This window comes from Phasianus colchicus, chromosome 10 (genome assembly GCF_987193195.1).
Source record: "Phasianus colchicus chromosome 10, bPhaCol1.hap1.1, whole genome shotgun sequence".
In the NCBI taxonomy this organism is placed as follows: Eukaryota; Metazoa; Chordata; class Aves; order Galliformes; family Phasianidae; genus Phasianus; species Phasianus colchicus.
In genome coordinates, this window is record NC_143445.1 from 6268295 (window position 1) to 6391076 (window position 122782).

Below are 122782 nucleotides of genomic sequence, written 5' to 3' on the forward strand. Positions count from 1 at the left end.
GGGGAAAAAATAGCTTTAAGGGAATAGACTTCAGAACTGTTCTACATGAGGTCTGATCCCTTTTACGTCCCTGCTGGGAGATGCCAGGTTATTTGTCCTGCAATACCACCTTCCAGAGAGCTGGCACTCTAAGGCGAGAAACAAAAACAATTGTTAAGTTTCTTAATACATGGAAGTTCCCAAACATAGAACAACCAAGAAAGGAAGCAACCTAACCACCAGGGGATGAGACCTGTAACTTCCCTTTGTTAACAACCCTATGGAACAATGAAAATGGAAAACAAGTACCAGTAGACTGCTCCTTATTTAATGTTACCTGGGGGGGCAGGTTCTTATTCGAGATTACCATCAGATTCAGCACAAAAGCAGAACAACTCATTTCCCTTTGAACTGGGAGAGAAGGGCAAGAACCAGCTCCCCAGGAGGCAGTGAGAGCTGCTGTAATGACCTCTGCTTTAGGGAGGGAGGCCAGCATTTGAAGTGTAAATGAGGGGGGAACCTGGGACACTTGCACTAATAGTAACAGCCTATGCACAAAATGACCCCTTGGACTGAGCCTGCCCCACTCCAGACCCAGAGCAAGGTCACTTTTTCCAAACAGCATTACAGAGCCTGATGCCTTAGTTTTTGCTCACCTAGCCAAGATAACAACATCTCCTCAGAATGTGCTACGCATTGCCCTGCGTGATGCTGCTATGCTATGACAGAGCTTCACCTGCCACCCAGAAACTGCTTTTCTATTCAGTGCTCCAAAAAGGTGAGAGCTACAGCTCCCAAGGGCTGGCTAGGGCCAGGAGCCCTATGGAGCTGGGCAGCCTATGAAGGAGCATGGCACCACTCATAGCCCATCCTACAGCTGACGGCAGCAAGCCCAGCTGCACAGCAGAACTGTGCTGTAGCCCTGCCCTGGGCTCTCTGGGTTAAGGTTTGACATCCAAAGATGCTTCAGGGCCAGCTGCAGCTGTTGCAGGAATACCAGAGGCACTTAGCTCAGCTTCACTTCCATGAGATGAAAAGGGCTGGGTTAGGGCTCTTCTGTAACACTGCTGTGAGAGTAAGTGCAAATCCTGACACTTTGGTGACAGAAACACAGCAGAGAGTCAACATAAACTGCCAGCTTTGATTCAGCAGCAAATCAGCAGGGCAAGCAGCAGTCATCACTGCTAAGCAGTGCTGCAGCCACAAGAGAGAACTTTGCACTGGAGAAGTGGAGCTGAAGCTGGCCTTATCCCCTTACCTGCTCTCTTTCTGATTCTTCTGCAAACTGCTGCAAATGTGGTTGCCCTTCCCACATCTGGGGACAACGTGTGGAGTGGTGCACCCAATGCTTCCTGCATGTGAGCCATGGCAGAAGCAAAGGCTGCGCCCATCCTGCAAACCCCACTGCTGCAGAAGGAGCTCCACACGTGCTCCATGGCTTTCAGCCCAGGTACGGGGTCAGCTGCTTTCCAAAGGCCAGGAGGGGTAGGAAGGGCTGTGGCAGAAGGGCAGCACACCTTTCCCATGCACATTTCTCAGTCTGTCTTGGCTGAAAAGAAAGAGGCAGGTCAAAGTACTGCTCTTAGAGTTGTTTCATATTTTTTTTTTAACTGTCAAAAACATTTTAGAAATATGTTGGCAATAAAGCTTTTTTTTTATTATTTTTTTTTACATTCACAAATTAGATTGACAGAAAGTTTACACCTTCTGATGAGGTGTTGCTGGTTTTATCCATTTGCATGTCTGTACCTTACTGCAAAGGTGTCGAATCTGACACTTGCCTGACAAAGGCAGGAAGGGGTGAGGTTCTGGGGTGGGACTGGGGAAGGAGGAGGGGAAGGAAGGGCTCCAGCAGCTTGGATGAAAAACCAGAAGCCTTTTCAAATCCTCCTTTACAGAAAGGACTGTCTTTATTTTCCACTCCAACAGACTATTGAACAGCCTATCTGATCTGACAGTGCACTGCATTGTAAAGGGAGAAAGGAGCAGCACACAAACAGAGGGACTCTCGTTTGATATGTGGTTGCAGAATAATTGAAAGAAGGGCTCTTTGCATGTCAGTCACTCGCACCTGTCACAGGGGAAAAGCGCTCCTTGTTAGCCAGGTCAGCAGGCAGGGCTGTTCAAACCCTCCCCAAAGCTGCTGGCAACACACACTGGGTCTTTGTTGGAGCCCTCAGCCAGGGTGCAAGCTCCAGCTTTCAGACTCTCCAACTCTAGACATCTTCCTTCGTCACCCACCAGCAAATATCACGTAGCACACCACAAAGTTTTCACCTGCAAAATAAAGTCTTTCTGTTTCTATTCCACTTAAGAGTGAAAAGAAATAAGAGTGTAGCCCAGCACCCAGCAGCACAGCTAGCAAAAGAGGCCAACTTGCACACAGACATCATGAGAGGGAAATTTCTGCTAAGCAGGCAATTTATTCCTGTCCATTACACTGGCAGCTTATGGTTTTTACCATCCCAAGATGCTGTCCTTAGTAAAACGTTACCGAAATAAATGATGGAAAAGTGGGATGTATTTCTGAGATGTGTGCTGGGATGTCATTAGTTTACACGGGCACCCACAGCCTCACCATGGCATGGTGAGCTTCCCACAGATAACACACCCAGAAGGAGATCCAGTCCCAGCATCCCCAGCTGTCAGAGCTCAATTTTAGGACTCTCCCATTTACAGCCCCACCTCCAAGCATCAGCAGCAGGCACATGGGCACACACAAAGAGGTATCCAGCCCCAGCTGCTTTTCCTCCCCATGGGGGACATGGGAGCAGACACACAGGTTTTACAGATCTGGTGTTTAGCTTCTGGGACACGCAAAGACTTTTGCCCCAGCAGTTTTCCCTTCTCCCCACTGAGGAGAGCAGCTGGCTCACGCAGCACATCCCCTGCTGAGTTCTCCCCAGCAGCAACAGCTCAGGCTGTGCTCCCTCAGACCACCGAAACACAAACCAGTGCAGATGGGACCCAGGAGAACATCCTCCCGTCCCACAGATGGGCACAAAGTTTTGAAGAAGGTCATGCAGGAAGCACACAGAAAACTCAAGGAACAAAGCAATCTGCCAAAACAGCCAGCCTAGCCTTCAGACCGTATCCTTCCTCCACTTCTTAGGACGTATTTTCATTTTCTTGCATGAGACCCCTGGTTCACAGTTGTGTTTATGCATTCACATACAGATGTCTTGAACTAGTGGTTACCTAAATTGATAGCATCACTAAGTTGTGCAAATTGAGCAAATTGGGCTCCTATACGAGCTAAGAGAAGAGGGAAAAAAATGCTGTTCTGCTTCCTTCTATGGGATTTTTAGCTTCCTGTGGAAGTTTAGCATTCAATTACTGTTTTCAGCAACTGTTAACCTCATTTCTGCATTTTAGTAAAGTTTAAAAAATATATCAAAACTGATGCAAAAACATTCAAGCATGAAAATAAACCTTATAGCAGAACATTTTAAACTTAACCTAGCTAAACAAGATGATTGAAGGCAATTTGATTGGTCATACTGCATGCAGGATGGCATATTACACTCCTTCCAGCTGAGCTTCAAATGGCCTTTTAATCCAATAAAGCAGAGCCTTAAATGCTGAGAGCTAGGCAGTGAGTTCATATAGTCATTAAGGTTGGAAAAGACATCTAGCATCATCTGGTCCATCCATTCACACTCCACCAGTATTGCTCACTAAGCCACGTCCCTCAGTACCACACTTATTCCTTCCTTAGACACCTCCAGGGACGGTGACTCCACTGCCCTCCAGGACAGCCTGTGCCAGTGCCCCACTGCTCTTTCTCAGAATTCTTCCTAATATCCAACCTGAACCTCCCGTGGCACAACTTGAAGCTATTCCTCCTGTCCTTCCCAAAGTAAATGCAAATTGCTTTGTTGAGAACTGAAAATACCTTATGAAGTACAGCATACCAACAACTAGATTAGATGATCCTGTCTGCTCTTGCATTTCTTAAGTACAAAACTACTTCAGTTTGTAGTCTTTTAGTTTTTACACTGAACTCAGACTCAAATTATAGACTGAAAGCACAGCAAGTAGTTTTTCTCTGCAACTCAGAAAGCGCAGACCTGAGGCATCCTCCAGCATACTTCTGCAGGCAGCTCGGGAATCACCGAGTGAATTACCCTCAGCTGAACTCTGCAAAAGCTCAGACCATTTAGGCAAAAGGTAAAGCAGCCTAATTTAAAATCACCACCACAAAGGTACACTTCAGAGTATCCCTAAAGGACGTGCCATTGAGAGCAAGGGGAGATGACCAGGAGCCCGTGTGCCCTCTTTGTTGTGTGCTTCAGGAAGGATTTTGGGGCCTTCTAAGCAAGCTTCACTGTGTTTCTGCATTTGGACCATCCATGAATGAGGCACACTAACAGAACTTCAGTTTCATTCTCCTTAAAATGACTTTGCCAGAACCAATATGGGCTACACAGGGTCACTATAAAATACTTTCTGCTGTCACCATGCAAGTCTTTGCAGTCGACATCCCAGAGATAGAGAACGGGGAGGAAAATAACCACAAAAGACAGCATCCCCATTGTCAGCCCTGCCAAGCTTTTCCACCAGCTCAGAGAGGTGGTTTGCAGCACCTAGGGCCTGAAAAATCCCACAGATTTCCAAGAATTGGCCAAGATGCTTTTTTGGTACTTGTGAGCATCTTTTATAAAGCAAGTCTTCAATACACACAGCTGACCCCCAGTGGGGGTGGATTCAAACTATACATTGGCCCTTGAGCCATTCCAAAACAATGTACAAGAACCTCTTTCCCCCCAAAGACACTTGCTGAGTTGGAAGCTACATCTACATGCCTCTGGGCCTGGTCCAGATCTGTTCTGCCCTTCACAGAAGCCAATTAACTGGTCAGAAAACAGTGTAACTGAATCTCCCAGGCCGGGCAGAAGGTGCACATACCATCTTACAAAAATGCAGGTTCAGGAGCATATCTTCACTGAGAAGCTGCTACTCATAGCAGCTGCAAGTTTCCCCCTCATAAACCCTCCCATTGAATTAGGATTTTCTCAACACATGGACACACTTTCTCTGGGAAGTACACGATGGTGACCTAAGAGCAAACTTTGGGATGCCTGTACAGTGCACACAGGATGCTCTGTAGCTCCCAGAAAGTTTAATGTGAAGTGACATTACTTGAAAAACTCCTAAATGCACTTGTTTTCCAAGATAAGCTTATGAGGCCCAAAAGGCACAATCAATCACTCCATCATACCTGCCCTGCCCTGTGCAAATGCGCAGCAGCAGCTGCCCAGAGCAGCACAGTTACACGGATGCCAGGACAGCTGAGCCACCAGCAGGTCCCCACCACTGCTTTTCTGCTGCAGGAGGGCACTGGCAGCACTCGGCTGTTCAGCAGTGACCAATGCAGACTGCCACACAGCACAGCAGCCATGGTGACTCTGACAGCAGAACAGGCTTCACTTTCAGTTGCTGCAGGAGGCAGGAAAAATGATTTGCATCATCCCAGCCAACACAGAGTCAGAGCTCCATTCCAGGGCCAAAACAACTCCAGTGACATAGAGTCTCATAATTCAGTGCAAAACCACACCATCCTGAAGCTCTGTGCTCACTTAAGAGGACATTCCTCCCCCAAAACATCATTCCTTCATTTGTGAAATTATAATCTGTTCCTCTAACCATTTTATTTATTAAACAAACAGACATTCTTACCCCCCACCTTTTGCTAGAAGGTCCATCCAACAGCTACAAGGGAGGACAAGCAGTAATATCCTTTTACTTGCTTTAACATAGGGTTGTTTGTTTTTTTGTTTTTTTTTTATGTATTCATTTTTTACTTCAAAAGATGCAATGAAAACGTTACACTGATATGCCAGTTGTCATAACAACAATCAATAACATCTCACTTCAGTACAATTCTAACAAAGCTTCAAAGACAGAAAAATACCATCTCAGAGGTCATTATCCTGGGGAGTAAAGCAGAGATTAAACAGAAATGTGCCAACAAGACCCATGAACACACATCTCCAAGGCACAGCCTAGCTCGTCATTCAGATGCTGGCTAACACTACTGACAGTAGATTGTTTTCTAGAAAGGAAAAAAAGATTGCCTTGTCTTTTGGGGCTTTATACACCAATTTACAGCTGTTAGAATCAATCAATTTATAGCACAGATACAAGAGAATTGCTGCAAAGAAGCTGATGGAAAAGCTTTCTTATTTGCCAGAAGGAAAAAGTGAAGGGGACTCATTCAGACTGCCCATGGGTCTTGCTGCTGCTCGCAGGAGTGACTGCTGTTTCACATAGCAAATGCTGCACATGGCTTTTCATCAGACACAAGATTCAAATGAATACACTCAAAGCAAACAAAGGCTTCTACACTGCATAGGATGGATTCTGCCACCAGACACTCTTCCTTTCTTTCTCTGTTCGCACAGTTTGGACTTAACTTCAGAATTACATTAATGAAAAATTGGCCACGTGTCTTTCAAGGCAGGCTTTTTATTACTGAGTTGGCCAACGCAGCTAAAACAAACAAACACATCAAAATTTAGGCTCCAAAGTTTCATATGACTAAAATAAGAGACATAGATATTAGGTGAAGTACTAAGTATTTGCACGAATAGCAAGTATTAATATATCTGGAGCAAGTGTATCCGTTGCTTCCCCTATCTTCTTGGTTTATTTGCTCATCCAAGTAGTCTTAAGTCCTCTCCAGCCCCAAACTCTTCAGAATTCCTTGGCCAGCCTGGGAACGACAACTGACTGAGCAGCACACGTGGATATAGAATTAATAGGTGGATGTAAGTGACATAAACCATTTGGGAAATGAAATATGTACAAAGAATTGGCGTAGCATAAAATAAATAGATCAAGAAATAAAAACCAAAGCCACATGCATTCAAGCATGAAGGGGTTTGTTGGCTTGCTTTTGTTGTTTTCCTCTCCTTTGCTCCAAAACAGCAATGCTTCCAAGCAAGCTGTTTGCCTACATGGGGAAAAAAATAAGGTCCCCACAGTAATAGCAATACTAAGAGGATTCTCAAACATCACCTTTGCCCTTGAATAAATCAGATGCCACACCAAGAACTTTCTAAATTTTCTATACACAAACAGGTGGGCTCTTTGGCCTGACAACCCTCCTTCTAAGTTGCCTTCACAGTAAAGTATATACAGAGAGTCATCACATTGAATCATCAGCAAGGAATAGATCATTGCTGCAAGAGAACAGCAGTATTGGCCAAGCAAAAAAATGAAGGATCTCAGTTCATGTCACCATTTCTGGAAAAGCTTTAGTTCACAAGGAAACTGCCAGCTTCTTGTCTTCACTTTTCTTTCATTTCTTTTGTATGAAAAACAATAGAAATGTCACTCACAGTACATTTCCTCTGGAAACAGAGCAGAACCCTGTGAAATGTAAATGGGGAAGGCTGCTATCTGGCCCAAACCAGAAGATTTCACCATTCCTGCCACTGCTGAAACGCATCAAAGTTCAGCCTTCCTCAGATTCCCGCTGGCACTGCACAAATTGCAGAGGAATCAATACTGCTGGAGCACAGCAGGGGAGCCTACCTGGTACCACCGGTTTGATTTCTGTAGTTCTTGTAACCATGGCATCTGGGCAGCAAGAAATAAACACGCAAAGTCGGGAACGGAAGTGCTTCTATTTCCCGTCCCTCCCCTGAAACAAAAGAGTATCTTTTTTTTACATGCAATTCGTGCTTACTGTTCTTGTTTTTAAGAAACATTAGTATTAAGTAACTGTCTATCAAATGCCTTAGTTACTTATTTAGATTTGGCATTCAAAACCACCAAAATCTGAAGTGTCTGGCGGCACGACTTCGGTTGACTCAGTTTCTAAGCGTTACTTCTGTACTGCACTGTGGCACTTGGTAATTCAGTCTAGTAGAGAATCCAAGAGAACACAGCCCTTCATGGGGTTTGGTGCTTCTTTTGCCATGAGCTCCAAACCTCAACTTCTGTCTCCAGCCTTCTTTTTCCCACCCTCACAGCCCCTTTATGCCTAGATGGAGCAATTTCAACCTACCTTGCTTTAACAGTTTTCTTTTTTTCTTTTTTTTTTTTTTTATGGCCATAGCCCACGGAGACACAGATTTAACCCTATGCCTGCCTTTATTGTCTGAATTTCAGCACTCTGTCTCCAGTTGAGTTCTTTAAGATCCAAATATCCACATGACTTCATAGACATTCATCTTCACCTCTCTCAAATTCTCTCTGACAAGTGCTACATCTCTCCCAAAGGAAGATAAGCAGTGTTTAGCTGCTGATAAAACTATTTTTAAAAAGGTAGTGTGTAGTGATTTCAAAGAAGAGGCAGTGCCCTTTGGACCTCTGTCATTATCTTCTTCCTTCAATTCTTTCAAAAAAGTCACAAACCACAGTGCAACAACCCAAATGTTTCCAGAGCAACAAACTGTCAGCTTCTATATATAGCCCACAAGTCACAATTCAATCCTCATCTTATCTAGGAGTGTTAGAGGTATGGCAACACACAATGCTTGGAAAGTTCCAGATACATTTAATAAAGCAGTTTACTCATAGCAAGTCTTGGCAATCAGCTCCAGTTAAGTACTACTGTGCACTGATAAAGCCTATTAAGCTTGGAGAAGGGTGCTGGCATCCATCTCATGTAGAACAAATAATACATCTCTCTCCAACATGCTACTCTCAATCCAAAACCAAATTTTATATCTGAAAGCTGTAAGTTCTCTTTGGCAATGCTCGAATAAGCAAGTTAGGCTATGTAAGGCAGCTAGGTGATAAATTCCACCTCCATTTATAAGCATCTTAATCACACTAGGATGTAATGCTGTGCTTCTTGGACCTAACTTACTGCAGCCCACTCAGATACATTGATGATTTACATTATGCTGGCCAAGTTATCCTGACCTTTCCCTCTATTACTTTAATTTGTCCTCTTGAAAGGCACTATGGGTAGAGTTATTGTTCAATGACTTCCTGAGCGTTTGGACCGTCTGCCAAATATATTCAGAAAGACTCCACCTGTAAAGCCGCTGTTATCAGCCCAATGAGTAAAAGTTAACACCGTAAAATTCATAAGCCTATGGACACTAAATTAGGAGAGAGACAGTCCTGTATCACTTCAAACTAATTCTACCCATAAGCGAAGCCTGTAGAAATATTTACAGTTATGTAGTCTGGTTCAGTTGATATCATTCAGCTGTGAAATTGAAGACTGTAAACATTTTACACAGACTTGCATACAGACATCTTCATTTTGCTATTCTGTTGGCCAAGAAATCATCAAACAGCTTCCTTCACCACTCCAACAGATTTTCCCTGAAAACCTAAGCCACAAATTCCTGGAAATTCCATCCTTTAAATGTAAGATTTAGGCATCAGCTCCTAATAGCAAAGTACATACATCAGGGAAAAGATTCTAGGTGGAGCACTGGGACTCATACAGTTTTAATACGCGGCCTGTCTACACCCAAAGTTTTAAGAACTTCCATTCAAAGTAGTTTGGTAATCATCTTCTCATTTATGCACAACTAAAGACAAGGGAAGAAAAATTCCTCCATTCTTTATGTTATGAGGGAATCCTTCATTGCTGCCATGTGATTAGGGCATAAGCCTTTTTCTTAAGTCATACCAGCACAGCAAACTGACAAGGTTGTTATAAACCTTCCATACCACCCCTGAAAACACTGTCCTCTTTCATTACCACTAAGAAAAAGGAGCTGGTGAGCTGTTCACCATCTTGTTCACCAGATCAAACCATGTCAAGCTATTTGCTCATAAGGGGTTAGGAAACACTGGAATATCTGGAATCTACGCTTACAACAGTTACTTTCCTCCTTGTTCGCCAGTTTGTCACTGCCAGAAGCACCAAGTCCTTTGAGTCAGAGGCTTATCAATACACTAGTTTCTTTCCGTCTTCTCTAGGAAGAAAAGAAAACAATAATCAAGGATCTTGTTGCTCAACAAGGAGAACAAATGTTCTCCAAATTCATGACAGTGGACTACAATAGGATGCTTTTCAGTACCTTATTTCTCTTTCCTAAGATATTTTATATTCACGATCGCTATCATTGGGCCAACAGCACTTCATTAAGAATCTTCCCAGCATCTTATCTGAAATTAAAGTTACAAATCTTCCCTTTTACATCAAAGAATGTAATAAATTCACTAGCTCAGGACACAGGAAGCTGAACAGGGAAAGAACAGGGGCAGCAGCAGTGGCAGACTTAGTCACAGGACACCAGTGACGCCTAGGGGCTACAGAGGTGGGAGAAGCTGTCAGACAAAGCCTGCTCCCAGCAGCCCTGCAGTGCTAAGAGAGCAGTTATCTGAGTGCACATTGCCAAGGTGGCAAATGCCTGAAGTCACATTTGGCTTGTAATCTTCTTACATTCACAACTGTGAAAAAGAAAAAAAAAAAATCGCCAAAAGCAGAAAGACTTGAAACACACCTAGTGATTTATCAGCAGCACTTTGGTTCTCACGCTGTAATATATCAGTTATCAAAACTTACATCCAAACACTCACATAACACCTCCTCACCTGAGCTGCAGATACCCTGCATGAGGGCACAACTCAGACTTGATGTTCTGTGAACTGCTTTACCAATACACACGTTCTGTACGTTTTGTTAAGCAAGGATCCAAGGTGCTACCACAACAGAAGTGTTTTCAGACCTCACTATGTAGAGCTCCTTGTGTATTTAGGGTCAATTCAGAAGACTTCAGTGGAACTTGATGAACACATCATCCAAGTGTACCTTAAGATGCAGTAAATCCAGGTAACACTGTATACAACATGAGTTTTACCTTTGGACTGAAGGCAATTCACCTGCATGGTGCATTGTTTTTTTGTTTTGTTTTGTGCAGAAACACCACAATTTCACAGCTTGCACGTTCCTGGCTCCCTCATGATCACACTACGAATAGCACCAGCTTTTCTGTTAAAAAATAAAATATCCTAAAACAGAGTCAGGGAAAAAAAAAAAGTACACCTAATTCAGTTCTGAAAACCTGTGTATTTCCTAATCTAGAAGGGAGGAGTGAGGTGGGCTGAAGCAATATCTGACACCCACTTAGTTTCACAGCAACACTGAGAAAATAGAAATATTCGGACTCCCCACTTCCTTAAGCCATCAGAGTGCAGAACAAGAACTTCAGCATGAAAATTTCAGCAATGACTAATTCACATTCATGGGGTTTAACCAAAACTCTCTATCCATAAGCTACTGGTATAAAGCTACAGAGGACAATAGTATTTAAAGATGACATTAAACAAAGTAAAAAGGACAGCACATCTGCTGCTGCTTTCAAACACCACACAGAACTCAGCCACGTACCCTCTTCCAGGTGTAAGTCTGCACACATCTTCAGAACAGCTGGTCAGTCTAAAGATTCTGCCTTACATTTCATCACTAAGCTTTCAAGTCAAACAAACTGGCAGCAGTTCAGCACAGTAAGCCACAGCTAACTTGTGGCAACTAACACAGCTTGCAAGTTCTTGTTTGAGGTACCAGCTCAGAACCGAGCTGCAATATATGTATTTTTTACTTCTTACATGGAGCAGAAGGCTCAAGAAACAGAAAGACAACTAAAAATATATCTGTTTTATTTACCAGTTTTCTAAAAAGCAAAGTCATAAAAATTAGTCACAAGTGGCAAAACCAAAATATATTGCACAGTGTACAGAAAACATTGTTGACATGTTGACAAAGTGTCATCACAAATAAATCATCTTACAACAGCTTGGAAAAATTACAGCTTCAGAATCTTATCTATAAATGGAGGCATGTAGATTTAAAGTTACAGGAAAATATTTAATACCACCCTGTAAATGCAAACACTTTAAGGATGCAAGAATAAGACCGTAATTAAGCACATCCACAAAATGCTCTAAATATACTTTTCTCTTCCTTTCACTAAGTTATGCTTACAAGATGGTTGTTGGAAAAAAAAAAAAAAAAAAAGAAATGAGAACAAAAAGAAAAAGAAAAACACAACAGAAAAAAAGCATGCTAAAGCAAAGAAGTTCACAAAGTGGTTGAGAAGTCCCTGAAAATAATGTTTAATAATGATGCACTCCTTATATATAAAGCTTTTATTTTTTCCCAAACCCTGGTCCAATTAAAACTACTTGTGTAGTAATAAAACACAAAAAAGGAATATGTAAGATGCTGGTATAGCTGCACTGTTCCATTTATGATTGAAACATTTAATATATTGGACTCAAACACCAACATTTTAATGTTTCTCATTCAGTTTATATACATCTACTGAAGTTTGATCTTGCAGAACTTTTAAAGACAGGAATCAGATCATACTGATGAGTGTTTCATACTTTAAGATACTCACTTTTGAAGTAGTGATTCTATTGTTTTGTAACTTCACACATTCTAACTGAAGAACCTGTCTCCATTGCAAATTTCCTTTCGATACCGTCCAATTAATGATTAATTCACACATTTCTTCCACTAAGCAAATACCAGTCGCTTCAACATGTTTTTGGTGGTGCCAGATCTACCTTCACATCCTCTTTGTATGCAAAGAGAAACATTTCTACATAATGAAAATAACTTTAAATTTCAGTGAATAGAAATGTTATCTTAATATTAAAAAAAAACAACAACAAAAAAGATCTTTCATGAAAAATATTTTAAGACAAACATAGCAAAGTTAATTGAGTTTCTCCACGTTTTTGACCCCCAAGACCTACAAGCTGACATCTAGCAATGCTGCAACTAGATTTCTTCTAACTAATCAATACTGATTGTTACTCTCTTTTGTTCTCTTCCCACATCCAACACGTACAAACAACACAAGGACAAAGTACACATTATTCAAGTTGATACAATCGCTGAGGCATTAAAATTAAATCCTTGACAAGAAAGGACTGCAGCCACACCAAGTGTTAGATTACGTAATCTGTGAAAGTCAATGGTATTCTCAAAATCTCTTTTTATAAGAAATATCTTCCAATTATGAGAAATGTCTAATCTTCTCTTGCCACATGCAAGTTTGATGTTTGTTTGGCCAAACAGAAAATCGGATGGCCAACACCCTAACAGAACAGACCAAAAATAAAGGTTAAGGTTACACCACATTTTGTCTCAGTCTCTGGAGCATACACGGTCATTCTGTGTGTTTTTAAACTTTTTAGCAGAGATTTTCTGTGTATAAATTCTCAGAAATCATGCTTCAAGTTAACAAGCAGTTCATAGAATTGCAGTGTCCATTGAAACAAAAGGCTACAGAGTTGTCAGCACTCACCCACGCTTTCTTAAGTATCCATGTAATGATTTTAACCCAAGGTCATCTTACAAAATTAGTTTAACATTTCTCTTAGACAAAAAGTTCCTATAGTCAAAACTATAGGAAACAAAGAGGATGGGTCAACTGGTATGAAAAGGGCAAGTTTGAACTGATTTTCTTGAAGGTTATTTCTTCTACTATGCTGGACCACTTCAAACATTAAGAGCAATGCTAAAGAGCTTCTAAGCAAGATTCCTAGAACAATTTATAACGCTGAACCATTACTCAAAGATTTGAAGAACTATATGTTTACAAGGGGATTTTCAGTACTCACAGTACTCAGTGACCATTGACCCACTCAGTAGGCATCAATGAAAGCTTTTATAGTTTACAAAGAAAAACTTGAGGCATATAAGTGCAAAATATGAGTCTTTTTCATTAAATAAAAGCTATACCATCTTCAACAATGTCCTTACTGGGAAGAGATTGCCACCATTTAAAAAGAGATTCTTTCACAAATGACTCTTTTAGAGCAAGAAAAACATTTGTTTTATGAACCGGATTCATCTTGCTGGAAACAAGATTAAAACCTTAACGGATCATCACTGTAATTTTGAAGCAGCTTTAAAAGCAACAGGCTCAAAGGCTATGTTTGTTCTTCACTGACTTGACTCAGGGAAGCCAGATTGTTCTCTCCACTGTCTTCAATCATTTCATTAAGGTCCATTTCATGGATTTCTTCATCATACGATGTATAAAAATTGCTTTGTATATTGTCCTCACAAAAAATACATTCCTAAAACAAAACACAAACAACATTCAGTCAAAGAGAGCATTTTCTAAACATCAGTCCATTTGTATATTATCCCCAATTCCAAAGGAACCTGTAAATCTGTGCTACACTCAGGTATATTCCATTCCCCAGCTGCTCCCACACAATCAATTTATAACATGTAGTAAATCAACACAAGGTACTCAACAACTCTACTACAAACAGTTACATCACAGAACACTTACAATTCTGACATCTTATAAAATAAGCGCTATAAATTTTTTCCTACATTTGATTGCTAATACTGATATGTTAATATGCTCATGTCAGCTTAAGAGACTGAAGCAACTGTAGTTTCACACCTGTTGGATGCTCTCACATTAATACTGCTGTAACATTAATAAAAGGAGAAGGATCTATTTAAGTTCTATTGCATTCACTTTTGAAACATTCATGAATAAAGAGAGCCTCTGCATTTGATAACTTATCTGAAAAAGCCTACAAATGATGGAGAGCTTAGGGAAGTGGAATGCAATCAGTTATTTGTAAGTAAAATTCACATATAACCAATAAAACTGCAAGGATTCTTTTTTTTTCTTTCCCAACTTGTTTCCTGAGCTATTAATCTACTTATACAATCTAAACAAGAGATGATCCTGTAGGAAAAATTCAATACAGAGAAGGAAAGCTGTATTCACATTCATCGCTCACTTTCAAGGAAGAAATAGGTATAGGTTTCTATGAGCAAAACAAATGTGTTTTTCATGTCATACAAAATTTTTATGCAATGAAATTGCTGGCTGCATTGATACATAATTTCAAAGAGATGCAACAAAACTAGAAATAGCAAGGACATTTCTTATACCGAATTCACTACTACGCTGACTTTTCTACTGGAAAGATGTCTGGTAAGTTAAATCAAGCCAGAAGCCACTGCAAGCACTTCTTCTCAGTATAACTGACCAAGCTTTCCAAACAGGATTGGAAAACTAACACAGGCAGCTAATAACAAGCATTGTTATATGTGCAAAAACAACAAACTAATTTAAACTTACAGAATTAGCAACAGTCTTTGGCAGTCCACCTTGCTGGATCCATGGATGAACTTCAATAAGCTCTCTTTTTTGGTCTTCGGTAAATTTTGGTTGTAGTTTCTGCATTTGCTTTAATTTCAGCTTATCTTCTTTTAAAACTGTTTCCAAATCTCTAAAATGAAATGTATTCAGAAACTGAGCTTCAATTCTTTTGGGACTTTACACCTACATAAGGTTACACAATCAAATGTGAGCTTTTTTTTTTTTTTTATAAACTATTTTTGTTCTGGATTGTTAAGTTTACAAATCTGACCATGGAAAAAGTTAAGAGTGATTATTTCAGCAGCATTCTACATTTGCAGAAAACTTCAATGCATCTCTGCTGGCTCGTTGTTCTTCCAAATCCCACTGAGAATGGCTTGCTTAGAGCTATTAAGGTAGTACTACCAGTGAAACAAAAAAGTTCAGTACCCCTCTGCAGCTGCTGCAGTGAGTTTCGAGTTCTCCTTCCGCAGGACAACCCGAATCAGACACTAGATGTACATATGAGATATGCATCAGCTTCCAAAAAACACACACAGTTAACTTAAACTTAGGTAACAGACCTAAAAAAAACCAAGTCGTTCTTTTCCAAAACTTCTCAGGTAGTATGAAAAAGATAGAAAGGAAGCAGTGATTCTTGACACTGACCTAAACATTTAAACAAGTTGTCTTCTATTAAGACAGTGATTCAGTTCACCCCGCTCCCCCAGCGCACATGCAGCTTATGAAGGACTGAGGTACTGGAATTACCTAGAGGGTATCTGGTAAGTCATCATAACGGTGTCATCTGTGTTTGCCATCAAAAGCCATATAGGATCCTGAAGAACGTACTTAATGAAGTGCTCGCTTTCTTCTATTTCTGCCTTCATTTTTGTTTTATGATGGTTTTCTGAAGAATCGATACTCCCAAAGTATTTGCTGGTATGACTAGTTTCACTACTGCCTTTAAAAAAGAAATTAAAGATTCATTAGAAATTGTCAAATACATAGATCAGTTCAGTATTTTTGAAGCTAGAAATAGTTTAAAAGAACTGAAAGCATAAGACATCACCACCATTTCATTTTTAAACAAAAGGTACTCCTCTTCCCACTTGGGTAATATTTTAAACATTTTTAAAAACCCAATCATTAAAGCTAAACCTCTATTAAGTTGCAATAGAATAATCAACTACATGAAAATAAATTTGAAACACCAAGGATTGTGGTACTCCCTCTTCATTACTCCATCATGCCTATGAAATGTTTTATAGACTACGTACACACAAAGAAATCAGAAGTTCTATACTGTAAATCATAGTAGAAAGGACTGTCATGTGATGCAATGAAAAAAAGAAAAAGAATGAAGATTAAATACAGGAGTGATTTTTCCATGAAGCACTCAGCGTTCACCTGATGTCTGTAGTACATCATACTCCAATGCTCCTAAAATGCTAGGAGTATTCACTGTCTGTGTTACCTGTTCTGCTCCCTGACATGTCACAGCCGTTAGATCCAGACCCGAGAGACTCAGCAGCTGCAGATACACCACTCCCTGATGAAGCTGAGCCAGTGCCTGAGCATGCATCTTCTTGAAGTAAAATGTCAAGCAGGACACTGGACATGGAGAGCGCATCGCTATTTTGAGCATCCATTGGAGACTCAGCCTGGTGACAGGAAGAGGAGGGAAACAACAACAGAAAGTTACGGTCATCTCACTTCCAGTTCCTTACATTTAGTATTAATCCACTTCAGTTGGTATTCTGCTAAGCTTACGCTACTTTTTGTTTGTCAGTATAAACAGTTACAGCTAAACCTCATTAAAAGTTGGCTTGAAGAACTTCAGAAATTAACGTTGACAAAGAACTTAATAGACTACATTTTAATACATAAACTAGCTTCAGATATGTCCTCAGTGCTTTCCTGAACTAATGCCTGCTTTGCCTTCATGTTCAAATAAGTGATGATGAAATTACAGAAAGTAATGTTGTGCCGGTTTCTGAGGAATGGGAAATAGCCTTTGGAGGGGATTTAAAAGGATTTCCCATCCAAATTGTTAGTATTAATTTTTGACAACATTAATATATTAAGTATATATCATCATCACAGAAATCTTTACAGACACAGCACTTCATCTGAGGTTTGTTGGATTATTAATTTAATCAATCCATCAAATTTAAATGGGCCAGGAAAAGAAGCAGAAGTTATCTCACAGCTCTCTATAGCTTTAGGGGACAGTGCACTAAGAAAACAAAATAGTTAATGTCTGCAAGCACTCTCTCATAGTTTATTTTGACTACTTGTTTGTAAACAAAGATGATTTTCTTTTTATCAGCTTCTTTCAAGACCTCAGTTACAGACTGCTTTCCCCTCACTCTCTTCTCAGAAATGCACTACCCAAAAACTTTGTGCTAACCATTAAAAAAAGTGAACAAGTGATATGAAATCTATTTCAGTGCTTCTCAACGAATGCATTAGCACTCACATTAGAAGAAGCAGAGCAAAACTGATTTTGGATTCATTTTCAAGTTTCCTGGGGGTAACTTCAGGAGAACAAGACAACTTGTTCTTAAACTTTAAAAGTTAACATTATTCAAACAATTGGATTTCACATTCATTCAGTCTACCAAAATCTGAGTTTACTAACTGCAATAGTGCTCCATCTCTAGAGACTATAGAGCACTTGTTAAAATATAAGGTCCACAAGTGAATTTTAAAAATGATAAAGTAGAGGCAAGAAAACAAAAGAGGGAAGAAGATCCACTATGGGTATCTCTACATTTTAACAACCTTAAATATTTTTAGAGTGCCAAGATTTTAAAAGGAAAACACACACGCACAAAAAGAACATAACATACTTACTGGTAGAGATCCCTTTCCACTACCATCATCAGTTGTCATGATTTTGCCTATGGCTCCTTCCTCATTTAGAGCTCCATGCAAACCAGCAGGAGCTCCACTTTCTACAGTTTTTGTGTTTTCTTCTAACTGTAGAAGATTCAGAGGAGAACTACACCTTGATTGGAATAAAGGCGGGGAAGCCTGGTCTTGAGGACCCACTGACTGTGGAGTGCAGGAGCGGGATGGCTCGTTTCGTGTCTCTGTGACAGGAACCTTTTCGTTTTCTGCTGGTGGATTATAATGGAATGGTTGCGTTGGAAAAAACGCCTGTTGTGGGAAAGGGGTAGGGGTAGTGAATGGAGGCTGTGCTGGAAATACTGTCTGAGAAGAGAAAGCAGGATGGGTAGGAAAATTGGCTTGGCTGTGGTAAAGCGTTTGAGGTAAGCTATTGTTCATTTCTGGGTAGACATAGTTGGGGAGCACAAGAGCTACAACAGGTGTCATAAGGGGGGCAGAAAACTGGGACGGTTGCATAGGGCAAGTATTTCCCGAGTCTGGCAGCTGATTAAAACCAGAGACTGAAGTCTCAGGAGCTGGTGGCACAGTCCCTGCTGCTGCTGCTGGAAAAACAGGAAGTGGATATGCAGGCATAACAGTTGGAAAAGACATCGCTGAATAGCTTGCTTGTGAAGTGTCTGATGGCGACCAAGCGGTAGTATTTAAACCCTGAAGAGGAAAGCGATGGGGGAATTTAGTTCCAGAAGTTGTACTGTCTGAGGACTCCTGTGGTTTAATGCGTTTTGATTTCCTATTTTTCCCACTTTTCTTCCAAGGCTGATCCATTCCAGAAGTTCCATTTCGTTGTCCACGGCCACCTGCAAAAACAAAAACAATGACCAAAGGAACCAAAAAACCAAGAAAAAAGAAGAAAACATCAGGAATCAGGAAGAAGCCTACTGGCAATGTGATGGATCCCCTACACTGGCATTCCTAGAAATTGGTCAAAACTGTAGTTCTGGACTTTAGTTTGTCCACTCAAACGGAAGGATGGGGGAAGAAATCACTTTTACCTCTAGCAAAAGAGCTGAGCAGACTGGGCAAGGTAAACCATGATGACATGACTTAGGGAAACGAAAATAAACAATAAAGAATAGAAGTGGATCAGTTAAGGCTCAGATGTGTCATCCAATCAGTACAATGGTACAAAACAGTGGCTCTGAAAGGAGCTGCTCAAATCACTACAGCAATTACAATGAAAGCAGTAGAGGACAACTGAAAGCACTTCTGGAGAGTTAGGATTGCACAGGTCTGTAACTGAAAAGGTGAAGAAATAAAAGCAGCAAAGAAGAGAAAGTACACAAAAGAATTTTCTTTTGTGAGTGGAAAGAGCACTGAAACTTCATAAATTCTGCAAGAAAAGCACGGAACCTTATTCAGAAGTCAGCACCAACCAGCTCTTCCTTAGGTGAAAGCTATCAGTTCATCTCATTTACAGACAAGAATAAATACATCAATCATCTTTTATGGTTAAGTACTTAAATATTTAAAAGCTGTTCCAACTTTTAGTTTGCGTAAGGCTTATTTAGTCTGAAAGTTTATCAAGGATAGAGAATGCAGAGCATTTCAGTTCCAGAATATGTTTCCTAAATCAAGGACTTGCATATCTCTATGTATATCAAAAATGAAAGATACAAGAATTGGCAAGAAAATGCTTCTCAGTATCTGACATCTCTTCCAAACAGAACCGAAATGGAAACAAAGTCAGGTCAGTACCAAGCACTTCAGAAATGTCATCTTGAGTTCCTAGCCCTACCAAAACAAAACAAAAAACCTCACTGTTACAGATACCCTGTTCCACTTTTATCCCCCACTGACATAACTTAATGGCAACCATACAGTTAGACAGTGACACAATAGTGAAATGGGAGTAACTGGCTGTAAGCAAAAGAAGCTGGAAAAAAAGCACTGAAAGATGGAAAGGCAGAAGGAACAGAAAAGCAGGAGAATACAAGCACAGACAGGAGAAAACATTTTGAAATGTATTTGCCTCTTGAAAGTAGATGCATAACAATAATAATATTATGAACTGATAGCTAGAACATTAGTAGCTATTGAAACATTATATTTAAAGCTATATTCCACCCAATCTTCAAGGCAAGGCCATCACCAGAATTTTTCTATAGACTTAAACATAGCATGTGACTGCCACCGTTCACAGTGGCTCCCCAACACTGTTAAAAATGCAAGTGTCCTCTCAACAGGATTCACTTCATACACAAAGAAAAAAAAAAACTGTTGTCATACCACGTTCACCAGGCCTTCCTTTAGGTTTATCCTGTAAGTAGTAATTGCAGTGGGACTGGAAAATATTGAATCTCTTGATTTCTTTGAACTTATTCAAAAAGCTTTGCTCTTCTTTTTGTGTATGCACTGCAAGGACTTCCTTTGTAAGTCCCAGTTTTTTAAATGACTCCTTTTCCTGATTTACATGCGTAGAGCTGGATGGAGGGGCTGGAAGTTGGCTATCTAAGAGTTCTGCTCCACTTGGACCATCTTCTATCATTTCTACAAAAACAGAAGGAATAGAAATCACGATCAAGAGAAGTGCTGCATATGCAATATAAGCTACTACAAACTGTGGTAACTTCTCTTTGAAAGTTTAATATAATAAATTCTGTCTCTATTTATTCAATTTCCATGAGAACACCTTAGCTATAAATAATGCAAGTTAACAAATAGGTACCAGGTGTTCTCTTTTCTGAGGTTATACTTGCTGGAAATCAGACTGTTGGCAACGACATACTAGCAGAAATCATACCTAATTCAGGTTGTGTCTTTTTGTCTCCAACATGAACAATGGTGCTACTGTAGCTGCACTGACTTGTGAGCGATACAACACTTTCAGGTTTGCCAGGTAAGGCCAAAGAAGTTAAGTGAGCACCAACTACTGGGGGACCACTTGCTTTACCAGACGCCTTCAACACAGTAGAGTCTATTCAAAAAATAGGAAAAAAAGGAAATTACATATGTAAATAAGCAATACATTGCTAAGGTTGTAGAACAACAAAGGCTTACTTGTGCTTAGCAAGATAAAAAGTGAATATTTCAGTTGATCTCACACATTTAACAAGAATGTTTGAGGAATAGAATAACTTCTGGGCAAATAAATCCAATCCACTACTCGCAAATACAGTCAAGCCGAGTCTTTCCTGTGAAGTACTTCTTGATCTTTCCTAAGTATTACTCTTCTTTGATGGTTTGACTTCGGAAGCTTCTAGCCTTCGCCAGCCTAAGATGAAGTCCCTCCCAGTTCCCATCTTGCTTTATGTTAGTCTCTCACATAGCTGGTTATTAGCTGTCAGATGTTAAGTTTTGCTCTAAGCATCTCTCTAGTTCTTGCACTTGAAAGCTGTACACAGCACTCCAGCAGAAGTCACATCAATGCCTCGTGAAACATTCTCAAACCATTCTTTCTCCAGTACCAACACTCAGCAAAACTCTCAGTGTGAGACCTGAAGTTAGCCTTCTCCTGACAGCATATGCTGTTTACCTGGTCGTTCACAGTTATCTGTGCAACAAGAAGCTAGCAAATCCCCGTCCTTGCCTATCAACTAGAACTGCAGAGACTACAGATGACAGCAGAAGCTGTATGCCTAAGCTACACCAGTCGCTATTCTGACAAGAAGAAACAGCAAATACATAGAGAAACTAATGTAGAAATACCTCCTAAGGGTTGTATAGCATTAACAGATGCTTTTTGCTCATGAACACCAGAGTTCACACTTGATGAAGGTTCACATTTTCTTTTTGCTGTACCAGGCACGTTACAACTCTCCAAGTATCTAAAATAAAGCAATTTAACATTAGATATGTAAGCCTGAAGTCTAGAGCTCAATGGTAATTTACACTCTGGTTCCTTACCTGATGACACTATCCAAGCAGCTAATCTGTTGATAAGAATATACAGGTTGTTCTTTCCATGCCAACTCCTCAGTAGCCACATTTTTAGGAGTAGCTGTAGCTGTGGTATCCTTTCCTATCACTTCTTTCACCTGACCACCAGGACCGTTTTGTTTTTCTGTTAAGAGATCAACATTAATTCTTTGAATTTCCCCTCAAAGTTTCAGTAAAGCAGCAAAAGTTTTCTTCTATGCATATTTCTTAACAGAGCAGAAGTTTCTTAACAGCGTAGAGCAAGTAAGAAGTTTGTGTGCTAATATATGAATATTGTGTAAATAGCCCCCTGTTCTTAGGAATTCTTGAGGAATAAGGTTAATCAGTTAAGCTGATGGATCCAAAGGGGACAGACATAATGGATACAAAAGAAAAGATATCATTAGAGCTGAAACCCACTCAGAATGAGAACAAGTTTAGTGTACAAAAGTTATAAAATAAGCTGTTACTCGTGTCTACAAAATTTAAATTGCACTAGGAAGATTTTCATTTATTGTCTTAAAAATTTCTGAAGTTCTGTGAAAACGGGAATAACAGCATCCTCCATCTAATAGGAGAAAAAGGTATTTGACTTATGAGTTACAATTAAGGTACTTCAAAGCAACAGCTCTAGGACATCTTCACTGCATGTTCCATCATTACCAATACCTCAGTCACATGTTTTCCTGAACGTAAGGGAGAGATTAAGGACAATATAAAGAATAACAGCATTTATTCATTAAAATTGATTAGAATGAAACTGAAAAACTCTCTACTCATGTTACACCATGCACCACCGCAATAAACTAGCACTTAGTTAACTTACTAGTATACCTTACCTGCAGAAGGCTCTCTCTTATGTTCTAGTTTTCCTTTATTCTCAGTGAAAATACGCTGTCCTTTAGTTTTGACCTTACGGGCATCTTGACTTATCTGGAAGGAGGCCATTAAAAACACTCATTATGAAATTCTCACACAAGACATCGTGTATAGTGCTTCCTAATTTTCTACATAGCTCAAAAGTAATTTATCTGCAAAACAAAAGTTCCAGAAGCTTAATTTGCTTAAGATGCTAGTGTGTGAGGACTGAATGGCAGCCAGTGACCATGTTGGCAAGCAGAGCAGTCTGCAATGCCTGATCACAAAAGCATAAATCAAGTTCAGAAGGTTTAGCCTGAGTGATGTAACTAAGGAAAAATTGAGCTTTCAGAAATCTACTGCAATTCAGGAGGGGTTAACAGGAACGGCAAAAAGACTTCTTAGAAAATGGTACAGTTCCTTTGACTGCAACCACATTCAATACACTACTGCCCAATTCACATTGCCTCTGTGGCATAGCTCTGATAAGAAGAAGCACAAATTTAACTCTGCTGGTTTTGGTTTTTTTTTGGTTTTAATGTCATTAGTTTGAACAAAAATTCTCAGTATCAATTGGATACAACGATGCCCTGTAAAGTTAAGTTTTAAGCAAAAAAACTTTCACTCCATATTATACAGTGCATTTTCTGAAGCATAAAAAGGTCACAGGATATCATTTTTGTACACACTTATTGCTGCATTTTATCATTGAAAATAAGAGGTATAAACTTTCCCCTCAGAAGAAACTGCTTTCAAACATCCATCTTTTTTTTTTTTTGTCCAGAAGCAAGCATATAATGGGCACTACAATGTGCTAACTTTCAAACCTGTAATTGTGCTTCAGTACCCTGAGACTTCATCTGCAGTGCAAATATTTATTCCTCCTGACAGAAAGCTTTTTTCCATATTAAACAAAAGACAACACTTGCCTTATACTTCTTCCCATCCCGAATTAGAAAGAGTTATGCTAAAAGTTAAAAATCACTTTGTTTTGTATCTCATACTTGAATTTATGAAAATAGAAAACTTACTGTTTTATCTTTTTGTGTGTCATCATTATTATTTCCTGCGCTGTCACTGGAGGATGCCACACTCATTAAGTGTTCATGTGAGCCATTGCTACCTAGACTTCCATAGCCACTGGATCCACTGTTGTGTACAGGCTGTTAAAAACAACAGAACATACAGTCTCTGCACACCAGCTTTCAACAAAAATGAAATTGTTATTAATAGTTCCGTGTCAGGTGAAAGGGATTTATTTTAGGTTTTTCGTGCAGTTTTGTGTTTGTTTGTTTAGTTTTTTTTTAAATTGTTTGTATGAAGATGCCATAGCTGCACTAAATCCTTAAATACCAACTGGAGCTTTAACATGCTTAAGTGAGTCATGCTTGGCAGTCAAACACAAATAGTTTCCAGGACTGTGGCCAGAAATCCCAATGCAGTGGAACAGTGGAAGATAGTTAAACAAAACATCACATTAAGATAAACACCCTTTCTTCAGTGGGAATTTAAAATAGTGATACAAAAGCACATGCTGTACCTGTAGTAATAGCCGATATATTTGCTCTGTGATCTCCTGAACGCTGGGGTGAAGGATTCTGTCCTCTGTATAGTTGGGAGCAGCAAAAACATCTTCATTTAAGGGACCCCTACATAAACCAAACATAACCCATTCCATTACAAGTGCAAATACTTGAACTGCAGAGAGATTACATCCTCAATTTGCCATCTATATATAGCAGACAGGATCTGATCATTATTCTATTGCATCTAAGGCCATTGAATTTGACAAAACGTGCATCCATACTTGCTTTGAGCAGAGCTTTTCTCCTAAAGCAACTTTTGACAGTACTGATAAAATACAAAACAGTTCAAGTTTCCTTTATTTAAAGCAGCTACTACATCATTAACCCAAATATAAGAAGGAAACAATTTATGTTGAGGGGGAATTTTTACCCTCTCTAAAACCTTTAAGGCTTTTTTAAGAATCACTAAATAACCTGGACGGGGAAAAAAAAAAAATCATGACTATTGACTTACGTCCTAACTTTGTGTCTTCCAATGATAAATGAAACCTTTCGACTCCAAGGATTGATGAAACTGGACCAGCTAGTGTCCATGGTTATATAATCTCCATTTCTAGTGCAAAACCTGATTGGCGAATAGTCAAAAGGCTGCCCTCCATATTGAAGTACTGTTAAGAATGATTCAAAAAAAGTCAGTTTAATAATTGCAGTTCTAATTAATGATTCAGAGTTTAAGATGACTGAAGAGACAGCTTTATATTTTCATAGTTTAACAAATAAACATCGCAAGAATGGCTCACTTTCTTTTCATGGACTGCTTATGAAATGAGGAAAACTACACTTCAAGGTATGACAATTTCTATCATGGCACTCTCAGGACAATTTTCTTTATGTACAAAAGATATGTACAGCAGATATGCTTCACTTCAAAAATGAAAATGAGAAAATAATTTCGATTTCCATTAAGAATCAAGTTGTAGAGTAAAGAAATACTTCAACATCTAATTACTTGAAGGTAAAAATGTAGTCTCCTTTTTTTGCTTAGTCCTTTTCAGATGTCACTTCTAACTTTCAGGTGAAAAAAAAGAAAAAAGATATTTCTTCCTCAGCAAAGAGATTACATACTTTTTTTGTGAATTGCTAGCATTAAGGGTCTGTCATTTGGGTGAAGATGCACCAAAACTGGTGTTCCTATTAAGTCCTGAGGTAGGTATCCCAACAGAGGTACAGCTCTGGAGAAAGAAAAACAAAGAAAAAAAACTTATTTAAATAAATCGAGTGAAATAAATGTTTACTTAATCTTTAAAATGTTTCCATTTAAGTTTTATTTACTCTTTTTCCTCCAATTTTAAGTTTAAATTTTGTGAAATAGTAGTGCCAGCTTAGTAGTAACAGGACTGTTTGGGGGGTATTTGTTTGTTTGTTTTTATTTGTTTCTAACATTATGAAACAGTGCTCAGACCAAAGTCAAGGAGCCTCCTACAGCAGTTCTCCTGTCTTTTCTATGCTGCCTAGCTCTACAGGCTGAGTACTTACCCTAATTTTAAAAGAGCATTAATAACATTTAATCTTATAAAACTCTCGTGAAAGTAAATAGTACCCCCAATCTATGGGCTGCATGCCAAGGCTAAGGATCACACAGGATTACTGTATCTGAACCAAGCAGGGCAGTTGACTAGGGTACAAGAAAACTTCTTCACAGGCAGGTTATGAGTTTAACTCTGCAAGGAAACAAGCTTATTAATTAGAATAAATAACTAAAATTAATGTTCTTGAATTCCTGCACAGTAACTTCTTCTAATGATGAGATGAAATCACTTATTGAATTTATTGAGCTTTCAGGAATGAGAGATAAATCCCAGCATTGAGATGCTTTTATGGTAGCCAACTCAGTTTTCAGTAAGAAAATAAAATAGAATAAAATCCTACACTATCACAAAGAAAGTCCCCTATAAAACAAAGGAAAGAGAAAGCAAAAGGAAGGAAAAAGAAAGCCTGTGTTTTCAACTCAGAAACAAACAAACTTGCTCTCATGTTCTTATAAAATGTTATGATATTTCAAAGCACATCCCTTTCCTTAAAAGCTTTAGAATATTGCGACACCTCAGCCTCCTGTTTTTCAAAGTAGTATCCTCCATTCTTCACAGACTTCCAATTTCTGTCACCCACACCCTCCGACAGATACTAGACAAAAACAGTCCAGAGAACTAAAGGAAAGTTTGCTTTGCATCTTAGTTCCAGAAATTCTGTGAATAACTTAAATTCACATGTGCCATATCTGGCTATATTGATAGTTTCACATGAACTCTCAACTTCCACAACCATCAAAGCAACACAAAAGCTTCAGCCAGTAAAGCTTGAGTAGTTTAATCATGAACATAGAATACGATGTTTGATGATTTTCTTTGTTGTTTTTTTGTTTGTTTAAAATGATGTAATGTTACATTCTATAGACTTAAAAAAAAAAAAAAAAAAAAAAAGAAGCCTCATTCATATAGTGCTTGCTGACACAGGACATTTTCCTGTCTTTGGATTCCATTCTTTGAATTTATTTTCCAGCTTGCCCAAGATGGAAAGATAAAAGAACAAGTTGTTAGTAGGCAAACACAGTTTTCCACTTCAAGAGCACAGTGGAAGTGCTTTCATACTTTATTTATTTACTTAAGTAACTTACCTCTCATCTACATCCTGGAACAAACAGGTTGGTGTGTGTGTTGTTGTAAAAATTCTTTTGTCTGGAGGAATTCTGGGTGCTGAGAGAAAAATAAAAGCAGGTTAACAAGTTTATTGTGAGTACATATATTACCTAAAGTTTTAATTAAATGCTGAGTAAAATCTAGAAGTCTGCCTAAGAGCATATAGAAAAGCATGCTGTTATCTCACAGCCTCTCAGCAAGGGCAGAGAACAGAACCAATTATCATGTACTTCAATGAAATCACTGATGGTACTCAAATACACTAATTTTCTTAGGCTGCAATTCAGTTGTGCTAAACTGCACAGAAGTTCCTGTAGCAAAGTACTGAACAGTTCTAGATTTCATAGAACAGAACAACTATCTTGAAATTATTACCTTCATAACCAGAATGCACTTTTTCTGCAAGCAGCACACAGCAAAGTTGGTCCTCTGCTACTTCTGGATCTTGTACTTTGATAAGGTAAGGAGTCATCCGAAATGGGTGATAGCAAATCTCATTTTCACGCTCCTTTCCCGCACTAATAATTAAACAGAGATTATTATTTGCACAGATTCATCTCACACTGAACAAAATTTTATCTACTGTATTTTCCTTAGTTACAAAAGGACTATATAGTAGCTCCTAGAACAGCACCCAAGAATTTTGCTTCCTGAATCTTCAGTAGAACAGAACCTAATTCTTGCATCCTTTGCATATTGACTGCAATAATGCATTCATCATCATCTTTACTGCTTAAACTAAGACCCACAGGTGCTTTAAATGGAAATTGCATGGAAAAAGTCCACTTATGATAGATTATTTTATTGATCCAATAATCTTAATCTGATATTAACCATCACTTTAACCTTCACAGAGATTAATATAGTTTTATTTTATGAAGACTGTTATAACCCTTCAGTTAATAATTAAATACCATCTTTTCCTCAGTATTTATGCTTATTTAAAAAAGAACAAAGTCTCAGAAGTTTTACCTATAATAACAGTTTCTGACCAAAGAATAAGAACGAAAACAATACCCAGTGATTTATATATATATATATATATATATATATATATATATATATATATATATATATATATATATATATATATATATATATATATTAGCAATAGGTATTATTGCAGGATGGATTTATAAAGTAAAAATTTCTGGTATCAATGTTATTTAGAAGAAAAAACATCTACAAAAATATCAGCAGTACTTTTACTCGCAGTTTGTTTAAAATATATTAATACCTTAATTATCAGGTATTTACTTACTCCAGAAATAATTCAGTAATTGGTAGCATTTCTGGAAAGAAAAATTGGGACCTGAGAGGCAACAGATAGCAAAAAGAAAACTAAAAGAACTGTAGCATCTATTGACTACAAAAAAGTTACCCTCATCTATCTTCACTGGGCATTTGAGATAAATTTAATGCACCATTATTCTTACAGAATGAAAGAATCTGTAGCAGGTGCTGAGCACAACAGTTCAACTAACACCAAATGAAGGCTTTCTCCACAGCTGTGAAAGATACCATATCAGCTCTATTTAGGATGCAAAGGTCAATATTCAGACTGATTAACTTCTAAGGTGCAACTTCCTGCAACCACTCAGTAGTTCCCTGCAGAGCTTCTGGAACAGCGAGATGACAAGCATGTGCTTGGCCTTATGTTCACATTATGGGATAATAAGAAACTTGCACACTGTGATACTTATAAAGGTCACATAGTTTGCAATGCATAGTTTCATAACATCATATCTGTTATAACTGTCTTACCTGATGCGACAGAAAAAAGATTTCTCTTCCATGCAATCCTGGGTGGAAGACTCTAGAATTATTAAACATTTTATGAAAAGTTACAAATTACTATGATATTATGATGTTTAATACAGTAACTTTTCCCCAATAACAATAAAAGAGATGTAGCTTGTATCCCTCCAAAAGTTTCAGGTTCCTGTAAGCCTATGATTTTATGCTTTTCTGAGACTGGCATGTGAATCACAGCTGCTTGCTTAGTAAGTCTTTTGGCAAAAACATATCTAAACAGTTCTATGGTCTGAACTGTTTACACATCTGCTTTTTCACTAACTTACAGAATTGACCAAAAAAGTGAGTTTCCACAACTCCCCAGGCTGGATTTCTTTCCTAGAAAGGTCAGTCAGAGCATCAAATACATTTGCCAACCTCTACCAGTCCAGCAAAACCCAGGCAACTCTCACAGCTTTCCTCCCTTCTCCTTTTAAGTCTACTGAAATAGACTTTGAAAAAGTGGCCACAGACTGATTTGCAAGGCACACTCTGGTCTTTCAAAGACCTCACTGTGCAATACTTCTAGATATAAGATAGGATATGGATGTTGGTACATGAGATATGATACATACTTTTATTTAAACTGCATTTCTGATAAATGAGGCTATACACAAACTACAGAAAAAAAATCAGTAAGTTACATAGGTAACTTAAACAATCAGGATCAAATGGTCAAAACTGAACCTCTTCTGAGCCAGAAGTTGGACCAGAGACTTTAAAAGGTCCTTTCTGACCTAGTTAGTGTACTTTGTTGTTAATTGTTTCCTCAAATTTAATACGGTTCACATTCTGACTTAACTTCATAGACTTAATCTACAGGGATTGGAATTTCAAACATTTAGAACAGAACTTGAAATACAAGTGTTTGCTTAAAATAGTTGGCAGCTATCTTTCCGTTCCTAACAGCTGTCAGTGCACAAGTAAAACAACCCTCTCACAAACAAATACTAAGTGACTTAAGAGATATAACCTCCTTCAGCATTAACATGCCTAATATCCTTTTCCCAAGACTAAAAGAATAGATACACAAATTACATTTGATAAGTGCTCAATGATATTAGCTGTAGTATATCTTTCTATACAATAATCAAGATGCCCAGTATACAAATCATAACCATTACAGAAGTAAGAAGGCAGAATATTATCTTTCTTTTATCTACAGAAAGTTTTTTTTTTTAAATGCTGGTCATTTGCAAGAAAATCGTGGAAGACAAATCCACTTTCAGCATAAATGCTACTTCAATTTGAATCATCAGTTGGATGAGAGGAGCCCAGAACCAATGAATAATAGCAATCAGAAGACTTTTAGCCAATAGACAACCTCTTCTGATATATAAAAGGCATGTTATACATGCCATATGTTCAGAGCTGTTCTAGTAATGATATGTGCTATACCCTCATGAAATGATAGGAAAGGATGAAAGGATATTTTTAAAAAATTAGCATGACTGAGGAGTAGAGAAATGTCTGCTGTTGGACCACTCACCAGCTCTGCTGCAAATATTCCAAGATGGTAATCTGTATGGCGTAGTAGAAGTATAAAAAACACTGACATCCTGAGGTGCCAATAACTCCACAAATTTGGCATTTTTAAAATAACCCCTCTTACAGCGAAGAATCGAAGCAGCTTGATCAGAGATGTACACAATTTTCCCAGTAATCAAAGATACAGCTACAGCAAACATATCCTAAGAAGAAAAACCTCAAAATTAGACACTTTAAAAAACATTCTTCAATGTGTTTATTGTTTAAACAATACGATAAAAGCAAGACACCAAGATTAAAGTATGAAGTTCACAATAAAAAGGAAATAAAGACAATTAAACCACATCTATTTATGGAGCAAGAAAACACTTATCTTGTGAATTACATACATATTGTATATACTTTGAACTATGCAGTAATAATACACTCTGATTTTCCCACATTACATGCCTTAAACATCATACAAAGGTGTAAGGAGCCTCCAACTTAAACTGCATGAATTGCTTTCACAATAATACTTGTGTTACAGCCATATTTGACATTTATGAGATTCAGCTGCTTTGTGAAGAGTTGTTTATGTTAGTTTGTTCATCCACTATCCACTGCATAATAAAAAAAGTGCTCTAAACCATTTGGTAAAAATAATGAGTAGATAGGTGGGAAAAAAGCCCCAAACATATACAAACTCTACTTGTATTATTTCTTGTTGCTTTTCTGCTCAACAAGGAAGAGTTCCCTGCGTCACAGACTTTAGTGCCTATCCACTGTTACTGTACACAAGCCTAAGAACTGTCGTCAGAACACTGCATTTACAAACTCATGCTTTGGATCAATTGATGTTTTGTTCAAGTTACACTCTAGACTAGTCTATTTGTTTTACCTTCTGGGCTACTTTGTTATTCATAGGTTCAACAGAAAAATGACTTCAAACTAGGAAACGCCCTCCACCTACCTGCTACTTTATTAATTTTGGAACTACATAGATTCAGAAAGAGACTTCAGGGAAAAAATAGTGGAAGGCACTCTAAGTGTAGATGTAATTACTGTTGACTTCCATAATAATCCTAAAACACTGAAAATGGGGAAAATAAAATAATCATTCTGACTACTTCAAAAAACCTACATCGATTACCACAGCTGCTCTTATCTAAAAGAAGAGACAGCAGCACTGGTTCAGAGAGTAAGCTTGTGCTGGTTGCAAAGACCACAGATACCACAGAGGACTCAGTGACAAACAGATTCAAATACTTTGGTCACTTTCCAGTCACATAAGCACAAATAATAGATAAAGCATCACATCGGTCCTAAACAACTGACAGCTCAAATGATTCATTATGTCTCTATACTAAGCTTTGTAATGAGATATACTGTAAATGCATTTCCTAAGCATCCTAAGAAGAAAACTAATTATTTACACATTTTCACAGTGCATTACATCACATGGATATTCAGATATATCACACCATTGCCCCTAAACATGAGATACAATTCATAACCAAATGTTTAAGCTACTTATTTCCCATCCATCTAACTGACAGAAGAAAAAAAAAAGATTAAGTGCTCAAAATTTCTCCTTCACATTCACTGGTAGGCAACAGCCAGCTTCTTCAGATTATTGGTGTAGTCATCAACTTCTACCTTGTAAAAAGGAGGCACGCTTGAGAATTCTTATTCCAGAAAATATTTTACACACACGCTGTATAATTGTCAGCATACTCACTGCATTTTTCATGATGTATTCTGAGGTTATAGTCTCAACTTCTTCCACTGTATAAGATGACACATTGAGTCCAGAAGGCTGGGATTCATTAATCATCAGCAATTGGTAATATTCCTCATTGGCTACATCAAGAACATAAGAATATTAAACAATTTATATTCAGAAGTAAAAATCACATTAGTATGTAGACAGCCTGAAAAAATTTGACTTTTTCTGGCACAAGCACTGAATGGGCAATTGGAAAGTCTAGGGTACTATTCCAAATGAGTTCTTCCACAGTGAAATTTCCTCATAAGAATCAATGCACTTTTATCCATCTTAACATACTCATATACGCGTTGTATTACATTTCTGTCTGTTTGACAGTTTCAAAATTTGACGATAAACAACAACTTTGCAAACAAATTTACAACAAATACCAGTAAAATACCAAGCATCTGGCAAAACTGCTTTAACTCCCAAGTAAATATTTAATTTTACCCAGATCAGTTTTATTTAAGCAGTATCATATACTTGATTACCTTTAACTTGTTTAATGCTTTTAAGGGCATATTTCAATGTTGTTAGGACACTAGATTTGCCTTTAATTCTCTTTTCAGCAGGAAGGTGAGCTTTCAGCTCTTGTAATGTCTTCAACAATTCCTTTTGTGTTTTGGCTTTAGTAGACTGCTCACTGCTGTAAGATTAAAGACAAATAATAAAAAGTTACTTGGATGCTTGGAGTAATACATCATCCTCATAGAAACTCAAATACGCTGACAATCGTCACACACTTAAATATGTGCAGCTAACCACATTAAACTTTTCTATTAGTTAATATCAACATTCAAAACTTGTAGTAATTCTTAAATTAGCTATAATTGCTTCGAATAGAAGATTTACCACAACCAGAAATCTTATAAAATATATACTGCCTGTATGTGAAACAGTGTATCTATACACATATATACACCCAAGCACCAGTGAACTTTTTTTTTTTTTTTTTTGCACCAGTCTCCCTTCCCCTTTTTTTTTTTGTGGTATATCCCTTAGTTCCTTTAAAATTCAAACTCTCAGAAATGTTCATGGACTTCAAAGTAGAGAAGCAGGAGGTCCACTCAAGTCTTCACCTCCTGTTCGAGCAGGTTCTCATAGGAAAGGTCCCTGAAAAGGGAATGGCAGTGGGAGAGCATCAAGTTAACAAAACAAATGGAGAAATGCTTGGAACAATGTATTCCAGTTAAGCATGGCAATACATTAAGTAACATAAGGAAGGCTGAGTAAATATGAAGGGTGAAGAATCAGAGGAGGCAGCTGGAGACAGATATCTTATTAACATTTCTCAGGTGCATGCTCAAAAGTGTTGTCTCAATGCAGAAGGTCAAGCTACAGCAATAATCAGTGCTAACACTAGAAAATTGCCTTCCTTTGAAATCCTTGGTATCTCTTATCATTATTTAAAGAATGATGATAAAAATCAAAAAGGAAAAGGAGGGAAGAGAAGGGATGGAGAGGATGACAAAGATGGGTGACAAGTGGGCAGGAAGTGATTTTTTAAAAAATCACCTCATCTTTGTCATTGAAAGAAATTTTAAAAGTTAATCAGTCACAACAGTTTAGAGGATTCTAGACCTTTTCTTAACTCTCCCTAAAAATCAATTCATTCCCATGGAAAGGAAGGACTTCTATTACCACACAATTGCCATGGCTGGCACTGTCCATGGAGTTACCCCAAGGATCACTGTAGAAACAGTGTTCTTGGCAACTGTTCTACCCTTTCTGAAGCATTCCATAAGTGGCCTCAACTTCCAGTTAACTTTCAGGAGGATTTCAGATATTTTTTTATTTTTTTTTGAGTTCTTCAGGTAGATCAACTCATCTGACAGGTTTGGGGTATACTTCACACTAAATCCTTAGAAGGTGAAAAAGCAGCTTGTACTAGAATATACAGTCATAGTTCTTTTGTTTGCACCATAACACTATGATAAGCATATAATTCAGTTACTCACTGACTATTTTATACTGAGAAATAAAGGCAAGGGATAAGAGAATAATGTCATACTCCCTTGGGAAATAATATTTACCCATACACTAAAATCACACGTACAGTATGGCTTGATGGTATTAGATTTGATGCAATCTAACAAGGCCTTTTCAATAGAAGAACAATCTATGCTAACAGCAAGGAGGAAGAGAAAAGGAAAGACTGAAATAACAGAGCATACTGCTGTTTTTGTATCCTCTGGGCTTGCTTCTTAAGTGGACAAGAACACTTCTGCCAGAAAAGCTTTTCCAAATTAGCCTCTAGCATTAACAAATGCAGAAGGCTGCCTCCTTGGAAAATCAGTTATGAAATTCAAAAATATTTTTCTGAAGATCTGTAGCATCAGGCACAGTAGCCAGCCACAGAGGAGGTTTGACTTGTAGAATACAGAATCAGCAAATTCTACAAAAATAAGAGCTTTCCATTTTGCTTTATGTGCACAGTCCAAAAGGTAGTTACATGGTACAAACACTGAATCCAAAGCCCAGAAGTCTTTGACTCAAAAGCTAAACCTACAGTTTATCAGCCCATTGTAGACATCTCTTTCAAGACCATCTATAGGTATGCTCAGTCAATTGAGGTCATGCGTCTCCCATTCCAAAAAGACTGAAGATGATCAGATTGTGCTCTGAATTAACCGTGACTGGCAGTGGGGGAAATACTGTACCATCTGGATTTCTGAGCAAAGAGTTATTAATGAAGATTGCTGGTTTTGTTTAAAGAACAAGAAAATCGAGTCAACAGGAAATAAAGATTAAGAAATGTTTTTGGTTCACTCTGTTCTTGATAATGAGCAAAAAGTGAACTCCAGAACACAATTTCCACACAAAGATAAAGCATGGAAGATTTCCTTGTGTCCACAAGGCAGGCATTACGTTCAGCACACACCAAAGGGTGCAGAGGAGTATTTTTCATTTATCACATCTTCAGGATCTGTATCAGGCAGAAAACTTTCAGGTAGGTACATACGGATGGGGATCTCAACATCAGTATGCTAAAGCTGCCCAGCTTCGTCTGTCAAGGATCAGGTTTTGGTCTCCTGATCAGAGGCTGACTTAAACAAACAAACAAAAAAACCTCAAGAAGAGCAGGGCACTCTGAAGTGTCCAAATTAGAGCCTTCAATGACACCAGGTTTCTCAAGTCTATCAAGATCAGAAGCAAAGTTCATACTGCATTCCTGCAGCAGGTCTGCCCTTACAGACTAAAGGCTTGAATCCTGGTGAACGGAACACAGGAGAGGCAGATGATGTGGCTGCTGGACACCAAAACGTATCCGACTCAATGAGTGAATTCCAATTCTGAAATGCTACTAGGTTGTTTCCAGGCAAGGGCTTCAGACTAAAATCTGAAGAGCACAAAAATCCAAGAAGTCTCAAAAAAAAAAAAAAAAAAAAGAAGAAAAAGAAAAAAAAAAAAAGAAAAAAAATCCACACTTGAAGTGAACCACAAAAATAAAACTGAGGCTAAGCTAACAAGTCAAAAAAGGCTAAGAAACCTTACAAGTCATCACACAACTTGTGTAGAACAGTTACAAAAAGCTCTGATTTGATCAAGTGGTTAGGAGGACATGCTGCTGATTGAGGAAAGGAAGAGAATCAAAGACAGGACATCATCTCCTATGTGTACTCCAATTTTAGCAAAAGCAACATCAACACTTTAACTCACAAAACATCAACAACCACCCAACCTATTTAGTTTTCAGCATCTGTTATTACATACAAGCAAATTACTGAAAATATATGTTCATTTACCTGCATCCACTGCTAGACTGATTGTGTTCAGAGTTTGCAATCATCAGACTAAATGCATTTGAGCTTGAACTAAAACAAGGAAAGGCAAAAAGATTAAGATTAGTAAACTTAACATGAAAGTTACTTCATTTTAATTTTACAGTTGCTTAGTTATGACTGTCTAGAACAAAAGTCAAACTTTAAGAGTCTACTTAGTACAAGTATGGAAACTACACCTGCTACACATTTAAGAAGGTACCTCTTGCTCTGTATTTCCTCTATGCACTATGAGCTACTTCATGCACTGTGCTACTTCAAAGATGAAAATAGCACAGATCCATCCTGACTCTTAAGAACAGACTGACACTTTTTGCTATGTAATTACAGGAGTTGTTTTAACAAAAGAATGCATAAATGAAGCCAAAGCAATGATGAGGTAAAAAAAAAAAAAAAAACACACAGATTAAGTTGGCTCTGTGAAACACTGCACTCTATAAAGTATAACACATTACATAATCTGCATTATAAAAGATGACTGGTTAAGTAGTGGAAATCAACTTTAACTTTAATCTGGAGATACAGTTTATGCCACAGTTGTAACTCAAATTAGATTCAGATGGTAAAAGCCTTCAGTGAGAAAAACAAAAGTGAACTTTATTCGATACTAACTACTACCTTTTATGACAGTCTGAAGATTCCATGAGCATTGCTGAATCTTTGCCATTTTCATCAGATTCATGGCCATGAGAATCATGTCCACTGGAGTAGTTTTCATTCGTCTCATTTCCACTGAAGTCATTTCCACTGGATCCACTGCTCATCTCAATATCTTCCTGAAGAACTTCAGGAGAGTGTTCAGGTTTTGGCTGAATTTCAGAATCTTCAGCAATCATCTGGCTATGGTTACTTGCAAGTCCAGAATACTCACTCATTTTCTGTTGCTCTTTTAAAGAGAACAATGAAGAAATGTTTTCACTGATATCAGCTTGCTGCTCAGGGTTCTGCTCTTCAGTGCTAGAGTAGAAACCCCTGACCTCGATACAGTCCATGGGACACGCATTAGAAACACTGCCAAGATCAAGTCAAGCCATATTCAGAATTTTCTGTCTGTAAAGATTCTGTCTGGAAGTATAGACCCACAAATCTGAGGAAGAAGGGAAGGAAGAACAAAAGCAAAACTATTTTCTTGTCTACCTTTGCCGACAAACTGAAATTAAGTTATATTTATGGTTAATGTACTCAGCATTTCAATAGTGAAAGTTTAAGTTAAATATAATTACAATCGTAATGACATTTTTAATTAAAGTAGTATTTATCTTCTAGTGAAAACTTACAGAAAAAAAGGAAGTGGGATAAACACAAACTCCTCAGAAGTTTAAATATTCAGCTGTTTGTAGATGTCGCACTTAATTTTTGATAGATTTACTGCCTGGATTTGGACAACAGCTAGTAAAGAATATTTTATATTCAGTGAAACTATTTTGCTGGTTTTCAGTTCACCTTGGAAAACAAAAAGATTCCATTGATGCATCAGGTGATACCTAACTATGTATGGATTTTATTTATTTAATTAGTTTTAACTACGCAGTTTTGCTTTTAAGATCAGTTCTCTAACAGAACTCTCTCTCTGCTCGCTCTGTACAGAAGTCACATAGGTAAGCAGAATGAACATATAGCAGGAGGAGGGAAACAAAGTATAAAACAACTCCCATATCAACAAAAAAAATTACTATGATGCAAATATGCCTGAAGGTAGTTTTAGCCATAGACTATTACTAATTCAGTGAAAAAAGGGCCCAGCATTGTTTAGAAAGGTAAACTTAAAGCAAAACAAAAATCCTTTCTTTTAAAGCAAATTATAACAGAGCGTATAAGGAATTTAATGAATAACAGACTAACACTGAAGAGGCAAAGGAGAAATGCTATGTAGCAGTTCAACTTTTCATACAAGACAAAGATGCTTAATCTGAACCATCTCCCCATCTAGTTAACAACCTATAGATAACAATCCTGCAGACCAGAAGCTAAGATTCCCTGACCATGCAATGAAACATCAAGAAGACAAGTCGTTTTAAGAATCATGTTTGTTCTCTCCTCTTCTTCCTTTAGAATATTCAAAATAACAATCCTTGACTAATAAACCCCTCTGGAATAACAAAGGCAATACAAGAAGTCTGCAGGTAAGTTTTGCTAGTACTTTCTGCTAGTAATAACTGCAACAGTTGGCTTTTAAACATTTTTTTTTTTTTAATATTTGTGTAGCCTTTAACAGAAAGCTTTAACTTAATAAACATTTGAAACACACCATGATTCCACTCCCCCCCCCCCACGCAAAAAGCATTGAAACTATTTTCTTACCCTTTTAATTGCTGTTTTTCCAGACATTCTACATTTATTTCAAATTTTTCAGAAGAAAAAACTGCACTTCTCCTCCTTTGGCCAAAGAAATATGCAAGATATCTGTTTTCATTTGAAAGATGAAGTACAATTTAGGGACATATATTTAAGCTTTCAGCAATGGTGATATATTCTATCTTTCTATATGTTTCTATAGGAAGTGTGTAAAAAACATTTTTTCCTCAAGATTACTTAGCAGCTTTTTCACATCTAATTTCAGGTCTGCTAATTCAGACTGTGTAGACATCCTGTTACACTGCTGCATGAATAGTAGTATACAGGCAAGAAGTTAGACTTTAGCAGCTCTAAGAGTTATTTTCTGGACTAAGAAAACAACTTTTGCCTTATAAATATCAGAATTGAAACATGCAAGAAGAGAGTATTGACTGTTAGATGAATTGTTTCACAGTGGCCCATGGCCAATGATAAGCTAGAGCAGACATTTCATCTCTCATCTACTCCCTCCTGTAGATAAAGCTCACACTGTCCCTTGCCTTACCTAGCTTCACATTTTAGAGATGCTCTAACCCTGTATATAGTTCACTCTTAACCACACCTGCTCCTATTGAGCCTGAGTGGAGATGATGCTAAGCAGCTACCCATGATACTAACTGCAGTATCAGGAAGAACACCATGTTTTCACTGTTAGTGACTGAAAACATCAAGAGGCTGAGACTAGCAAATATAGAACGTGACATTGAGGAACACCTGTATGGATGGTATGTGAGGAAAAACCAAGTAAAAGTCATGTTATTGTACAGGAAAGAGAACACATGTAAAAGTGTTAATGCTCTTGCTACTACTTCATGAACTGCATAATTAAGAGCATCTACTGAGTTAAGAAAACTGAACTCACATTCAAGAAGCCAATTCTCATGCATCATCTATACTACTATTTCTCAAATAGCATGCATGTTGTCAAGCCCTATGGAGAATTCAGTGAGTCAAGGTACTCCAGCAAACTATCCAGCTAGCAATGGGATGCCCCTCAACTTTCCCCACAAGAATAAAGGTAGGTCTGGTGATCCAGTTGAGCCTATTTCAAGTAAATGCCTTATGCACAAAATTCTATGGATTAACTCCATTGTGATTACAACAAAACTTTTGAAAAAAGATAGCCAAAGCATCACCTGAAGAGATCCAACAATTACACAAATAAGTATTTTGTGTCTAATGCAGGATTTTGATCATATTTTTTCTGAGTACCATGAGGAAAAGAAACTTAAAAGAAGAGGAAAAGGATATTGTTGTTTCACAGTTACAGCTGTATCTGCTAGTAACCTGTGTCACATTATTTCTTCAGAGATAGAAAAAAGGCTCTCAAAAAACAGTGGCTTCTATACTAAAATCTCTTAAAGAAAGCTATTCACAGACTCATATTCATGAGCTGTCAAAAGACAGACTATGAGAGTAGCCCTCAATTTTCCATTGGTAAATATTCCAATATTACTGTAATGCATCTATCTGAAAAACTGTGTTATTTATGAGAAGGGCAATGATCATACCACAGACTTCCTACTTAAAATGCAAATATTTTAAGTGTGAGAAACCTCTCTGAAATTCTAACAGCACAGTGTGTTATAAATGATGCAGTACTCTCAGTCCCCATAGTTGCCTGCAAATTTTTATTTATTTTTTAAAACTTGCTTTGGAAAATTATTTCCCTGAAGTCTTTTCTATCATCTTTAGAAGCTTAAGGATCAATGAAATTGTGCCACAGTAGCATGAAGAGTTTTGTGGTTTGAAATTTTGAGTTGTTAAATTACTGATGAGCAATTTCTTCCACCTCTAAATATCCTCTATTTCTCTTCCTTCCCTGACATCTAGGCCAGCTTTGCCAGATATTTGTAGCAAATTTCAATAGTTTCTTTAGGTGCATGAGAACTGCTCTCAGAAACATAAACTTGCAGTAACTTTCACGGAATTTTCCATACCTCTTTAAATAAGTGCTGATTTATCCATTTATGTGGAGCAATGTGTTTAGATTAAGGAAGTCGTTAACAGAAAATAAATAGGTACTGGCCTACAGGAGATATATGAATTTTCTTCCTGTTGACACCTGGCAGAAGTTCGTGTTAGAAGTACTTCTGGTGTGCTACATCCATCTCTAGTTAGCTACCTGACAGGGCTTTTGCATGGTTTGCCCACAGCAAGTACCTGTGCAGTCCTTCCTAAGTGCAATACACAGACTATAATTTGGATCCTAAGGACAACGGGAACAGATAAAAATAAAGGTATCCCTTCTTGATAAAGAAAAGAAAGGCTTGAGTTTATTTTTATTGGCATATTTAAAGAAGCCCAGCACTGGAACACAATGTCACCGTAAACCAACCTTGCACAAAATCTGTTTCAAAAAATAAAATATCTTCATGTTAGATACACATAAGAGAATAAAGGACACATAAAAATTAAATAGGGAAGAACAATAAAAACATGACAGGCTTCCAAGAACTTAGGTGAAAAACTCTGATGCTTTCACTAGCAATGCTGAAGAGATTGAGACAGCCATTAATTACGTCTACAGATGGGAACAGAACTGTCTAAGAGAAGCAGTATTTAAACCTTGCTGGTTTTGCCTGCAGCATCATGAAGGATCCCTTAAGAAAATTCATAATGGCATAGAGAAAGGTGTGGAAGCTGGGGCATATGAAAGAAGAGAAACATTTCTAATAGAAGAGCTTGTATAACAAATAATGAAAAAAACCAAGAACCCAAGAAGCAGTAACAATAATATATACTATGAGTTTGGTAGGATTCTCTAAGAGATTGGAATTACTGGAAAAAAAAGGACAGACAAAGTGACCTAGAATGCCAAGCACAGAGCATGCAGTGCAATATGAACAGGTTGCTGCATCTAGCTAGACTTCACTCTCAGACAGTGGAAAATCTTAAGAGGAACATCTGCATGCACACACAAGCAGCAAGCAAACACTTCAGGAATACAGAAGGTCACCCAGCCCAGAGAGATTAATTAATATTGAAACTAATCTCAGTCCAAATGCCATAATAAATTGCATATATCCATTTCACTTAAAGGCTCGAATAAATATCCAGTAAATAACCAAACAAGAATGAAAAGGTAAGAGCAAGCATGCTTTCCTAGTCTGAGATCCTCTCCGGATAGGCCAGCTTGAGGGAGTTAACTGCATATCACATCCAGTACAGTAACCCTGTACAGAATGTCATTGGAAAATAAAGACAGACCTCTCCCAGGTTTGATCTTGAGATAAATTACCACTGTTCATTTTCTTAACTTTCTGCTACATCTCTCTAAATTTCTCAAGTGAGGTTACTTTTGGATTCTGAGAATAAAAACTCAGTCTTACATTGGAACCTACGGTCAATCTGTCAAAGAATAGAAATCTAAATGAAAAAGGCAACATATTTCCATTGAGCAGTAAGGTTAAACACAGCTCATGGTGGATGTGCAGAAGATGTCTTCTGGCTACTCATTAGCCAGAGAAGCTCTTATCACACAGTAACATAATGGAAAGAGTCTGAATTTCAGTGGTCCTGGAAGAACATGCAAAATACGTAGGGTAAAAGCTTGAAGAAGCAACAATTCATGCTTTTGAGAAACCCTCTTAAGAACTAGGATCAGGACCATAGAACAGAAAGAAAGTAAGCTTCTTTTGAAACCATGACACAAACTAAACAAATCTTATTTCAGCAAAGACCTGCTTACATTCAAAGAACGTTTTTTTCCAGATTGCTTTCCCAAAAAAAGCTAAGGCTTGTACAGACATTTAAAGATTGAAAATGTGAAAATCCAAGGGTAAGATGAACTAATTCAACTGAGTAAGAGGAGAGCATCCAAAGACTGACAGTTTGCTCGAGTCTAAATTTGTAATTAATATGAACTTATCAATATTAAAAAATGAAGCAAGAGGCACACCACAGTTTATGAATATATTTAGACATGTTAGTGCTCAGGGACTGTAACTGTATTAGCATCAACAGGCAGCATTCCTCACGGTGAGGAATTTTAGCTTTCTGGAGGTATAATCAATGTTTTCTGCATATCTTCTGTAGGATTACCTTACAAAATGATAATCTTTTCTCATCTGATGAGATGATAAATAACTATCAGAGATTTAATCCTATCACGCAATTTAAGGAAAAAAAAGAAAATTAATGCCTACAATGGATGCACGGTCCCTGTGCTATTACACCATAATTGAATGCTTAGTAGTAGCAAGGAGTCAGGGGAAAAAAAAAAAAAAGCTTGTATCTCAGTTTATTAATGTTTGTTTACATCTTGTCTAGCTGTAGAACTTCACCAGCAATAAAACCATGAACTTCTCATTTTGCAGCAAAACAACAATTGGGCACATTCTAGGAATGGGGAAAAAAATTCAGTATTCTAACTTCACTATGAGGAAAATAACAGAATAACCATTCCCTGCAAAACTGCTTGAAAATACAAATACTTGCATTTTGAAGATTCTTCATTTCAATGAAAACCAGCATTTAAAAAAATTGCTTTTTTTCATAGAAAGAAATGAGGTGTAAGCCAGAATTTTCTATTTAAATTAAAGTTACCATTAACATCTAAAACATCACAGGTAATTCATAGAACTGGATTTCATAGCATTCAGAGCATTTGGTTTACAATTTGTTGATAAAGATTCATCTTCAAGCTCAAGAATACCCTAAATAGAGAACTGTTTGTTAAACAACAATAATAAATAAATAAATATAATTATACGATCACCCTAACCAACTACTGCTTACAGCTGGCACTCACTGTACAACAGAGGAATCTGCCAATACATTATAGCCTTTATCCAGAGCCACCCAAGTGCCAGACATTTAAGTTACTGTAGCATCTATGCAGGAAGAAATCAACCTAAGTATCAGGCCAGGCCATTGCATCCAAAGCAAACATATTTGCGTTTGCATTGTTTCCTCAGTGAAAAAAATTCAAGCCTCAATTTAAGTATACTTCTAGGCTAAAAATCTCTTGCTTCCAAATAATGCAATTCCCAGTTCATATTGAAAACATAGTTATGAGTGAGCATGCATACGACCGAAACCAGTTTTAAGATAAAAGGGCTGTACTGAAAGTAATGCCTCCTATTTTATTATGTTGGTCCATGGCATCAGAGGCAGATGATGGTGGTATGGCAGTAGAGGCTGAGCCTTCCCACCCATACTCCATTACATTTGGTTGCCATGTGACAGATGGCAGCAGAGGGGCAGTCTGACATGGAAGTGCGTATGAAGCAAAGGGATGTCACTGAATTCTTTGATTCACAAAAGGTAACACCCACTGACATTCATCAACTTCTGCTGAACACTGCTAGAGATCAAACAGTGGATATGAGCACAGTGAGGTAGTGCTTGGGTGGTGCATTTCAGCAGTGGCGATAGCAACACTAGCTCACCTCCACTGGTACAAGTTGTTACAAGCATAGCATGCAGGCTTTTGTTTGCTGCTGGCAGAAACGCATAGCTAATGGTGATGACCATTAGCTGAAAGTGTTTTGTAGTGTTTATAGCGTTTTGTAGCTGAGAATTTGCTCTATCAAACAGCGTTATTGTGTTCTTCATATCTGTTGTACTCTCCATAAAAATAAATAGGAGGCATTACTTTTGAAGCAGCCAATGTAAAACAATCAGAACATGTTTTCTGCATAAGCCCTACATGAAAAAAAAAAATATCTATTAACAATAGCCGTAACAGTTATGTATGTTCCTTACCTGTGTTTTCCTATGAAAAGTTTGTGAAAATGTTTATCAAGTTCCCTCCCAGCTAGCATCAAAAGCATGAAGCGCCTAGGTCCAGAGTCTCCCACATGCATTCAGTTCTTGTCTCATCCTCTTCTACTGGAAATCTTTGACCATTACAGAGTCCGGACACCTCTACAACTATAAAATATAAAAGAAATACCTGGGCCCCCCAACAGTGTCCTCTTCAAACAGATAGTAGAGAGATGCTCACAGTTATGCCATTCCTACGCAGATAAATATTGGTTAAACATGAAACTGTCATCCAGCAGAGGAATTAAGATATAAATTTGCATTTATAACACTTTTATCCTGGTGTAAGGCCTCATAAAACTAGAAAATAACAGAACCTTCCACACTAAATAACCTCTCATCTCTGCATTGACTTCTGATTCACTACCAGTATGGTGTCATAGTATGTATGTTAAGGCCTACATAGGCTGGTGCACCACGAAGGACTAAATTCTCCTGTAGAAGACAGAGGAAAATGCCCAATGTTTTTTAACAGAGCCTCCATATGCTAAGAAGTTTATTTGGAATACCCAGTTTTAAGATCTAAACCAATAAATCTAATTTCATCTCACCCTCCGTAGGCTTGCTCTAAGCATTTGTTTTAGGCAGCATGCAAACTGCAAGTTACGGAATGGTTGAAGTTGGAATGGGCCCCTAATGGTAATCTGGTCCAATCCCCTGCTCAAGCAGGGTCACCTAAAGCCAGTCACACAGGACCATATCCAGATGGCTTTAGAGCATTTCCACGGGTGGACTTCACAACCACCCTGGGCAATCTGTTCCAGAGTTCAATGGCCCCCATAAGAGAAAAGTGTTTCCTTACATTCACAAAGAAGCCTGTACTAGCAAAGTTCATCAACACTATTATTCTTCCTAAGAAAATTACTTTCCTCAGAAAGATCGTAGGAATTTTGTCAGGAAGAAGAAAATCTGAAGGCTGTTCTATTAGACACAGTAAACTAAGTATGTTGATGCAGGCCACCACCACATAACACAAAGTAGAATAAAAATCAAAAGTTCCAAAAAGCAACATTTGTGCTTTAAACAATGACATCACCAAGTATTTCAATTGAATATGCAGAAGGAATGTTTGGAATGGTGTTCAAATCCCAAACTAACTGTTTTGGCATGCAGCCACATCAGTAATGCCTTAATTTAAAACATTACACATCTACCAACTGCTAGAAGTGCATTTGTGTTGGCCAGACTTAAGGAAGAATTTATTCACAATATTCCATTCTGCATAATGCCACAAAGCTGATAAGTGTTCTGCAAGTCTCAGACTACAGTAGACATCTGTGTATGTTAGTTCTTTAAGGGCTGCCCCTCTATAGTTATTATATATTGATAAAACAGGATTTAAACAGTATCTCGGTATCTCTGGAAAAGTGTGAGAAATAGCTTTAACTAGAGCTACTTTCAGATTTTGTCATTTTTAGCATCCATACTAAAAGCGTGGAATATCTTTCAACACTAGCTAAATCCTGGTTTAAAAGACAGCTCTTCCTGTTTCCTCACAACTAACTCGCCTCCCTGAAATGCATATTTCCTTGAAGTTTCTACCTTCACTTATCGAGATCTACAAGAAATTCACAAGGATTTGCCTATTTATGAAAGGACGTATCAATTATTTGACAAGCTTCATGATATTTTCAGAGGGGGAAAAAGCAGTTTAAAGTATAGGTTTGAAGGGGATATTCACAATAGGAACACAAACCATTTTGATTGTTTATGTCAGTTAAACCTACTTATGCACTTCCGAAGATACTAAGAAAAAAACCAGAAGAGTCTTGTAACTGCTTAATTCCCATCATGAACCTTTCTACAATTTAACTGAGAGCTAACACAGACCTCTATCAGGAGTTTCATGTGAAACTAAATAAAAATCACTCGGACTAAGATTTTCAGAGAGACAGTTAAATCTAACCTATGGTGTTCTATTATTAATCAGAGGAAACATGCAATTGACTGAGTAAGCCCAAATCCCAAAGAACTAAACTAGTTCATCTTCCTAAGGTCTTTTCCACAGAAAGTCTGAACTGACAGTATACAAATATAGAGCTTGTGGCAACATTTCCTTGGACGCTGAGATGTGACTATTGCAAGCACAGACAATTTCAGAATTAGAAAAAACCAAACCACCTGTTTTAGGGAACACACCTGTATTATATGATCCCAACCAAGCAGACTTTCTGATGAGAAATGAAGTCACACCTGCAGCAAGGAAAAGAGAACAAACATTATCAGCTTTAAGAACTTAGTTCATGTCAAGTTTTGCAACTGTTGTGGGGGTTTTGTTTTTAATTATTAGAAAAATCCAGCAGTGTAGTATTAACAGCAAAATACATGGTTTTATTTTCATCTCTTCTTGGAATATGACAGTATTATTCAGAATTGCTGTGCCCTCCCCTCTCTTTCCTTGGGCAGATACTATTCCATTACCAGACCACATATAATAGAATCACCGTTACATTTTCTTTGTAACGTAGATAACCTGCTTCCCTCATTCTCCTATGTACTCTCAGGTTTTTCCCCCCTCTTGTTCACTTGTTCAATTACTTGAATAGGAACTAGAATAGTATTAGTTTGTTACAAATTACAGCACAATTCATCAAAACTACTGCTGGAAGCTGTAACTTTCTAAATCAAATCTTAAAAGAATAATATTTTCCTTTTCTTCTCCTGAGCTATCATCCCAACTATTTGAGCAACATGAACAACTTTGTTTTATGGGTCCCAAAATTTTCATTATCATTTTATTTTCTTACAACATCTGCAAGAGACTGGAAGTTACTGACAGTTGCACAGCAAGCAATGCAGAAATAGCACTTAATACTGGATACTAGACTAAATTTCAGTTTCCTAACAATTCAGAGACGAGACATTTCTGTGCACTCAGTGATACCTTACAATCTTTGAAAATTTAATGCCCTGAGTAACTATAATTTTCAGCATTCTGACAGACTACAGCTCAAGGGAAGCATGCAAAACAGCAATAAAAAAAATCAATTTCTTAAGGAGACCATAAGGTACCTTAATGAACACGCTTAGTCTTTCCAAATATGAAAGGGTCATCAATATATTCCTAGAAAACAAACAAAACAAGCTTTATTTGCAAACTAAAAAATTACTTACAAAACATAACTCAAGTCCATTTAACAATGCAGTAGAAGCTCAATCACGAAGACACAAGCTCCACTGATGAGAGGTTATAAAGACTATAGAACTGCCCTCAACAAACAGATCTTAAATGGACCTAAACTCATATAAACAATCAACTCTATTGCTGCAGCATCCATACCAACTCTACTATTTCACTTCCTGTTTTAAGATCAGTTTTGCTATTTTTAGAGCTCCCTATTTTCTCCATGGAGTTGCTAATAACAAAGAGTTAGCCTCAGGTAACTGGACAAAGTCAACTCAGTCCTACTATGAATAGCCCAGTAATAGGGCATTGTTGACCTTAGCCACTTTACCTCATGGGAGGTCAAACAATCTCACCTGTGCTGTGATCACTGAACAGGGCCAGCTCCTGATTCATCATTTGCTTTCTTGTGACTATAAGCCAGTTAACAAACGTAACCCCCAAAAGCAGTCAGGGCAACTACACAGTTACCTGGCAGTTGTTCTTTTTTCTCACAGGTAAGCATTCCTTACTCTGTGAACACCATCAAACATCCACAGTGGATCTGGACTTATCACCCCCTCAGAGCAAACTGTCTTTCTCTACTTCTTAAAACCTGAATAACAAGCCAAGGCACAGAGCTAAGTTTAATTGCCAACAGGGTGGGAGCTTTCCATGAGGAGAAAAAAATGTATGAACATAAAAATGCATCCATGGTGGACAAGCTCGTTGCAGTCTGTTCCAAGACTTCTTGAGAAGAGGCTAAGTATGGTCAGCTGTACCTGATCCATTTCTAGACTTCCTTCCTTCCAGTGCTACAACAGGCTTCATCTACTCTTTAAAGGTGAACAAAGATGCTTTGCATTAAATATAAGTTTAAAGACATTCCATTTTCTAAATAGGAAGCCATTTCTTCAGAGGACTGGAGGACTTATTAAACCAGACAACAGTCAGAACTCCTCTAAGTTTGCACAGGTCAGCTCTTGACCTTTGGGGGCAACATATGGGATACAATACATTTAAGAAAGTACTGTCACAGAAAGGATGGAAAAATTATCATACTTCACCATGCAGGAATATATATTTTATCTTTGTTGTGCATGAAAGTAGATATAAAAGCATCTCCAACACTATATTTCAACTTTCATATCTGTTGAAATCTCTACTTCTCCCCTACTTTGAGGGAAGGGCTGAAGAAAGGTTTAATTTTACCACATTGTATTAAATTTACATACGTTTCAGATGAACGCTGCTTTTCATATATCATTACAATTCATGTCTAATTGCAGACTTCAATCAGAATGAAAGTCTCATTCTGGAAAACTGCAGCAAATCATTAATACACCCCACAAAGCATGGCCACCTAACAAACATTCTGTACTTGTCCTACAAGCTGAATGTGTTTGTACTGAGAAATAAGAGATCAAGTTGCCCAGGAACCCATAGCAGAGATGTAATAGAGAACAAAAAAGTGCTTTCTGTACCTAAGATCTGTGTGTAATTAAAGAAACAAAGTAGTAGAAATGTAAAAGTACATGAAATAAGGTCAAGCACAGAAATCATACCAAGATACAAAAGAGGGAAGGAATGAGGAGTATCAGAAGTGAGACTAACAGAAAACAGAAGTACTGGACATCCTGGACACTTCATCCCATCTCCCAGAACTTCATTTAGAGCAAACATGGATGTTATTCACACAATTTAAGGACAGTATCTTGGAAACACAGCATAGCACGTGTTCGACATTCTAAAAGACAGTTTGAAACACCTAAACAACAAAATCCACAGTGATTCTGCTACAAGAAAAGCATTAAAAATTACCACCTGGAAACAAAAAAATCAGTCCTGCCCATTAATCTCAGCATGTAAACATGCTTTTCCCCACTATTGTATCTTTTTAGGATGAGCATCAGTCCTGTCAGCTCATATAACCTGCAAAGCAACCTTGTGTTCCCACCAAATAACTGTGCTGCTCCCTGTTTCTCCATTTATTCACCTGCATACAACATGGTGAGCCTTTATCCCTTCAGCACTACAAGTAAAGCTTTGCTTTCTTTTGGAAGAAGGTGAAGGGAAAGGGAGACTGTGACTACATAACTCAAGGGAGGTAAATTGAGCCTTATTTCTTACTGTGTTCTAGAAGTGGATTGTTTAAATCAGACTTCCAAAGCAAGCCAAAGAAATCAGGACTCCTCTAAGACGTGTTCTATTTCAGCAGCAGCTGAAAACATCCACACTAAGCTTTTCTTCACCTCACAATAGCTCTCACACACACAAATTAGCCTCATAGCTTCACTTGTGTATGTGGATAAGCACGAAGAGCATGCACTTCAGAACTACTGCCTCTGCAGCTTACAAGAAACTTGATGCACTACTGCTGTCCCTCAGGAATGCATTAAGAGAGAGAGGACCAAGTGAGAGAACCTTGGACTGGATTGGTACAGCCTAACACAGGCAATTAGAGATCCTATCTACATTTGAAGGATAACCTTTGAAACACCAAACAGAGGCATAGATGCCTGCACTGCTGGCAGGTAGAGCACAAGCATGCCCGGTGATCTACTAAGCCACTTATTAGAGTAGCAGTCACTGTGCATATGCTCAGGCATGTGGACTCCCATGTGTTTGGGTGCTTCCCTACCACAGCAAGTTGTCAGTTCACAGCCAGCGTGAACAAAACTTGCTCCACAGCCTTTGCAGACATACACAAACCATCCGATACTCCTTTGGACTCCTGCCATTCTGTCTACTAACAAAAGTAGCCTCGGGTCACAAGAGCTCCCAGCAACAGACCCCAGAATCACTAGCCTATGAAGTGAGTTTCTGGCTGCCACCTTCCTTTCTCCCATGCCCTTTAAACAAGCTTTATATAAGGAAGTATTTCATCTGCAGCTAAAAGAATGATGTCTTCATGTCAGAAGGAAGAGTCATTCCTCAGTAGGCAACAAGTAGCAAATAGAAGGCTTGCCTCCCTTCCAACAGCACAGGTGGGAAGCAGCCTGGCCCCCATCACTGTTATGATGGGGGGGATCACACAACTGAGGCAACAGTTGTTAAGCAGGAGAGGAGTCAGGCACCTTAACACACTCCACAAACCACAGAATGGCCTGGGTTGAAAAGGACCATAATAATCATCTAGTTTCAATCCCCCTGCTGTGTGGAAGGTTGCCAACCACCAGACCAGGCTGCCCAGAGCCACATCCAGCCTGCCATCTGTGGCATTACTTTAAGATCTACTGTTTCTTGCAGCCAAACTTACCTGCGCCAAAAATACAAGTCAAAGCAGTTTAAAGTAATATAATTAATGTGACTTTTTTGTGTGTGTGATACAGTGCTTGACAAGATAGGTTAACATAATAAATATTTCAGCAGTTTAAAACTTGCACAAAAGGAATAGGCTATAACAACGTGGGCAGTATGAATGCAGCAAGATAACACAGCTAAAAATGTCTGCAATACACAGCCTCAGAGGAATTCTAGGCCATGCAACCAAAACTGGACGCAGAAATTCCTTTTCAGAAACACCGGATAACCCAGTAATTACGATGTGGTAACATCATGAATATAACACAGTGGCTACAGCACATCCACGCCAAGCATTACGCAATTCCTTGGTAAGAACATGACGTTCCCTTTTAACACAGGCCAATGATAGCAGCCCTATATAAAATACTGCAGCAGTCAATCTAAACTAGTCAGAATCTACTGTTCTTTTGATTAGTGATAATCTGCTCAGCTTTATACACCAAGTATACCTCATCCCACACTAACTTGCCCATGTGTTTGTACCTTAAGGTGTCAAACAAACCCAAACTTTTCTACAGTAAAGCACATTTTAATATTGTATAAGTGTTAGGGAAATGAGGGTGTGGCAAGAACCCAGGAAGAAAGAAGAAAATTGGTTTATCAGTCTGTATCTAAAGCAAACACTTCCCGGTCAGAATAAAGTCTGAGGTAGAAGAAAAGTCTAGAATCCACTTCAAAGCACTTTGCTTCCTTCTCATACTGCAGCTCAGCTCCACCAAAAATCTCAGTTTACCAAAACCAGTGATTTTTCACAAGGGAAATTTATCGGCATGAAACTATATTGTTCAGAGATAAGCTCAAATAAGTCTATTTGAAAAGCTGAGGCTGTTATGAGCTTCAATCTTTGTGATTGAAGATGGGTGGAAAAGGTATTAGACTGAGAGCTACCACAGTATGCTGACTCTTTATGATTCTCTGTGGAGGCATAAAAGGAATATGAGTAAGCTGTAAGAATGAAGATTACTGAGATTTTCAGATTGCATTAGTGTGTTAAAATAAATATGGGAAGCCTACAACAAACCTCAGCAACTGACAAATAAAGATGTTGGCAAAACCACACAGTCTTTGGATCACAAACGGATCTAGAAAACTTGCTGAATTTGAAGAAAGTGTACAAAAGGCAAAATCCTACTGTTTGAACCTTCACATTCCACATTAGATCAAGGCCAACTACAGGACAGACTGCGTTCTCTCACTGCATGAGGTTGGACACTCTGCCCAAACTACCAACTACTCTAACAAACCATTCTCCCTTCTACTTTAATCACCTGAAACAGCCAAAACTACACCAGAACTGAAGGATATGACTTCTTTCTTCCACTCCAGGCCAAAGGCCCTCTCTGAGAGCACCCCCTCAGACTAGAGACAAGGCCTCTACACCTCAGGACCATGTCCAACTCACAACACTGATGGCAAGGCTTGGATCAAGAGAAGACACTGTCCCATTCTCCAGTGAAACTTCATCACTTTACAGAAACAGAGTAAAAAGTTAAGATAAGAAATCACGAGAGCATGCCAACACACACAAGTGTGAGAAGGGGCCTGGTATTATAGCACAGTGACAGGGGCTCTCTCATTGACATGAACGAAGTTATAGGCCCCGCTCTTGAGTTTTGTATTTGAGATCCTCTGCATGGTGTGCATGAGCAGCACTGTGCTCCAGGCTAAGGTCAAGGGCTAACAGACACCTGGACACCCAGAAGGCAGGAAAAGTTTGAGTTTCACCAAGTTCAATGGCCCCAGACAGTCCAAAGAACACTGAGACATCTAAAAAATAAGCCCACACGTTTAACTGACAGCTGGACGTATTTTGGTTTTATCAAATATACATTATCAAAACTAACCATTCACAAACAAGTAGTTATTACTTGCTGCCATCACAGGGAGGCACGTGGATTTAACCTTGACAACAAGCAATAGCCAGCTCCAGAAGTTCGCTGCAGTTCTGAGAAGTGACAGCTTGCGTTAGCTGCCACCTGTAAGCACTCTGTGGTTACGGCAATGCTGGCAACTTGAAGCAGTTCTTCATTGCACTAACAGACTTGGCCACAACCCTCTGGCTGGAACAGTTACATAATTTCCACCTTTCCACCTTGATTTGTACAGATGTAAGGGGCGGCCACTCAATATCAGAAGTACAAGCACACCACAGTCTTACGTGCGGAGAACAAGTTGAAAGAAACTTCATGGCTGAAAGCCAAGAGACAACTTATCGCAGCACCCTCCCAGGTTACTCCGGAGCCACGTTGCCGTGTCTGCCCAGAACACGATGTCAGCAGTTCACTTTGCTAGAACAACAGAACTGCTACGGACACCCCGCGGGGTTCCATTAGCTCTCACAGCGCACACAGCAGGCTGCATCCTACCCAACCCACCGGGAGACGTGAACCGTCAGCCCGGCTGTTACCGTGCGGCTCGCTATTTGCGTGAAACTCTACTTACATAAACGGTTTTGTAATCACACATGTAATAGCGTGCACCCCATGTCAACAGGCGTTCCGCCGCGGTCTCGGGGCACAGCACGTCCCCGCTCCCGGACCTGTTGCCCGCCCCACCTGTGGCTCCGCGCAGCACCCGGGAGCGCCGGGAGCGCTGCGGGGGGGGGCGCCGAGCCCCGCTCCCGTGCCCGCCCACCCGGCGCCCGCGGCACCGACCTCTCACCGCGGCGTCGCGCCACGCGGCCACCGGAGCGGAGCCCGGGATAACGCGGAGGGACCGGCCACATCGAGCGGGCCGTCGCCCCCCTCGGCTGCCGTGCCGGGAGCCGCCCCCCCGCGCCAGCTCCGCGCGCCGGGCCGCCGCCCCCTCCCTCGCTCCCTCCCTCCAGATCTAAGGATCGGGGGCAGAGCCGCCGCCCAGCGCCGGCTGCGGTGCAGCGCCCGCCCGGCCCCCTCCCGCTGCCCTACGGATGGCTCCGTCCCGTCCCGCGGCGGCGGGAGAGCCTCGGCCGGGGGTTACGTAACCTCGGCCCGGCGAACTGGGGGGGGAGCGGGGCAGCCCGCCGGGCCCCGCGCGGCCACCGATCGCCCCCCACCAGCCTCCCGACCCCGCTCGGGCGCGGGGAAAGTGCCGCGGGCCCCCAACTCACCGTACGCCTCACGTCCGCCCAGCGCGGCGCAGCCCGGCACCGACTTCATACAGGCAGAAACGTGACCGGGCGTCCGGAGCCCGCCCCTCCCGCGCTGCCATTGGCCGCGGCTACGTGACGCAGCCGAAGGAGCGGGGCGGGGGCGGGGCGCGCAGCTCTCCCATTGGCTGCGCCGCACGCCGCTCACTTTACATAAGCCTCACGTGTGACACCATGTTTCCACCGCCGGCCGCCACCGCCGCCGAGCCTGCCCCGACGGCCTCCCCTCCCCCTTCCCATCGCCACCACCCCTTTCCTACCGCCGCCACCCCCCTACCTCCTTCTCCCCCTCCTCGCACGGCCCGCGGAGCGCTCACCGCCGCTAGGCAACCCCCCGCCGCGCCGCTCCGCGCCTCCTTCGGACCGCGGCCGCCGAGGAGGGCAGAGGTTACATCACGCCTCGGGGGAGGGGGGGAGCGGCTCCGCCCCGCCCCTCAGAGCCGAGCGTGACGTCAGCGCACGTCCTCTGGGTTAGCGCGCAGGGGAACGTTGGCGGTCGCGGCGCGCGCTCGCGGGCTCAGGAGGGGCGCGCGACGAGCCTGCCAGCAGCCGTTAACGGTCGCGGCGCGCGCTCGGCCCCGCTGAGGAGAGAAGCGCGGGGCGGCGAGAGGCGGCGCGAAGGGGCGGGGCGGGGCGCGTTGCCTGGGAGCGCCGTACACAGACCCCAAACAGCGCCCGGCAGCGGGGTGCGGGGCTCCGTCACGAGGCGTTCCGCCCCGCCCCGGGCCTCGAGGAGCTCCGCGCCTCAGAGGGAGCGGGCTGCGGTGCGGAGGAAGCGGCGGGAGGCGCCGGGACGGAGCTCCTTACATAAGCGAGCAGTGCCCCTGTCCCGCTCCCCGATTTTGTACACGCCCCGGGCTTTCGAAACGTGCCGGCTGACAGCGCGGAGCTGCCTTCCTCCTGCTCTTAGCGAGCCTGGAATCACCACAGAAAGCTTTAACGCTAAGAGTCTCTGAGGCGTTCAAGGTACGTCCTGTTCTCGTGGAAAACCAGTTCCCGATACGCCAATTGCAGTGCAATTATTTCCATTCCGAGTGTAAGAATGAACTTTTCGTGTTTATTCTCCGACGCTCAGTATTGACATCGCCCATCTCACAGTGAAAAATTCACATATTCCTCCAGCTGGTGACGCTGAGTTGTGCCCAGGCCTCGCACTGTGGTGCAGGAGGACCTGAGATGTACCTGGTGCAGCAATGTTGCCCGCTGCTGGCTGCCCTGCACTTCTGCTCGTTAACATTAACGAGTTTATTCACATTCCGAGCCTTCTTTCTCTTCGTCGTCACACGTGGTGATGAAAAGAGGGCACAGAGGAGATGCCAAAGCTCTGCCAGCTTTGGTGTGAATACAGCAATCGGGTGTAACTGCATGCGTGAGGCTGCTCCATGGGAAGTAAGGCAGCAGAGAGCCATCAGGGCTTCCACTGTTTATCTACAAAATGAGGTTAATGCCGCTTCCCTCCTTCACTGTGGTTGGTGTTAAGGATAAGTCCATTAGGTCCATAGATATTTAAGCAACAGCTATTGCAGAAACAGCTTGTGAGTAAAGTACCCAGCAGTATTTAACTCCTGGAGGGGAGAGGGGGCAGGGAGCGGAAGCATTAGGACCGGATTCCACAACTGGATTTGTTGCAAAGCACAAGTCAGCTTATCAGGATCCCTATTTTAGTTTGCACTCCCCTGAAGTTTCTAATTTAAAGACTAATCCTAATTAGATACACTGTATAGTTTGGTCAACTTAATGGTGTTAGTGCTTCACATCCAGAACTTCATCATTCTGTTTAAATTATCTTTGTTAGGGATGGATGGATGGATGGATGGAAGTACAATGACATTCTTGGGTTCCATGGGATGCTGGGTTTTTTTTATGTCATATGCCCAAACTACCCATCTTGTCTGTGTGCTGAGGGCTGCACTTCTAACCATGTGTTCTAAGTCAGGCCAAGCAAAAACACTGAGGGCCCTGCCTGTCCCAGCTGTGTCAGAGTGCACACACAAGGAGCTGGAGGCAAACAGTAGCACTGTGCTACAGCTGAATGAGTTCCAGAACAAACAGAACAGAGACACATCCATCACTGTAGTGCAACACACCAGTTCTAGCAGGAGAACGTTGATTACCATCACCAGAAAAAGCCAGTACCTTTTCTGCCCTAGTATCGACCAGATGCATTATTTGAGTTCTGCTTATTTTAAAAGGATACAAAACAATTGTTTTGGTCAAGGTATACGCTCACAGAGAATCAATTTAAAGTTCTATTCTAGCCACTTTTTGGTATTAGTACAATAAAACATATTAAAAAAAAGAAAAAATGCCACACAAAAATGGGAAAGCAGTTATTCAAAGAATGACTGTGCAATTGGAACAAACTCAGTCCAAAGTTTTCTACTGTACCTATTTTCTGAAAGTTGGCATCATGTATAAAAATTCAAGTTATTCCAGGCACCACCAGTATAAAATAAGTCAGACACATGTCTTCTGGAGCAATGAATATTACTAGTGATACAATGGCTCATCTGTTAAGAAGACAAAAGAAGGTGGTTATAAGTGGCAACAGGATAAAACTCAAAGCGAAATAGTTTGTTGTAATTTTAAGCTTCCTCTGCTTACTAAGTAGCTGTAGCACAAGGGCTTTAGTAGCAGAATAAGTAAAGTACATTTCCTTGTGTGTACACATAAAAAAAATTAGGATTTATCCATATAGAAGTCAAATCCATTATGTAAGTCCATTTCACTGTACAACAGCACATCTCTCACTAGTATTGCATGGGGCACTGTGCTGCTTTAATTTCTACCTGGCTCCTCCATCTAGTTTTGCAAGGCAATCACCTACCTGTGTGAAATGGGAGGGAGGGTAGCAGGCCTTCCTAGTAGGGTCCAGCCATAAGCAGCCAGGTTCGGGCTCTGCAGTTTTCTTTCAGTTGCAGAACTATCATGATTCAAACTGCACTATCGATACATAGTTTGCTACTGACTCTCTTCCTTGATTAGCATTTTTTTGTCGTTGTTGTTTCAGCATAGTGTCTTTCTGAATTACCAAAAGATGAATTGCTAGAGCTCAACTTTTTTTCTTCTTTTCTTAAATGTTTTACATTAATAAAATGTAATTTAGGAAAACTTTTGTATGTGAAACTGCATCCTACCTCCAACATTGCTTAATATTATCAGTACTCCACCCCCCACACACCCCCACCCCCAAATACTGGACCTTTTCCCAGCATATTTACAAAATAAAAGTTAGAATTTGCTTAGCAATAGTATTTCAATCAGTTCTGGTGAACAGCAACATATTGACACTATCAACTTTTCTGGGGGGAAAAAAAAAACATTTTGGAAAAAAAGGAAAACAACCAAATCCTTCAACGAGGAGAAAAAAATGCTACCTGTTTGAGGTTACAGCACAGCACTGATAGAACTGTGTATTGTTGAGGGAGAAAAAATCACTGTTTTGCAGCTGGAGCCCACAACTAATTCTTCATTCCTAAGTCTAATTACTCATCATTTACAGTGGCACTCAGTTTCATTGATTCTTGCAGAGATCTGGAAAGGCATTTTGCTAATGAGCAAGAAGTGTCACTGTTACTGTCTGTGCAGATGAAAGATGAGGGAAGAAATAAAACCACTTACCTCATTACTGGTGACTACATAGGTAAGCTTTTCTTGAAGCATTCTCAAGTGTAGGAACAAAGTACAACAAACAGAAAGCTAGCAATATCTATACAATCTTGGAAACTGATTAAAAGTCCTTTGCAAAGATGAATGGCTGTCCCTGGCCAGAAAACCTGAAGAATTCTGGGGAATACTTTTTTTCATTCTGCCCACATTCTGAATGTTTTCTTGTTATTTTTATTCAGTTTCTGTTGACAACCGCAGTATAATTTTAAGGTTCAACTATCTTGAAAAGTGACATGTAAAGGAACATTGCATTGTTTTGATTTAGAAGGACTGAAAGAATACAAATGGAAGGGGTGTGTCTCATCACCATAACTCTGTGTGCTGATCTTAAGTCTGTTACACAAATTCAGAAGCAAATACAGCTTTGAGAACTCCCAGGTCTAGGGTCAAGCTGTAGTGTCTATCAGCAACTCATTTTCAGCAGTCATTCTCACAGGAGTCTGAAGAAAGCCTGAACTTCAATCCATAGGGCCAAAAAAGTTTTCAAGCTTCCTGTGTAATTCGGAGCTTTAGTGTATGGCTTCACAATCTACCTAAGGTGATCTAAGGCCTTACAGAAGCACCAAAAGGAATGGTAACACCACCTCTACTAAGTTAAAAAGTAGAGATTAAGCAACTGTGCTTTCAACTGGATTAGGAAATTGATTTGACTGAAAAATTCTAGGACAGCAGTTTTTGGTTGGGCCATATCACAACTGCAGGACCACTAAAGCCAAAAGAAAATAGGATGGAAGACCAGATTCTGGGTCAGAGCAGAGATTCCAAAACCTATTGATATTAGCCAACAGTATGTGGAATTATGGAGTCAGGCATTTAAAATGAAATTTGTATGTCATTAAACTAACATAACTAACACTAGTAAGGGATGATGAACAGAAAACCAATCTTCATTATGTTGGATTTTTGTGCCCTCTTCTGCACTGAAAAGAAGCTCCTTCATCAGGCTGGTGTTCACCATTCAGAACCATCCATTTAGATGCTAAAGACAGCTTTCACACGGTCTCTGAGCTGGTGTAACACTGGGCTTTCATCAAGGGGGGCAGCGCTTCTCTTCATGCCATCCCTGCTAGTACCATGCTACCATATTTATGGTTACATGGTCTTCACCCTCTCTTTTGCCTACAGTACTACTCACTTGACCTCTCAGTGAGACAGAAAACTTTCTTAGTTTCCATGCATCAAGCAACTGAATCTGGTTTCTTGGTGAGTAAACCCAATTCAGAGTCAGTTCATGGCATGGACAGGGCAAACATGAAACAAATGGGAAAGATCTTTTTAAAGGCAATGAGACAGTAGAATAGCATTTCCAGAGTTTTTGCTACCTGAAGCATGCAAATTTCTGGATTAAACACAGGCCAATGTAGCACATCTCCTTGAGATACCTGGATTGCTTCACAAACACCTGAACAGCAGGCCTGTGACCTGGTGCTGTGCCTGCAGAACAGTGTGTAACCCAATCCTGGGCTCCTCACAATGTCTGATTCCTCAAAGTGCTCCTATTGATTTAAAAGTACACAGAGTTACTGACTTCCATCACACTTATCATCTCTTTTTGAACTCCAGTAGAGTGAGATGTTATCATTCTTAGCAAAATGGAGCAAGAGATACACCTTCTTTTAATAATAGAATAAGGCTAAAGAGACAAGATCTAGGTACTGGCTTCCCCTCTGGTGAGCATTTATGCAATTTTTTATTAAATAGTCATTACGTAAAACATTGGATTATGACTTGGCACAGGATTGGAACTGGGCTCTTTCTTGTTCCCAGATAAGCTTTCAATAGTTGTGCCATGGGGTCATTCTGCTGCCCTTAGCTGCCAGGAACCTGTGGGTACAATGCTTCTGTAATTTGTTCCCAGTTTTAAGAAACAGATTATAACATTAACTGATTATAACAGAAACCTTCGTAAGAGAATGGATGCTAAATAGCAGACTGTTAGAATTTCTTCCAACACATATACAGCTCTCCTCATCACAGTCATAACTCAACCCAGACTATCAGGTATTCATTCATCCTAACATGGCTACTAATCACAGCTTGGTGATTTATAGTTGGTGAGGAAGGAAAAGGCAGATTTTAAATTATAAGGAGCCTATTTCCTCATATCTCCTCATATTTCTGAAGTGTCTCTTAATTAAAAACACTTCATTTTTAGATTGAGTTTCTCATTACCATTCAACCTCAATTAGTTTTATGGTGTTAGTTCACACGAGACACTTTGAACACAATGCTGCTGCTACTGAAGTCAATGGAAGCTTGGTTTTGTTTTCAAGAGAGCGTGCATACTAACTGGCTGTGTTTGCTTCAGAAAGAGAACCTAAATTAGAAACTCTGATAAGCCACAAATTAAAAAAGAGAAATGAGAACTCACTTTGCACTCTTTCACTGATCCATACCACTATGGACTGAGGGATTGTCACAAATTCTATTATTTTATTAATTTCTTTTGATTTAAATAGTTTTGAGAATGTACTCAAAAGAAGACAGTAACTGAAACATAAAAAGTGCAGAATTTTCCCCATCATTGTGGATCATTTGATGCTTAACTGGAATGAGCTTTACCACTAGCCTTTCTTCAGTGCAGCTCTAGGGAGTTTTTTCCCCATCTACCTGATTTCCCAGCTACATATTTTCTCAGAAAATTATACAGTTGTAATATCTTTGTCACATTTGTAGACAGTGGCCAATGTAGACAATGCACTCAAAATTATCAGGTTAATTGGGAGAGGCAACCAAGCAAGGAGAAGCAAAGAAAGTAATTGTGTGTATATATTAAAAAAAAACTCAACAACCTAGAATATAAAATGTATTGCCATAATGAAACATTTAATCTGTTTCTAACATGTGATGCTCTGTTAGCTGTAGCAAAACTTTGGAATTCAATGCTTCTGTTGTGTAACCACACATTAAAAGAAATTAAAGAAGCAGTCTAATTCAATCAAAAGGAAAAAGAAAAAAAGACAAACCACCAAACCCAAATTCTTTCATTCCTTAAAGGAGAAAGGTCAAAGGGTATAAAAGGAAAGCAGGAATTAGTAAGCCAAGTAATATTAGCTAATGTTGCTCAGTAGAGGAAAACCTGTTTTCATGTTAAAACACTGCGCTGCAGGAAAAGTGAGGAAATGTATCTGAGAAAAAGGAGGTAGGTAGAACAACAACAACAACAATAGAGTGAACATAATTCTACCTTTCTACAAAAGCAGAGCGATGACACATTCCTCCTGTAGGCAATTATAAAAATGGTGTAGGACTCGTCATTTCTTTGGTGTCTGGGCAGAAAACTGGGTAAGCTTTGGGATTTTTTTTTCTAGCAGGTCTGAAAATATATATCCAATTGCCTTGCTGCCTTTTTATCCACCTGGGTAATTTACAATGATTATTTTGTGTCCCCAGTTGTGCTCTCTCATGGTGCATTACTGGCTGGCTACTGTTGCTAATAACATTGGTAGCATTTGTTGGCTTCATTAGACACTGCAGAAAGCAGTGCTAGTTAGGGAGGCTGATGCCACTTGTGTAGAAATAGCATTCTTGGTGTTTTTTTAAATGAATAGCACGCAATGAAAACTGACTTGGGCAGACTTACTCAGAGTAAGTCTGCATTATAGTGTCAATTTATGAAGGCATATTCAATCCAAATAGTGGAAACTACCTGGGTTGCTACAAAGCTCAGCATGCATACAAAGCCCACCCAAGAAGCACAGTCAGTGCTCAGACATTTAGCCTACTGTGCTACAGCTGCTGTGAGAGCATTCCTTCAGCTGGTTAGCTCAAAGCAGGTGTGGGAAGGCCAGCCTATACTGCAGTCCTTGCAGGTGGTGTTGTCCAGAGTGGTGGTGCCTAGTGAGCTGGCTGAAGTGTCTTCTTCCATGTTCCCATATGTCTAGTTGAAAAATGGTAATTTCCCTCTGCAGAATTTTTTTTAATCTTCACTTATTTCACATGTTTGATTCACTAACATGAGTTACCTAGATGAGGGAAAGAAGAGCAATAAAAGCAACATGTTTAAACTGAATTAAAGAGCTTGTATTTAAACACTAGGCTAACATCTACTTGAGCTGTTAATCAAATTTAGTTGCTAAATGTTGTCATTACTGCTCATCCAACCTGAAGTATTTCAAGGCACGTGCACCCTTCTTCTTGTAGTATGGATAGCAAATTTTAATTTTGTCAGATCTTTTTTTTCCTTTCCCTGTGAATCATGTCTAGCAAGTTAGTTTTTAAATTAATTCAATAATAGCTAAGTCATCAGTTCCTTCTTACCTGCAAGTCAAAATTTACAAATAGCCAGGCCAATTTAAGCCTCCTAACAGTGGAATTAAGATGGGTCTCAGTATCACAGAATCACAGAATCATAGAATCGTAGGGGTTGGAAGGGATCTCCAGAGATCATCGAGTCCAACCCCCCTGCCAAAGCAGGATCCCTACACCAGGTCGCACAAGTAGGCATCCAGGTGGGTCTTGAATGTCTCCAGAGAAGGAGACTCCACAACCTCCCTGGGCAGCCTGTTCCAGTGCTCCGTCACCCTCACCTAAAGAAGTTCTTGCACACATTTGTGCGGAACTTCCTATGCTGCAGTTTCTGGCCGTTTCCCCTTGTCCTGTCTCCGCACACCGCTGAAAACAGTCTGGCCTCACCACTCTGCCCCCCACACCTTAGATATTTATAGTCCTGGATCAGGTCTCCTCTCAGTCTTCTCTTCTCAAGGCTAAACAGACCCAGTTCACTCAGCCTTTCCTCATAGGAGAGATGCTCCAGGCCCTTCACCATCTTTGTGGCTCTCTGCTGGACTCTTTCCAAGAGATCCCTGTCTTTTTTGTACTGAGGAGCCCAGAACTGGACACAGTACTCCAGATGAGGCCTTACCAGGGCAGAGTAGAGGGGGAGGATCACCTCCCTCAACCTGTTGGCCACACTTCTTTTTAATGCACCCCAGAATGCCATTGGCCTTTTTGGCCACAAGGGCACACTGCTGGCTCATGGCCAACCTGTCGTCCACCAGGACACCCAGGTCCCTCTCCGCAGAGCTCCTCTCCAGCAGGTCATCCCCCAACCTGTACCGGTGCATGCGATTATTCTTCCCCAGATGCAAGACTCTACACTTGCTTTTGCTAAACCTCATCTGGTTTCTTACTGCCCAGCTCTCCAGCCTGTCCAGGTCTCGCTGAATGGCAGCACAGCCTTCAGGCGTTTCAGCCAATTCTCCCAACTTTGTATCATCAGCAAACTTGCTGAGGGTGGCCACTATCCCCTCATCAAGGTCATTGATGAAGATGTTGAACAAGACCAGACCCAGCACCAATCCCTGGGGAACACTGCTAGTTACAGGCCTCCAACCAGACTCTGCACCGCCAACAACCCTCTAACCAGCAGAACTTGAGGTGTTCTGGTTAGACATGCATTCTACTCTTCAAGGCACTCAGAAAGCAAACCAAAAAATGGTAAGGCTTTGAAATGGCAGATTTGCTACTACTTCACTGTAGCCTAACAGCCAATAAATCACCTTCTTTTTTCTTCATACACTGACTCCATCCATTGGCACAATATCTCTTTTCAAGTTCTAAAATGCAATTAAAGCACACTGTGCCACCATCTAAAAGACTTTTCCTCTCTTCAAAATTGATCATTAGAGCACAGATCAGTGCTCAAGGCCAGAGATACGGCACTCCACAGAGCGTCACGAGGTTGTTACAAGTAACTGTGACTCAAACCTTGAGATTCACATTGAGTTAAAGTGAATGTCAATTACAGAATGCAAATGTATATATACAATGTTTTGGTGGATTACAGTAAAATAAATTGTATAGGGAGACCAGTAATGCAATATATTTGAAAACTGCACTACACCCATCTAGTTACAATCCTGTTTCCACTGCAAGTAATTATGTAAAATCAGTTCACTACAATAAAATTGAAACAACAGCAGGAGACTTTGTAGGAAAACTGCCATATAGCACATTGAGAAAATTTTCCTGCTGTTTACATGCTGTAGTGGCTAAATCTGAAACAAAACCTCAGTTACATATATATATATAACCAAGATTTGTTGTTTTTATTGGCATTGGTGAAGTTTTTATAACACCAAAAATATGTCACAAATAATATTCAAATTTTCAAAGTTTACTCAGACATGTTCTACTTCCTATTATCTACTTTCTCTAAAAGAGCTTAGTAAAGCAATTGTTGATCTATCACAAGGTGGGAAAGCAAAGATGTAGCATGGGTTCATTTCTTACTCCCTCAATAAGAAAACTCAGTTTGGAAGTTGATCACTCTTTGGTGTGAAGACACAGCCAAGCCTTGATGCCTTGGTCAAGCTAGACCACAGTTCCCTTATTTGCAGAACTCTGTTCTCTTCTTAACACCATTATTATCCCACAACAAAAAATGAAGATCTCAACACACCAGTATTCTGTAGTTTAAAAGCTTTTGTGTTATAAAACCACGCTGTAGATCTGTTCATTTGTTAGCATTGCTATTAGTATTGTTAGCATGAACACGTTAGTATCTGCTGCCAGAGGTGTTGTGGGGGCTGGGATGCTGGAGGGGAGGTAATTACAGAAGGGTAGTTGGCTCTATTAATATGTCAGACATACTCCTGCAGCAGGGCAGGTGGCGTGCGAGAACACTGGGAGCTGCCTGAAGAACTCTTTGTTCTCCCTTCAGTTCTAGTTTACTGACTGTGGTAAAACTACTCATTAGAAGGGAAGGTAGGGAACGTTCTTAAATGAGTCATGTTTGTTCTGTGATTGTCAGACTACATCCGTAACTGGTTCAGTAGCTCTATTCAACTGGTGAGCCCGTTCCCATTACGGCACACGACACAGGGAGCCTTTATATAGACAGCTGTGGGCAACATGCTTCACATTGACTCTACGTGGGATTAACAGGTACTTCTCCATACTGATGTGTTTGCAAGAGAGTACAGGAAAGACCTCATATACATGAGAAATTCAGAGCCTTCCCTTCTAAGGTGCATTTAAATTATATACTTTAAATTAAAAAATAAAAATAAAAACAAGAATTGAGAGTTCACTGAGGACAAATGAGGCAACATAATCAGAGTCACCCTGTGCAATGCAGAACTTGAAAATGCTGGAGGCAAACCTGGAAGTAACAAGAGAATACAAAGACTTTGATGGTTAACATGTGCCAGCTTTATGGCCAGACCTCAGTCTTCTCAATGAATTTTTTTAAATAGAGAAAGTGGAGAACTTAAGTGAAATTACTTGTGGCATAATAGCCCAGGCAAGAGGGGGAGCAGCATTTCACACAGCATCACAAAACAGAGAACAGGACACCGTGGGGTGGTGCACAGCAAATGAGACAATGCCAAAAGTCATACTCCCAGAAACGCTGTAAGTTTGAGAGCACCTGAGAAATGTGGAGGCTGTCTGAATTAACTGATGTGCAGGAGAGCAATCTGAAAAGTGTTACAATCAATACCAATTACAGCACTATGGTTAACCTGAGGGGCAGACAACGCAGATTAATTCCGTGCAGACCAACTGCGACTGAATCTGTTTTGAATGTGCAATTAAGTCTGACACTGCTAGTCTATTCGGCATAAGGTGGGACAAATTCCCTAGAACAACAAGCGGTGGGCGGCAGTGCCCGCAGCACAGCAACACCGCTCTGCAGAGCTGCTCCCGCCGCCGGGAATCCCCCGAGGCTCGCAGCAGGGGGAGCCCCGCGCAGGCTCACTGCGGGCCGCTGGCCGGCTGCGGCGTGGAAAGGGCTGATTGGTGGTGGGGTTTTCCTTCATTGCGGGAATTTAAAAGCATGATTTAATTTGATTTAAAAAAATAAAATAAAATAAAGAGAATCTTCTTTCTGACACTGCATTGCGATGTGCCTGATCGTGCCAGCACATTAAGAAAAGGGAGAGTTCTGAAAGCTCTCACAGATTCTCTAAGGTCTCATAAAGAAAACAACCAGGAACAGAAACAGCCAATTAAAGATATTCTGAGGCTCGACTTCTCCCTGTTACCTGGGTCAAACGAGAGCAGGAGGGTTTTGTTTTTGAAAAGCTCACTTTTTGATAATGTACCTTTCTGCTCTCCTAGTTAAAACTGTTTGTAGGTGTAAGAGCTTCTCATAATAGCTGCCCAAATCACAGGTGCCATTACGAGATTACATTCTTCTAGATTTGAAAGACCTCAGAAAGCAAAAAAAAAATATTTTTTTTACCACAGCCATCATCACCAGCTAGCTTATGTTTCATATAGACTCTATTAGTCTCAAGATTAGAGGTTTTTTTTTTTTTTTTTTTTTTTTTTATTATTATTATCATCAGCTTGCACGTTTTTATATTTTCCCTAAATGGTGAGTTTTTTTTTGAAATTTTAAATATGTCAGGAGCACTTAAAAGCATTGCGTTCATTCACTTACCTCCATGTAGTTCAGGTCAGAAAGCAAAGTATATATGGTCACTTCAAGGTCTGCTTTGTCTTCAAACTATATTCCAAAGCATAAGTATGTCCCAGAGCTGTTCGTCCTGTTAACTTAATAAATCCTAAAAAGCAGCCCTTTTTTCTTCCTGAACTTCCATAAATTATGCAAAACTGCTATCCATACAGCATGCAAAAATACATTTGATTTTTCATATAAACTTACTAGTCCTGCTATCTTCCCCATAATCACTACATATAATTTCATTTTTACTTGATTTCATCACTTACTAGAATTCCATATAAGCTGGAACACTGGAAATTGAACTATTATCTTTCAACAAAACTGAGCTAACTAGCTAACCTGTCTGTAAGGGAGCTAGCAGAGGATTTCTTCATACCAGCATAAGCATTATTTTGGCTTTGATCAGTTTCCTGTGTTCTTCATATCAATTTCACATTTACATGCACCACGCAGCCTAATTCACTCTCAGTCCTTATATGCTACTTCATGTAGATGAGAATATCCATTGTATGAAAAAAAATCAATGATTACTTTGTCCTAGCTTCTTATAGATTCATAGTGCACCCAATTTACTGCCAGGCATACTAAGAGTTACCAAGGAAAAGGCTGTTGTTTTACTAAAAGAGCACTATCCATTTTGGTATTACCTGTTCTGGTGTCAGGTGGGGAGGTGATACCATGCCTTCATATGCACTGAGATGATTTGCAGGCAGTTTAAAATTACTGAATGATATCCCATATGCATGAAGGCATAGAGCCATCTAGAATTAGCTAGCTGTCTGTGATGCTTATATATTTAAAAATGTAGGTGTAGTCACTAGGAGGGGACAAAAGCAGCTTCCAACTCTTGTCCCTTCAAGGAGCTTAATTACTCATTAGTGATAAGGATGGTAAGCCATCACACTAGCTGTAAGCATCAGCAGCTGTTTCAAGCTAAAGCTTGAATCATGATCCTGAAAGTCTGTATTCCTCTCACAAAAAAATCCTTCTTTCTCCATTTAAAAATGCATCTGAAGTACACAAAATTCCTGAACTAGCAAAACTCTGTTGCAGTGAGTACCCTTAGTTAACTGTGCTTTATTAACAGGAAAATATATTTCTCCTTAGGGAAAAGTAAGAAGGTCAAATGTAATAAATACATTTTCTCACGTTTTTCTCTTTAATGACAATTCTTTAATGATTATACTAGTTTCCACTGCTTCCCTTCTCCTTTTTTGTATATGGATTTCAGTGTTGTCTTACAACAGAAGTGTTTTACTTTTCTGTTAGACCAAGTATATAAAAATTCAAGGTGACTTAGAAAATATGAGTTTCCAGAAGTGCACATAACACAGAGAGGGAATGAAAGCTGAAACTGCTTAACTCTGCTTAACTGCGTGCATTCAGAATAGAAACAAAACAAAAAGTATCTACTTAAAACAAGATTTATTGGCACAAACCTACATGTTACAAATGTGTACAGTATTCTTGGAAAATATGTTCACCACTTCAAGAAAAAAAAAATCACCGCCCACAGGAAAATACAGTAATATCAAATATCTTAAGTTGTCACAATTTTAGCATCAAAATGTATGTAGAATTTCATCATTTATAAACTAACATCCACTGACCTCCAAGTAGAGCACTTTTCAGAAATTTCCTGGTCTCCACAACATTTCTTCCTTCTCAGGTAGCTCTAATAAGACACAGATGGAATGTTTTCTATAGAGGCACAAATCCCAATTTCTTGCCCAGTACAGTTGAGTCCACGAGGTCAGAGATGCTGTTCTCAGCAAAGGCTTTCAGAGCCTTTTTGAACTCATTACTACATAGCTTAACACTACTGTGCGGCATTTAAAAGGATGCAATTAATGGTTTGGTCTGGAGTTTAGTTTTTAAAATGGCAACTGAAAATAAATCACTGGTTACTCCTACTAGTGGAAAGAAAGCTTGAAGAATTAAAAGAAAGGAGATAGAGGAAAAGGTTTTGTTTTGCATTGCCATTCCAGTGGCATTGAACAGGGACTGGCATTGTTAAAGTGACTTGTGAGGAAAATTAGGATGTCAGTAAATTCCCTTCTTTCTCTTGTGCCACTGTAGTAACTTAGTAACTAGTCAGTGTTTTGTCACTGACCTCAAACAGTGCAGAATCAGACTACCAAATGCCTTGAATCTGACTGAGTGCTACCGATAGCCTCAGCTTCAGCCTCAGAGGTGTGGGCTTCATATATGCAGGAGGGAAAGAATACACTGATATCCTCAGCTTCATCGGACCTGGCATAATTCAGTTTAAAAGAGGAAGAAAGAACCATTGTGGTAGCGAAAACTCTGAAAAATGGAAGTTGTGCTTATTCCCATAGGATCTGAGTTTGACTCCTGCCAGAAGGGTGCATTAAAAAAAGCAGAAACATAGAATCACAGAATCATTAGAGTTGGAAAAGACTTCTGAAGGCCACCTAGTCCAACTCCCCTGCAGTGAACAGGGACACCACAGATAGATCAGGTTTCCCAGGGCCTGATCCAGCCTCGCCTTGAAAGTCTCCAAGGACAGGGAATCAGCCACATCACTATGCAACCTGTTCCAGTGTCATAAATCACAAAGAATCATAAAATCTCCTGAGTAGAAAGAGGACCCACAAGGATCATCGAGTCCAAGTCCTGCTTCTACACAGGACCACCTAAACCCTATGTCTGAGAGCACTGTTCAAATACTCCTTGAGCTCTGGCAGCTCAGGCCACGCCCTGGCAGCCTGTTCTACACCCACCGCCCTGTGCTGCAGAACCTCTCCCTGCCCCCAGCTGCTCCTCCCCAACACAGCTTCATGCCGTTCCCTCAGCACACAGCTCAGCGCTGCCCATCTGCTCCCACTGATGAGCTGCAGCTGCCACGAGGGCTCCGCTCAGCTCCTGTGCTCAGGGCCAAACAAACCAAGGGATCTCAACCACTTCTCACAGATCTTGCACTCCAGATCCTTCAGCATCTTTGTAGTCCTTCTTTGGATGCTCTCTAATAGCTTCTTGTCCTGCTTGTATCACGGTGCCCATTGGCAGAGTTGACTCTTGAATCACCCACCATCCTTGGAAACTTTCAAAACTTAGCATGACAAACCCTGAGCAATTTGATCCAACCACACAGTTGGCCGTACTTTGATTGGAATAAATAAACCCCAGAAAACCATTCCAACCTAATTTTTTATCATTCAGAGGAAAGGCTTTTCCTCTCCTGAATTAGAACATAGCATGGATTCTTCATAAGGCCTGGATTTAGTAAGGATAAATGAGACTTTAAATTGTCTCTCCCCATTAGCATTGTGTGATGCAGTATGCCCTCGATCTCAGATGGTGGTAAAAGACACATAGCTACGTTCTTCTTCCCTTTCCTTCGCTTCTATGTCAAAGCCCCCAGAGAGTAGAAATTCTCTATGTGCTTAAGCATGTGCTGAAGTAGCTTCCAAAACAGGGCATGCTTTGTTCTTTGCTCAATGTGAAATACTCAACCATCTGTTCAAGTCTACATTGCTGAATTGCATGCATAGCACCTTCAGAGGCTGCTTTTCAGCATTAAAACTCAAACATAAGTGATTAAGAAAAATAATAATTAGCTGGCTACAAACTCTTATTTCCTGCATTGGCTAAAATAAATTTATAAGAGTTAATCTTTGGACACTATGAGAACTTTTTATAATGTAAAACTAAGTAAAGATTGCCCATGGTAAATATTGGTTGTACTTTACCTCTTTCATACTTGGGAAAAGAACATATCACCCAAATGGCAAATGTTTGTCTACATATATGTATGCTTTTGGAGCAGGGGTGGAAAAAATAGTTGTGAAATAAAAATTTAACCTCTACAACAGTTGATGTTTCTCCCTCAAAATGTATTTTTGCAATAGACAAAGGAAGCTTCTGGGCCCCACTCTTGAGTAGGAGGTACTAATCTTTCTAATATCTAATCTTTCAGTGGTGCTGATAAACACAATATGACTAATATTTTACCATGTGGTTGAGGAGGGAGGACCTTTCATTTACAAGACAAAGTAATAATGTATTTCATTACAAATAGTTGACTACCAGTAACATTTCATTGTGCAGACCTGTGCATGTGTCTTAGTTACATTAGCATTTAATCTTATATCCAAGTTGGGAAAAAAACAAATGGAAAATATATTGAACTTCGCATTTCTAATGAAAAAAATATTCTGTCATTAATAACTGGGCTTTGGAAGCTTACTATTTGTCTAATTTGTATAGCTGCTAATAACTTAAATACAAAGAATATTTAGAGATAAACTGTATACCCATAGCCTTTATGATGCAGTTCTACTTTTATTCTGAGTCAGTTTTCCTTTTAAGTTTCATGAAAGGCTGAACTTGCAGTATTTAGCACGCTGTAGATTGCTAGTGGCACGGGGGCCACACTGACCACATTTTCAGGTCTAACCAACACGAGCCTGACTAATGGAGAAACTGTTGCAGCCTTTCAGGTAAATTCTATAAATATTAATAGTTGAACTTCCAAAAACAATTGTGTGTTGTACTTCTGTGAATTCACAACTCTATCGTATTTATCATCTCACATCTTACAAAGAAAACAATGGCAGCTACAGCTGATGGTTACACTTGATGATCTTTTCAAGTCTTTTCCAACCTTAACAATTCTATGATTCCACATTATTTGGTCTTACTTTCAGTAAATCTGCAGCTTATCAGAGGGAGAAACTAATTTCTAAGGATACATTAACATAATGAAGACTTTTAGCTCTTTTAAACTCTTCTCTTTCCAAAAGCTCAAACCACCACCACATGTCCAGAATGTCAAAAATATATTGGATTCAGCACAGAGTTTTTCCATCCTTTCCATGGACCATTTAATAGTGGAAAAGAATAGATATTAGCGTGGAATGAGGGTAAACAAAATGATTATGCTGTGTTAAAAAGATGTTATTACTGGCAGACTGAAGTTGTGTACAGCAGAAGGTGTATATATCTAATGCACCAATCACTCTGGAGCCCTTATTTGACTCAAGTCTTTCAGCATTTTTGCAGCACATGGGCAGCATGCCTTGGGGTGGTACATCCCAAATTGCTCTCCTTGCAAAAAACCCTAAATCATTACTGTGTATGTCTCCTGTATTTTCAAGAAAGAAGGTGAAAGGTAGTACATTCAGCTACCTCATTTGAAGTACTAGTGTATATACATTTCGACAGACTAGCACAACTTAGTTTTAGCATATGAATGGCACTCTTAAGAACAGGCTCTCCAAGGAGGCTACAGAATGTTGGCTACATTTCACTTAAACCATTTCCCAATTTACTACTTTGCCATTTCCTCTGTCTTCCAACAAAAGTGATAGAATTACTGTTACAAGAAATACTAAAAAATTAATTACAACTGCAGTGTTACAATCAAAGTAGTTTATCAGACATGCTGTTGTCTAGCAGTCAGGAGCACTGTGCGCTATCACATCATTTCAAACTGAATTAAGAACCAAGAGCCATACCCTGCCTTCAGTGTTCTCATCCCATCAGTAGCGGCTAGTTTGAGGACAACGGGGCATTATGGGAAGGAGGCTGTGCTCCACTCAGGCCTAACTCAGCTATGATTGAGGTCAACAATAACAACAGGACAGAAGGCAGGGAGTCAATTCATAGGGCAACAGAACAACCCCAGCCCCAATATGCTACGCTCCAAATACATTATGCTCCAAAAACACAAAGGCTTTAAAAGAGAACAAAGATTTGAAGAATAATGGTGAAGCCAGCTACTGTGAGAATAGCTAAAGAATGGACAGCCTTTCATAATTATCTTTGTTGTTCTCTACGGTATTCTCTCTTTGAAAACAAATAATTTGCCCTTTTAAACTTACAGCACATGGCTTCTTTGCTTGAATAGAGTGTTACATATGAACCATGAGGCTGTATTCAAGTTTTTAACCAGTACAGGTTATGATTTTTGCTTTGGAGAGTTAGCAGATGTGATACAGTCATGACAGAATGAGGTTACTGCAGAAATGACTCATTGTTAAATAATCAAGTGTTTACCAAAACTGCTTGTAATCAGACTGCCACAGTTTTGCTTTATTGTAAGATGTAGCTTTTAAATGTCAGTGCATTGGGAAAAAAGGTAAACTTCTTGGGTGGCTCAGATCTCTTTTTATGCATGTGACAGTCTTCTGGTTCTCAATGGAGAAAAAAAACAACTGAGAACGTCAATGGAAACATAAATTAATGAAATAAAGTAAGGGAAGTTAATTGAAGAAGAAAAAAAATCATTTCTTGAAGTGGAACAATTTCTGAAGGAGAAAAGAAGGAAAAAGAAATGCGAGGTTCTGGTTGGACTGTTTTATACATCTCGATCTACTGTTCCTACTGAAAGTAACAGCAACCATCTAAGACATTTTCAGCCAATTATTTCTCTTGATACAACCACTTTTTTCAAACAATGTTATTCAGCCTTTTTGGTTTTAGCTTTTAAAGAAAGGTGCTTGTACTTTATCTAGCATAGAGAAACACAAACTCAAATAAATTCCATCTAACAAAAGGGCCCTAGATCAGCAGGGGAGAATAACTGCCAAGAAGAGCATCTCAACTCCTCTGACTACACAGGGAACCCAGAGGTTAAGTCTGTTACTGTCCTAAGGTTCAGGTCAGGTCAGATTCAGGTCTGAATCCAGACCAAAGAGACTTTGGCCTCTTTGAGACCTTTCTCCAATACTCACTGTGTACATTGGGAGTGAGCCCATTGCCTTATATGGCTACTGCTTAAAAGGCAGGAGAGGTGGGGTCAAGATGTAAGCCCTTGGTCACACTCAAGTGCCCTCTGATCTGTTTTGTGAAAATCTAGCAGATCTAGCACCAACATGAGCAACAGAAGCACTGCCATGAAAAAATAATATAGATTATACATACGCCCACTGGGTCTATAACCTCGCATAAGACAGAGAAAAGAAACTCCATAAAAGTACAAAGATTTCAGTAATACCTGAGCTTCCAGAAGTTCCTGAAATTTCAGTCTGCCATGACAGATGCACTTCGGAGAAACAGACATCACTGTTTTACATGCATGCTCTTAAAAGACATGTCAGAGTCATGAACTTGCTAATAAGAGCTAAAACCCATTTAGACAAGAAGTAGTTTGACTGTTCAGAAAGTTACAGGAAGGCCTGTTGGAGAATCAGGGACAGGAATGAGACACAGCAAATGAAGAATTTCAAAAGGTCTTGCTAACCAAGAAAAAAAGCCAGGCCTTACTTGCAGGTTCCAATGGAACTGAAGTACCAGCTTTAAAAGTCAAATTGACTAAACTCTGAAATCACTTCTTGTCCTACAGACCCTAGAGTTACATTCAGAATCTTCATCAGATTCTCCCTTCTCCATTTAATAATACTGGATTATGTTGAACTATGTTGAACTGACTGTGCTGTTACATAATGTGGTCAGGTGAAAAGCAGGTCAGGTGTCTCTGTTTGGACTTCCACACTACTTGCTCCTGCAAGTTCTGCATTTCAGATATTTAAGTTTAGAGCCATATTTATGTTATTTCAAGGTGAGCTGAATTAGAAGGAAGAAGGTATAATGACCAGGCAAGACTTTACTACTCTGTGAAGAGTGGCTGCAAATAACACTACTTAAACGTAACATATTGATGTGTAGTCAAGCTAAAAAGCAGCTATGACACAAACACAGACTAGCTCCTAACCACCCAATTTCAGCAATGATGTTTCTGAACGTCATTATCATGCCAGAAGTGCAGCTGTAGCCCAGAAATCAGGGGAAGAGTAAGTGCTTCTTATAAGTACTGAGTATGCAAGTCTCTTATGTTATTAGTGTAAGTAGTCTAACTCTAGTTAAAGCTACCAAAATATAAACTAAAGCTATGAAAACTCTAGCGAAAGCTTCCAGCCAGAGAAGTCTTCAATTTGGTCCCCAGGATGGCAATCATAAGTTAATCAGCCTTGCAGTCTCCTGAGGGTTTGCCATGAAGTAGATAAAAGGGAGCTGCTTTGTGCCTTTTTACCAGCATGAGCCTGGGCAGTAATTAGTGATGAAGAGTCATAGTTTAAATTCTACTCAGTAACTGAAATTCTAGCCAGTACTGACTAAAGAAGAATGAGTTAACCTTTATATGGGAAATTTGCTATTATATATAGGGAGCTGTAATTATGAATGGACATTTTAAATGTAAATGCAGTGATTGAAAAACAAATCAATCCTGGCTAAAACACAAATAAGATCTCCAACTGTGTTTATATAGATTGTCCTCTGTATCACTCTATGTGTATGTGATGGTATTTCACAATCCATGACCTTAAATTGTTCTCTATTACTGTATTCTCACTGCGAGATAATTAACCATCTGCAGGAGCAGTAAGACTCCAGGTCTCTACAGTGCAGGAGGACATAACTGTTCATGTTTCTTGGGCTGAATTAGAAATGTTACATGGTCTACCAGCTGCAAACAAACAGCACAGCTAGCAAACATTGGGCATGCACAAGCACACCATAGTGCAACCAATTTAAAAACATTAACTTAGCAAATTTATTAGAACACAGGAGGAAATTGCCTCTTCACGAACATTTTACAGCCCACTAGAGGCTAGGTTTCATGACTAAACTTGCAAATCCTTACCAACATCTAGTAGTCAACCCTGTCAGTTGCTATTTTGAGGGAGAATGAATACACATTCAGCAGTTTACGTTCTCCAGTGCCCCCTAAAGCTCCCATTTTGATTACTAACTTGAGATTAACTAGCTCAGAGGACTGAGCCCTTCCTCTTTACAGATTCATTATAGCTCCATTTGTAAACTTTGCATCTTCATAGCTTCTTCATGTGTATCTCTTGCTTACAGCAGATAGTCACTTTAGACTTATGGGTATGATGGTATCATATAACCTTACTGACTGTATTATCTCCAGTGAAAGCTATTTGTATCTCATGAGATGTTTCAGCATTCCTCTAGAGAAGCCCTATGAGGATCAAGTCACGCTCAACATGAGTATGGGCGGCAGGGTTTCACCATCATGAGGTAGTTCTTTCTAGCTGTTATCCAAATATCTTAATAGTCTAAAAAGGGTCCTGAAGTTGGATAGCTTATTCTTGTTCCAGAAAAGTTTCAGTTACACACAATAATAGCATTTCACAAAGTCAGACCCTTTAATTTGACAGCATAATTTTCTGTCCAATCCATGAGGATGTTAGAATAGTTCATGCACTTAGCTGATGAACTGAAGCAAGCAGGGCATACCAGTAGCACATCAGAAACTTTGAAAGTTACTAATGTTTGAAGATTACTTTTATTACGACCATGGCCACCTGCTAGTTAACAATATGAAACAATACACGTGAAAATGAAGTAATAAATATATAGAAAAGCAATGCAGCTGGAACCATTCAACTAATTGCTTTTTCCCTCCACAAAATTCTACTTAAGATCTACTGCAATGAACTTGTCTGGTTCTCTCTTCTTTTAAGTCTAAGATCATGTCAAGGGAGATGCTCTTCAATGAGCATATCTGCTAATATAGCTATTTATGTGCCTTAACAGAGTTGCAGGCAAAAAACAAACAAACAAACAAAAAAAACCTAGAATTCTTAGAAATTCTGAAGATCTCATCTTAAAAAGGCGCTGTCAGAATTGCCTGGCTTAAAATCTGAAAATTCGTTTCTAGTTTAAATAGGTAAGTTTAAAATTGGTATAATTGGTATTGGTAACTGCAGTATTTTAAAATGAAGAAGTAGAAATCAAACACTTGGGTTTAACCTTACAACAATAGCATACAACTTTCCCCCCAAATGCAATATATCTTTTCCTTTAATTGTATCAAATGTTGGTTTAAGTACGAAAAATATCTGAACTGAGTACTTTATTAAGATGATAGCTTATAAGATAGCTTATAAACTATACAAACACAAATTAAATTGTAAGTAAGCCTACTAACACCTCCAGTTTATAACAGTGTTTCTCTGCCTTCCTCTTCTCAAAGAAGGCTTTGTTAGGCACCCTCCAATTTCCATTCCCTGGCCTCTGTCCCCACAGTTCCTTCTGTTTACTGCATCCTCCTCTTCCCGATTTTTAACTGATCCTCACAAAGGGAACCATTTCTGCAAAATGGTGTAGAAGCAGCTTCTTACAGTTGTAATGGGAAGCCACAGATTTCACCAAAGTCATTCATATACTCAAGTTAGAGCTGTAAGTATTGGAGTTTGTCATTCAAGAGAGTTCAATGAATTGTGACAAACACTACCTTCAGTTCTTAGCAAGAATCTGCATCTTGGTTATTTATGGTGCTTGTATTACCAATTTTGCATTTCACTTTTCAAGATCATGCTAGCTAACATTTTTTGGTTGTCGTACGGTCTTCTTTCTGTCTTTCACACTGAGGCTATCTTAGTTGCTCAGAACATACTGCAAGGGAAAATTTAAATCCATAAAATGCAGTCGTATTTATTTTCTGCAGGTAATGTTTTTAGATGGATATCACAATTTCAAAAACATATGTGATTAGTTGGCTAAGTAGAGATGTTTTATACATTCTATGAATACTTGCAAGTACCATTCTCCAGTGTAGCAGACACTTGCTACCTCAAAAAGCTGCATCTGATAGTGGATTTTGCCACACAACTTTAGGTACTCAGACTAAGAATTTTGGCCCTCATGTTTGCTGAAACCTTAATTTTGGATCCAGTTCACCTGACAGAGTCCCTTTATGTAGGAACTCTCCCACAGCTGCATTCTGCATTTCTGAGATATTTAGGATGCTTTCATATACTACAGTTTCTGAAGGTCAGTGTGTGCACATTTTAAGACACAGTGATAAGACAGTGTATGGAACTACTTGGCAGTATTTAGCTGGTACAGTTTCTTGTGGAAACAACAGAATTCCAAAACACACCACACTGAATGCTTATACGTTATTAGAAGCAAAAATCCCAAGACACCAGGAATTAAAAAGCGGAGTTCAACAAAGGAACACTGATATTGTTGGTTGATACGAACAAAGTTGTGCCAAGTCTTCCTTCTTCATTTTTTCAAGTGGAGAAATAAACTGAGAAAGGAAGCAGAAGGGGAAAAATAAGACATACAACATCGGTTAGTACAGAGTTACCATTGTGCTTCATCTCACAGAAGCTTGTTCTATCTGAGGATGGCAAATACCTGTAGCACATCTTTTGCTGAAAGAGCACAGGCTTTAACAGTGTGCCTTCCTGCTTGGAACAGAGCTGAGACTCCCCTCCCAAAATGCATTTAAAGGGAGAACTGGAGTGGAAAGCAGGGAAACTGTGGCTCCAGAAATAGAAAAGACAAGAACTGATGTTGATGTGAGCAACCCCCCCCAGCAATACCTGCAGTCTCACATGGAGTAAATGTTCCTTGGGCAGCCAGCCTACTTTTCCAGGGCCTCAGTACCAAGATGAAAGGTAGCTCAGCTTGGATCACATTACCAATTGTAGTTTGTTGCTTTGTCACTGTGAGGAACTACCCAATTTATCTGTGTCTATAACCAGCCCGGCACTGCAGATATCTTGTTCACTTCACACTGATTACATGCCTTGTCTCTGGCAGCCACTTGGACACTTTATGATAACTGAATTTACATATATACTTGAGAACTGCTGTAAATGAAGACACCATTGAGTTCAATATACAGAGTCATGACCCCGGTTTGATGATGTAACACTCACATTTGTGATTAAATACCCTGAACCCAACCTAAGCATGTCAAACTTGCTACTTCTGTTTTCAGACTTATTAAGGCAGGCATTCAGCATTTAAAACCAGGAGAAAAACAATGTTATTACTTATATATAATTTCAGATGTAACTTTTAAGGAGAAATCATTAGCTATCTTGTCTGTTTTTTACTTTCTTGTTAAGATATAGAGTGCTCAATGATACATACATGTATACACAGCAAGCAATTCAGTGGCTGCACATCTGTCTTCTCAGGTTGCTCACTAAATTTCAGAACAAAGGCCTATCTTTCTCTCGAAGCCACTCACCTCGAGTACCTGGTTAATATAGTTAATTAATATCTAGCCAGTTCTCATTCTTGCTGCATTAGTGTTACGAAACCCTACAATCATTCTGGGTCACTCTGGTACCAGCATTCATAAGACTAATAAACTTCCACGTGTATCTCAATCCATTTAGTTATGTTTACAGGTGATTCTGTAAGCCTCCTTTACAGAAGTAACGGGAAAATGGAAACATGTCAAAGGTGAAGCATGTAATTTGAGAGCTGAGAATTAATTCCCATCCACAGTGTAGCCTCCTGGTGAATCACTTCTGAATTCACCAGCTGCATCATCTAACTCAAGAAATCTCCCTCTTTGGAGTTAATGCCATGTTACTGTTATGTCATGTAACGGCTGTTGCTAACCCAGAGGTTACATAAATAAAATGTTTAATTCCTGTCATTACGAGATCCCTGGCTCCCAACCAGCATGACTGCCATTATTCATTTATATGCTATCTTTCCTACAATAAATATGTAAAATGAGATGATCTTTAAAGACATTAAAGCAACATGTCTTTGCACCATCTTTTACCAATATTTAAGTATTTATGATGTAAAGAGATTTTCAGAAGCAGCAACATCTCAAATTCCAACTGATTTGGTGGGAACTAGGAAATTCTTTAGATGCCCATTTGCCACGTGGGCCTTCACTCTCCTAGTGATAGGTATGAGCTAATTCAACAATTACTGTTCTCACTAGAAACAACTATGTCTGTAGCCCTGATTCTAATTAAGATATCTGAGACTGCATAAAAAAGGTATATAAACATGAATAGGGTGAGCCTTTAATCCTGGGGAAAGTTACATAATAAGCTAATGTAAAATACATTAAACATCAACAAATTCTACCTATATGTGTCTAATGAGCTTGCAGTAATTCTCACTGTAACAGCATGACACTTGAAGGGGAATTTCACAAATTAATCTATTTAAATATTTTATATCCTTTTAAATTTTGTTTTGTTTTCTAATACATCAGCACTTCACAAGTGACAGAGCTATTCAGATCATAAATGAAAGAGAAAATGAATTACTCACTTATAATTATAATGAGAATGGCTGTGCATACTACGCCAAGGATGATCATCATCTATAAAAAGAAAGTTACAAGAAAAAAAAAAAGTCAGGTTTTCGGAGGAAATACAGTGGTAGAGTTTTTTGCTTTTATTTAGCAGCCCTTTCTGTGTGCCCTTTCTTCTTGCAAAAACTCAGTGTAGAAGACTTGTTAAGGCCCCAGACTTGGTATCAATTCTAGGAAGAGCTGACCTCCAGCAATGGACTTATCCTCTTGTCAAAGCTATCAAATTCTTGCTCATCAGCTAAGATGCAATGACCAAACTTGTCCATTTCCAGCAGTAAAAATAGACTTCTAAAGTAATACAACTCCAGATATGACTTAAGCAAATGTATTCCCTCTGGCTGGATTCACACATGGTTAAGAGTGGCAGTTAGGAGAAGGTTCTTCGAAACTAAGGAGATGGTTGGGCTCCCAGGGATGGGAACAGGCTCCCAGGGCGGTAGACAAAGCCCCATGCTGAAGATGTTCAAGAAGTGTTTAGACAACGCTCTCAGACATATAGTTGGAATTTTGGGAGGTCATGTGTGGAGCTAGGAAGTGAAGTCAATGATTCTTGTGGATCCCTTCTAACTTGGGAGATTCTTTGATCTAGGTACCACTTTATACCAGAGTATCTTGACCACTTTTCACCATGTTTCCCTAGTCAGGAAAGAGGTGGCTGGAGATGTCTGATTTCTAGCAGTTATTTTTGCTGGTTTTGTGTACTTGTGCTGTTGAGAGGTAGCCCACGCTAGCCAGTACAGTTTCCAGCACACTAGCCTAGAAATGTCTTACTCGATAGGAAGGAGCAGATTCATCAGGGGCCAGCTGTGCACAGACATGTACCAGCACTGAGTTAGAGGCCCTATATTAGATTTGCTGGATGCTAGTGAGGGCACCAGAAATGCTGCAGTCCAATTCACATCATTAGCCCAGTGAGAATGAGAAGAATAATATCAACTTAAAAAACATGGACATTTCGAATCAAGATCTTCATTCCTCCCAACACAAGTCTAGAGGACAGAAAAATTGCTGATTTGCAGGAAATCTATTTATTACTCTCCCTACTTAATGGAGACTGGAAGTCATAGAAAAGAAAGAAGGGTTCTGCTTGTCAGCATATAGAGAAAAGGAGAATGAAAGGAGAATGAGAGCTGGTTTGAAGGTCTAGTGTGGTATAGATCACTATAGTGACTGCATTCAGTGTGGGTGAACCTAGTTAAAAATCTGGGTCTGTAGGTCCAGAATGCTCTGCTTCCTGCATACCTGGGCAAAACAACTGGGTAACAGTTTAGAATAGGCCCAGAGAAACTGCTTAGCTGAGTTTCTAACCTAGATCTACTTCATTCTGGAGTGCTTGTGTATGTAGTTTAAACAGAATATTCTGCCTTGCTTTACACATCATAGCACTGCGGACTGAAGAGATAAAGCAAGCAACAACAGATTAATAAAAATGCATTTTGGATTCTCCTTTGGGAACAGGTTATATTATTTGAGTGGCCATCAGTAGTCAGCAGCAAAGATATTGTTGAAGAAAAATGGGAAATAAGGTGAACTTTTACCACAATATTCATATCCTGCTGGTGGAAGTGGTCTGAAATGGCAGAGGAGAGAGTGGTTCCCTCAGCTTAAGGGAAAGAATGAGACTTTGAGGACAGTAGGGAAGACAGATGGTTGATTCAAGATCTGCTCTGTCCTAATCTAACCCACTTTAAAAGACACTATCATTTCCTCACTTCTCACAGTGGTTTGTGGTCATGCAACATAGAGGGCAAGGCACTTACTTCTCCCCTTGATAAAAGACCATTTAAAGATCCCATCTTACAAACAAAGTCCCAATACATGCAAGAGAAGGTAATGTCTTAACAAGAGATCCTTATACTCCTTACCTTGCAATTTTTCCACCAATATTTTCTCTTCAGTTTGGCTGCGCTGGTTTCAAACTGTGAGGCACCTGCTTGCAATGCATCTGCCCGGTTGTCAAGCTCTGACAGCTTCTGGTCTCTTTCTAGCACCTTGTCCACGTTCATTCTCATGATGTCTACCACCTGCAAAGGCACACTCCCACTTTAGATTCAACACACAGTAAAGCCAAAGGTCACCCATATGTTCACACTCTAACACATCATACTGTGATGAAACCAGGTTTTTGCCATTACAATATGTGATGGCAAATACTTGGACAGAGCCTCAAAAAACATGTCTATGAAAACAGACACAGTGAAAACAGAATGAACAGAGCTATTCCATACTCAAATGCCCTTAAAAGTAAAGGGACATTATGAAATACAGTAATTAAATTCATTAAAGCTTTTGGTTCCCTTTAGCCTACTAGGTGCTTCACTACAGATGCAAAAAAACTGACAGAGATCTGTACCTCTACTACAGTTTGGTTGGCAATTGTCCAGTTATCAATAAACCCATTTTCGTTATACATTTAATATAATTAATTCAGTTAATATAATTTCCTTATTTCAATTAGAGAAATCGACTAGATAAAGCCATTGTAAGAGGAAAGGTATGCATTTTCTGACCAAGGACTTTGTTTATTCTACAGGTTTTTCCAAGACAAGATGCCTTCTCAGCCAAAATTTGAAGTCCTGCTGGAAAGCAGAGGAGGATTAAATACCTTACCTGCCAAAATTCTTTCAGAAGGGTAGCAGGAAGCTCACATGCTCTCAGTGCACATCTTCAGCAAAAAATGTGCACAGCCAGTACATAATAGGTAAGGCCTATTCATGCATACATTTTATAATTTGAGTTAGAGGAAAACCCTCTCCAGAAAGCCTATAATCCTAAATAGAAATTCTGGATAAATTCATCACTAGTATAAAAGTTAGACAGCACACAAATCTCAGTAAAGTTGTGTCTACTTATTCTAGCAGTGAAAATGGTTGCTGGTATGCTGACTTCTCCTAGTCTGTAATAAGGAAATCCATGTTATTTATATATAATGCAATTTAACTATCATATAATGCAATTTCACCTGAAAACCAAACCAAACCAAAACCAAACCAGAATCATAAATATACTTGATTTAAATACTTTGAGTAGACACCAATTGTGAAAGAATATTTAAAAGGATTGACACTGGTCTAAGTGCTACTCAACTCAAGAGACTTGTTTCATTTGTCCAAATTTAGAACAAAATTTCTTACTTGTTTTTCCAAATCAAAACTTTCCAATCATTTGATTCCATATCAAACTTAATAAAAAATAAAAATAAAATCATTTATCAGCTGGTGTTTCATTAAAATTTGTCTTGGTACACTGTTTCATAGTTAAAATTTTAAAATCTCTTGGAAATGCTGAAACACAATACTCTAAAATTTCTATTTCTTCTCTACTTTTTTTTTTTTTTTTTTTGCCAGAACTATTTATTGAATTTAACCTGAGTGTCCAGCCAAGACAGTACTTTTATCAAATAAATGTTTGTCTAGCCTAAAAGCAAGATCTAAGCCTTAAAAAATAAGATCTGGGATGCCTAGAGAAATCACAGAAGAAAATCCAACAGGATATAGCTGAAATGCTGATTTCAGAGGACTGCCAATCATTTTAATAATGTCAAAAATGTGCTCTCAATCAAAGCTGTGACCACTGAGTTTAGGGTTCGCATCTGGAGTGCAGTGCACAGCACTCCAGTGCTTGGAGCAGAAAAATAGCCAGTGCGCTCTGCCGTGGTGTTTGCTGCCACCTACAGATTACTTTCCCACAAGACATAAAAAGAAAATGGCCAAGATAGATCTAGCAAGGAAGATCATCAAATGAACACTTCACAGATCAGAACCTTAGGTGCTATAATACCCAGTGACTTCATAGGACAGAAAGTCTAGCAGTGTTTTTGTCCCTTGGCTATTCCTACAATTACATTCAAAATGATGAACAGTATCTGCTCACCACATGCTAGCCACTCAAAACTAGCTCATACCAATCTCTGCCTTCTTCTCCAACTGGAGTTGAAAAAAATTCAGGCCCTCACTGTTATCTGTATAATTCTCCAATCCAAGAGCTACACACTCCATGCTCTCCTACTGGATAAGAGTTTCTGTCAAAATAAATTTTTAGTTAGCACAAGAAGACAAACTTGCATTGGCTTGAGTGAAAAGTATCAGAATACAAATTATCTCAAACACAGAGTGGGTTTTCACTAGCCTCACTGGAGCCTTATCCATTGATTTGTTTGAAGAGCCCAATGTGTCTGACCTGCATCATGCTTTTTAAATAATAACTAGCAATTATTTGTCATCTTCCAGGGACAGTTACTTTGGTTGTCACTCACATAAACATTTACAGCACCATCATGATGTAGTATGTTCAGGACAAGAAGTTTATTTCAATTATTCTGACCTTCGACTGATGCTGAAATGTAATACTCTTTTCCCTACTTCAAGAGGCACTCAATTAACATCAGTGAAGTTACACTGAAGTGAAAATTGGTAATAATGAGAGAACTGAGCTTAGGCATTTCTGTATACAGAGGATGTTCTTGTGATCAACTCCAAGCATCAGCAAAAGGGAGGAGAAAGAGTCTGGTTCAGACCTTCAGCAAAAAAACTTCTCAGAGACAAAGCTCAATTTGACAGGTGTATTTAATTCATCTTCAGAAAGGCATTTGAGTTCAGGTTATGAGGTCTTTTTTAGTTTATCCTGAGCTTTTGAAAATAGAAGCCTTTATGCATTTTCTAGCTTGTATTTTATTGACTTGGCATAAGAGAGTCATACAGGCCCTGGTAATTTGCTTATGGGCAGTCAGCAATTAGTTACTTAAGTGCCTGCAGGGGTTCAGCAAAACTCTACGCTAAATATCCAGCACAGCAAATGTGCACAGCAAGTGTGCAGGGATGCTACAGCTGGCGCTGGATGGCTGGTACACTCAGGGATGATACTCACAAGCAGTGGTATCCTCACTTATTCCTATTTCCACAGCGATTAGTTGGACACAGACTTTATAGGTTAGGGAACAGGAATTTTCTGCATATTATATTAAATAACTTAAGAAGCCATGCCAAAATAGGCACATATCCCTCTAAGGTCAGCCAGAAGGAGTAAGGACTTGTTGAAGATGTTGTGATGTCATGTGTGGGTGCCCTTCTGCGGGGGTGAATTGTAATGATTAATCATTACAGCTCTGACTAATGAACACAGCCCTCACCAGCACAATTTTCAAAGCCTGTATGAACAAGAGGCCAATGGTTTGTTTGTATGAAACAGCCTGTGAGATTAGCATTCAAACTTTAGGAATACAGGAATACATTAAAGAAGCTGATTCACTATGACATCTCCTCCTAACATGACCATCTGGAACAAATTCCTGAAACAGTACTGATGTCCATATCCATTCTGCAGAAGTGTGACTGGTACGTTAGTACAACAGATGTTCTGAGCACAGTCTGCCTCCTCATAAATGCTATTCTTTGGTAAGTATCATTTCCTAGACCCAGTGTCTTCAGACAAGGAGTTGCTGGATCACTAGTGAGGCAAGCATCTTAAAGGAAGAAAAAAAAACAACAAAACAATCACATGAGCAGCCCTGGGGTGAGCAACTTATCATGTGAAGCCACTTACTTCATCCACTTGGGCTTGCGTCTGCTGCAGCCGTTTGTTACTTGACACATTGGTAGCAGGAGGTGGTCCTGCAGCTCCAGCACCGGTGGGTCCTTGGGTAGGAGCTGGAGCAGACCTAGATTAAAACCAGAGAACATAAAAAGTGTCTGAAACTATTTTCATTTATTCACTACTCCTTTTTTAGGATAAGTTGAAAGGAGGTGCCCATTGTGTGACAACACCCCTTCTGCATTCCTGAATCACAACGCTGATGTCCCATGTTCCCATGTTCTGCAATTCATTTTCATACATTTTGTTAGAACCATATCAAACTGTTTGCCTCTCTTGCTGGTATAGGAGCCAGGACTGCAACCCCATCTTCTTCCTCAGCACACCGAATGATGCATTCCCTTGATCCTCAGTGTCAGGCCGGAGGATAACCAAGTAAAGAAAAACAAAAGGAAAGGAGAAAAAAATGGAGGAGGAAGTGGGTCAAAATTGCACACAGTGTGACATTAGTCATCTAAAGCACTTAGCAATGCTTAACCAACACACTGGTGGTCACCAAATGCCCCAGCAGAACACCTAGCCAGGCTTGAATGCTAGCCTTGAACACTAGATTAATATTTGCAGCAATGCTGTTAAAAGAGCCTTGATCTTATAAGCATCATCCCCTTTTTAAGTATCAATGTTTTTCCCCAAGGTTGCTTTAAAACAACTTCAGACAGAACAAAAGTCCTTTAGAATGCAAAAGATCAGGTCTGTCTCCGTACATGAGCTTATGAAGCCATGACACCCTGCCAGCCTGAGCAGGGTCTGTCAGCCTTAGCCAGTTGTTATTCACACCCACACTTCTATGTGTGAAACCTCACCTTTCCTTTCAAGGGACTCTGCCACTGCTTCCTGCAGGGAAATAAAACCTTTCCTGAAGCTGCAGAGGAAATCCCTAAGCATGTGAACTGAAAAATATCACAAATCCCACTCATGCATTATCAATGCCTTCCCACAGTGATGGACTGAGAGAACACAGTGTTTCTCTATGAATCATTCCCTATTACATCTTAGGGTCTGATTAATGCTGCTAGAATTATGGTCCCATTAAGACACTGTCAAAGTGCCTAGAGGCACCTAAAGTCAGTTCTCTAAAAGTACCTTGAGCTGCAAAATTCAGTTTGACAGCAATGCCTCTGGGCTGAGATCCCTACAGATAATTCTGACCCTCACACAGACTCCCAGTGATGGAGCTGCTATTTGCAGCAGACCTGGAGCACTGCTGCATTTTACACTTTCTTTTTCTTACTGCATGTGAGAATGTCATCATCGAGCTCCAGTTGAAAGAAAATAATTTGAACTGTACACAAATTGCTCATGCTTTGAGGATCTCACAGTCACTATTAAAAACAGAAAAGACCGGATGCTGCTGCCACCTGTAATGGGATTTATTCCAAGTTTACACTGTTGTCACAAAGGATCAAAATCTGACCATAACATATACAAGACCAAATAATGCAAAGCATGATCACGTTGGAGCATTATGGACTTCAAAAGGAGTTCTTAGTACAACAACTGAATAAAAATTTAAATTGTTAATATTTTTTTCAGCAAGGAAGTAGATTGGCTTTTTCTCAGTCAACACAAACAGGTATTTTTTTCTAGGGAAATGTGTCATGATATTCACTACTAATAATGCTAACAAAGATCTCCTCTTGTGCTACAGACTGCTAGCGTTCTGTACACTACAGAAGTGAAATAGATAAGAAGAAGTGTTATTAACCACATGTTTCCACGAATAAGCAGAGATTATAAATGCAACAGTGTTCTTGGTCATATCTGTATGCTGCCGTATACCTTTTCTGCCAAGTAATTTTCACCTTTTTTTTTTTTTTTAAATATACTTCCCAGGCTGGCCTTAAAATGATATAGCATAAAGTAGATACTTCCCAGTTTGTTCACTTCCAGCTCCTTGCTATCATCTAATTTTGTTTCAGTTGTATTTCTTGGAGTTTCTCTGCTTTCTGAATAACAAAAATGTGTATTTTTACATCTGCCTTTATTATCCAGCAGGAGCTAAGCTAACTACCAAAGAGAATCTTTCTGCTAAGGTACAGCAAGCTTGTAATTAACAGCCACATCTTAATTCATTATGTAAAATCTAATACAACCAGATCTGGGTGCTGCCTTCAGTGCAAATCTACTCTTACCAAACCTTTTACTCAGAGGCTCTGCAGGTAGGTCATTCTTTTATGTAACATCAGTTATGTCCTTGCTTCCCAGCATGCCAGTTAGCACATGAGCAATCTCACCAATTGAAAGCAGGTGCTGGATCTGTGTATGTACACAGACATCTATGAAGAAATGTTTGGCACTGTCCTAGTGATTCAGTAAAATGATCTCAGCTGACTCAGACTTCCTCAGTTCTTCTGGTTACTTTCAGGGCCTGAAGCTGGTAGGTAAAATTCCTGACTGACAAATTTCTCATCTCACCTGCATGTTTTGGAAGCAATTTACTACTTAGCTCTAACAGTAAAAGGGAGCTGCAGCTCTAATGAAGAGAAAATTTGAAGTATCTAGCATTATTTTCTCCATTCCAGCACCAGTTGAGAGAATATTAAGGATGACCATGTATCTAACGTTTGGGAACATTTGACGGACATACACTTTTATTTTTCTTCATCTGTATGAACTATATAGGAGAAATTTTTGTGTTAGTCAGATTAGGGAAGGAAGACGCATGATGCAGAGCCATCACCACACATGAGAGAAGCTTTGGTATGGTTTACATCAGAACTTCAAGAGCTGTTTTCAGCAACGTTTCACACACCCAAAACACTTACGGAGTATCAACTGTGGGGCCTTCAAAGTCATTATCTAAAATCACTGCAAGAAGCAAAGGAAAAGCTATTATCCCTGCATACGCCTGGGAAATTGAGATACAAGGAGATTAGACGACTTGCTCAGTGGTACAGGAAGGCAGAGCAAAGCAGACTAGGCCCCTTCCTTACCATCCCCCTGCTCCCCTCTTTTTCAGTTACTGAACACAAACCAAAGTTCACAAACTACTTCTAAAAGCAGGAATCATTTCTGACCATAAAGAGTGACAAACACACATCGTTAAGGGTTACAGCAAGAAGAAAGTGTGAATTATATCAGACACCTTAAGCTGGTATCAGCTGGCAAAGCTCAGCAGAGGGGGCAATGAAAGTGAATCAGTGCAGCAGCAGATTTGACTAATGATTGCTATAACAAGTCAAACGAAGGAAGCAATTTTCTGTAAATCGCAGTCTGATTCCTCTTTCCTCAAGCCCTTCTCCCTGTCATTCTAATAAGATAGGAAATTGCACTGCTTTTCTTCCCCTTTATTTTTTTTTTTTTCCAACTGTCCAGGTACTATATTTTTGTAGTACATATTTGCTGTTGTAGCCAAACTTAGGTATATTTAAGATGGTGTTCTTGCATTTTTATTCCTCCAAAAGGCATTTATCCATTTGGGCAAGTCTGCGTAAGTGGGGTTTGTCAAAAGGCATTAAAACAAAACAAACTGTACCTAATAATAATAATCAGACCACTTCCATAGCAATGTACTGTTGTGACTTAATTCTAAAACAGTGATGCCACATGTGCAAATTCATACATTATTTTAGTGACATACACTATTTTAGTGACTACTACTTCAGTGAAGTAACTGTAGAAACAAATGGCTCACCATTGTCCCTGGTGCAGTGTTTATTTGTGAATTCAGATGCATCTGAAAGCTGTAAGACAGGGATGATCTCTAAGGAAATAATAGAACTCTACAGCACTGGGAGTTTGCTGTTAGTTTTGAATTTGCTTTATTTATTCTCGTGCAGCAATAGGTAAAATAATTTTTCTACTGATAATTTGCAAAGGAGAATTTCTACTGAACACATTGACAGTCTTCTGCTTCATAGAGTCATTGAGGTTGAAAAAGACCTCTTGAAAAAGATCATCAGTTCTAACCAACAACCAATCTCCACTATGTCCCTCAGTGCCTCATCTCCATGGTTCTTGAACACCTCCAGGGAAGGTGCATCTACCACCTCCCTGGGCAACCTATTCCAGTGCATTTCCACTCCTTCTGAGAATAACTTTTTCCTAATATCCAACCAAAACCTCCCCTGACGCAACTTAAGGTCATTACCTCATGTTCCTTCCTGGAAGGATTTGCGAGTTCCATGTTTTCTGACAATTAGATTCTTTCAAATGGGATCTTATTTCCACAGTAGGTCAGTTTAGCCGACACCAGAGCAAGTTTTTCAATCAGTTTAACTATGTGCAGTTTGACACAGTCCCAACAAAACCCAACCTAACCAAACTAAAATTCTGTGCTAACCTATTTACATGCCATCTTCAGCTCCTCAGGCCATTCACAGCTTACGTTTACCTGTACAAACTTAACAATAATAGTGGCTGGTGCAGTGGGTGGGCTGCTATGATTCTGTCTGGGAAAGTACGTGTTCTTGTGTGTATCTAGAAATCTGGATACATTAGCTATCCACCAAAGCACCTCCTGCCAAAATTTTTACTTTTCCTTTAACAAAGTAAGAGCGTCAGATTCTGTAACTCTTTCAGAATCATGCACTAATTATGCCTGGAGAGGTTCAGAAAAAAAAAGGCCAGTTTACTTCCAACAATAACAAAAATATCAAATAAGTGTCCTGCAGAATTAGGTTCTCAGCCTCTTACAAGTAAATTGTCATGCTCTCTGCCTGTGAGGTGACAGGCCTCTTCAAAAGAAAACCCTGGTTAGATAACACTGATTAGAAACCTACTGAGTTCAGAGATGCATGCACTTGATAAGGAACTTCAGTTTCAGACCTGTTGCCCAATAACTGTATTTCCTTCAGATTTCTAGCTGATCTTCTCTCCTCCAGTCACTATTCCCCAGCTCCAGGTTAATTTTATCCTTGCTCTCATTCTGCTAATCTCACTTTCTCAGGGAAACAGAGCTGCTCTATGGAAGTAAAGAAGGTAATGATACTATAGAATGGACAAAGTGAAAAGCTAATTAGGCTGTTGACAGAGAGGTGTCTCTACTGAATTAACGGACATTTGCATACCTGGGGATGGAAATGTTATAGAAGGGTGTTTCCAGTTCTCTGAAATTTCAGGGGGAATAGAATCAACTCCTAACAAGACCAAATAGGCTTCCCTAACTGCCAGGGAACAGTCACTGTTTTAATGAAGATGCTGCTCTTAATTCTGCTTCGCAGTGTTCCACCTGAGACCTTCCTTATTCAGTAAAAACATGATCATTGCCAATTAAATGGCTATAGGCTAACTTAGGCTCACTGCATTCTAGGACTGTCAATTTTAAAATGATTTCTCATGCTATTTGTAATAATTGCATAGTAATGAATAATAGTGGTGGTAAGAAAAATAATCACATATAAAAGAAATTAGCATTTTGAGATGCGTTAATTTGGTGAAGAAAGTTCTGCTTTGAACACATTTCTGTTCCCAAATGTGATTTTTATGTATTACTGGCAATATCCTACAAGGGCTCTCCCTTGTTACTAAATATTTATGCTGCTCATCAGCCGAAGATAATACCCTACATTTAAAGTCCTGGGAACACATTTAATTAAATATTCCCATCAGTTTATTATGACTGTGTTGACCATATGGTGTGCAAAATACACACATGGAGGAAAAACAGAGGAACCTTAAGACATCATCTTTAATTTGATCATCACTTGTTACGCTAGTAATAACTGATTTATTTTCTCAGGCCCAAAGCACCTGAATTCTTAAGCCAATTAGTACAGGCAAATGGTTTCTGTGACAAAAAATGTGCCAGAAAGAGATGCATTATTTCCATAATTTTCATAAATTGCAGTCTTCACAACAACCAGTTGTGGTGACTCAGGTGAGGACTCTATTAGTCAAAAAAGTAACACAAAGCAGATTCCTTTTCTGAGATATTGACACTCCAGATTTTTTAGATCCTCTCCCCTTGCTGTCATCTTTTGCAAAGGCTGAGGCTTAAGATGAGGTCAACACAATGCAGGGATATTAATTCATGTGTTAATCACTGACCAAGCAGAGTAGTCAGACAGATTTGCCTGAAGGATGAAGCAGGGTGTTGGCATACACATTTTAGGTTCACAAATTAAAATTGAGGATAACACCCCAAAGCCAACTGTCTAATATATGCTAGTGTCAAGTGATGAGTTATTCCAAAATTTCACAGCTACAAGGACTACAAATATATATACTTAAATACAGAGCACTGAAGTAATTAAAGAAAACAATCTTCTTTTGAGGTAACTTTCCTGTATTGAAGAAAATGTTACCACCAACTGTAGTTCCATACTGTTCAGGTGTTTTTTTTTTTTTCTCAGAAAAGGATTAATTCTCATAATTTGATTATTTGAAACTACCTACAATCTTTATCCTAAAAAAAGATTTATTTTAATTATGGAATTAAAGCAAATACAGGTATAAAAATTATCCTACCTATTTTTTAACATGATGTTTAGACTGACATTAACACTATTATGTAAAAATACATTGATCATTTATTGCCTCCTAAATTTTGTTTAATGTCTTAATTTGCATCAAACTACTTCTAGATTGGAATTAAAAGATGAGTAAAAAAACCAGAAAACTCATAATATGAAATACTAATTATAGTTAATAACTAAAAACACATTCAGTACAATGTATCAAAAGACTGCATTGCACTAAAAGACAAGTTTTCAAAGGAAGTATTCTCTTCATTTTTTAGATAGGACTGACCATACCATTATTTACAAGATTTCAGAATTACCAGGTCTCAGGTGCTTACAAAAATTTCTCTTCATCTGCTGAAAAACTTTCTTTTTTCCCAAATAAAACTGGTGCAAAAATCAGCTCTTCAATCTGCTTTTGTAACAAAATGGTTACTACTCCAAATTGGTAGAAGAAAAATACTTCAACAACTCAGCACTCAGCTGAATCTCAAATAAATTTAAAGGTGTACATAAACAAACTGCTCTTATAAGAAGTACCAGATTCTAGTTAAAGATCCTTATCTTCCATCAGCCCTTTCCTTGAGTTTGCTTCTTAATCCATTCCCTTTGTGAGCCTTCAGCTTTGCCCCTGGGTATTAAAAAACAAACAACAACAACAAACAAAATCCAAAAACAAAGAAAAGTTTCAACAGAGAAATCAAATCCTGGATAACTGAAACAACGTTGGATTCTAGGCTATGGGAAGAAGAAACATAACAAAACAAAGCTTTGCTCAGTGCCTGGGTGACTGAAACAACTCAAGAATGAAGTGATAAATACACTGAAAATGCAGTCAGGATCATTACTGTTGTTTTACCCTCCATATTAGATGGAAACACAGTTTGCCTTGGAAGCTATAGAGGCAACACGTAAATATCTAACAAATGTTTCAGAAATACAGGAGTCTATAGCCAGTGTACATTTGAACAAGACAATAACACTAAACATCTTGATCTGCCAGATAATCCAGATTCAAAAAACTATATTTTCAGCCTCTAGATCCTTAAGCAAATATCCAAGTCCCATCTCTGAACAGTACTGATGAACTTGAAGTTCACGCTGACATGGTGCACTACATTTAGACTAAACCTCTGTTCTCAGGCAGAGGAGTAAGAGCATCCACTATTTCTAACTTTCTGTGTAGGCTGCCAGGATCATGGGCTAAACCCAAAGGAGTAAACAGGCAGCAGCTGGGTAGGGAGTGGGAGGAGAGGATCTAGGCTGAGTTTGACTCAGTCACCCCCCCTACTCACTGACTCACGTACCAGCACAGTAGAAACTGCTGTAATTTGTGCTGGCTGCAGTCAGGTATAAATTAGCTCTGATACAGAAGAGCAAGGAGTAGTAAGACTGACGTGCTTTCCCTGCTTTTAAGGAATAATTTTTTGGGAGGGAGAATGCTTCCTATGCCTGTCTTTTGAAATGTCCACGCTAAAGCCTAGGATTCTTTAGGACTTTCTAGTGACCTGTAAATTACTGCATAGCATTCTCACTGGGCTTTAGAAAAAAAATAACTATTATCATTTCCTACTCACAAAGCCAATCTTTAAGCTCTCTCCGTCTTTCCATTCGTTGGAAGGCAAGGTATTACCCCTCTACAATTCTGAGTGGGATACAGATACAAAAGTTTGGCAAGTATTATTTCTGGAGTTCCTTTTTGTTGAAAAAGCTATACAACAACTATCCCAACTAAATACTGGGAATTAAATCCACCTGGCTACCTCAAATTCAGCCTATCCACAACAAGATTAAATGCACTGGTAGAGCTATTATTATTATTTCATTATTCTTTGGCTCCTGCATGTTTTCTGCATGAGTCATTGTGCTGGTGCCAGTACTGCAATGTAGGCCTGGCACAACAGGTTTCAGATGTACAGTACTTTAGGCACTGTAGTACCTGGAACCTTGAGCATGGCATCATGGAGTTCCAAAGAGGAAAAAAAGTACATGGCAGTAACCGTTCCCTAGGTAACAAAGAGATACTATTAAAAGAGAAAGAGGGATACAGAAGTAAATAAATAAATGCTTGACAGTAAATGGCTGCAAGCATAACTAACACTACTGGATACTGCAGAGAACAGAGTGGAGCAGAGCATGTAAATTCATGTACCAGGGAGAAAACAGGGAAAATTCTTCCCCTAATTAGATGAAATGATGTGCTTTTAAGCAGCCAGGATCACCCTGCCTCCCAGCCCTCTTCCTCTTTTACCTCCTAACTACTTTTGCAGCATTTTCACATTACAGCTACTAAGCAACAGGAGGTTCGCAGAAAGTGAGTCACTCTCATGAGGCTGATGGGCTGGAGTGCAAGAGGGAGATTAGTGACCTGACAATGCACAGCCCCAGAAACGTTGTACTGCCAGATAACCAACATGGCCACTGAATGTAGCAAAACTTAATAAATTGTAAGTGCTTTAAAAGGATGTAATTATAGTCACGGTTTATAATTATCACAGATAGAAGAGGTAGGCTAAAAAGAGTGGCATGTGTTAGATGCACAACAGACATGTGGCATTAGCCATTCCATATAAATAAGGTATTCCCTTAGTTAACTAGCCAATAGTTAAATTAGATTTTATGTCACAGTATGAACGTGTTGGGCTTTGGACTGATAGCTAAAATTTTTCTACTAAGAAAAAGGGAAGTGGGGCAAAGCCACACAAGGTTAATTACCATTGTGAGCAACAGATTTTGACAGAATTGGGAATATGTGTGGCAAGAGACGTCCTTTTGACTGATGTTTTACTATCTTTTTTATTTTAACAGAATAATGGAAGATAGATCTACCTGAAAAAGGCCTCAGGAGGTCATCTTTGCCATTACCTTATCTCCAGGCGGGACTGACCTCTACTTCAGATTTGAAACAGGTTTGTCTGTCTCAATCTTGTCTGTTGTTTTTGTTGTTGTTTATTTGTTTGCTTTTCCTGAAAGAGATCTGCATCAGATGTTTTGGTGGTTTGTTTTTTCTAATTCAAACAAAGCTTATAGCAACAGACATTACCATCAATCTTTGCAAGTACGTTTTGTAATACTTAGATTTCGGGCCCATAAGTGAGGGCCAAACAAAGCACATCTGTAGAATAGACTGAATCAACTGTAGAATAAACGTAGACTATATAGAATAAAAACACTTGTGAGTATGAAAAATTTTAGTGCCTGCACATATTAGACAACTGCAAATCAGAGCTGTTCTCTCCATTTTTAAATTGTTACACTCTGGGATGCTTGGTTATTGGTAGATATTCTGAGAATGCCTTCATGTCAGAAGTTTGTTGTATCATTTTGTACTTTCATTTTGGTTTTTTGTTTGTTTTTAAGAACTTCAGCTCAGCCTTCAATCTTCCAACATGCCATTTTATGTCTGGAATTAACTAGAAATATTATTTACCTACCCACCTGAATGTATGTGCAGACAGTTCAGAGACTTTTCTTGAACACAGTAAGATTATTCTCCCCCTACCTTTGAAAATAAAAAGTGGCTAATTTGGCACAGGCATTTTACTTGGGAAAAATGCCTTGATGAACTGCATAATATGAAGAGCTGTCTAATCATGCAAATTCAGAGCATTCTGTCAAATGAATATGCCTGAATTGCACACACTGAGTTTAACTCACACTGAAAAAATGATAGCAATTGCAGTGATCTGTCATTTTAAGAAAGTAATTATAGTAAAATATTACTGTCACAACTCCACGTTGTATCAGGCCATGTCCAAAGGCTTCTCATAGTAGGGTATAACTCCTCCTTACCGTTTTAGATGTCTTCTGGTGCAATTGTCGATATTCAAGTATAAAGAATGCGTTTGCTTAATTCATTAAGGGAAAAAAAGGGAACAAATAAAGAAGACATTCAACTATTCTGACTGCCTTGTATGAACAAATGCACTGAGTTGAACAAAAGAAAGCAGATGCAGACCTGCGTCTTCTAATTGTTATTTTTATTAACTTGGGAGTTATTACCTTGAAGATATGAATTGGATTCATTTAGACATTTTTGTTTTACACATCACAGAATGAAGCACAAGATTCAGTAACAGGTGCCAGTAAAAAAAAAAAAAAAAAAAAAAAAAGTCCATTAGTAATGGCTTGCTTTATTTTTATCCTTTCTAGATTAACTTGCTTGGAAAAAAAATAGCATCAAAGCAGCACAAATACTCAATCCATTGGCTTATTTGTAGAGCAAATTTTCATGATATATTGTCATAATTCTCAATTTTGTGTTTTCCTGCCATTTCTGTGGTGAGTGTCCCCAAGGAGGTTTTTTTTATTGGTACCAAGACTGAATCTTATCCCTTCCACTTGTCTAAAACATCAGCAATATTCAGAATTATTTCATTTCTTTCCTAGCTTACAATTTCATTAATTAAAAAAAAAAAAATCCTTTGCAGACTATATTATTAACTGTTCCATGAGGACTCAAACCAATAAAGCTTGGATTCACGCCCAAAATTGCTACATTACTCCCCAGTCAAACAAATACCACCAGCTTACCTCCCTTACCATCTTGCAAGACCAGTAGTGTTCCCAGTTCCAGCCACATCCACTGCCCTTCCCCACCCTTCCACATCTAGTAAACATCAGACAGCATAGAGAACATTTGCTAGTGTGGTAAAACCTGGACCATCCCTGTATATAGCTGGAGACAGTAAGCAAGATCTCCTGAGCTTCCCTTAGAGACCTTCCCTCAGCTGGAAACTGTAATTTGGGTCTCATATCTACCTAGCTAATGATATTGCAGCAACATTTAGGAATTCGTATCTATGAGGTCTTCAACACTCCTCCACGTTTAGCAGAATAGTGAAGATGCAGTCACATAAGTTGAACTTCCTTGAGAGCACAGGCTCCATTTAAAAGACTTGCATCCAGACACTTTTTTTTCAGCCTCTAGTTTTGCTCTTGTTATTCTAACACATCATAGTTCTCTGGTAGAGGAAGAGGCTTCATTTTCAGTAAAAGTGATACAACAAAGGAGCAGCTAATAATTCAGCTCTCAAAGGACATAGCTGCTTCTGTTCTTTTCTTCTGCATTGTGTCTCAACTGCCTTGAATGAAATAAGAACATGAAAAACATGGAGCATTTTGAAAATACAACTAAAAGCATCCAACTCAAATGTTCGTGTTGATTTAACTTTAGAACAAAATTCCAAATATTTTTGCCTGAAAATCTATCCGTACGTCCAGTGAATAACAATAATTAGACCTAACACATTGAGAAAACCCTCCTGGAGGATTGTGGTGAAACTGTTCAATGCTCAATAATCAGAGTACTTTGAATTTTCCTACAAACAGCAGTTCCAATGAGCTTCTATCTGCAGAACAAACTCTTACTGTAAAATAGCAGTTGAAGAACATTTAACTTCAAGCTGAAATAAAGTGGATGATTGAATATGAATGAACTTTCTATATGCCTACACTACTGACTAACCATTCTCATATGATCAATTAGATGATACATTTTAAGGGGCATTCGGGATTTATTTTATAACATCCCTTTCAGAAGAGAATGGCAGCACACACAGACTTACATGTACAGCAGTTAACATGATCTCCAACTTAACAAACACCAGTAATTTACCATTTGCCCACTTTATGCATACTATTTTATATTCCACTTATGGTCTTAATTTTTTCCAAGTATTTTAATAACCCTAGGGGAAAAAAAAAATGATACTTTATATATAAAATTACGATCTTCAGTTGAAAAAAATGCTTGTGGCTTCACAGTTCTTTCAGTTTAGAGCAACTCAATATCTGCTTAAGAATTTATACAGCAAACATACCAATCCTCAAGCACCATTACGAATTTGTTTTTAATTAGGTCAGGACAATTGATGTGAGAAAAAAAGATGAATATAAAACTGTGGAGAGAAAAAGAATTCTAAACAAAGAATTGCTTGTAACATCATTTCCCCAATTTCACTCCCCACAAACTCTCCAGTGCAAAATAAAGAGGGAGAGCTAGTGATACTTCACTTAATTATTGTTTACAGATAACACCTCAAAATAAAAAATTCATTTCTTTAGGACAGTAGTTTTAAGTTAATCCAGCAGGAGGTCCACACTGACCAACTGCACAACAGACTTCCCAGCAAGGACAACTCTGAAGCTATATATGGATAGTCTGTCTACCTGGTATGTGCTATGCAGTGAGATACGGGCTTCTAATCTGCATGCAACTAAAACAACCTCCAAAGATAGATTTGTACTAAAAAAAAAGAAGAAAAAAAAGAAAATCTGTAGCAGAAAAAACGACACGGATGTTTAAGAGTTTTTAATTGGGTGAATGAATCCTCATAGGTAACACATGCCTTTTGCAATAAGTTAAGAGGTTTATAGGACAGCAGTTTAAGAAGAGATTCATTTCCAGGTTTTCTTTAAAATTAATCTGTTACTACCTCTTGGAGACTGCTTTCTAAACTGAACAGACCTTACAAAGAGCACTGGCTATGAGAGTTACAACTTATTCAGTGCCTGAGTATTCTACACGCTGAATTGGTCTTGTTACATTGACAGTACAGACAACCCAAATGTATTTCAGCCTATGGAAAACTTACTCTTCCTATTCACTATCAGGGCAAGCTGATACTTATGCTTGATTTTTTTTTTTTTTTTTTTTTTTTGTAACTTGTGAACATCTAACCAAATCTCTTGAGATCAAGAAGAGAGTAAATGCACTTCTGCAACAGCTATTGCAGGAGAAGAGTTGTTTATAGTGGGATTCCCATTATTGCTTCTATTTGTAATTATCTTTGCAACTATTTAACTCCCATCCAATTAAGCACAAATTCTGAATAATGAGACACCTCAACTTACAGTGTCTGTAATGCAGATGAATCTCTATCACTGTTTTTTTTTTTTTCAGCTGTTAGCTTACAGGGACAAGGAGCATCTCTTGCAATATTTGTATATGATCAAGAAGAGCAGTGCCTCTGAACTCTGTTTCACTGTGGATCTGTTGTTCCTTTCAAGCAAATATAAAAAATGAAGGAACGCCTAAAACTCTGTCTCAGCCACACTAATCCTGTGAAAGCAATGACTCACCTTGTAATGGCTTTCCATAAATTAGACAGCTAAAAATGGGTAGAAAGCGTGAAACCATTAACACTTCCTGTAGTGTAAATTCTCTCACCCCTTGTGAAGAAATGCATAGCAGTAAAAATAAGAGATAAAGGTGTCAGCACCCATCACGTTTAGATATGTTGTTAATAATTCAAATCTTCTCCTTTGGAGCATACAGCTTTAGAATGAATCATTCTTTATTTCATTTTTCAAATGAAAATTGAAGTTGTTTTGTTCAGAGTTTCTATGTGTTTTCTCCCCAGCTATTAAAAGAAGAGATTAAAATGGCTAATTACATGTGATGCCAGCATCATCCCATAGTAGCACCATGCCGTAGCAGTGTTTGGTATGTTATCATGTTCCATGCATCAGCACAGAAATGAAAATGATTGGTGGTAAAACTGTCAACATTGGAAATAAAAGCACTACAAACTTTGTGAGCCAGAAGGATGTGGAAGAAAGGGGGACAGTGCACTTTGTACCTGTGAATAGTCTTTGGGAGTATCACTCCCTCTCACTCACAGAGCAGGTCAGTTACCTGGGCCTGGCAAGAATAGCATGTGCTGGCAGGGCTCCACTGTGGTTACTACTTTGTAGAAGTAAATGATAAAATACAATCTGAAAACTGTTGTTTCAGATGCTCAGAAGTTTAGATACTTGGCTGCTATACCAAGATTGGTGGTTAAATAAATAAATGAAGCCTTTATTCCACATCCTATTTTATTACTTTTGAAGGAATTAAGGAAATCTGCTAACTACAAGGTGCCAGTCTTCTAGCCTTTATAGACACAAATCTCTGTAAGGTCCAGAATCTAACTGACAGTCATCAATTGCTGAAGAGCATGGTTATGCTCCACAACCCTAAATATCTATTTCAGATTCTAAAAGCAAAAGATACAACCAGATGCCAGGCATAAAGCGCATAATCTCATGAATCTCATGATACAAAAAGACTATGGCACTGACATTCTTCTTGAAAAGGTGAAAGAAGCATGGGCCTCATACCCAGAGTTGGCAAAAGCCTCAATACCCTGACAGTTCTTTACATACTGCTTAAATTAGCTATTTTCAATTACTGCTTCTATATTTCTTTGTATCTTGTTATCAAGAACTCTGAATATCAATCAGGTCAAGGTCTCTTGCCTGCTCATTACATCACAAGAAGTTTTTCCAGTGCTCATCACACGTGAACATTCCCTAATTCATGAGGAGGGTTTCTCTCTTTTTTCTCCTTTCATAAACTCCAGGTATTTTGTACTCTAGCAGGACCTTATCAGGCTGTTGAAGTGACTTTAAGAGTTACTACACACAGTCATCCTAAGAGGGTCTGCTTGCATTACAGGATGCATTAGTCTGTAGTTCAGCAGCACAGAAAGCTGCTGCAGAAGAGGATTACAACCCACAGGCTACATTGACACCACAGAAGTGGAGTCTGGAGGCACGAGGAAAGAAATCACTACTCCCACTCAGAGAGCTTTAGCTACAAAAAGCTACAACATATAATCTCAGGTATTTAGCTAGCCATCTAACTGTATCTCCAGCAAAAAACACTGGTCTATTTTCCCCTTTTATGTTGAAACCTATTATTTTCTTCAGGTTTTTTTTTTGTTTTTTTTTTTTTTTTTTTTTTAACGTTAATCCATTAACTTTATGTGCTTTGATCTTTCCATAGGGAATGTATTTTCTCTCTTCAAAGACAGAAAGAGAAGATATTCTCCCCAGCCCATAGCTTATATTCTCTTCACATGTCACAGCATGACTGCTTTTTTTCTTCTTCTCTTCTTCTTCTTCCCTTTTTTTCTTTTTAATTTATTAACATTTCTTTAAGAAATCAAATTTCAATTTAGAAGTGAGCCTGACAGGTTTATTCCCGATTACAAAAGGTGAATGTGGTCTCTGATGAAAAATCTGAAAGACATTATGCACACACTGCTAGAGCAAACACTCAACAAAAGGTTCGTTGAGGCAGAGCAGCTGAGAGCAAAGATAGTCAAAGGTAGTCACAGACCAACGGTGAGGAAAGAGGCAAAAAAGAGCAAGGCAAAGATGATTATGTTTTACCCCAGTAACCCACTTTCCCCATATACAAGTCTTACTGGATGAGAATATCTCCTCCTACCAGCACCATGCTATTACAACCTACTGCTCCTCTATTATTAACTGGTGTTTATTAACAGATGCATCACCAAGCACCAGGCATGCTTGTAGGAGTTAAGAAAATTGTGAGTAACAGAAGCCATCACCCTGAAGCCATCTTCCTAGACAGTGAGCAAAAGTAGCTGCAGACTGCTTTATTTCCTGGTACCTTGTGAGGAAAAAAAAAACTCAGAAAAAAGGTACAAGTTTCAACTTCTTCATTCTTAGAACTTCAACAATGTTAGAAAATGTGTCAATTTCTGGAACGTTGTGACAGAGACACAGTCCCACACCAACTCAGTTCTGTGAGACAAATTTGGAAGACATCATCAGCAAAGGAAAGATACTCATTTAAGCTCTGGGACAAATATAAATTCTACTCTCTATTTCTCTGATGCTATAGACAAATAACAAAATATTTGTTAGTGTTTTCTTATCAACAAGCAAAAAGGATGCTTACAGGCTTGCCATAAAGGATACCTATAAACTTGCAATAAAGAGCAGATAAAAAGATAAGCACCAATAACACATCCAACGTAGAAAAAAGCACTACTGGGAAGAAACCTAGATTGCCTGAACTGGGACAAACACCACCTCAGTGAACTGGAGATGAGGCTCCCAAAAGGGGAAGCTCAATTCCAGTACCATCCAACAGCCAACTTCTCAGTTTTAGATAGTCTGAAAAACAAACAATTAAAACAAATTGCCTATCACAAAACAACCCATTAATTCACATACATGCAAAAACACCAGCCTCTCAGGATTTTATTTCCAAACAGAACAAAACACTGAGATGTTAAGAAAAGTATGCTTTGCATCATAACATCCATATGCAGAGGATAGCCCTTGCATAGCATCATGGAAACATCTAAATTGGGTGTCCACCACACTTGTGCACAAAACAGCTGCCACTAAAAAACATGAGCAATTTGAAAAAAAAACTTCATGCTCCTAGGCAAAAATGTTTGTTCCAGTTCTGAATATCTTCTCACCTAGAAATCTCACACTTCTCTCAGAGCATTAAGATCTTCACTCCTAATTCTTGCAAGGCCAATTTATTTGTTTCTAATCTCTGTTTCTAATCTCATTGTGTGTGTTCATCTGAAGAGCAGTTCTATATAAAATCTGTGGGTACATGGAAATACAAAGCATGTTATTTTCTCTGGAAGGCTTTACTTTTCCAGAAGAACCTGATTTTAGCAATAACCATAAGGAATTGTCAGTTCTAAGTGCCCCCAAATTACTGTGTTAACTAAATATAATCCTTGAGTCTTTTTCTTAAGGGAATGAAGAACCAACCACAGTATGTTCCTTTTTTTTTTCTTTTTCTTCTTCATTTTGAAGACAGAAGGACTGAGACAGCACTGATTTCCTTCTGTGTGTAATACAGTGAGACAGTGTGATGCCTCATGTAGCAATGAGTTGTGCTTGTTCACATTCTACATTCCAGTCTATCCTTAGATTTTCTTCACTCAGTCTATCTGTATTAATAGTAAAAATAAAGCAGAAGCAATCTACTCCATCTCAAAGGCACAGGACCTCAGTTCAGCCCTGCTCATTGACAGACATGGGTTAGCAACAGAAATGATGGTATTGCCTCAGTAATTATTCCTGCCTGAATATAACATAGAGAAACGTATCACGTTCCTTCATTTTCAGCAGGACAAAGATCCTATTTCTCTTCACTATACTCTCAGTGTACACATATAGTACAAACAAAGCTTGTCAACTTTTGTCCAAAAAGCCCTTTAACTAGGAACTGGGAAAGAATGGCTTAGCATGACCATCTCTACTTGAGATGAAAAATTACTACTTGATGAAAAAAGTTTGGGAAAGAGAAAACCTGAAATTTCAGTCTTCCTTAAGTGACAGTACTGGGCTGTTAATCTTTTCAGCGATCACATGCCTTGCATTTCTGCAAATGCTGAGGCATCTACAATGCTGCTGTCTGATGTAGGAAATTAAAGTAAAAGAAGTAGCCTCCACTTTAATGAAAAGGTCTTTCTGGAATTCAGAAGTTCTGCTTGGCTTAAAAAAAAAGAGTCAAGGCCCTCATCTTAATTCTTCAAATACTCTAAGTGAATTTTCTTCTGACCTCAGTTTGCAATCAGTCTTGTCCCACATGAAAGAAAGAAGCCAACTTTGCCTAGTTTATTCTCTCAATAAGAAAGTCCAGATCAATAAATGCAGACTACTCTACTTGGACCAAATTAGAGGAAATTGTAGTTCAGAGCAGAGGGATTCCCTTTGTTTATTTGACGGCACCAAGGAATTACAGCAGTCCTGTTTCCTACCACCACTGGCTGCCTGTTAGATATATTTCTGCTGTTAGAGCCCAGAAACACACTACTGCTATGACAGCACAGACTCAGAGGAAGGCCATATCCAGGGGAATTTAGGCTAGGAGCCCTGCATCCCTTGGAGGTGTAGCGATGCTCGGAGGTTGATAAATCTAAATGAAGCAGCCTCAGGAAGGGAGAAGTCTCAAACATGGACAGACAAGTCGCATTCACCACGGAGAAGATTCAAGATTTCAAGTTAGACCATCTGCAGTGAAACAACAGAGAACTGTATTCAGTGTATGAGTCACTGCCTAAGACACCTGGCTGCCAGGGACTTATGTGACTGGTGCTGTCAAGAGATGGAATGTTTGTTTGGCATAGCAATCTGCAAGTGTAAACACCTATATTAATCTTCTCTTCCCCATACACTTACTGAGTTGCTATCCTTGCCTAGTACTCACAATACTTTTCTACTACCCTTCAAATGAGAGACATTCCTCATTTATTGCAACTTTTTTCACGGTAGGTCCCAAATGTCAATTTTTTAAAGATATGAAGAAATATTTATTAAACATTCTCCTTTGTTATCTACAGCAATGACCATCAGTTTCAAGTAGAAGTTACAGAAATAAACATAAAGCTTTCAGAAAATCTTTTCAACTCAATAGTTTGAAAATGGTCACCACTTTGGTATATCCAGACACCAAAGCACAACTACTCCAATCAGGCTGGATGGGGAACAGCTTCCTTTACTGTCAACCAGATTCACTCCTTTTTTTAAGCCAAATAAGCAATGATAGAACAAAATCAGACACAAGCAGTATGACCACACTTAATATAACAAATAAAATGCAGTTTTAAATTAACACTTGGCTAGTCACTAGTTAACTTGTTAAATGTTTTTACAATATTTGGAGATTTTTCAGGTTCGCTCAGCAGAATATATAATGCTTAATTCATAGGGAACAACTTCCCATTTTTTCTACATTTTTAATGCTTTCCATCAAGTTATGCTGTGCTGCTGCAGCATCTCAGAGTGAAGCTAATTTGTACAGAACTGTTTAGCTACATGACCTAGAGCCAGTGAGAATCCTCCACGGATTTCAGATTTAACTTCCTATGTAGATCTGATCTCTGGGACTGCTTTTTCCTCTGCTGGTTAGCACTTCATCTTCTAAAGGGCTTTAGTATTAGCAACCATTCAGTGCCTTATGGTGTCTGGAGTACTTGTTACAAGAACTACCATTTTCTCCAAGACTACTGCAAGTCACTCCAGAATCTTGATACCTCTTGTACACTCACAGTACTAATGGGTGTGAAGCTCTGCTCTTCTCCCTAGGAACAGTATTTCCTTTCCCAAGGTGCAGACCACCTCTTGATTCATCCACACTCCTTATTTGACAAATTAAACTAATGCATTTCCTTCCCTTAATGTCCGATTCTGGAATTGTTTTATTCTAAGTCAAAGTCCCTTCGTTCTTCATGGTATATGTCACTACCCTGACTCCTCATGAGATAAGAACAGTGGGGAGAATGGGCTCAGGACTGAGAAGAGGCTTTACTTCTAAAACTATATTGAAGAAGGTCCTCAGCAACCAGCTTTCTGGGAGTCAGCAGTGAAAACAGTATCAGCTTGTATAGTTCATAACTGGCTTTGCCAGATGGGAGTTGAACAAGAAAGCACCTGTCAGTTATGGTTACAGTTAGGAGCTCATTCTACTGCTAAAACATTTCAGTCTCTGCACAGAACTTAAAATCAAATCCACTTACCCTCCTTAGAGTTAACTGGATAAAACTGATTGTCAGAACAAGGTCAGAACAAGGGCAATGAATCGGTACTGCAGGGGTCTCAGCTGTAGCTTTGCTGCTCTAGACACATAGACATTATTTAAAGATAAAATAAAATAGATCATATTGCTTAATGCACACTAAGCAATTGGGAAATGACATGCAAAATGTGTGGCTTAGTGTCAAGATGCCATGACGTGATATATTCTGCCTTTTCCTTCCCTTCTCCTAGTCTTAGTAGAATTTGTTCACTGCAAAGAAAACATTAAGAGACTTGAAATATTTCTGTATGTATATCATCTAGTAAACAAAACTGCTGAAAAAACATCACCGTGTGATCTTCATGGATGTGTGGGAGAAGGTATTGCAGCTGTCAGGGAATGACTGTACCACTCCTTGCTGGAAAGAAGTCAAACGTTTCAGAAGCAGACAATTATAGCCTGGTGGGATTTCTGCTAAACACATGGGATGTACAGACTGCCGATAACTTCCAGGAAGATAACTGCTGATTCATCCTGGCAGTACCCGCTCTCAGGCTGAGATCTCCCTAGATCCCAATCAACAGAAAGGCTCCCAGCTACAACACTGACACCAGCTCAGAGAATTCTACCTTGAAATTCTCACATAAGCTGATGGTCTACAAGCAATCACTGAATCTCAGGCTGCTTTAGAAGTGTGGGAAACAACTAGAAAGCCAAAGTCTTCCGGAAAGATTCTTCTGCCATTTGGCGCATCTGTGATGGAAAACAAAACCAGCCATATTTATACACAATTCTGTCGCCTGCAAATATGAGTATTTGGCCAAAAACAATTCTAGGAAATGCAGCCTGCAGTATTCACCACTCCCACCCTTTATAAGGGATGCAAAGTCATCTTGCCAGAGTTTTGCTTACTAATGCTCAATCTGAAGCCTATTTAGGAATCTTTGCATTTTTACAAATAGACAAGTCTAAATATCTTATGTCAACAGTTCTGAAAGATTTGATCCCATTGAGGATGTTTCAGGTACACAAAGTGCCAAACATTTTAGCTGCTCAGTGATAGCACAAAGCGCTCTACACTTTCCAGGATTAGGTCACAACCTTCCTTCTGCTGTTATTGATTAAAGCTCTTTGTTTCTTTGCTTCCCTCCCCCTTTCCCTATCTGAGTTGTCACCACGGGTGACAGCTGTCAGGTGCAGCTATCCTCTGTGCACACACTGGAAATTGATGCTATTGGAGACACATGAAGAAAAGAGAAAGGGGAACATTCAGCAGCTATCAGCAAATCTAACCAGAATTCAAAAAGCTTTTCCACAGATCAACCTAAATGAGTTGCTTTTTTTTTTTTTCCTTATAAGCATTGCTGTGGATCAGAGCAGTAAGAAATGTCTAGTATTAGAACTCCTTTCTAAACTCCTTTCTAAAGTCCAAAAATTATGCACAAAACACCCTTGTGTTATAGGAACCTTTCCATGCAGTAATCTGTGCCAACAGCTGGAGGATGACAGTAGATAAGTTTGCGTTTTCAAGCAGCAGTGCCCTTTGCCTTACTGCAGCTCACCATAATTAAGGCCCTGAGTAGGGCCAGATTCACTAGCACATTAAAGAGGAGCTATTTTTATATGTGAACGCAAATGAACAAATGTAATTTCTAACCATTAACCTCCCGAAGAAGACAGCAAGTGAGCTCAAGGATGATTAGTGATTTTCATAGTTTCTAGGGAAACTTTGCCAGGACTTAAATGTATATAGAAAGTCAGTACACTGCCTGACTCAGGTCTAAAATGGCAACTAGCCCATTACGGAAAGTCTGCCTCCTCAAAACTGGTATCCTCAGTGTGGAGAAGATGCTGAGAAGCTCAAGGAGCCAATTCTTAAGTCCTTTCCTTTGCAGATTCCCACTTACGCAGAGCTTGGTACTTTGGGCTTACTGCTCTCTGATAATTCAGAGATGAATTGCAGCAAGAACTTCAGTACACATGGCTCACTGGGAAGACCCACTCCTTACCTCTTCTTCTGAAATACATGAACTCTAGACCTCTAGACTGAAGGAGAAGGTCTGAGTAGACAGGGAAGATACTAGGCTGAAGATCTGTCCTGCTTTTGACAGTCCACAAAGAACTACTAGCATGGATGTAAGCAGCGCTATCCGCTGAGCATGACCATGAAGCTCCTGTGTGATTTTCCAGTGACCAGACCCAAGGGAATGGCACAGAGCTGCATCAGGAGACAGCTGAGTTGGTGTTAGAAGAGGTTCTTTGCTGACAGGGCTGTTGGGCACAGCACATGTTCCCCAGGGCAGTGGTCATGGCCCAGAGCTGCTGAAATTCAATGAGCATTTGGCCACTGCTCTCAGACATCGGGTTTGGATTTCGAGTGGTTCTGAGTGGAGCCAGGGATTGGCCTTGATGATCCTTGTGGGTCCCTTCCACAGCCATTCTCTGAAGCAAGACTACCACCACACACAGTGGTTATACTAGCTTAACAGCCAACACGGTGCTAAATAAATCAGTGAGTAAAAAAGTAAAGGACCTGAACTGCAAAAGCCATACCTTGTGGGTCATAACCAATAAGGTTTTGGCAACCTCACCTAAAACCAGCCTGCTGCATGTGACAGTGAGATTTGCTTTTCCTCTGTTATGGGTTTAGACACCCTAACTGGATATGAACACATATGGTTTTACTAAACATGCAGTCTACTGAGACAGTACTTACAAAGGAAGAGAATGAGAGGTTTTCCCCATCTACCAAATTTTACCAAGCTTTTGCAAGAGGTGGTTTAGAGCGATAGAGGCAGACACCAAGTTAGAGAAGATTGCAGTGAATATGAAAAATGAGGAAGCTTGCTTGCAGGGAATCTGGATTTTGTACTCTGTGGGAGGAATATGAGCACTTGAATTCAAGCCAAATTTAATAATGAATTCCAGTGATCTGCTTTCTTTTTTTTATTTATTATTTATTAAAAAAAAATCTCCAACACTTCCTCTCTTCCTGAACACTATACGTAAGGGTTACAGTAAAAAGGATGAAAGATCCTAAGTTGTAATGTGCAACCTTTGGTCTGATTCCTTTGTACTTGAATGTGCTGTCCCACTTAGGTACAGCCTTGTTTCTGTTATTCTGATATATATATTATTCTGTTATATTATTGCTGGGACAACTTATCCATTCTACAAAAACTTAACATTTAGTGAAACACAACAAAATCCATCTTCTAACCCTCAACCTGAAATTTCCATCCATAGTAGATGAAAAAGTTGAATACCTGAATGCTTGGGAAACAGTCAAATGTTTACCTTCAACGTATTCATCTGTGAGTGATGTTTTCAAATAGAATCACGGAAGGGCTGAGGTTGGAAGGGGAGGTCATCCTGTCCAACTAAAAACAGGGCCCACCACACCAGGTTGCTCAGGACATCTTCTGGTCAGATTTTTTAGTATCTCCAAAAACAGTTCTCCAAACATTCCCAAACATACATGTAACAGTGCTTTGAAAGGTTATTTAAAAACCAAAACTTGCAACTTCATTTCAAAGAATGCAAAGAAGCCTGTTTCATAATTTTGTAATGCAGAAACGTGAAATAAAAAAACCTTTTCCCTGCAATGACTGCATTTTTAACGCTGTTCAAGTTCTCAATTTCATTCTCCAATTAAAATTTTAAAGTTCAATCATATAAATATCCACCTTGATCTGATAGGAACGTCTTAAAAGAAAATCAACATATCTGGTATTACGTACTAACAGCAGTTCAGTACAACACTCATCACTGTGTATTGCCAGGAAATACTCTCTTCACTTCTTTCGTTGATCATGTAAGGAGTTTGTAAACTGTGGATTCTTCCTCTCCTACTTAACTCCAGAATAAGGACACATCACAGCCTCTGGTGTATTCCCACTGCCCATCAGTTCTATTTCTGTGACTTCTTGCAAAGGCTGTCTCAACTCCACATGCTGTTTGCCATATTTTATAATAATAAAAACTAGAGAAAAATTCACAGCACTGAATCCTCACAAATACAAATGGTCAGCTACTTGGTGCTTCCAAAACACAGGCAAACTCCAGCTCTGATGTATAAATATGTGGTGACAATACTTGGTTTCAACATGATTACTGATTTACACTTAAATACCGCTGAAAAGCAAACCAACAAAAAAATACTGAAATAATATAGTTTTGATTTTCTGAAAAGTCATCCTTTTAGGTGACCTTGTGATACTGAGTCCAGCAGATGTGAGTTGCCACTTCAGAAATTTCTCTCATTTACTCTTAAATAGAAGACTTGCTTTTTTTTTTTTTTTTTTTTTTTCCTGTATACTTCTCATTAAATTTTGTATCTGAAGTGATCAAGGAACTTGATTAGGTATTTCAGATCATTTGGTCAGAAACTTCCATTCTAATTATTTCACCTACAATATAATTCAAACCGGCAAAACACTTGCAGAAGTATAGACAGATCTATTTCAATGAGTTACCACCTTTTAAGAAAACACAAGGTTGCTCGGTGATGATGATTGCTCAGTGGATAAAGGAAATGAGTTTAGAGGGGTCAAGTCCAGACAGAGAAAAAGCAACTGCATCATTAAAAAACACCATCATAGTTAATTCCTGGTAATGGCTACGAGTAATGACAGTACATAGCACTGAATGACGCAGGTGAGAGGATATTCTCTGTAAGTCATAATTGCCTAAGATGAGCTGTTCAGTCATTTGTACTTATTTAGGACAGTCTGTACTGCCCCTTCCAGGGCACCATAAACATTTTGCTAAAGCTGTCAGTGAGAATCTACCATGCATCCTGGCTGAAGGGCAGTGAAATGAAGGGAAAAAGGACACAATACCAAGCTCTTTTCTTGAGCTATGCAGTTCCTCCTGGGAGCAGTACATACCTGTGTATGCAAACATGGATTTGCCTGGTGCTCTAAATATCCATTTTTCAGCAAGATCTTAATTAAGTAAAAAGCATTTAAAAAGGAGAAATGCTCCTTTGGCAGACTAGTTCAGCTTGTAATAAAACCACTTCAAGTATCCTATAAATTATTCTGCTGCTAGAACTATCTATACAAACTACCTGCAGGTCAACTCAAACACGTTCCAAGGAAAGGGATCACTGAATTAAATATATTTGGGTTTCACCTACCTCATATTAGCCTACTTAGCCTATTTTCAAGATTATTTGTTGTGAAAAATATTCACTTTGCCTGTACTTATCACAGATAATTTTCAATTGTCTCCATTCTGGTATTTATTTCTTCACAGAGGTCCTCAAAACAACATTCAGTTTGATTTCCATGCTTTCAATCACTCATCATCTAAATACCCAAAAGATTTGCGACTTGTTTGGGACACCCTTATTTCAAAGTGCAAGTGCATGCAACAGGAACAATGTCTAACATGAGTTGGAAGCATTTATTGCTACTGCTGCACACGAAGAACTCTGCATGAATCAATACTACAGAACCCTCAAACCATTAGACCCTTTGACTCTCTGTGCAGAGAAATATATGTGTGAAAATGCCAAAACAATCTAGCTTCTCTGATTCTGAGGCACCTGACCATAAGATGCAAAAGCCTGAGAGTACCAGGGGACTAAAATCTTCCTGCCACCATGGATTTTCAGAGCTCTTTTGGAAAGTATTTCTAGGGCAATGCAGACACCTACCAGCATGGAAGTGCTGCCTCACTTACAGAATTCGTCCCGTCTATAATTTCCTAGGACAAACACCGGACATACTCACTTTGCAACCCACTGAACTCCCTATGCAGTGGATAGGGATCACAAAGAGAGCTGCACTGAATTGATTTGGCTCTGCTGCTCAGTATGAAGGAGTGGTGTGGTAGAGAAATTTTGCTGAGTTCCATAAAATTACATCCACAGGAGGAGGGCTAAGTACAACTCTCCTAACAGCAGGAGATAGTCATGCCACTCCTTTCAGAAAAACTGAACAGAAATTCTACCTGAACATATTCATTATGATTGGTAGAAGCATTTTAATCCCAGCCGTCTCCCTTAGGATCTTCTCCTTGCTGCTTCGAAGCAGCCATAATTTTATTCACTTATTTTAGAAACTACTGCCCTAGGAATGAGATCTAGTGATGCAATTCTGCCCTGGGGAGAGCCAGGTGCTTTGTTTTGCTGCTTGTCTCAAAAAGTAGTACCCTGAAATAGAGCACACTTATGTTGGATTAATGCAATCAAAGGCACCCTGCTGTCTGGTCACTGACCTATCTGTAAACAGCAGATGACATGATGCCATAAGCTTCTATTAGATATAATTACCTGTTGAGATGTGACCACTGTAAAAGAAACAAAACCAAGCATCTCACCTGCTGTTAGCTTATTTTCCAGAGCTGAACAATGCCTATAAGCACCATTTTTGACTGCTCATCTCCCTTCACTGCTCCTCATATCTCTTCCAAGCAGATTTTTGTCTTCTCCCTTACATCTGGAACAACCCTCCCAGCTACACTGGGCAAGGTCCAACTCTTCTTTATTCTCACTGTAGATCCCTTTTATATCCCTCTTCTTTCATTCAACCTTTTTATGCCACAACTTCCTCTCCTCTGCCTTCACCAAAGAAAAAGATGCCTGTTAGCTGAATGTGTGTCACCTGCCCTGGATTCTGCCCACTGCTACAGAGACCACAGGGACAGATTCTCACCTGATGTAAAGCAGTGCAGGTCTGCTGGAGTGCACAATCATGAGCCACAGAGAAAGTGGTGAATGTTGTTCACTGATTTCCAATGACAGAGTAGGAGATGGGAGTCAAACTGATACCTGCTGGCTCAAAACCAACAGAAAGCAGTTTTCACAGCCTGCACAGCACAGTTGTGGAGCTCCTTGCTATTGGACACAGCCAGTGGAGCAACCAGACACCTTCATGAAAGAGAAACAGCACAATCCACTGAGAATCATGAGATACAAAGAAGCTCCCTCTGGTTCAGAAACTCACTGAGCCTTGAGTCCTTGAAAACTGGGAAAGTGCTCTGGCAGTACAGCTGTATACCCACAACCCAGTGAAAGAGTTCTGGAATGAATCATAGAATTGTTTGAATTAAAAGGGACCCTTAAAGGCCATCTAGTCCAACTCGCCTGCAATGAACCTACAGCTAGATCAGAATGCTCAGAACCTGGTCCAGCCTGACTTTGAATGTCTCCAGGAATGGCGCAGGCACTTCTCTGGGCAACCTGCACTGTAAAAAACTAATGATGCTACTTCACACCCGCTGAAGACACAGCATCCTATTTCAAATGCACATCCACATCCACATGCAGGAAACGTGTCCATGTTTGCAACATTCTATAGGAGTAACAGCAGAGATAACCTCTAATTGCCACTAGCAGTTAGCTGCTACAGTCCTGTCAAGTACAAAAGTAGCTGCTGCTACAAGTCTGTAGCTAAGTGCACATTTATCTCTCATGTTCATCACTAACACAGAAGCCACTGGGACATGATATTCATGCAGATGTTCCCCACCCCCCAAAAAAAAAAAAAAAGTCTTCATAACAATACCTGGCAATGAAACAGAAGCCAGCTGACAGTGACACTGCCAATTATGAGCAGCTTATTTGTTTTGGATTTGTTTCAGTTATCAAACTGAAAGTCTATATTGTCAAAACAGACAAAAACTGCTTTCTCTTTTCCATCTTACTCCTGTCAGAAGTCTGATGCAAGTCCCTTACAGAAGCACAACCCAGCTCTACTAGCATCACCTCACTTTTTCTGCTTTTATTTACAAATTCTCATGAGCGCCACACTAAATACCCCAAGACTGAAATATACACAGGTTAAGACAAACATTATTCAAGTCATTGCTTCATGTTGAACAGTTTCAATTGTGTAACGCCACAACAGCAAGCACTTGTATTAATCATTGAAGAACAGCTCACATACAAACAAAAGTATTTGACGTCATCACCTGCCTCTCGATATAAACACAACTAGGCAACAAAATCTTACAATGAACCAGCTTTTTACCAGATCAAGTTCAGTGTTTACATAAAGGATTTCCTTTAGATTGCAGTTCTCTGACTTCCAAAGAGCACCCTGCCTTGAAAACGTTTCAGGCAACGTGGATAAAAGCTTATTGTCTAAGACAGCGTTAAGAAAAAAAGCCAGCAATCCAAAATGTGTGCCTGTAGACTCAAGGCTGTTTCGACTTCTTCTATGAATCAGCCGAGCCCAAGTTCTCCCACCACCACCCAAGTCCACAGCTTTCCAACCCCCATACTCTCCTTTCTGCTGGTAGCACTCCCTGAGACAGTTTTAGACGTCTTCTCCAGCTGGCCCTTAGGAGTGACTGTGAACGAGCAATGAATTGAGATGATAGTAAAATCGCGCGTTTAGGCACCAGATTTTTTTTGTGAATGAACACAGCTCAGATCAATCTCTACTTAACTAAGCACGGTTCTGATTTAAGAATTGACTTTGGGGGTTTCATCACTGTCTAGCAGAGAGCACTGCTTTTGTTAATGCTGAACTGAAAGATTTGGAAGAGATTTAAAGGGATACAGACAAGAAGCAATAGATAATCACCGAGCCCTGCAGACAGCGGCCCCTGGTCGTGGGTGCGGCGCGGCTGAGCGGATCAGCCAGCGACTATTTGCGAGCGCGTTTCATCAAACGGCGAAAACAAACAGGACTCGGCAGCCGTGGCTCAGCGCCGTTGAGTGACTCAGACTGTTCAACAACCCCACACCTGTTGAGGATCCCGGCCCAGCATTTCGGCTATTCACCCGAGTTAGCTCCCCGCTGCCCGCCGGCTACGCGCACGACGCTGACAGCCCCAGCCGGCGTTCCGCCGCCCGGCTCGCGTCCGCCCAGCCCCGCTCCCCAGAGCCGGCGGCCGCGCGGGTGCCACCCACAAGCGCTGCGGCGGCTCCAGACACCGTCTCGCCCCGGCCCCCGCCCGCCCCGCAGGCACCGAGCCCACCGGCGGCCGCGGGCGAGCCCGGCTCTGCTCGCTGCTGGCGGCCGCGGGCACTCACATGGCTCCCGACCGCCGCTGCCTCCGCTCCCGCAAAGATGGCTTTCCGGCCCCGCTCCGGCTGCCAGCGGTCTCTCAGCGTTGTAGGCACTGTTGCCGAGAGAGGAGGGGTAGGCACCAGCTACTGAGCATGTCTGTGCCTCACATCACGGAGTAGGACGTCGGCACAGAGGTACCCCCTCCCCACCTCACGGCAGGCAGCAGAAAGTCCTGGAGTGACTCATGGAAACGCAGCCGCCGCTCCGCCCGCACCGCCTCTCCGCGGGGAACAGCTGGAGCCTGGGGTGCGGCTCCATGGCTGGGCTCGCTCCGACGGCAGGTGTGAGGAGGTTGCCTTTGTCTGTGCCACCTTCTTCCTTCCTCCCCTTTCTAGAAACAAAACAAAGCAAAACAGCGGAGAGGTATTGCAGTTAGGTCCACGCTGTCATGAGTGAGTGCTTGTGAACAAACAGCAGGGTTGTAATCGCTTCTCATAGTGTACAGCAAAACCAGAGGCAGGTGAGCTACTGGATCGACCATTATTTTCTAACTGTGATCTTCGAAATGAAGTATATCAGCTGCCAAGCCCATGTGCTTCTGGCTTGGGTTTCTTGCAGCCTTTGACTCCCACTAAACCTAGGTTGGGGCAGCCACTCTCTACTTTGAATCTCCTTCATTAAAATCAGCATTTCTTTAGCTCCCTCGCACAGCCAAACTTCCATTGAAGCAGAATATGCTCCTGTGCACTTGAACCATGGCCATACCTGACATAAAGGCCAAAGAGGACGAAAGATAACACAGCTTTTAAAAGAAGTGGGAACTTAGCCTTGCTGTCCCCACTGGTGGTTTGTTCTGCTTTACTTGTGGAAGCACCACACCAGACACCACCGCCAGACACTTCACAAACTTTCCATTTCAGCGAGAGCTACTGTGAGCCTTTAGAAACAGGCATAAGCCAAGTAAGGTAATGGCTTACCTAGAGAGCACTGAGGAGCTTTGTACATATCTAGACCCCAGATCTTGGGGTGCCTGCTGGGGATAAAGTACAACAGCATCATCAGATTAAATCTGTGTTCTCCACATGTTTGAAGCCAAGGACAAGATGACCTGTTCCTCTAAACAACAGGCAAGTGCTGAGGTGGAGGGCAAAGTGTCAGTCTCAGTTCCTAAGCTCGCTATCAACAAGTAAAAGATTTTCATGGGAAGAAGGAAAATAACCGGGGAATATGAGAACACCCATAGGAGCAATACACAGCCCAGATATTGGGATGCTCAGCTGTTCCTAAGTCAAAGTCCAGGTCACTAGTTTCATTCCAACCCTTGATTTCATTTCCCCCACCCCCTTTTCTCCCTCCCCCTCCACCCCCCGAAGAAAACTCTCATTTGGACTATTCCTTCTTCCACAAGTAGTTTCACATGAAAAAGGTTGCAGAAACTGGATTGTGCTCAGGGCAGAGATTAGTGAGTAAGACCACTTCCAAGACAAACACTAATTAAGTAACATGTTAGAAGTGGTTGGAGAGGTAAGCTAAAGTCTATAAAGAGCAACACTTCCATCTTCTAGGACACAAAGATGTTACGCTCCTGCATTTATGATGACCACTGATGGACAATCATCACCTCCATAACTGTGCAAATGATGACTTCATTCTCAGACTGTATTTACTTACTGCCAGGAAAAGAGAATAGGGCTTTGGAAAGAGATACACAATTAGGTAGACAAAATTTAATCAGCCTCTGTTTTGTGAACTGTTAGTAGTTGAGCTAGTGTATCTCAAGTGTTTTTCAGTTTTTCTATTGTTCTGCCCTTAATGATGTTAGAATTAACTTGATCCACATCTGGTACAAGCACACAACTTTATTTCTGTCAAATTATCCTAAGCACATGAGCACAAAGGTAAAAGGGCAGAGAGAGATTGTCTGCTTTAGCAGAAAGTGTGTCAGTACAGGGAGAGTGCCTCAAACCTTGCTAACCCTGCACCAGCAGAGTGAGGTTGATCTAGGTCAGTGTGCCACATCACATGCCACAGCTTGTTTCAGTCCTGCAGGGGAGAGCCCTTAAAACCAATTGAGGTGCATCACTGTACTGTGGCTTTATTTTCAAATGAAGAAATTCCCACTAGCAAAGGCATCACCATTTTACCCCAAGCAGGCTTGTGATCCTGAAGACAATCTGCTGCTAAGAGGGAGTTATCTCCCTTTAACCCTCCACCCCCTTGAAAGAGACCACGGGTTGGTGTTGAAGGCTGCCAAAGCCTTCAGTGTTTGAGGAGATGCAGAGACACCCTGTGGTGGCAGAAAGAATATGGTCGGAATTCGAACAAATCTTACTTGACACAGAACTGGATCAGAAAAGCTGCATCCTGGGGGCACAGAAATCTTCCCCAAGTTGCTGTCATATCATTTCCCCTTTGCCGACCTCCCTTCCTGTTTGGCACCCTTTGCCCTGCATGTTTGCCTGACAGTCCCTGCCACAGAGTTTTACCTATTGCTCTGTTCTTTATCTCAGGATCTATCATCTGGCTGCAGCCTGCTGTGTGCTACTGCAATTGGAGGGGTAGCTGTGGAGATGCTCCATTCGTGGAAAATAATTTTCCTACATCCTGCCAGACCTGGGTAGGGAAAATTGTCAGTATCGTTTGTAATTTCCTTTTCTTTACCCCTTCTGTAATTCACAGTCAGTCCTGAAATCATAGAAATATGATACCACTTATAGAGACGCCAATCTGCTGTTATCACTGTGGATCAGTTTTGACATCGATAGTCTATCAGGTACCAGATCTTGCTTTTCAGAGACAGCCTACAGAGGTAACACAGAGGCTCCTGAAGTGTTGTACACCATTGTTTAACTGAAGGAAAGTAATTGTCTCCCAGATCTCAAGCAGGATTCCTGTTGTAAAGAGCCACTGAGCTACTTGTTAAATAACTGATTGCATAAAAATGTGAATCTCAGGGCTGATTATGATAACATTATTACTGATTACTTTAGTTAACAAAGCCAAAACCTGCTATCGCAGTTGTTAAATATGAAAGTTGTGGCAATTAATCAGTATATTGAAGGCAACAGTAGCCAAATTTCACAAGAGTTAAGCCAGGAAGAAAAGCAAGACATTAAAATTCTGGATATTCAAATCTTCTGATATAGCAACACATTTAAACAAATATAGAAGGAATTCCACCTACATCCTTAGAATTGCATTGGATAGACAGCCAAATAATAGCATGTTTGAAGGAGTGAAATTAAAATTATTCAGTATGTTATTATTATTGACTAAAAGGCTTTAGAAAAGATCCCTTCTGTGTATCTTCTATTTTTTGCCACCAATTTTCATACAGTTACACCTGTACTTTCAATGTTACATTTTCTTCTCTTGATCTTTTAGACAAGAGGAATTAGTACTGAAAGATCATGCAGCAAAAGCTTTTGAAGCTCACTTCTTAGAGGTAAGACAGATTCCTGCCTCCCCAGCTGCTGCTTTTTGTTTGCCAAAGACTGGTCTGTTCTGCAAGGCTTCACCTCAGTGCCACTGTATGCCTAATATAGGCCTTGAACTTGCAGACTATTTTGATACAAATTAAAAACTGAATTCTTTTAATTATGAAGGGGATAGTTTTCTTTTATTTGCTCATCAATTACTGCCAGTTTCCTTGTGCAGGTCAATGAATGGTTTTAGTTTATTTCATAAAAATATTTTCTGCCATTTGTGAAGAAACAGTTCCAACTTACCTAAGTTTTGTTAAAAGCTGGAGGTCTCACTACCAAGCATGACAGCAAGATGTATTGCTTATTGCTCATTCTAGGAGTTTGTGTTTTTCTTGTAAATAGGTCAATATATATTCTTGGTAAATAATTACGACAATGAAAAACAGTTTTAGGGACTGATCTTGTAAAGCACTGGTGCACTGAGACCCTATTTTCTGCGTTTATCCTACTGTAAAAACTAGTTATGGAGCACTGTATTTAAATATCTGGTTTCAGTGGGTAGTTGAGAGCAAGGAATGAAAGGGATAAAGGATAAAATCAGAAAAGTATGTAGTTCAGAATGGTTGGTTTTGGTTTTGATACAGACTACAAAGTTTGTGTTCCTTGTTTTAGAGGAAGATCCATGGAAGATTAGTGGAAAATATTTTAAACAACAGGTAGAAACAGACAAGCACTTCCAGTCATTAGGAGGGGGTGGGCAGTACCCTCCAAGCCAAGCAACCAAAAGTTAATGCAATTACTAAGTATCAAATGTAGAGCAGAGAGACTAATTTGATCAGTGAGGCTGAAGGGATAATTCTTGGAGACAAAGCAATGCAATGCGGAAATGCAGCCTAATCAACTGCTTCATCAAAAGAAAGAGGAAACAATTTCCAAGCCTTAACTAAAATCCCCAGTTGGTTCTTCATCTTTCCAGGGTTCTGGTTTTTGCATTGCAGTGTATGTTCCATCTCACAACATTTGTTTGTCTGCTTCTGTTCTCTGTGTAAAACTGTTTTGTTGGCTCCTGGCTCCTTTATCAAATGAGCCTCCTCCTCCTTTCTTGCTTTTCACCAATGAGCCTAATCATGAAAGAGTGCATGGAAAAGGAAGTATTTGTTATATCCAATGCCCAAGTCTCCTTTCCATAATCATGTGGAATAGCGGTTGAGGAAGAATAGCTAGATTTGCCTTGTGGCTGCAGGATTTCTTGAAGCACACACTTGTTCCATCTGATGGAAAGCATCTGCTTGCTGATCTCTGCTAAGCCTTCCGCATAGCCAGGAACCTTACAGGTTTGTAGAGAAACAGAGCGAGAATTTGCCAGGTGCAACACAGTGAGGGAGAGACTATTGCAAAAAGCTATTCCGACTTCTGCTTTCATCTAAGCAGGTGCTGCTGTTACAACAGATAAAATGAGCTGGCAGAAAGCAAAGAAGGAACTTACAGAAGAAAGCATAGGAGATGGGAAACACAACCGAAAGAAGCGGGAGCGAATATTTAAGAAAAGATTTTCTGGACTGAGTTTCTTCTCTGGGTCTCGTAGGAATAAACTGTAAGTACATCTGAGATTCTATTTTGTGAACTTATTCAAATGAGAAATTTATTTATAAATATTTCCAGTGCACCTCAAAGAGCCAGAAACACCTTTGTATGTTCTGCTGTATTAACAGTTTCACAAACAAGGAAATTGTTACAGGCTAATTCACACTTCATCTGAACAGTAGCAAGCCACTCACAGACGTGTGTATGAATTTAAGGTCTCCAAGTTTTGTGTATCTGCATATTCTTCTTTTAATCATTTCTTACGACTCCTCTCCCCATCCAGTCAAGAAATTTGGAGGGGCAATATCCCCGTATCTCCACATACATTCTAGCTGCCCAGGGCCATTTCCAGAAAGAACAGGTTTTGTTGCACCAAATAAGTAACTCTAGCTGCAGGGTGCCACAAACAGCAGCAAGGCAGCAGCACCCAAAATCAGTGTTGAAAAGTTACAGCTACCAAGTCCTACTGCATATCTTCCTACAATAGTGTCTTTGTGCTTGCTGCTTTTTGGAGGAGGGATTAAAAAAAAAGACAACTAATGAAAAACTATTCCTTTTATCACCATGTGAGCAAGGAGTCGAAAATGTACTAGAGTTACTGCTCTGTGGTCTGTTAGATTTGAGATAGTTCCATCATTCTGATAGGATTTGAAATTCTCTTCTTGAGTACTTATGTTTGATGCTACTTTTCCTTAACAGTAGGCAAACGTAGTGTATGTATCATGATAAAATCTTAAAGTGACTTTCCTCATCCATTACAAAAGCTATTTTCTATGCAGACCTCCTAAAAAGAGTCTGTCTTTGCTAATGATCATGAAATTACTGTCTTAGCAGGAAGTACACGCAAGTCGCAGCAATTACTCAGCTAACTACATTAAGTTTGACAGTCACAGCAACTGGTTACAAGCTTGATATAAGATTAAAATAAACAGGCCAGAATAAAGAATAAAGAATAAAAGAATGAAGAATAAAATAAACAGGCCAGAAATGGTTCTGAGAGCCAGATTCTTTTGATCAGTCCAACTGCCAAACAATTGATACCAGCTTATCTTGTTGCACTCATGGGGAACTGGACTGGAAGGTGCAAGGATCGAAGAAGTGAACTAGAGCTTGAATTGCCTTTATTATCCACGATTCTACTAAAGCATGCATTCTAGAGGCAGATGTCACCTTAAACAGTAAAACCATGCTGTGCAGGCCTTGACAGTAATTTGAAAGTGACAGTTTTTTTCCAGTTTTATCTAAAAAAAGCAATAACATTAATCACATTAATGGAAAGAGAGTCTTCAGATTTTACTGGATGTTTTTTGCAGACATATTGCATGGCAATGTTTCTAAAGATTCAGGCCATCAGGGCCTACACGACTTTCACAATGGTGTAGCTAAATCAGAAGATTTATTCAGCTATTCAGCACTGGCTTGTGAGCTCTTGTTGGTGAATATGAACCATGACCCTAACCTGCAACAGTACTATTTTGTATAAAATGTAGTATATCAAAGCTGCTTTTCTTCCAGCCCTTCAAACCCTATCTAAAGGCAGTGCAAGATAAGGCTTGTCTATGAGCTAGCATAATTATTTCTGCATGCTAGGAGAAAAATAACCCTTGCAATAGTATCAATGAAGTCTTTTATATCAGGAGCCTTTAATTTAAATGCATGTATCAGTATGGAATATGTTTTCATGAGGGTATGTCATGATTACTCACAGAAAAAGTGAATACTGAAGAACTGAAGAGCCTATCTAACCGGCTAACTCGAGTTTTCTTTTTTTTCTTCTTCTTTATTTTACATTTTTGCTTAAGTAATGATGGACAGTCCTTGTAATAATTCTATGTTTAAAAAAACAATGGCTTGACACTGCTGTCATAACACCAGAGCCAGTTTTCTCTGTTTTCTGTCCACTCCCGTTCTCTGCGGGAGATCAAACGCTGCACCTGCTCGTAGTGTGTCACAGAACCTCAGTAAGGGTTCATAAATCAACAGTAACAGCTCCTGGTGATGTCATTTATTTAGGAAACATGTAGGTTAAACTTGTCACCTTTCTTTCCTCTGACTGTTCCAGCCCTCAGGGAAGGACTCAGAGTTTTGAAGACAAGAAGAGATGCTTACACAGGAAAGGTTCCAAAAAGCTGAAGCCAGCACGGGAGGAAATATGTTCTTTAAGGCAACCACATTCTGGAAAAATGTGTCCAAAATGCGAAATCCTTGTCTGCCGAAAATGTGAGACACTGCATTCAGAAAGCAGCTTCATTGCTCACAGCCTACTTGATCACTACGACAGAGGAGGACATGGCAGCTCTACTACATTGATTACAAAAAGCCAGAAAGTATGCAGAGGTGATTAAAGAATTACTGTGGGTGCCCTGTTGATACCTGACTACATCAAGAAAGTTGAAGCTTGGATCCATTTAGGCTGAACCCTCAGTTTGCACAGTCTGTATGCAGCATCAGCAACTGCAGCTATAATGCTGTTCATACTTCACATATGTAGCAGACACACATTCACTCATTTAACCAGTATAAAGTCTGTGAATAGGAACTGTAAGTGTCTCAGATATTAAGAACAGGAAATAATTTCAAACAGCTTCAAAGAGTTTTATTTTTCCCCTCAAAGAATCAAGATTATCACATTGAGGTGCAAAAGAGAAAACAAGTATTAAATACAGAACATTACCATTGTTTGTAATGTGTAGGTATGTTTCAGTGTTACTTGTGGTCTGGAATATTAAACTTATTTTTAAATTAACTGGCATGGGTATGTAATTTGATGGGGGAAAGAGAGTTTCTAAAGGCTATGCTGGCCACAGAAGTTGCATTCAAATTCCTTTCAAGCATTCAATGCACAACTTATGACTCAGCACCTCTCCTTAAGAGAAGGAGTAACTCACAAATAAAGTATTTAAGCCTGTGTATCGCAGCACTGGCATTCAAAGTTTAAGCTTATTAGTGGAACCCACACCTTAAGCTGTTCATGTCCATTCCCTTCACAGCGACAATCAGAAAGCTGACTAGCCAATATACAATGCTGGATGGTGGGTGGCTTCAAGGTCCAGCTGTACACAGAACTATTTGTCTCTATGGAATTTAGGAATGCAGGTTAATTGTACAAGTAACCTCTGCAGCAGATGACCCTTGAGCCTAGCAATGGGCCTCTCTTCCTCCCACACCAACTGCCCCAGCTCTATATGCAGGATATAGTCTTTGCTCTTTGGTAGGGAATGGACTAAACAAACTTTGTCTCAGCAATACAAAATATTAAGGGTCCTTTTATTCAAGCAAAAAGACCATGGGGTGGAAAGTTTGGACCTTTGCTTAATCACTCCTCTTCGTAAATTCACAGATCACTAGCCCATAGGGGAAAGGAGTCTCTCTTTTTTCGTCTTCCCCACTTCCCCTTTAAAAGTTGTTCAGTTTTGATTTCAAACAATGTTGGGTACGAGGACTGGAATCCACATTGCTTATCTAAGGAGCACTGTTAACCATGTTGTCATCCATTCTAATATTGTTGGCTACTCACCCTGCTGCCCCATGGAAAACTGCTTCTATAGAAGAAATTCATAGCCATGGAAACATCTTTCCCACACTCCTGAGCAGTAGTGCTCAGCACCCTTTGTGATATGCTAGGTGAAGATTCAATATTCCTTATGCAGAGGAGGTAAAGAAACAACTTCAGGAATCAGAATGAGCTGCTTGGGCTGTGCTGTACAGTGGTCACATCAGAACGTGCATCCAGAGGTTGCTCACTGAGCAAAGCTTGGAAGATAAATAGGAGCAAACCTCAGACAGGATTCACAAAAAAGAACAAACCACTCCAGTTCCTCACTTCTCCCTGGACTTCAGTGGATAGAGGCACTCCCAGAAGAAAGAGCTGTAGAATTCCCAGACAAAAAATTAGATCTTACATCCTTACACTACAGAGAGTTGTAATCCCTTGGAAACCATGTTTCCATGGTGCTCAATTGTTGCTTCCACTCATTTGCTTCATAAAAGCCAGATGATGCCTGGCAAATCAGAATTAATCTTTTATGCTTCTCTGTGATCATTGTTCTTAAAATTCTTAAAGTGTGACGCTTCATATATTTTCCAAGAGTAAGCCATACAACTACTTAAGGAATATAAATTAATCCCCATCCCAGTTCATCAAGCAAACCCAGGAGAAACTTCAACATAATCACCTGGGGAAAAGCAAAGTGACAGGCTGAAAGGATGAAGGACTGACTCATCACAACAGCATCATTTAAAATCTGATCCAATATAGTAAAACCTGTTAAAACAAGTAATGTAGTTGAGCTTTTAGACAGATGTTCTGGAAATGCCACAGCAGATAAGGTTATGTCAGCATCTGACTGGCAAAATCTTCCCTTGTGGTTTACCAGAGGGCAGACAGTGGTGGTGCAGTTCCCCACGTAGGCTAATCTGGCTGGAAAGGCATCAGCATAATAGTAGCACACAAATTCACCTCATTAAAGAAAAAAAGTTTTCTTGTCTTCTCACTTGGTCAGCAGTAAATGCTATTTTGCCACAACATTTGAGGAACAGCTACTAATATGAGCAGGGTAACTGAACTCCCTGGGAAGCAGTGGCAGAAGCACGTACTCTCTTCGTCAGTCAGGAAGTCATGCTCAAAAAGAACAACTCCAAGATTTTTATTATGCATTGAGGTAGAATGAACAGCACAGTACTCAGATTTTCTCAGTATTGTTAGCTATTAAAATTACTGCACTCTTCCTGGGGTAAGCTACCAAAATCTGCTTCAAATATCTGCTTGCAATTGCATATTCCTGAGACCACATTTATTCCTTCTGCTCACTCAGACTTCAGCTAAAAAGTCTCCAGTGTCTTCATGGGAATGTTAGAAAATCCAGCTCTGCTGACTCCTCAGTCCTTGCACTAACTGAAAATTAGCTGTGCTCCCCAATCAGAGATCCACATGGGCTACAGGTTATGCATGCTGTTCCCACAGAAGCTGTTAGAGAAAGCTTACATATCCGTGTGATCTAAACTCCATGTGATCTAAACTAAATTCTACGGAATGGCAAAAC

General features: G+C 39.5%; 2 protein-coding genes and 3 long non-coding RNA genes across 25 annotated transcripts in view; 2 read left to right on the forward strand and 3 right to left on the reverse strand.

Annotated features, from left to right (window-relative positions):
- LOC149916580 (uncharacterized) overlaps positions 1-7623 on the reverse strand; it is a 7829-nt gene extending 206 nt beyond the window's left edge. The window contains exons 1-3 of one of the 2 annotated variants that reach the window (XR_016469568.1): positions 7519-7623; positions 1238-2256; positions 1-128 (exon numbers count right to left, since the gene is read on the reverse strand). The exon at positions 1-128 is cut by the window's left edge and continues 206 nt beyond it. This is a non-coding gene — a long non-coding RNA (uncharacterized LOC149916580). Of the gene's footprint in view, positions 129-769; positions 2257-7518 lie in introns of those variants that run through there. The other variant, XR_016469569.1, reaches the window with a different exon arrangement.
- A 3930-nt stretch (positions 7624-11553) lies between these two features.
- Positions 11554-53782, reverse strand: PER2 (period circadian regulator 2). 16 transcript variants are annotated; one of them, XM_090147187.1, is made up of 28 exons: positions 53645-53782; positions 46804-46855; positions 45931-45984; positions 43973-43985; positions 43732-43893; positions 37990-38091; positions 36307-36775; positions 35653-35721; positions 32398-32552; positions 31877-31998; positions 30158-30359; positions 28639-28690; positions 27250-27392; positions 26853-26931; positions 25304-25410; positions 24693-24846; positions 24193-24301; positions 23684-23815; positions 22634-22727; positions 21783-21939; positions 21585-21703; positions 20680-20853; positions 20166-20426; positions 17883-18736; positions 16501-16687; positions 15795-15987; positions 15024-15174; positions 11554-13992 (listed from the first exon to the last, which is right to left on the reverse strand). In XM_090147187.1, exons 7-28 carry the CDS (start codon positions 36678-36680, stop codon positions 13843-13845), a joined length of 4038 nt encoding a protein of 1345 aa, XP_090003313.1. In that variant the 5' UTR covers positions 36681-36775; positions 37990-38091; positions 43732-43893; positions 43973-43985; positions 45931-45984; positions 46804-46855; positions 53645-53782; the 3' UTR covers positions 11554-13842. The 16 variants fall into 16 exon arrangements, with proteins under 16 accessions (XP_090003313.1, XP_090003311.1, XP_090003307.1 ...); XM_090147185.1 differs by having other exon boundaries at positions 53605-53736; XM_090147181.1 differs by lacking the exon at positions 53645-53782 and adding an exon at positions 53289-53518.
- On the forward strand, positions 33604-40975 carry LOC149916581 (uncharacterized). Its single transcript, XR_016469576.1, has 3 exons — positions 33604-33775; positions 37741-37811; positions 38936-40975. It is a non-coding gene; the product is annotated as an uncharacterized LOC149916581 (long non-coding RNA).
- A 156-nt stretch (positions 53783-53938) lies between the features above and the next one.
- On the forward strand, positions 53939-121285 carry LOC116230951 (uncharacterized). 5 transcript variants are annotated; one of them, XR_016469572.1, is made up of 9 exons: positions 53939-54293; positions 81021-81188; positions 93286-93386; positions 97842-97924; positions 98921-99087; positions 115242-115360; positions 116116-116176; positions 117588-117750; positions 119803-121285. It is a non-coding gene; the product is annotated as an uncharacterized LOC116230951 (long non-coding RNA). The 5 variants fall into 5 exon arrangements; XR_016469573.1 differs by having other exon boundaries at positions 115242-115348; positions 117585-117750; XR_016469571.1 differs by having other exon boundaries at positions 115242-115348.
- On the reverse strand, positions 66217-112999 carry LOC116230950 (vesicle-associated membrane protein 3-like). The gene is made up of 5 exons (XM_090147204.1): positions 112755-112999; positions 84029-84143; positions 80353-80511; positions 78445-78496; positions 66217-76435 (listed from the first exon to the last, which is right to left on the reverse strand). Coding segments are annotated over exons 1-5 (345 nt in total). The 5' UTR covers positions 112757-112999; the 3' UTR covers positions 66217-76418.
- Positions 121286-122782: the final 1497 nt, after the last annotated feature.

Coding starts and splice junctions, on each gene's coding strand:
- PER2 (XM_031596417.2), bottom strand. CDS start 36,680: ATGGACTGTATCGAGGTCAGGGGTTTCTACTCTAGCACTGAAGAGCAG. Junction 31,999..32,397: donor AAGCATTAAACAAGTTAAAG/GTAATCAAGTAT, acceptor TTCTTGATGTAG/CCAATGAGGAATATTACCAA. Junction 24,847..25,303: donor GCTAGCAATTCACAAAAAAA/GTATGTAATCTC, acceptor CATTCTTAACAG/TACTTCAATATGGAGGGCAG.
- LOC116230950 (XM_090147204.1), bottom strand. Junction 80,512..84,028: donor CGCAAGCCCAAGTGGATGAA/GTAAGTGGCTTC, acceptor GTGCCTTTGCAG/GTGGTAGACATCATGAGAAT. Junction 78,497..80,352: donor ATTGGTGGAAAAATTGCAAG/GTAAGGAGTATA, acceptor TTCTTTTTATAG/ATGATGATCATCCTTGGCGT.